The sequence below is a fragment of the Sorex araneus genome, chromosome 6 (assembly GCF_027595985.1).
Source record: "Sorex araneus isolate mSorAra2 chromosome 6, mSorAra2.pri, whole genome shotgun sequence".
Taxonomy (NCBI): Eukaryota; Metazoa; Chordata; class Mammalia; order Eulipotyphla; family Soricidae; genus Sorex; species Sorex araneus.
Window position 1 is genome coordinate 111,094,894 of NC_073307.1, and position 144,179 is coordinate 111,239,072.

The 144,179-nt window shown below is 44.3% G+C and overlaps 2 protein-coding genes across 11 annotated transcripts; both read left to right on the plus strand.

Annotated features, from left to right (window-relative positions):
• The first annotated feature begins 2,031 nt into the window (after positions 1–2,031).
• Positions 2,032–74,869, plus strand: ZNF143 (zinc finger protein 143). Of its 9 annotated transcripts, XM_055143898.1 has the most exons (18): positions 2,032–2,142; positions 16,789–16,871; positions 18,552–18,663; positions 20,986–21,104; positions 21,436–21,528; positions 22,347–22,430; positions 23,373–23,456; positions 25,417–25,613; positions 28,678–28,752; positions 35,994–36,113; positions 38,738–38,813; positions 41,781–41,906; positions 46,592–46,771; positions 54,678–54,905; positions 61,889–62,037; positions 70,448–70,609; positions 72,233–72,379; positions 73,793–74,869. In XM_055143898.1, exons 4-18 carry the CDS (start codon positions 20,993–20,995, stop codon positions 73,874–73,876), a joined length of 1,917 nt encoding a protein of 638 aa, XP_054999873.1. In that variant the 5' UTR covers positions 2,032–2,142; positions 16,789–16,871; positions 18,552–18,663; positions 20,986–20,992; the 3' UTR covers positions 73,877–74,869. The 9 variants fall into 9 exon arrangements, with proteins under 9 accessions (XP_054999873.1, XP_054999875.1, XP_054999872.1 ...); XM_055143900.1 differs by lacking the exon at positions 18,552–18,663 and having other exon boundaries at positions 16,789–16,884; XM_055143897.1 differs by lacking the exon at positions 18,552–18,663.
• Positions 74,870–105,128: 30,259 nt separating this feature from the next.
• On the plus strand, positions 105,129–126,532 carry WEE1 (WEE1 G2 checkpoint kinase). 2 transcript variants are annotated; one of them, XM_055143998.1, is made up of 11 exons: positions 105,129–106,106; positions 107,768–107,973; positions 108,415–108,478; positions 108,819–108,991; positions 112,173–112,294; positions 119,819–119,965; positions 121,924–122,019; positions 122,106–122,191; positions 123,465–123,635; positions 123,721–123,866; positions 125,210–126,532. In XM_055143998.1, the coding sequence occupies exons 1-11, from the start codon at positions 105,531–105,533 to the stop codon at positions 125,361–125,363; spliced, it is 1,941 nt and encodes a 646-aa protein (XP_054999973.1). In that variant the 5' UTR covers positions 105,129–105,530; the 3' UTR covers positions 125,364–126,532. The 2 variants fall into 2 exon arrangements, with proteins under 2 accessions (XP_054999973.1, XP_054999974.1); XM_055143999.1 differs by lacking the exon at positions 105,129–106,106 and adding an exon at positions 106,642–106,670.
• Positions 126,533–144,179: the final 17,647 nt, after the last annotated feature.

Genomic DNA, 144,179 nt, shown 5'->3' on the forward strand with positions numbered 1-144,179 from the left:
CCTTCAACCTTTAGGTACCAAGTATGCGGCTAAATCTAAGTTAGGGTGGACCCAAATTCCTACCTAATTCCTGTACCAGACCTTTAGGTACCAATTATGCAACTAAATCTAAATTAGAGTGGACCCCACATTCTTACCCAAAAAGGCGATCATTAACTTTCAAAGGGCTGAACTGTAAACCAGAACATTCAATTAGTGTCTGGAGAGATAGTACAATAGGTTAAGACCCTGGCTATGCATGCAGAAGTCCTGGGCTCCATCCCCAGAATCCTATACGGTCCCCTGAGCACCACCAGCAGTAATTCCTGAGTGCAGAACTACTAGCAGTATGAGCAAGGATGGAAGTGCCCCCCCAAAAATAAAACCCAAAATAAAGAAAAACAACCTCAAAACATTCCAATCTGGGGCTGGAGTGGTAGCACAGCGGGTAGGGCATTTGCCTTGCACGCAGCCGACCCGGGTTCGAATCCCAGCATCCCATATGGTCTCCTGAGCACCGCCAGGGGTAATTCCTGAGTGCAGAGCCAGGAGTAACCCCTGTGCATCGCCAAGTGTGACCCAAAAAAAAAGCAAAAAAAAACAAAATAAAAAAAAATTCCAATCTATTCAGAAGCCAGATAATCTTTTGAAAGTAACCCCTAGGCTATTCTATAATCACCTGAAATGCAAACACAGTGCAGTGAGAGGATCGGATTTCCTGGACTGCACTCCAACCAACTTCCTGAAGGAGGATAGGGAAATGGGACAAATGTACCGATGGGGAAAAAAAAAAACCGATTTTTTCTATCTTGTATGACAACACACACTGGATCTCATCTTTACTGACTTGGTTGCCAAGGGGAACTTACTTCGTTCATTTACTGAACATTCCCAAAATCTTTACTAAGTAATCAAGTGGATTTCGGGGGCGTGGGGGACTGGCAATGAGGTATGAGGTCTCTGTAATAAAACCAAGAAGTAGTCACTCTGTCCCTTGCTTCAAGGAGCCCAAGAAAGGCATTAGGACTGGACCCACTTTGGGGACAGAAATAACCCAGGGGAGCAACAGCCCCCTTTCTTGAGGATGCTGCCTCCTCCCCAATTCACCTAAGTCCCCTGCAACTCTCACAGTGCTGAAAAGACGCGTAATTCCCACTAGTTCACAAAAGGTACGGGTTGCCAACTGTAGGAAACGTTACCTAAACTTCGTCACTCATTTCTACCCATGATCTTAAGTCTAGGGAACAGCTCGATGTCTTTGCCTTTTCTCCCCTTCCACTCGCGACATACACAGAAGGGAAAAGCGCAACGGGACGGCTGACAGTTACATACTTCCCAACTTGAACCTAAACACCGCCAACGGGCAAGCGCCTCCGCAGCAGGTCCTCCGGGCCGAGTCCGAGACCACCGCCCCGCCGCGTCCGCGGGCCCCCCGGGGGGGCTCCCCCCCCCCGCCCCGTCGCACGGGCCCCAGGTCCGCCTCAAACCGCGCGCGGGAAAAGCAGAGCCCTCGCCCCAAGGCCTCAGCGGGGTCCCGAAAGCCGCCCCCCGGGAACGGCGTCCCGGCTTCCGCTCCTATCCTCCGCCTCCCAAGCAATTCGGCCTCCGCAGGTCGACCCTCGGCACCCGCTCGGCAAAGCCCAGACGACCCCGAGAACGCGCGGCAGCGCGCCCGCCGGGAGAGCCCGGCCCCTGTGGGGAAAATGGCGCCCGTCACCCCGTCTCCCTCCCGGCTAGTCACAAGGACCGGCCTCCCTCCCTCGCTACAAAATGGCGCCTCCCGCTGGGGCCCCAGAATCGGCATAACGCACAGGCCTGCGCGGCGGTGTCAATCTGGAACGAGGCTTCCTGCGCACCAGTCAAACGCGGGCGCCGGCAGTCGTCCGGGCGCGCGAGCCACTCAGGCGCCGGCCGGCGGTCCGGGCGCGGCTGACGTCACAGCGAGGGGGCGGGGACCAGGCGGTGTCTTTTCCGCGTCGCCTGACCCGGAGCCAATGACGTGCAGGAAGCGTCCCGTGAGTGACGTAGGGGCAGTCCAATGAAGCCTGGGGGCGGGCCCCTCGCTCCAGCTATGCGGGTTGCGGGGCCCGGGGGCCGGGCGGCTGTTTCCTGTCCTGGTGCATGGTGGTCGGACGAAGGAATTGTTGGAAAATTTTCTCGGAGGTTCGTATATAAATGTGTTTTTACCCAGTGTGCATTATTCTCCGCCCGGCCGCCGCCCTCAGCGCGGCGGCGCGGGCCCACTTGGGCCCGGACTCTGACTCGGACGGTGCCTACCTTCGCCGCAGGCCTCGCCGATGCTACGGCCGGCCGCGGCAGCAGCGCTGGGCACCCGCGGAGTTTATTAATAACCCGCGGCCGCCACTCCGGGGCGGCGGAGCCTTTCTGCTGAGGACGCCACCCTTCCCCCCTCCCCCGCGCCTCCCCCCGCAGCCTGGGAGCGCCGTGCCCTGCCTGTACCCTCCGGGGACCGCCGAGGGGAGGGCTGAAGGAGGGGAGGGTGGAGCCCGCGGGAGTCTGGCGGCGCTGCTCCGCCTGACCTCCGCGCGGAGCGAGTCCCCAGGCGCCGCCGAGCGCCGCTCCCGGGGCTGGGCTGCTGGGCGCACGGACTCCGCGCTAGGCCCCAGCTGGGGCGCCGGCGGCAGGCTTGGCCCCGGGCCCGCCTGGGGACCCCACCTCCAGATTGCACTCAGAATTTCCTCCCACCTGCATCATGCACAAGTTCATTCCCACGCTTTATATTTTTTGTAAAGACTGTTGAGGCCTAACATCGACTATTAAAAATTCTCAATTTTATCGTACTTCTTTTTTTTTTTTCAGTTCCCCTCCACCCCCTCCGGTTAAAATATTCATGAAAGGGTATTTTAATTGCTTTGTAGTTTTTTGGGACGATTACCAATTTTTAGTTCCTCTTTGCTTTTTTTTCTTCTTTTTTTTACGGATTCCCCCGCCCCCTTGCATTAACAGAGTTAATTAAGGGGGGAAAATAAGGGAAAAATACACCACTGCCAAAGCCATTATTTAAATCAACTTCAGCCCTTGCTGCTTTGAAAATGCTAATAGAGCTGTGTAATCAAAGGGGGAGGGGGATAGTGAAAAATTGTAGATTCCAGGTTGTGATCATTATTCTGAAATCTTACTAGAAGATGCGAGTGTCTTGCTTTTATTATAAGTCTGTATTATGGGGGGGTGGGGGTTGCGTTTACAAAAGTATGCACTATGTAATTTTTAAAAGTGTACTTTTAGGTGATAAGTAGTAGCATGTATTAATTTTTTGTTTGTTTGCGGGCCATACCCACAGTTGCTCAGAGCTTACTCCTGACAGCACCTAGGTATTACTCCTGGCGGTGCAGAGGAGACCCATATGGGATGCCATGCAAGAGATGGAACCTAGTTTGGCCCTGTGCAAGAAAGTGCCCTGCTCTCTACTATTGACCCTGATCTTTTGACTGGTTTGGAAATTGTTAAGAGGGCTGTTTTTTCATTGCGCCCCCACTGGCACCACGGCCCTCTTCACTTTTTAAAAAATAGCTTTATTGCTCTCACACAACTTCGGCGTATTTAAAAGTGTGTAATTTGGTGGGTTTAATATACTTAACAGTTGTGTAACTGTCATCTCAGTTTTAGAACATGCTCATTGCTTCAAAAAGAATATGCCTTAGTAATTATTACCCGTTTACCCATATACACCACTACACCAGCCACTAACCTATGAATTTGCCTTTTCTGAACATTTCATGTCATTGCAATTACAGTTTGTGGTCTTCTGTGACTAACATCTTGTACTTAATATTTTCAAGGTTTATGTACGTGCATGTTAACCATGTATCTCTGCTTAATTTTTTTTTACATAGCTGAGTGTCTTTGTATGTTTCAGCATATTGACATAATAACCATCTGTTGATGGACATTTGGATTGATTCCACCTTTTGTCTGTTATGCATAAGTGCTGCTTTGAACATTCTTTTTGTTTTCAACATACTGCTTAGATCAGGTTTTTATGTGGTCATAGATTACTGCTTCTGTTGGGCAGGTACCTGAGGGTAACTGAACATATGGGCAACTATAAGAAACTTAGAAAATGTTTTCTGCAGTGACAGCTCCATTTTACATCTCTTCTTTCATTTATGAGTTCTAGTTCTCTGGGCCTTACCAGCTTTCATTATCGATCTTTTTTTGATATTTGCTGCCATAGTGAGTGTGATGTCATATCACTTATGATTTTGGTTTGCATCTCCTAGTGGCTGATGATATTGAACATTTTCTCTGCTTATTGATCATTTGTGTACTTTCCTGGCAGATGCATCTATTAGGATTCTTGTACAATTTTTAAATTTAATTATTTTGGGCTGGAGAGATAGTTACAAGCAGCTAGGGCGCTTTGGTTCTGGAAGTACATCCGAAAGTGTTCAGGGATTAGTCCTGACTCTGCTCAGAGATCACTCCTGAAAAGCTCTGGAGACCGTAAGTGATGCCAGGAATATAACCTAGGTTCGGCCATATGCAAGGCAAGCACCCTACCTGCTGTACTGTTGCTCTGGCACCAATCTTTTAATTAACTACAAAAGTTCTTTGTATAAAATTCCTTATTAGAATATGATTTGTGATCTCAATAATTAGCTTAGTGGTAGGGTGCGTGCCTTGTGTGTATGGGTTCGATTCCTGGCACTCCAAAAATAAAAACAACAGATATGTGAAATTCAAGATGTCCATAGTCCATGATTTGCAAAATGTTGTTTATGGAATATTACTGTGACATTAAAATTAATTTCATGCTCTTCATGGAAAGATCACCTAGTTGGACTGAAAAAAAAAGTGCCCCCATTTCAACTGTTGTTATTTATAGCATATATGTGATTTATGATTATGTGAGGTGAAATTTCAGTACTGAAACTTTCATCATTATTTTTTTGGAGGGTGGAGGAGTGGGAGAAGTTCTCAGGATCATATGGTACCCAGCCTCCTGAGTCCCATTATTTAATTTTTGAGGTTTTCATGTAGTCTTTGTTTATATTTTAATTTGAGGATTTACTTAAAGCTTTCCATTCCTGGCTGTTGCTTCAGTACACGCTGTTTTGGTTTGGTTTGGGGTCAGTTCTCATGGGCTGTCCCTGACTCTGCTCAGGAGTCACTTCTGGAGGTGCTAGGGGGATCATATTTGGTGCCAGGTATTTAATGGTACCTAGTGACGTCCAAGTGCTTTAACCCTTGCCCTATTGTGCCTTAACCCCTGTCCTATAGTGCCTTAACCCCAGACCTGTTGCTCTGGCCCTGCAGTGTTTTACCTTTCCCTCCCTGCTGTTATCATCATCGGCTTTTTGGGAACTGCACACTTTTGGTTGTGTTGCTCACCTGGGCTAGCACATCCTCCTAACCCCCAGAGTCACATTTTAGCTGCAGTGCGCTTGTGTGCATATCTTATGCTCTGTTGTGATAGGGAGTGGGGGTGGGGTTTCCACATATCTAAAACAGTCTTGCTTGTGGGGGGGGACACTCTGGGTCTTAGCTCATGGCCTTAGGCTACAAGGCAGTTGCTTTTTACTGAGCCACCCTGAGTTGCAAAATTGGGGGAGGAGGCCTGTCAGCCTGGATTGCTTCTTCAGCCCAGTGCTGGGGTCGAGGGTTTGTTCGCAGCATTGCTGGGGGCTCCTTTATGCCTGTACTCCAGCCTGAACCATCAATCCCCTTAGCCTTCCCAGGGTGATTTAAAAAAAAATGGATTTATCATTGCTTATTTCTTTGTTTAATTTGCATTTTGAGGGACAGCCTTTATGAGTTAGTGTTTCAACCTTTAATGTATTATCAGTGCCAGGTAATGTAATGTCAGATGATATTTTGTTTGGTTGGTTTTTGGGCCACACCTCCTGGGAACTTAAGGATATCTCCTTGTAGTACTCTGGAGACAACGTGGTTCTGGGGATCGAACAGGATTTGTTCCTGGAGTTAAATGCCTTAGACCCTGCCATACAATTTCCCTGGCCCATGATTCTGATTTAGGTATTTTTGTGCTATACCCAGAGGTGCTCATGGCCTACTCCTGGCTCTATGCTTAGGAATCAGGAATCTTTTCTGGAGGTGCTGGGAGAGCATGTGCGGGGCTAAAAATTGAACCAAGTTGTCAGCATGCAAGAGAAGAGCTTTCCTCCCTGTTCTTGATCATTTTTAAGGGGCACTTAGGGACCAGAACAGTAGTTCAGCAGGGAGCGTGCTTGCCTTCCACATGGCTGACTCCATTTCCATCCCCAGTATCCCTTATGGCTCCCCGAGCCCACCAGGGTTAATCTCTGAGCACACAACCAGGAGTAAGTTCTGAGCACTACTGGGTGTGGCCCAAGACCCTAAATAAATAAAGATGGGTTTAGGCTGCAAAATGTCTTGTTCCTTCATAGAAAAAAAATGGTTTTTGAAAAGTGATTTTATTACCTCTTTCCCATAAATTGAATCCTATTTTAAAATTGTTCTACATTTGAGCCTTCCCCCCTCAAAAAAAAATTGGTGTGCAGTGAGAACTTTTAAATAGTCATCTATTAGTGTGTCGACACAGACATTTAAATTGAGTGCCAGACACATAGTACAGGGATAAGGTGCCTTGCATATATGGCTGACCCTGAAGCATAGAGCCAGTGGTCAGCCCTGAATACCACCGGTGACCCAAACCAAAAAACACATTTAAGTTCTAACTTAGTTTGTTTTGTTGGGTGTTTTTTTTTTTTTAGCAGATTTATTCATTTTTGTTTTTTTGTTTTTGGACTTCCTTCTGGCTCTGTACTCAGCAATCACTTCTAGAGGGGGTTGAGGGACTGTATTTGGTACAGGGAAACAAACTCAGGTCGGCTGCGTGCAAAGCAAGCGCCCTACACACTGTACTGTCATTGCAACCCCCAAACCTAGTTTCATACCTAATATACCACTAGCCTGTTCTTAATTTTACTAGGCATTGAATGAAAGGATTTTGTTGAGTGGCTTACATATGTGAAATTTTAATCTTGACTACAAACAAATCAAATACTAGCAATTCCTGTTTTGCAGGTGAATCACTGAAGTTTAGTGTAACTTGGCCAACTATTATAAGAAACTTGAACAGATGATTGGGTCAAATGCCTCAACTAAGTTCAGTAAACTACCAGGAACTCACCTCTTATTTTTTGTTGTTGTTGTTGTTTTGGTTTGGTTTTTGGCACCTGGTGATGCTCAGAGTTTACTCCTTTCTCTGCACTTAGGGATCACTCCTAAAGTTTTGGGGAACCATATGGGGTGCTGAGGAGCGAACTAAGGCTGGCTGTGTGCAATGCAAGCACCTTCCCCATTGTATTGTCTCTTCAGCCCCCTTTAACTTTGTTGTTTGTTTGTTTGTTTGTTTGTGGGCCACAATCAGCAGTGTTCATGGGTTATTCCTAGCTTTACCATCTGGACCATGTGGGATGCTTTGAACTCAGAGTATTTGTTCAGCAAATACTTAGCATAGGCCAGAATAGAGGAGGGCTCTGCCATTTCGGAACTTAAAGAATTCACTTGGAAATTCTTTGGACCAGAGATTTAGTCCAGCAGGTAGGGCACTTGCCTGGCACATGGTCGAACTGGATTTTATTCCCAGCACCCCATATGGCCTCCCGAGCCCTGCCAGAAGTGTCCCTGAGTGCAGAGCCAGGAATAAGCCCTGATCACAGCTAGGTGTGACCCAAAAGCAACAAAAAGATTCTGATGAGGGCATTGAAAATGAGAGTTCTTTGCGAGAGTAAGGGGAGGAGATAAGGCTGAATATTATGTACAGAAGCAGTGTTGTGTTTTGGGAACTGGATATATCTATCTATAAACACCTGAGTACCACGGGTGTTTAGATATAGTTATAGCATTTGTATTCTAAAATGTTAATTGTCTTAAACTCATTCATTAAACATATTCCTGAGTGTCAAAATGCAAGGAATATGTCACTCAGCGGGCTAAGCGCATCCGGAGACCAGGCTTTCTCCCTAGCTCCAGTGTCTCCCCATCATCATTCCCTGCTCCCCCATCCAGGACTGCAGGGTGTGGCCCACAAGTGTGTCCTGCACCCCTCCACCCAATCAATCAATCAATCAATCAATCAATCAATAATGGCAGGACCCTAGAGAGCCCAGAGGCTGAATGCGTACTCTGCATGAGGGAGGCCTGGGTTTGTTCCATAGCACTGAAGCTGGAAGTAGTCCCTGAGCATTGCCAGATGTAGCACAAAACATTTTTTGTTTGTTTGTTTTTCAGGCCATACCTGGATGTGCTAGAGCTTATTCCATATTTTGATAAAACTGTTTAATTCTGGGGGGCTAACGCAATTCTACTTTTGTCCCCTCGGCCCCAAAGTTAAAAGCTGTTGTTATGGCTTATTATGTGGTTCAGTACCAGCACTTATGCTTTATATATGTGAGGCCATAGGTTCAGTTGCCACACTGAAAGGGGGATAAGACTATAGATTAATTAGAATGTTGTTAGTTTTTTTTGTTTTTGTTTTTAAGTTTTGTTTTTCCTGTCAGACGCAGGCAAACAAGGCTTCCTAGCTCATGGCAGCCCTGACAATGAATGTCTATAGGCCTGGCAAAGAAAAGTTCCTTCCAAAGCTCCATGGGAGAGAGGCCTTTGTTTCTTTATGTTCATTTTTTCTTTTCAGGAGTGGGTAGGGGGTGTTTGGGGCCACACCCAGAACTGCTTACTTGTAGCAGTTCTCAGCCTATGTCTGTGCCAGGATTTAACTGGCTCCACTGCATGCAGAGCAAGCACCTTCATCCCTGTGCTCTCTTTACTCTTGTTTGTTTTATTTTCCTTTATGAGCTATATTCAGCCATGCTCAGGGACCATTTCCAGCTTAATTCTCAGTGTCATGTCCAGCAGGTGCTCGTGGACCATATACCAAGGATAAAATTCAGGCTCCATCCCTTTGAATCATCTTCTGTACCCAAACAAGCCTAACACCAATGCTCCCTCTCCCCCCCCAAAAAAAAAACACCACTATTTTTTCTTGTTGTTTTGCTTTGTGAGCCACAACCAGCAGTCATACCTATTGCTGAATTCAGATCACCATATGGGGTACTGGCCTTCCAACCTGGGACAGAGGGGCATAGGGCAAGCCTATCCTGCCCATTGGAGTATTGCTCTGGCCTCCTGAAAAATTTATTTTTTTAATTTTAATTTTAATTTATTTATTTTTTTGCCTTTTGGGTCTCACCCGGCAATGCACAGGGGTTATTCCTGGCTCTGCACTCAGGAATTACCCCTGGCGGTGCACAGGGGACCATATGGGATGCTGGGAATCAAACCCAGGTCGGCTGCGTGCAAGGCAAAAGCCCTACCCGCTGTGCTATCGCTCCAGCCCCGAAAAATTTATTTTTTAATGGTTAAATTATATGTGTCTAGCTGTAAGACGTTCGCCTTTCACGCAGCCAGCCCGTGTTTGATTCCTCCACACCTCTCGGAGAGCCCGGCAAGCTACTGAGAGTATTGCACCCCCACGGCAGAGCCTGGCAAGCTCCCCGTGGCGTATCTGATATGCCAAAAGCAGTAACAAGTTAGTCTCACACTAAGAGACGTTACCGATGCCCGCTCGAACAAATCGATGAGCAACGGGATAACAGTGACAGTGACAGTGTCAGTGCTTAATAAGGAACGTAATATTTGTAGTAGGAAAATTAAGTTGTTAGAAGTGTATTGAAAGTGATATTTGTCTCTTGTCTCAGAGTATAGGGAGGAGAAGGAGAGAAATAGAGTGAACGGGAAGGGGGAAAGAGATGAGAAGCAACCAGGACAGAGGTCAAGGGAATTTAAGTACATTGGTGGCGTTGAGGAACGATAGAGCTCAATATCCAAACCACAGAGTCAACAACATTGAAATCATGAGACCCAAATTTTAATAACTAGACTTAGAAGATGCCTGTCAAGATGGTCTGGGCTGGGGCGGGGGTAGAGGAGGGAACCTGGCAATATCGGTGGAAGGAAGTTGACATTGGTGACAGATTTGGTGATGGAATATTGTATGTCAAAAACCAATTATGAATGACTTTGTTATGCACAATGCTTTAATAAAATTGGGGGAGTGATACTTGCGAAGATTAGCATCTTGGAAAACGAGAAATTTTCAAAACTGAGCTCAACGGGAGTAATTTCTGAGCAGAGCCAGGAGTAACCTCTGAATATCACCAGATGTGACCCAAGAACCAAAAGAAAATAAATTTTCAAAACCATATTTTTTTTGTTGTCACATCTGTTGGTGTTCAGGGTTTATTACTCCTGGGTTTCGTGGTCAGGGATCATTCCTGGCAGTGCTCAGGGGACTATATGCATTGCTGGGGATTGAACTGGGGATGATTGGCCTGGAAGGCAAGTGCCTTAACCTCTCTGACCCCTGAAATGTTACTTTCACACAGGATTCTTAAAACTTTTTCTACTTTCAACCCTTTTTCACTCAAGAAAATTTTACCTGACCTCAAATGCACAGGAGTATATAAGTCAAGCATTTACTAATGGCAAACTATTAAAAAATTACTTTAAAACAAAACTTTTAAGATTTTCTTATGACCAGAATTCAGCTATATTACCCCAGTTTAAGAAACTCGAATATGCACTATTTGGATAGGAATAGTGCATCCTATTCCTATAGGAACCTGTTTCGAGAAGAAAACAGGTGGGGGAAATAACACAGTTTGAAGTGTTAAACTATTGAGAATTAGTGTTTTCAGTTTGTAGTTTATGTTACAGCACATAATGGAATTTTCAGTGATAACAAAGCAAAATATGGGGAACTGGTAAATTATTGAGTTAGAAACAAAAGAGAGCCGAGAAAAGAGATTGGAGAAAATTACTAAACTGGAAGCAAAAGAGAGACTGGAGAAAAGAGGGCACACAGAGGCAATTTCAGTAGTTAAGGTGTGAGGAGATGGAAGACAAAGCCTTTAAAGGATAAGGATCATGGAGCTGGTAACTGCCCTATTGTAAGGTTAGGAATGAGGATTGGGACTTGTCAAGATAGTTCAGTGGACTCCCTCTTTCTTTGCTTCCCCTTGCTTTGCATTTCCTGTCCTGGCACTGCATGGTCCCCAAAGCACCCTGAGTGTGGCTTAAAAACAAAACAACAAAATATATAGAGAATGAAGTTGAGGTTTAGTCGGGCTTTTTTATATTCGGGCTTAGGGTCAGATTTAGTTTGGAAAAAAAAATTCTAACTGCTAATAAAATGGTTTAAAAGCTGGGGTCAGGGAATGGCAAGAGTGGCAAAATGCCAGTCTTGCAATCATGAAGCTATGAGTTTGATCTCATACACCTCAGGCAGGTGTGTACAGTCATCACTACTCGAGTGTGCAACCCCCAGAGAGCACTGGTGCTGAAAATGTGCAGGCACATGGCCAAGTATGTGACCTCCAGTGAGTACTACTACCAGACTGCAAGAATTCCACAACTGTGTGATGCCTGGCAGACACCACGGCCAGGTGTGGAACTCCTGGCAAGAACCACCACCAACCCTGTGTGTAACCAACAGCGAATGGAAGGGAAGGTGGAAAGAGATTTAAAAGCCTCTCAAATTTACATTATTATAGTTATATATTATATATAATTTATAACCACATAAAATTATACAGACACACATATATATTTGGGTTTTAGGCCATCCTCAGAGGTGCTCAGTGCCGATTCTTGGCTTTCAGGGAGCACTTCTGGTTGGGTTTGGGTGACTATATGGGGTGCCAGGGATTGAATGTGGGTTTGCCATGTGCAAGGCAAGTACCCTACCTACTGAACCACCACTCTGACCCCTATTTTTAAAAATATGAAATTTTTTTCTTTTTGGGTTACACCTGGCGATGCACAGGTGTTACTCCTGGTTCTGCACTCAGGAATTACTCCTGGCGGTGCTCAGGGGACCATAGGGGATGCTGGGAATCGAACCCGGATTGGCTGCAAGCAAGGCAAACACCCTACCACTGTGCTATCACTCCAGCACAGTGATACGATTTTTTTTTTCTTTTTGGATCACACCTGGCGATGCACAGGGGTTACTCCTGGCTCTGCACTCAGGAATTATCCCTGGCAGTGCTCAGGGGACCATATGGGATGCTGGGAATCGAACCCGGGTCGGCTGCGTGCAAGGCAAATGCCCTACCCGCTGTGCTATTGCTCCAGCCCCAGTGATTTGAATTTTTTTTTATTGAATCATCATGTGGAAAGTTACAAAGTTCTCAGGCTTGTGTCCCCTCAGTGATATGAATTTTTAATAGGATTGTTTATCTAGACTTAAAGAATGGTAGAAAATGCAAAACAGGACTCAGGAATGATTCCTGAGTGCAGAGCTGGGAGCAAGTCCTGAATACCAGGTGTGCGCCCGTCCCCAAATGGAAGAAAACATGTGCAGATCTTGTATCTGGTAAGGAATTCATATGCAGGATATTCATTAACTCTTATAATTTATAAAACTATAAGTTTATATGTACATATAGTTGTATAAATTTATATATACAATTTATAAAGTAGCTCTTTTAAATAGGCAGGGAATCTAAATAGATAATTTTCTAAAGAATATACACCAAAGGCCAAGAAGCCAGTAATGTTGTCTGTGGGAGATGTGTGACTCCCACCAAGATTGTCCTCTCCCGACCCTCTCCTCACCCCAGTTGTGTCTTATATGAAAGTGGGGAGAAGGTGGTAGCCTCAAGAAAGTAGCTTACAGCTTCTCTCAACTCACTTCAGTCACTTGGGAAAGTGCCTGCAGAAATCTAGGACTGATGTAAGTGAGCCATGAGAACCTGCATGGTAGACTTATTTCTCACCAGCCCAGGGGTGTTTTTCCAACTACACCTGAATTCCATTTGTTCTGCCTAGTGTGGGAAATGATCCCTGCAACCTGATTTCTCAGGGACGTGTGGAGCTCAGACTGGGGCAAAGGATTGTCCTCTGCCTTTTGTCTTTTGTCTTTTCTTTAGGAAAAGAAAGTCCTAAATCCTACCCAGGCACTTCCAGATCCATTTCCTTTCCTCATGGGCAAAGAAGTTCAGATGACAACTAATAGTGAAGTAAAACAATTTTGGTGAATAAAGAGAGAGAGGGGGAGAGAGATACGTGCTCAAGAGAGACCGCGGACTTTCCTCAGAGTGGAAAGTACATAGTACACATCTCCGCCGATGTTCCAGCAGTAGACCATCCCCTCCCCTGGAATTCAGCCTTGCTTTGGACCTGGAATTCTGCATCTCAGTGGTTTTCCAGGTCACATGGGTCCTTTGTCTCAAAGGCATGCCTTTGGACTGGTTCCGATTCCGAACTGTTTTTCTGAGTATACCAACAGTTCCCCCCACCTCCCCACACAACAACAGGCCCACTAGGCAGTCTAAATGAATAGTTTTGTTGCCAGTGGGAGGTGCGATTACCCCCCCAGTGAAAGATTAGGGTTCCCTTTGTGGCTTATTCAAGAGAGGAAGAGATAGGCGACAGCCCCAAGAAAGGAGTCTACCAGTTCCCGTCTACCCGCCTCAGTCAGCTAATGAACCTCTGCACAGTCAGACCTCAAGTCTCACAGCCCCTGAAAGTCCCCTGTTCTGTGGGGATAGGACTGGGAGAAGGGAGGCTCGGGGATCCCTGCCACCTGATTTCTCAGGGAGCTGTGGACTCAGGCTGGAGCAAGGATTTGCTATTTAAGGAAAGTCCCAATGCCATTCAGATCTGATGCTTTTCCTTCAAAGAAAAGAATAACAGGAGGAGATGAATAGTCAAGTAAAATAAGCTTATTAGAAGAAATTCACTTAGCGAAGTGCGAGAGGAGAGGAAGGAAAACGAGTTCAAGAGAGAACAAGGGCTTCTCCAGCGTGGAAAAAGCCAGAACACGTCCCAAGCAGTGATGTGTGAGCTAGTTTCCCCAGAATGTGGAAATGCGCTCTAAAATAAAAACATACACTTCTCAAGAGGAGATGCAGGCATGGGCGGCCTCTTTCTCTGCCAAGTCATATAGTTTCCCCAGGCAGCCCCCTCCCCCAACTCCCATCTGTTGCTAGGGTGGTTGCCAGGAGGGAGAGCTTGGAGCAGTCAGTGGTCTTTTGATAGTCTTCACAGGGCCTTTGTTGTAGCTGTGGAGCTTCTCCTTCCAGGGGGTCCAGCCACCTTTCAGAAAGCCATCCATGCACCTGGCCTGGAATTCTGCATCTCAGTGGATTTTCAGGATCCTGAGAAGGGTCTTTTGTGTCAGGCCTTTTTGCCTTCTGACTGATTTAAGTTTGTTTTATTTTGTTTTTTGGCTTTTTGGGTCACACCTGGTGATGCACAAGAGTTACTCCTGGCTCTGCACTCAGGAATTACTCCTGGCGGTGCTCAGGGGACCATATGGGATGCTGGGATTCTAACCCGGCTTGGCCAAGTGCAAGTAAACCGCCCTACCTGCTGTGCTATCGCTCCAGCCCCTGCCTTAAGTTTTAAACAATGTTTTCCCAACATGTATTACCAGGCTCCCCTCTCCTCCTGAGTACAACAGCATATAGTAAGTGATCATGGAATTGTAAGCTGTCATTATTATTTCCTAGTTGGTATATTAATAATGTTTTATTGAATTATCATTAGAAATTAGAATTTTACTAAGATTACTGGAGCATAAAATATTTAGAGGTGACTAGAGTAAGATTATAGGATAGAGTAACCGCTTATTTTGACTTGCCCAAGACTGTCCTAGCTCTGTGTGTGTGTGTGTGTGTGTGTGTGTGTGTGTGTGTGTGTGCAGACAGAGAGGAATCTAACCCTGAACTCTAGCCCTTTGAACCATCTCACCAGCCCCTATTCTAATTGAAAAAACTCCCCACCATTACCAAAATGAGGCTGGAGTTACAGCCCATGGATATATGTGGCAGACTTACATGTGGCAGATTAGGTCCCCAGCACCTTGTTTGATCCCTTGAGCATTACCAGGAATGATCCCTGAGCTCAGACCAAGAGCTGAAGGGACTGGAGAAATAGTACAGTGGGTAGGGTGCTTGCTTTGCACATGGTTGACCTGGATTCAATCTCTGGCATCCTATATGGTCTCCCAAGTCCCACTAGGAATGATCCCTGAACACAAAGCCATTGTTAACCCTGAGCAAGGTTGTGTGTGACTCATCCCCCATAGGTGATGATATCCTGTAGTCTAATAGGGACAACCTAGAGATGACTTAGTGGCATAAAGCCCTTTCCCTGCAACTCTACACCAAAAAATAAAACCCAAAGATTTTAAAACTGTCAGGGCCAGAATTATAGTACAGTAGAGAGGGTGCTGCCTTACATAATGGTCAACCCCAGCATCCCATGGGCACAGCCTGGAGGGATTCCTGAGTGCAGAGCCAGGAATAAGCTATAACACTATGGGTGTTGCCCCCAAACAAAATTTTTAAAAGTGAAAGTGAATGTTCCCTGTTCATAAACTTCTGCAGTATTAAACAAATTGAGATGCTTATCTACCTTTCCTGTGTGGGTGGAAGTGGGATTTCACATCCACTGATCCTTATGTTCTGGAACGGCTCTTAGCTCTGTGCTCAAGGGTTGCTCCAGGTGGTTCTCAGGAAAGTGCATTGCAGGGGTCAAATGTAGGCCTTCTGCATGCAGAGCATAGGCTCAACCCCATGAGCTATCTCTCTGGCATCTACTTTATTGGAAATACTTTATTTTACCACATAGTCATCACCACAATGAAATCGTTGCACCCTATTTTGAAGTAATCTCAGCAGTTTTTGTGCCACACCTAGCAATGCTTAGGGGTTACTCTTGACTTTGTACTCGGGAATTATTCCTGGTGGTACTCAGGGTACCATATGGGATGCTGGGGATTGAACCTGGGGTCAGCCATGCGTAAACACCCTTCCAGCTGCACTGTTGCTCTGTCCCTCCAGTCCCCTCCCCCCACTGCCACAATTGTTTTTTTCTTTTCTTTTTTAAAGTTTCACATAATGGTTGCGTCCTACTCTTTTGCAAAAAATTTTGGTATGAAGCATACAACGTCTATGCAAGGAAATTTGGTATTAGTAGAGTTCAGATTATAATACTTAACTGTGTGGGGAAATGGGTAGTATTAAAGATTTTAACAGAAACTGGCTATAACTGAATTTGAAAGTGCTTATACTGTGTTAAGGTGATTAGATTAAAGCGGTATCTAGGAAGCTGATATTGTCCAAGTGGGTGACAGTATCCTGCTAATTTAATAGGAGGGATAACCTAGACGATGGCTCAGTGGCATAAAACCCTTTCCTACCAAGTGTCAGGCCACAACTTGAGGCCCTAACGCTGCTGCTGCTGTATGTGCTAAGTTAATCCTGAGTGTGAGCTCCAGTGGAGGAAGTAAGATAATGTAAAAGGAGAAGAAGTGAGTGAATATGACAGATAAATTTAAGAAATGGAGTGGTTATTATCAGTTTGATAATATCAGTAAATAGGAGAGATTAGAACTGCTGGGTAACTGAGTTTATTACGAAGGTGGAAAAAACAGATTTTTGTGGGAAACTATTGAGATGAAGGTACCTCCACCACAGTTTATAAAGGCCAATAAGCAGTCTGTCTATATAGGTCAGAAATATTTAATATAAAAAAAGAGATTTTAGAGGACTTATAAATTGAAGTGCTCTTTGAGACTGTGTTAATGGATATGATTAAGCAAGAGGAAAATTGCTTAGAATGAAAAATTAGAAACAGGATCAGAAGAGGTTGGGAAAAAACTTGCATGTCCCCTCCAAGATTGTTCTGTTTAACTAAGTTAGATCTAAGAAGGGCTTGGTAAATATGAGATCTACTAAACAGGCTTATTTCTGACCAAAAGTCATGTTTACTATCTTATTCTATGCCTTTTAGGACAATGGATCTATTTTGTTAGAGTTGTATGCCTGCAGTGCCCTCCGTATTTGTTGAACAATTCTTCCCTTAACCATTGGAAGGTGAGCAAAATAGGTAATAATGTATTGGCATGTATGACTTAGGATGAAGATAGAATAAATATAGCATTGTACTTTTGAAATGACTGTATATTTAAAACATTTTTTGTAGGGCAGGGGTGTAGAGTCTACTGTTAGCACTACTCAGGGCCTGTTCCTGGCTCTGTGCTCAGGAGTGTCCACTGGAAGGCTCTGGGGGGAATTATATGAATGGGGGGTGAAACTGGGGTCAGCCTTATGCAAGGCAAATGCCGTATCTCCTATACTATCTCTCCAGCCAGCCCTGAAATGACTAATTTTGTTTTTTTTAATGGAAAATGTCAGAAGGAGGGTTTGGACTATTTCATACTTTGTCCTGTTGCTGATTCTATTTTGGAACTCCCTAGGTGGGGCTGGAGCAATAGTAGTACTGTGGATAGGATGTTTGCCTTACACACAGCCAACCCAGGTTTGACCCTCAGCATCCAATATGGTCACCCAAACCTGCCAGGAGTGATCTTTGAGTGCAGAGCCAGGAGTAAGCCCTGAGCACTGCCAGGTTGCCCCCCAAACAAAAACAAAACTCCCTAGGTTTTGTGCAAGAGAACCATGGCATACAAGCTACTGTTTTGTGCAACCAGCCAAATTATTAGCTCTACTTTGAAGTTGGAGAGAAAAAAACAATTTGCGGGGGTGGGGGGTCATACCCAGCAGTGATCAGAGGATACTTGTGGCTCTGCATTCAGGAATTACTCTGGTAATGCTCAGGGGACCATATGGGATGCTCAGGATTGAACCTGGGTCATGCAAGACAAGTACCCTACCTGGGTATTGCTCTGGTCACTAAGAAAATATTTCATACAGTTTTTTCACATCAGCTCTTCAGTTAACATCAAACCACCTCCAAAGTTGACATACTTGAGTGCAGAGTCTAGACCTAGACCTAGATATTCATCTCTAAATTTGTGTCTCACATTTTGTATGTGGGGGGCAGGGGCACACAGACACACCCTGCAATGCTCAGGGTTTACTATTGGCTCTGCACTTAGGAATTACTCCTAGTGGATTGAACCCAGGTCAGCTACATGCAAGGCAAGTTCCCTACCCACTGCACTCTTGCTCTGGCCCCAGTCACTTTATTTTTCAATTATTTTGGAGGGAGGTTTGGGCCATAGTCAGTGGAATTTGGGGCTTACTTCTGACTCTACTTGAGATCCCTCCCAGCCAGATCCTGTTTTTTTGTTTTTTGTTTTTTGTTTTCTTTTTTTGCTTTTTGGGTCACACCCGGCAATGCACAGGGGTCACCTCCTGGCTTTGAACTCAGGAGTCACTCCTGGCGGTACTCAGGGGACCATATGGGATGCTGGGAATCAAACCCGGGTCGGCCGTGTGCAAGGCAAACGCCCTACCCGCTGTGCTATTGCTCCAGCCCCACCAGATCCTGTTTCTAAATGGCCCTTTGGCAAAGCCTTCAAGTTCCAGTTGGTTACTTATCCAAATAGAATATTGTGCTGCCCACTTAGTATAAACTTTTAATTACATTATTTTTTCCCCTTAACCTTTACGTTGTTCCTGGGATGGCTGGTGGTAGAACACATTTGATGGTGGTGCTTGTACAGTTTGATTGGAATGCCTTCTTCTAGCATTTTGCTTTGAGCTTATGTTTTATGTTTTTAAAAAGTTTTTGTTTTTGTTTTGTTTTAGGGCCAAGTCAGCAATGCTTAGGGGTTACTTCTTGCTCTGCTCTCAGGAATTACCCTGATGGTATTTGGGAGACCATATGGGATGCTGGGGATCAAACCCAGGTCTGCCACATGTAAGGCAAGCACCCTACCAGCTAGACTATCTTTCCAACCATTATCTTTATTTATTTATTTATTTATTTATTTATTTATTTATTTATTTATTTATTTATTTATTTGCTTTTTGGGTCACACCCAGCAATGCACAGGGGTCACTCCTGGCTCTGCACTCAGGAATTACCCCTGGCGGTGCTCAGGGGACCATATGGGATGCTGGGATTTGAACCTGGGTTGGCCGCGTGCAAGGCAAACGCCCTACCCGCTGTGCTATCGCTCCAGCCCCTATCTTTATTTATTTTGATTTGGGGGTCACATCAGACAGTGCTCAGGGCTTACTCCTATCATTATGCTCAGGATTACTCTTGATGGGGGTTGAGGGGCCAAATGGGGTGCCATGTATCAAACCCAGGTAGGTTGTGTGTCAGGCAAGTGGCCTTCCCACTGTATTATCTCTTCAGGTATTTATGGTCATCTTTATATCTGATGAAATATTCTTTAATTCATAATGTAGTTGGTTAGGCATTTTTAATCCAACTACCCACTCTTTGTCTTTGGTTAGTGAGTTTAGACCATTCACATTGAATAATTTTTGATAACATAGGGCTTTTTCTGTATAGCACTAGTAAAAGAAATGTAGAGGAAGGGGTGGAGCGAGAGCACAGCAGGTAGGGCGTTTGCCTTGCACGTGGCCGACCTGGGTTCGATTCCCAGCATCCCATATGGTCCCTCAAGCACGAGCCAGGAGTAACCCCTGTGCATTGCCGGGTATGACCCAAAAAGAAAAAAAAAAAAAGAAATGTAGAGGAGAGAAGACAGGCAGAAACTGTTGTGGTTGGGTAATAAGAAAGTTTGAAATTAAGTGATCGGGGCAAGAGCGCGAGTACAACAGATAGGATATCCCATATGGTCCCCCAAGCACCACCAGCAGTAATTCCTGAGTGTAGAGCCAGGAGTTACTCCTGAGCACTGCCAGATGTAGCTCCAGAACCAAATAAAAAAGAAATTAAGTGATCAGGGTTAGTGCCATTGTAGTAACAAGGAACAAAAGACTCAATGAAGGCAAGGAATACTGAAGTCACAGTGAAATGTTTTGGGCAGAAGGAGCCTCAGTGTAAAGGTCTGGAACTACTGAACACTCCGCTTGTTCTGGAGCAAGGTGTGTGGCTGAAGTGGAATGACTGTAAGAGCCTAGGGAATGAGTGACCTCATACGTCAGTGCAAGGACCTTTGACCATACTCTGATAAGAAATCAGAGAGTTTTAACTAAATGTGTTCTAAATGTTTCCCTTCCCCCAAAAGGGTACTGTGAGCCTGGGGGTCAGCTTAGTGGTCAAGCACTTGCCTTGCATGTGTAAGACCCTGGGTTCGGTTCCCAGCACCTCCAAGAAAAAGGGAAAAAGAAAAGGAACTCTGGCTCCTGTGCAGCAAGACTGGGGAGGGAGGTCCCAGGAGCAGGGAGACGTGGGAGGATGCTCTTGAGAAATGTGGTTAGAGATGGCTATGGCTTGACTCAGGGAAGTATGGTAAAGGTGCTCATAAGTGGTCATATGCAGGCTAGGTTTCTGAAGATTGAGCCACCAGGACTGCTTTTGCCTGAAGGATTCTCATTTGGGAAATTGAGGGTGTGGCTCAGAACTTACAAGGTGAGACTTGTCTATTTGCTCAGTAGTTCACTGGTGAATTATAACAAGTTTATCATGAACTCTTGGGTTAGAACTTTTATGCTTCAAATGAAATGAAATGTCAGTTTATTTTGAACATTATGGGGACAAAGTCTTCCTTGCAGGCATGAGGCCCTGGGTTTGATCCTGGGCAGTACCCTGGTTGCCAGGTACGATGCTGGTGGCACTAGCATTTGGGACCAATGGTGCCATGACCGAGTATGCATTCTCCACTGCACTGCAGCCAAGTGTGCCCAAGCACCACATTTTGAAAAGCACCCAGACTTAGTGTATGAGCACTGTGACCAAGTACACGCACCCCTGGCATTACAGGAATAAAGGGGAGGAAAAAGGAAAAGGGGAAAACCTTAATTTTTAAACTTTGAAGTAATAAAGCAGTAGATTTAACGATACTTTGTGATTCATAATATTATATTATTGAGCACTTACACTCAGGAGTCATGCCTGCTGGTGCTCAGGGGACTTGGCGGTGCTGGGGATCTTGCATGTAAAGCATGTGCTCCAAGCCATTTATTCGTGCTCCCTTCCTGCTTTCCTTCTTTTTTTGTCATGAAGTCTTTTTGATCCAATTTAAGGTTCCAGTTAATGTAGCATACATATTCTTTATGTCACACACACTACTCTATGTTTCAAGTTTTTTTATTTTTCTTCAAGGTAGAAAATGTTGTTAGCCCAAATAAACCGAGATTCTCAGGGAATGACAGAGTTTCCTGGAGGAGGAATGGAGGCTCAACACGTTACCCTGTGCCTGACGGAGGCAGTGACTGTGGCAGGTGAGTGGTTGTGTTTGATGGGATCCTGTGGTGTGGGGGTATCATTTATCTCAGGAGAAAATGAAAACTTCCCAGCACTGTGTGTTTGCCTTTCCCCCATCCATCTACAGGCAGCTCAAAGAATGCCTTCCTATGAGTATTTCTTGGTGTGGATGCTAACTAAAGGAGGACAGAGAAATGTTCTTTGTATATACTAAGAGAAACTCACCTGAATCTAAATTAAGCTATCTTCCTTTTTTTTTTTTTTTTGGCCTCACTTTATTAAGTGAATTTAAACAACATGATTGTTTAACACTGTTCTAAAGAAAATAACTTTTTTTTTTTATAATAGACGGTGACAATTTAGAAAACATGGAAGGTGTAAGCTTGCAAGCAGTAACACTTGCAGATGGTTCTACCGCGTATATACAACACAATTCCAAAGGTATGTATGTACACAACCATTGCTTAGTAGCAATAATCTGTGTCCTTAGAGTTGGAATACCTAGCAACTATATCCCTTCCTGGTTCCTCATAAAGACTTTTAATAGCTATGATTACTTAAAATAGTTTTAGTTTAATTTGAATTTTAAAAATAATTTAGGAGGTACTTGAAATGTTTGGAAGGCACTCTGGACCATCAACATTAGTGAAGAAGAAAGTAAGGGGTGGTGTGCCAGACCTGTTCCTAATTAAACCTTTCTTCGTCGCTTAGTTAATATTTAATGTTTTTACAAAATATGCACAAGAGTGAAAGACATTGGTTCTTGCTTGAATAACTTTGTCTCGGAACTATTGTTTACCTTGCTAGCAGTTTTCAAACTTCTGTTTATTTACAAACCTGCTGAGCACTTGTTTACATAGTGAAAGGATTAATGTAAGTCCTGAAGGGTAAGAGTGGCAGCTGGCCTCACAGACACTGACCTCTCTGTCCAGTCTTAGTTTCAGGGTTAGGGTCACTGCTCCTAAGTGACTCAAAAAGCTAACGGGTTTGGTTTGTGTAGGATGTTGTAATGAGCCACTCTTCCTCTTGAACTTGTTTAATTGAAAATTGGAGGGGAGGAAAGATGGCTGAGGGAGGATTTTCTGCTTTCTGTAGGATCACTGGATGTGTAATTGAATTGCCTCAGAACATTGAGGGAAGAAACAAGATGAACATGATCTTAAGTAGTGTATGTTCTTATAGTTGTTATCATTTTGAAATTGTACAGAGCTTATCAGTTTTGCTTGAGCTTATTTGTTGACTTCAATTTTTTGTTCCAGATGGGAAGCTCATCGATGGCCAGGTCATTCAGCTGGAGGACGGTTCTGCTGCCTATGTTCAGCATGTACCAATACCGAAAAGTAGTAAGTATTTAATGCAAACAGGGCCTCAAACCTTAGGACTTGCTGCCTCCAGCTGCCTCTCTGCCTCCCTGAACTTTGTCCTGATCTCTAGTTGTTTTGAAAAGAGAGGGATAAGGTGTTTGCCTGGCATGTACTTGACTTTGGTTTGATCCCCTGTACCACATACAGTCCCAGTGGAAAGGACCGTATTTCATTTTAAAATGATAAAACAATAGAAGAAAGAAAGAAAAGAAGCGGCAGAGCAGAAATCAAAGAGAGGATCTAAAGAAAACTTTAACTTAAGTTAAAAATTATGGAAGTGTGGGGCTGGAGCGATAGCACAGTGGGTAGGGCATTTGCCTTGCACACGGCCAACCCGGGTTTGATTCCCAGCATCCCATATGGTCCCCTGAGCACCGCCAAGAGTAATTCCTGAGTGCAGAGCCAAGAGTAACCCCTGTGCATCGCCAGGTGTGACCCAAAAAGCCAAAAAAAAAAAAAAATTATGGAAGTGATCCTGGAGATAAGAAGGCAGTAGTCCTAAATGAGTATTACTGTTATGAGTTCGATCTCCAGATCTTTTCTCCCCGCCCCCCACCCCTTTATTCTCCCTAAATATCCCTGGCATGCGTTCCTAAACGCTAATACCTTTTTTGGTTTTGTTTTTGGGTCACCCGGGCGGGTAACGCATGCAGTGCCTCTTGGCTCAGTGCTCAGGTTAACTCCTGGTGGTGCAGGGATCGACTGGGGGCAGCAGATTGAAGTTTACTGAGTCACACCCAGTAGTGCTGATGGACCTGGGGGAGTCACATGTGCCAGGAATCAAACGCAGGGTCTCATCTACTTGAGGCACATCTCAAGTCCTCCAAGCATCGGTTTTTCTAACATTTAATATTAAGTTTATGGACTGTTCACATGAAATCTTAGAAAACATGAAATCTAAATGTAAACTTTGCTTTTGAGCAGGGGACAGTTTGCGCCTGGAGGACGGTCAGGCAGTGCAATTAGAAGATGGAACCACAGCATTTATTCACCATACCTCCAAAGGTAAACTGGCTTTGGAAATATGAGGAAAATAAGGGAGAAGTGGAAGAAGATGAAGAGTAGGCCATGTTGCAGTGCCAATATGTAAAAGAAGAATTGCATTTCTCTGAAGTAAATCCATGTTCCTAGGAAGACTGCAGATAGTTTGTCAGATTGCTGATATTCTCTCTTTGTCTGTCTACCTCTTCTCCCCCTCTTCACCCCTTTCTTCTCTTTCTCTCTTTTTTTCCTTTCTCTTTCTGTTTTGGGTCAGACCTGGTGGTATTCAGAGTACTCTTTTGTGCTCAGGATCAAACCCAAGCCTTCTGCATGCAAAGCATGTGCTCCATCCATTGAGCTATCATCTCTCCAGCTCTTTTGTTTGTTTGTTTGGTTGGTGCTGAGTTCGAACTTGGGACAGCCATATGAAAGGAAAGCACCCTACCCACTGTGCTATCTCTGTAGCCCCAATTCTTGTCACATAGTAAATGATCAGTACAATTTTTTTTTCAGGTTTTCTTTGTTTTTTATGATAACTGTTTGTGCTCATGTGCGACTCATAGCTCTCTTTTTTGGGGAACCATGTGATGCTCAAGACCAAACCTGTATGAGCCACAGCAAGGAAAGTACCTTGACCCCCTATAGTATCTGTCTGGCCCTATGATCAGTAAACGTTAGCTGTTTTTATTTTATTTTACTTTATTTTATTTGGGAGGGTGCCACCACCAGCTCCTCCTGGCTCTTGGGGGATGACACAGAGCTGGGAATTGAATCCAGGCCCCTGCTTGCAGAGCAAGTACTTCAGCCCTTTAAGCTATATCCCTGGCCCAGTGTTGTTATTTTTTTAATATTTTACTATAAAATTGGCCTGGAGTGATAGCACAGTAGGTAGGGCTTTTGCCTTGCACGTGGCTGACCCGGGTTTGATTCCTCGTCCCTCTCGGAGAGCCCGGCAAGCTACCGAGAGTATCCTGCCCACACGGCAGAGCCTGGCAAGCTACCCATGGTGTATTCGATATGCCAAAAACAGTAACAAGTCTCACAATGGAAACGTTACTGGTGCCCGCTTGAGCAAATCGATGAGCAACAGGATGACAGTGACAGTGACTATAAAATTGTGTTTTGTGTTTTAGAAAGACTATAGTAAAACTCATATTACATTTATAGGTAAATTAGTTACAGTTAGTAAAAGGTAAGTTCTGAATTTTGTTTTATAATGAGAGTTAATCAAAAGTTTATTATAATTAGATAAATTTTGTTTTTCACAATGCTGTCTCTATCTTGGTATGGTTATATAGAAGTGGAGCAACTACCTGGACTTTTTTGGACTTATACTGACATGTTTAGATCCTGGCTTCTGTCCATACTGTTTTTGACTGGTTGTTATGTTTGTTTTGCTTTTTGGGTCACACCCGGCAATGCTCAGGGGTTACTCTTGGTTCTGCACTCAGGAATTACTCCTGGTGGTGCTTGGGGTTCATAAGGGATGCTGGGGATCAAACTTGGATTGGCCATGTGCAAGACAAATGCCCTACCCGCTGTGCTATCATTCTGGCCCCTGGTTTTGACTGTTAATTGTTTAATTTTCTGCTTCCTAACAAAAGTAACTTTAGGGAGCTGGAGCGATAGCATAGCGGGTAGGGCGTTTGCCTTGCACGCAAATTCAAAATTCAAATCCCAGCATCCCATATGGTCTCCTGAGCACCGCCAGGAATAATTCCTGAGTGCATGAGCCAGGAGTAATTCCTGTGCATCACCGGGTGTGACCCAAAAAGAAAAATAAATTGTTAACTATTTTTTTTTTTTTAGAAAAGTAACTTTATTTCCCAAAATCTGTCTTCCCTTTTATATATTGTGGGTAAATATCCCTCAAGTGGGTTATTGTTTATAATAACCTCTCAAAAGTTCATCACCTTCTTTTTAAAACATCTGACAGTTTACCAGAGTCCCTTTAACTTAATGCTGTTTTTGTTTTCTCTCTCAGATAGTTATGACCAGAGCGCATTACAGGCAGTTCAGCTGGAAGATGGCACCACAGCGTACATCCACCATGCAGTGCAAGTTCCACAGTCTGACACCATCTTGGCTATTCAGGCTGATGGCACTGTGGCAGGTTTGCACACTGGAGATGCCACGATTGACCCAGATACCATCAGTGCTCTGGAACAGTATGCAGCAAAGGTAGAACTTTTTATCACATTGCAATGTCATCCCCAGATACCGCTGGTTTTTCATTAAAAGAAAACCTAAAGAGATAGTACTTAGGTTGCATGCAACCTAAATTTGATCCCCTGGATCCCATATGGTTCCCAAAGCACCACCAGGAATAATTCCTGTTAACAGAGCCAGGAGTAACCCTGAGCATCATTGAGTGTGGCCCAAAACTTCCCAAAAAAAGAAAAAAAAAAAGAAGCATACTTTATCAAATTAGAAACTATAGCTGCCAGGAGCCAGAGTACAGCAGGTGAGATGCAGGCCCCACATGTGGCCTACCTGGGTCTGATACACAACACTGTATAGTCCCTCAAAAACAAATAAAAAGAAGCTACCGGTTTAAATAAAGCAGAAAACAGACTGCCTAAAACATCAGCACTTCTCTCTCTTTTTTCCTTCTCTTCTCCCCCTTTGCTTGTCATGATAGTCTTGATATTGTGATTACAGGGATTGCATGTAGCTGGCTCTGGTGCCCACATATTTTTGTTAGTTTAAGTGTTTGGCACGGGGGAGTTTGTGACCACACCTGTCAGTGCTCAGGCTTACTTGTGGTTCTGTGCTCAGGGATCACTCCTGGTAGTCAGTGCTAAATAAGCAGTTAAGTTGCTTTGTAAGCAAGGCAAGTTCCTTACTCAATGTATTATTTCTCTGGACCCATACACATTTCTTTAAAAATCCTTGGTGTTCTGGGGCTTGCGCGATAGCACAGTGGGTAGGGCGTTTGCCTTGCACGTGGCCGACCCGGATTCGATTCCCAGAATCCCGTGTGGTCCCCTGAGCACCGCCAGGAGTAATTCCTGAGTGAAGAGCCAGGAGTAACCCCTGTGCATCGCCAGGTATGACCCAAAATTCTTTAAAAAAAAAACAAAAACAAAAAAACCCTGGGGCCGGAGCGATAGCACAGTGGGTAGGGCGTTTGTCTTGCATGAGGCCGACCCGGGTTCAATCCCCGGCATCCTATATGGTCCCCCAAGCACCACCAGGAGTAATTCTTGAGTGCAAAGCCAGGAGTAACCCCTGAGCATCGCTGGGTGTGACCCAAAAAGCAAAAAAAAAAAAAAAAAAAAAAAAAGAATCCTTGGTGTTCACCAGGAGTCACACATCAGTATCAGTTGGCATATTCATACATGTGCTCTTATAAGCCTGCCCCCGGTGTTGACTGAGATTTGCACTCCTTTACTTGAGCTGCATATACGTGTGCTAAGGTAAGTTTACACTCCTAGTTGGGGCACACAAGTTAATGCTGTGCTTGCTGGGGGTTTCTGCAGTGCTCACGTGCATGCTCATAGAGGTTACATTTCCTCTCTGTGATACTTGAACAACATTTTTTCTTGCTGGAGTGTCATCTTTTTTCTTCTTTTTTTTTTTAGGGGGTAGTGGTGTTTGTTTTTAAGCCACCTATGATGATTTACAAAGTTGTCATGATTAAGTTTCAGGCATACAAAATCTGGAAACAACCCAAGTGCCCTAGAACAGGTGACCAGTTAAAGAAACTTTGATACGTCTACACAATGGAATGTTATGCAGCTGTTAGGAGAGATGAAGTCATGAAATTTGCTTATAAATGGATATACATGGAGAGTATCATGCTAAATGAAATGACTCAGAAAGAAAGGGACAGACATAGAAGGACTGCACTCATTTGTGGAGTATAGAAGAACATCACATGAGACTGACACACCAGGACAATAGATACAACGGCCAGGAGGATTGCCCCATAGCTGGAAGACTGCTTCATGAGTGGAGGGGAGAGGCAGATGGAATAGAGAAGGGATCGCTAAGAAAATGATGGCTGGAGGAATCAGTTGAGATAGGAGATGCGTGCTAAAAGTAGATAATGGACCAAACATGATGACCTTTCAGTGTTGCAAGCCATAATACCCAAAAGTAGAGAGAAACTATGGGGAATATTGTCTGCCATGGAGGCAGGAGTAGGGTGGGAAAGGGGGGGTATACTGGGGATATTGGTGGTGGGGAATATGCACTGGTGGGGGGATGGGTGTTTGATTATTGTGAGATTGTAACCCAAACATGAAAGCTTGTAACTATCTCACAGTGATTCAACAAAATTAAAAATAAAAAAAGTTTCAGGCATACAATGTTCCCCAACACTAATCCCTTCACCAGTGTCCACTTTCCTCCACTTATGTCCCCAGTTTTCCTTCCACCCCATAGCTTGCCTCTATCATGAGTAACTTTTTTTTTTTCAATTAATGAGTCATCATGAGGGTACAGAACTATTTTGTTTTTAAGGCACTTTGGTTCACAATACTGTTACTGATATGAGTTTAGGAATCAAAGTTTACCACCTTCCAGTACCCCCTCCTCCTCTCTAGATTCATCTTTTTTTTTTCTTTCTTTCTTTCCTTTTTGGGTCACACCCAGCGATGCTCAGGGATTACTCCTGGATCTGGCTCTGCATTCAGGAATTACTCCTGCTGGTGCTCAGGGGACCATATGGGATGCCAGGGATTGAACCGGGTCAGCCGAGTATAAGGCAAACTCCCTACCCGATGTACTATCACTCTGGCCCCAAGCCATCCCTGTGCCCGCACACACCCAGCTGCTATTTGGCAGGAAATTACTTTCAATGCCAGGGATTACAGATTACAGTGCCAGAGCTGTCAGGATTGTGCCAGGTGCATTTGGGAAACCATCGAATCAAATCTGGGTGGGATACACTCAAAGTATATGCCATTATCCCTGTACTATCTTCCCAGCCACTCTCTTTTTTTTTTTCCCTGTTTTCTTATTTTTGTTTTGGGGCCATACCCGCAGTGCTCAGGGCTTACTCTGGGATCACTCCAGACAGAATTCAGGGAACCATATGGGATGATGGGAACAGGACCTGGGTTAGCCGTGTGCAAGACAAGTACCCTACCTGCTGTACTCTCTCTCTTTCTCTCTCCTATTTTTTCCTATGGACATTTTCAAGCACCCACAATAATAAATGATAATCCTGTGCATTTATTATCCAGCCTAAGTAATTATCAAAATATAAAATATTTTAAAGCTTGTTTTATTCCTATAGGTATCCATTGATGGCAGTGAAAGTGTGACAGGTACTGGAATAATTGGAGAAAATGAGCAAGAGAAAAAAATGCAAGTATGTCAAGCTACCTGCCATGTTTATTTTGTTTTGTTTTTTAAATGAGACTCTTGTTCTTCATGCTTGTGAACCCTTAGGTAGAAGAAAAGAATAGGTAGTTTAACTACTTCTCTAGATGAATCCTACCAGTTGAGTAAAACAAGAATATATACCAGATAGGAGTTTCCTAAACTACCCAGGTCTCAGAATCATATGGGTCTAGAGTGGCATGAAAGAAATAGAAGTAGCACAAAAGCCAATCGATGCTGGTATTTTGGAATCCATGGGTGTTGGAGACCAGGTAATAGAACTTGCCCTACCTGAGGGAGTATTTGGATTCTTTCCCTGTGGCCCTACTGTTAATAGTGACTATTAAGGGGCTGGAGAGATAGCACAGCGGGTAGGGCGTTTGCCTTGCACGAGGCCGACCCGGGTTCAAATCACAGCATCCCATATGGTCCCCTGAGCATGACCAGGGGTAATTCCTGAGTGCAAAGCCAGGAGTAACCCCTGTGCATTGCCAGGTGTGACCCAAAAAGCAAAAAAAAAAATAGTGACTATTAAGGGGCCCATAGAGACAACACAACAGGTCGGACATTTGCTTTGCACTTGACCAACTCAGGTTCAATCCCTGACACCACAAATGGTTACCCAAATCTTAACAATAAATGGTCTAGGGGCTGGAGCAATAGCACAGAGGGTAGGGCGTTTGCCTTACATGCGGCCGACCTGGGTTCAATTCCCAGCATCCCATATGGTCCCCTGACACCGCCAGGGGTGATTCCTGAGTGCAGAGCCAGGAGTAACCCCTGTGCATCGCCAGGTGTGACCCAAAAAGCAAAATAAATAACTAAATAAATAAATGGTCTACTGAGTCAGGAGTAAGTCCTGAGCACCTCAGGGTATGACCCAAAAAAAACAAAGAAAACAAAAACAGTGGGAAGGGGGCAGATTGGGCTATATTAGGCCAAACTCAGGAGGTACTCTTGGCTCTATGCTTTGGGATTAGACCTGGCAGACCTGAGGGACCATATGCAGTGCCAGGAATTGAACCAGGGTCAGCTGCTTGCAAGGCTAGTGCCTAGACCTCTGTACTATTTCTCCAGCGCAGATCTTTGAATTCTTATTATAAATGTGTTTTCTTTTTACTGGGAGGCAGGCTGAACTCTGCAGTGTTCAGAAATACTCTCAGCTCTGTGCTCATGCATCAGTTTGTTACCAGATATCAGACTGGAGCCAGCTGCATGTAAAACAAGCCCTTAACCTCTGTACTGTCTCTCAGATTGTGAAAATGTTTTTTTTTTTTTTTGGGGGGGGTCACACCTGGCGAAGCATAGGTGTTAACTCCTGGCTCTGTACTCAGGAATACCCCTGTCAGTGTTCAGGGGACCATATGGGGTGCTGGGAATCGAACCTGGGCCGGCTGCATGTGAGGGACATGACCTACCCGCTGTGCTATTGCTCCAGCCCCGAAAATGCTTTTTTAAGTCTCTGAATTTATAAAATTAAATCTTAAATTTTTTATATATTAGGGGCTAGACTGATAGTACAGTGGTAGGGTGCTTGCATTGCATGAAGCCAACCCAGGTTCGACTCCTGGCTTTCCATATGGTCCCCTGAGCATCACTAGCAGTGACCCCTGACTGTAGAGCCCGGAGTATCTCCTGAGCACTGCTAGGTGTGGCCCCCCAAATTAAAAAAATTTATATATTTATATATTTTATATATTATACTCTGCCAAAGGACTGGAACGATAGCACAGCAGGTAGGGCATTTGCCTTGCACACAGCCAACCCGGGTTCGATTCCTCCGTTCCTCCCAGAGAGCCCAGCAAGCTACCAAGAGTATCCTGCCCGAACGGCAGAGCCTGGCAAGCTACCCATGGTGTATTCGATATGCCAAAAACAATAACAAGTCTCACAATGGAGACATTACTTGTGCCCGTTTGAGCAAATTGATGAACTATGGGACGACAGTGCTACAGTGCTATACTTTGTCAAATCCACTGAAATGCATAAAAATCAAACTACTGAAATGTGTACATGATGCAAATGTATTCAGAGATATTAGTGCCTTGAAATGACCCAATAAAGTTTCTCTCACTAGTAAATAAAATGGTTTTAAAGAATAGAAAATTGTGGGCTGGAGTAATAGTACAGCGGCTGGGCTCTTGCCTTACACGCAGGCGACCCAGGTTTGAGTTCCAGCATCCCATATGGTCCCCCGACACCGCCACGAGTAATTTCTGAGTGCAGAGCCAGGAGTAACCCCTGTGTATTGCCGGGTGTGACCCAAAAAGCAAAGAAAAAAGAATAGAAAATTGTGTGTGTGTGTGTTGTGTGCTCACACATGTGCATGTCTGTGTTGTACCAGGGCATCACACGTTTAAGACAGACATTACTGCCAAGCCACATCCCTAACCCCAAATAGAATATTTTATTTTGGTTTTGGGTCACACCTGGAAGTGCTCAGGACTTCCTACTGGTTCTGCTCTCAGGGATCACTCCTTGTGGACTCTGGGGACCATATGGGATGCCAAGAGGGATTACTCAGGTCAACTGTGTGATAATGCAAACGGCAAACATCACTGGCATTATCACATGCTAATGACTTCAACTGATTAAGAAATTAAAAAAAAATTGGGGCTGGAGTGATAGCACAGCGGGTAGGGTGTTTGCCTTGCACACGGCCAACCTGGGTTCAATTCCCAGCATCCCATATGGTCCCCCGAGCACTGCCAGGAGTAACTCCCGAGTGCAGAGCCGGAGTAACCTCTGTGCATCACCAGGTGTGACCCAAAAAGCAAAAAAAAAAAAAGAAGAAGAAGAAGAAGAAATAAATTCTGGCCCAGAGAGGTAGTTGTAAGGCTGGAGTACGTGCCTTGCCTGCTGGATACCCCAAGTTTATGCCTACCCAAGCACTTCATGTTCACCCAGGCACTGTTGGCATGTCCCTGGTGGTCCTAGCACCACATCACCAGGCACTGAATTGTCAGGCTTGCACAACTGGGTGGAGTATCACTGGCAGTGGCCCCAGAGCCCTCTGACCACCAATTGGGAGTCTCCTCACCCCAAAAAAGAAAAAAAGAAGTGGGCTGGCACATTAGTCCAATGAATAGGGTGCTTACCTTGATGTGACTGACTGGAATTAGATCCATGACTAATTCCATATGGTCCCCTGAGCCCTGCCACGAGTGATCCCTGAGTGCAGAGCCAGTCCTGAACACTGCTAGATGTGGCCCCAAAACAAAAAGGAAAAACAAATCAGAGGCTGCAATGATAGTATAACGGTAGTGTGTTTACCTTGCATGCAGCCGACCCGGGTTCAATCCTGGCATCCATATGGTTCCCCAAGCACTGCCAGGAGTAATTCCTGAGTGCAGAACTAGGAGTAATCCCTGAGCATCACTAGGTGTGACCCAAAAAGCAAAAAAAAAAAAAAAAAAAAAAAAAAAAAAAAGGAAAAGAAAGAGCTCTCTTATCTCCATTCCTTCTTTCTGCCTATAGGCACATAGTAGGCACATCCGTAGATTCTGAAACTGGAGCACCTGACACCTGTGTCACTATCCTGAGGTGTTTTTTTTTTTTTCTTTTTTGGGGGTCACACCTGGCGATACTCAGGGGTTACTCCTGGCTTTGCACTTAGGAATTACTTCTGGCAGTGCTTGGGGGACCATATGGGATACTGGGGATTGAATCCAGGTTAGCCGCGTGCAAGGCTCCAGCCCCACCACCCTGAGTTCTTGAAGCAAATAACTTACATATTCGAATGGGACTAGACAGAAGTCTGTCTCTTAAAAAATTCCAGTGCAGGGGGCTGGAGCAATAGCACAGCGGGTAGGGCGTTTGCCTTGCAAGTGGCCGACCTGGGTTTGATTCCCAGCATCCCATATGGTCTCCTGAGCACCACCAGGAGTAACTCCTGAGTGCAAAGCCCGGAGGTAACCCCTGTGCATTGCCGGGTGTGACCCAAAAAGAAAAAAAAAATTCCAGTGCATGCGCATTACAGATTATGAATTTAATCTTAGTTTGGTGGGCATAACTAAGTTAGCTGACGAGCACCTCCTCCACTTCCAGTGTATATTTCATACCAGAATTAAAGTTTCTGATCAGTTATCCTTGGAAGAATAGACACAACTGAAAAGTTTCAGCTGTGATGATAGCATGCTGCCACCACCTGGGAAGGTGTGAGTTGTGAGCTGTTGTTTAGTTGGTTTTAATTTGGGTTTGGGGCCACACCCAGCAGTGCTCAGGGGTTTCACTCAGGAATTATTCCTGGCAGTGCTTGGGGGACCATATGGGATGCCGGGGATCAAACCTGGTATAGGCGGCAACACCTGGCCTGTTTTACTATGACTCTGGGCCCCTGACGGTGTGAGCTATTGTGTGTAATCCATCAAACTCAAATATGAGGAGGCGATAGGCACTCTCACTCCTGTCTTTAGTGCCCTTGGGAAGAGGAAATCCTGTCTTTTAATTTGGTGTCTTCTTTTCAATTCATATCTGTCTTTAGAGCCTAGTTCTGTTCTGCCATAATAAGACCATTACTGGGCCAGAAAGATAGAGAGTACAGTGGGTAGGGCGTTTGCCTTGAGTGTGACTGACCTGTATTCAATCCCCGTTAGCACATATGGTTCCCTGAGCACCACCTGTTTTCAGGTAGAGTTCTGGGTGTACTCCAGAACTCCAAAGTAAATAAAAATGAAACTATATATGGACATGTATGCATTTGAAAAGCTCTGAGTAGGGACCTGGGAGCTAACTAAAAGGCTGAGGTGAATGCTTTGTATTCCAGAGCTGTGAGTTCACCTCCCGACACTACATGGTCCCCTACCAGAATTATTCTCCAAGCTCCACCAGGTGTGGCCCAAAGACTGAAAAAACAAAAATATTAATTGGGGCTCCCATGTGAAAAGCACGTGCTCTGACCCATTGAGCCATCTCTGGTCTCAAAATTTATTTTTTTTTAAATAATATGATAGTTTTTAGTAAAAAACAAAATTAAGAAATCATCACCAAAGACTTAACTGTAGAGCTTTTTTTAAAAAAATTAGTGTTAACTTATGTTTCAGTTTACAAAGTCACTGCAGCTTTACTACCACCAAAGTACCCTAAGACCCTCTATATTTTTATTCTTATTAACATTTCATTTTTCCCTCTCCCTATTCTTCACACTGCTCTGTAATCTCAGGTTTTTAGTCAAAGATCAAGAGTTATAATTTGATAGTCTATTATTTCTCTATACAATATAGATGAGTAAGGTCTTTTTTTGTGTGTCCTTTCATCAGCTGACTGACTTATTTCGCTTAATAAGATTCCCTCTAGTTCCATACAAGTTGGAGAAAACAGCAAGATTTCCTCTTTTTTTTTTTTTTGGTCACACCTGGCGATGCACAGGGGTTACTCCTGGCTCTGCACTCAGGAATCACCCCTGGCTGTGCTCAGGGGACCATATGGGACGCGGGGATTTGAACCCGGGTCGGCCGCGTGCAAGGCAAACGCCCTACCCGCTGTGCTATCTCTCCAGCCCCCTCTTTTTTTTTTTCATAGCTGCAAAGTTTTCTGTTATATACACGTGGCAAGTTCTTTATCCACTCATCTGTCCTATAACATTTGGGCTAATTCCATATCTTTGCTTTTACACTTAGATCTGCAGTGAGCAGTTTCTATACTGTCTTCCACAGAGGTGAAACCAGATGACATTCCCAACAATGCATAAAATTGCCTTTGACAGCACATATCCATCAACACCAGTTATTTTTATTATTAATATATTTTTTATTTAGGACTATGATTTACAAAGTTCTTCACAGTTAAGTTTCAGCATACAATTTTCAAACACCTATCCTGTCATCAATATCAACTTTTCTCCACCAGTGACCCTCTTTTCGTTCCCACAAGTGATATAGAAACAGAAATTTGAAACATTTACCCCAGATTCAGAGAAATAAGTTTGTTGATTTGAAAAGAGTGTATATAATAAAATAAGAATAAGAATAATCATGGTTTACTTAAAAAGAAATTGAATGTGGAACATAAAATTAAATTTCAGAAAGTACAGTGCTATGCTCATTAGCAAAATGTTGAAGTTAAAATTCTGCAGAAATTGGGTCAGAGCAACAGCGGGTAGGGTGTTTGCCTTGCATGAGATCAACCAAGGTCCTATCCCTGGCATCCCATATGGTCACCCAAGCATCACCAGGAATAATTCTTTTTTTTTTTTTTTGCTTTTTGGTCATATCCGGCAGTGCTCAGGGGTTACTCCTGGCTCTGCACTCAGGAATTCCTCCTGGCGCTGCTCTGGAGACCATATGGGATGCTGGGAATCAAACCCGGATCAGCCGCATGCAAGGCAAACGCCCTACCCAACTGTGCTATCACTCCAGCCCCTACCTAAGTGTTTTATCAAGATAGGTTTACCTTTATTCAGGTTTGATTCTCAAATTACATGATATCCCTGAGCACATAGTTAGGAGTTACCCTGAGTGCTACTTGGTGTGGCCCAAAATAAGAGAGACAAAATCTTTTGAAGGATTATGTTTGAGCTGTGTGTGATGATAGCACACAGTAGGATATTGGAACACCATTACCACCTGGTGTACATATAAATCCTCAATTTTGTTCTGTTTTGTTTGGGAGCCACATCTGGCGTTGCTCAGGGCTTACTCCTGGCTCTGTGCATAGAGGTAACTCCTGGCAACGCTCGGGGGATCATATGGGGTGCCAGGTATTGAACCCAGGTCAACCACATTGCAAGGAAAGCACCCTACCTGCTCTAATACTTCTCTGACTCCAGATTAATTTTTATGATTATCCTTTAAAAGCCCTTCAGGTAATGCTGTTGTTTGAATTCGTAGGGTATTGAGTCCCAATAAAGTGATCTACAGAGGGGCTGGAGCAATAGCACAGTGGGTAGGGCGTTTGCCTTGCACGCGGCCGACCTGGGTTCGATTCCCAGCATCCCATATGGTCCCCTGAGCACGGCCAGGAGTGATTCCTGAGTGCATGAGCTAGGAGTAACCCCTGTGCATTGCCGGGTGTGACCCAAAAAGCAAAAAAAAAAAAAATGATCTATAGAATATAAGTACACGCTGAGATTATATGGATTAGTGTCTCCTGCAGATGACAACCTGATTTTGTTATTGCTTTTGACAGATTTTGAAATTTAAAATGCTTTTGATATTTTTCAGGGGGATACCTGTCCTAAAATATGTTAGTATATATTCACGTATGTCAAATCATTCTTTTTGTTTTATTTAGATTGTCTTACAAGGACATGCAACAAGAGTAACTGCTAAATCTCAACAGAGTGGAGAGAAGGCATTTCGATGTAAATATGATGGATGTGGAAAATTATATACAACAGCTCACCATCTAAAGGTGTATATTTTTAAAATGCTTTTATCAAATTGTGAGGGTACCTAGAACATTAAATGTCCATGAGTTATATATACATGTGGCACTCAAACACTTACCAAGATACAAACACATACTCATACGCAGAAATACCACAACTCTTGCAGACTTTGGAACCTGCTGACTCTTTCAGAGCCTGAGCCAGAACATTTTGTTTGTTCTGGCTCCCTGAAGTCTAGCTTACTGCCCAGCACATGGTAAGTGCTCTGTATAGTTCAGTATGTTGTTGGCATATAAACTTCAAATAATTATATGAGTGGTCATGTGTTATCACACTCAACATTGATCACTCTTAACATGATTTCCTGGAATCTAGCAAAAGTTTCTATTAATTTTTTCCGTCTCAAATATTTAGGCCAAGAATTTGGATCGTAGCTAAATACAACGTATCATCGCTCCTAAGAATAACTAACTTACTGAGACAACTTAACAGTGTGCTAGTTTAGCATACTCAGTAGAACCCATCTCTACTACTTACCAGTATGTAACATTCACATGTGATATAAAATTAGATTGAGAAAACCATTCCTCATAGAATGGTCGTAAGCATTAAGTCAGTGCTTTATGTGACCAAACTGAAAAGAATAGTCTGGTAGGTGGTAAAGATTCAGTAAATGTTGGCCACTGTTGGGATTACTCATATGTCACAGCCACTTTACAGAGGAGCAAGTAGAGAAGACATGCGCCTGGGCCATCCCTGTCATTGGTGAAGTCTCATCTCAAATCCAGTCCCCTCTAATAGTAGCCTCTCTCCACAGCACCTTTTATGGTCACCTTACTCTGCTTCGTAGCTCTCTCCTGGTAAATATCCCACATAAACACCTTTAACCATTCAGTAAAACTCAAACCTCCAGAGTTCCTGTGCTTTACATAAAATGAGCACTTTTAAAAAAAATTTTTATTGGGGCTGGAGCAATAGCACAGCAGGTAGGGCGTTTGCCTTGCACGCGGCCGACCTGGGTGCGATTCCCAGCATCCCATATGGTCCCCTGAGCACCGCCAGGGGTGATTCCTGAGTGCAGAGCCAGGAGTAACCCCTCTGTGCATTGCCGGGTGTGACCCAAAAAGCAAAAAAATAAAATAAAATAAAAATAAAAAAATTTTATTTTATTGAATCACCGTGCAAAAAGTTACAAAGCTTTCAGGTTTAAGTCTCAGTCATATAATGATCAAACCCCCCAGGGGCTGGAGCGATAGCACAGTGAGTAGGGCTTTTGCCTTTCACGCGGCCGACCCGGGTTCGATCCCCAGCATCCCATATTGTCCCCTGAGCACCGCCAGGAGTAATTCCTGAGTGCAGAGCCAGGAGTAGCTCTTGTGCGTCACCAGGTGTGACCCAGAAAGAAAAAAGAAAATAATCAAACCCCCATCCCTTCACCAGTGCACATGTTCCACCACCAAGAACCCCAATATATCCCCCTCCCACACCCAACCCCCCACCTGAGTGGCTAATGATCTTCACTTTATTCTCTCTATACTTTGAATACATTCAATATTTCAACAGAGAACTCACTATTATTACTTGGAATTTTCCCCCAACAATCAAACCTGCTGAAAGGCATCATTTGATAATTTGTTTTCCCTTGCTGAGAATGAAGATTATATAAAGGTTATATAAGATTATATGAGGTTTTGGATTTCTGATATTTTAGCTCAGTTCACAGTCTAGATGCATTTCTATAAGAAGCCGCTGGGTGCCAAAATGGGTTACTAGACCTCCCGGATCCTAGTCTTTAAGGAGCAGAGGGGCTGTTTTGTGCTCGGCTGCTCCAGATCTCATCTGGGCGGAGGGTGTGCCGGTAACATCCCCATCCCATGACATCCTGCGTGCCATGTCATTACAAACCCGTGTCTCTGGGTTGTGAGTTCTATAAGATGGCGGATGCCGTGTGGGCACCGCTGCCGCCATCTCCCCTGCAGAAAGAAAGTGTTGAGAGAAAATCCTTTCCCCTCCCCGGAAAAAAGCATGGGGTTGTAGCTCAGTTCACAGTCTAGATGCTTTTCTATAAGAAGTCGCTGGGTGCCAAAATGGGTTAGTAGAAAAATGAGCACTTCTTAACGTGCACCATTTAGGTCTTTTTTTTTTTTTCTTTTTGGGTCACATCTGGCGATGCACAAGGGTTACTCCTGGCTTTGCACTCAAAAATTACTCCTGGCAGTGCTCAGGGGACTATATGGGATGCTGGGAATTGAACCCAAGTTGGCCGCATGCAAGGCAAATGCCCTACCCACTGTGCTGTCACTCCAGTCCCCCATTTAGGTCTTTTTTCAGAATGATTGGGCTGTAGCTTTTGGCTTGGGCGCCACTCCCAGCAGTGCTCAGGGCCTGCTCCCAGGTAGGCACTTGGAGGTTGCTCCGGGTGTGTGGGGAGCCGTGCTTGGCCAGGAATCAAACCCACTGCCTCTTTCATGGGAGACATTGCTCTCCTGCTGGCCCACAGCCCAGCCCCAGTGAGCTCGAACTTGAAAAATGAAAATAAAAATCACATAAACAAATATTCTGTGTTGGGGGTGGGGAGTGTATGTTGAGACAATCCACCTAAAGAATGCCTAAAGCAAATAGAATCATGCCTGTGTTTTACTGACAGGTCCACGAGAGATCACACACTGGAGACCGGCCTTATCAGTGCGAGCACCAAGGCTGTGGGAAAGCATTTGCAACAGGTAAAAACATACTGTTACTTTTTCTTTTTTGCAACACTCTAACCATGTAATTGCACATATAAGTAGTTGTTCTTAACTTTTTGGTTTGTTTTTGTTCAGGGCCCATGCCTGGTGGGACTGAGTACTTACTCCTCTCCTCCTCTCTCTGCACTCAGGGAATCACTCTTGGAGGGTTTAGGGGACCTTATGGGATGCTAGGGGTCAAGCCTGGGTCAGGCACATGCAAGACAAGCACCCTATCTGCTGTACAATTGCTCTGGCCCCTGTTTTTTTTTTTTTTTTTTTGGTTTTTGGTTTTTGGGTCACACCTGGTGATGCACAGAGGTTACTCCTGGCTCTGCACTCAGGAATTACTCCTGGCAGTGCTCAGGGGACCATATGGGATGCTGGGATTTGAACCCGGGTCGGCCGCGTGCAAGGCAAAAGCCCTACCCGCTATGCTATCACTCTAGCCCCTTCTTTTCTTTTTTTTTTTTTTGCTTTTTGGGTCACACCCAGCGATGCACAGAGGGTTACTCCTGGCTCAGGAATTACTACTGGCGGTGCTTAGAGGACCATATGGGATGCTGGGATTCGAACCCGGGTCGGCCGTGTGCAAGGGAAATGCCCTACTCGCTGTGTTATCGCTCCAGCCCCTCTGCCTCCTGTTTTCTTCAACTTTTATGGCCATCTTGAAAGTACCTTTCAAATCAGTGTTATTATTTGGATTTGGAGGGTATTGAGTCCCAGAAAAATCTTCTACTGTTGGGGTTATATGAGTTGTAATGTCTCCAAAAGGTGATTCGAATAACCTCAGTTTTCTTTTTGGTGACTTAAGCAGAGACTGTGTTTAAGTGAGATAGACTAGAGGCAGTTATTAACCATTATCTGAGTTAGTGGACAAAAATGACCAATTTTTCAGTCTCTACCTTAACTTGCCTTGTCCTGCTGCTCAGTTCTCTTTCTCGCTTTTCCCTCAAACCTATTTCTTTCTTTGTTTAATTTTTGTTTCAAGCCCAGACCTGGTGTTGCTCATAGATTCTCTAGGCTCTGTGCTCAGGAGGTGCTCGCTGTACCCGGGAAAACAGGCCATGCCAGGGCTGGAACCTGTGCCTTCTCATGGACAGCCTGTGCTCCGGCCTGCAGCAAGCCTGTTTCTGGTGCTTAGCGTTTTCATTCCATACTCTGCCTCTCTGTTAGCAGGAGAAAAATGAAAGAGTTGAGTATTTAAAGTTGGTACAAAATTTGACATTAGAATAGATGTTAGGGAGCCATGGGGAACTGGGATTTGGCAGAGGGTAGTGAGTGGCCCAGAAAGATAGTGGCTGGGCTGGGGACCTGTCCCAGACCACCTGGTCTCCACACAGTTTTGCATCCCATCCTCCACTTCAAGATTTGTGGGGTATGAGTTATGGACATATTGTTAAGATCCTGACATTTTTTAGGGCTGGGGCGATAGCACAGCGGGGAAGGCGTTTGCCTTGCACACAGCCGACCTGGGTTTGATCCATGGCATACCATATGGTCCCCCAAGCCCCGCCAGGAGTAATTCCTGAGTGCAAAGCCAGAAGTATGAGCATCACTGGGTGTGACCCAAAAAGCAGAAAAAAAGATCCTGTCACTTTTTGTCTGTAACTTCAATTAAATTTATTTTATTTTTATTTGTAGTTTGGATAACATTTATAGTAGTGTTAACATTTATGGTTTTGATGTACAAAGTTACTGTATACCTTCACCGTCACCAATGTGCATAAGTCTCTCTACTGTCCTTTTTAAAAAATTTCCTTAAGGTGCTTCTAAACCTGAAAATTGAAGTACATTTTAAAAACACATAAGCTCATTTACGTGAAAATTAAACTATTAAATTTTCAGCGGAAGGGTCCTGAACGATCCATCTTCTTAGCATTTTTTTTTTTCTGTTTTGGGTCACACCAGGCAATGCTCAGGGATTACTCTGGCTCTGCACTCAGGAATTACCTCTGGCGGTACTCAGGGAACCATATGGGATGCTGGGAATCGAACCCAGGTTGGCTGCGTGCAAGGCAAAAGCCCTATTCTGATAGCACAGCGGGTAGGGCGTTTGCCTTGCACGCGGCCGATCCGGGTTCAAATTCCAGCATCCCATATGGTCCCCTGCGCACCGCCAGGGGTGATTCCTGAGTGCAGAGCCAGGAGTGACCCCTGTGCATCTCGGGGTGTGACCCAGAAAGGAAAAAAAAAGCCCTATTCGCTGTGCTATCGCCCCCTTCTTAGCTTTTTTTTTTTTCTTTTTGGGTCACACCCGGCAATGCACAGGGGTTACTCCTGGCTCTGCACTCAAGAATTACCCTTGGCAATGCTCAGGGGACCATATGGGATGCTGGGATTCGAACCCGGATTGGCCGTGTGCAAGGCAAACGCCCTACCCGATATGCTATCACTCCATTCCCCCTTCTTACCATTTTTATTTATTTATTTTATATTTGCTTTTTATATTTGCCGGGTCACACCCGGCAATGCCCAGGGGTTACTCCTGGCTCATGCATTCGAGAATTACTCCTGGCGGTACTCATGGGACCATATGGGATGCTGGGAATCGAACCTGGGTCGGCTTCGTGCAAGGCAAATGCCCTACCTGCTGTGGTATCGCTCCAGCCCCTTCTTACCCATTTTTAAATCCACTGTCATCACTGTCATCCCGTTGTTCATCAGTTTGCTGGAGCGGGTACCAGTAACGTCTCCATTCGTTCCAGTCACGTGCTAGTGTAGCCCAATGGCATATTGGGGGCTCTTTCAGGATCAGGGGAATGAGGACCATCGTTGTTACTGTTTTTGGCCTATCGAGTACGCCACAGGTAGCTTGCCAAGCTCTATTATTCTGTTATAATTCTGTTAAACGTAGCATTATTAGTTACTTGGTACTTAGTATATCTTTTTTTCTATGAATCTCAATGTGTGTGATTAAAGGGGATCTGATATAATTAAAATTCTTTTAAATTTTTCTTAAAGGTTATGGATTGAAAAGTCACGTTAGGACTCATACAGGAGAAAAGCCATATCGGTGTTCAGAAGATAATTGTACTAAATCTTTCAAAACTTCAGGAGATCTTCAGAAACATATCAGAACTCATACAGGTACTGTTGTGAGGGAGTATCTTCTCTAGACCAGGAGTTTCTCATCCACCGAGGGGGGAGGGACATAGAGAAGGGACACTTTGGAGAATTCAGGGAGTCACTGTGTATCTCTGCTTCTTACCAGGATGAGGGGCCATAACCTTGTTACATTCTCAAAGGGGCCCATGTCCCGAATATTGATGAATAATAGCCATAGACCTCCAACTCTCTTAGTTTTCAGGTAAATGGGTTATCTCAGTTTCAGTTTATCTGAGTAGCAGGTCTATTTATTTTTTTTTATTTATTTATTTATTTTGCTTTTTGGGTCACACCTGGCGATGCACAGGAGTTACTCCTGGCTCTGCACTCAGGAATTACCCCTGGCGGTACTCAGGGGACCATATGGGATGATGAGAATCGAACCTGGGTCAGCCGCATGCAAGGCAAATGCCCTACCCACTGTGCTATTGCCCCAGCCCCACCTGCTTTGGGAAGGAGGGCTAGGGAGCACAGCCTGCTGTGCTCAGGCTTTCTCCTGGTTCTGAATTATAGCTGGCAGGCTTCGGTGACCATCTGTGGTGCTGTTGGCCACCCTGGGTCTGCTGCCTCATTCTTCTTTGTTTTGGGATAAGGCTCACTTCAGTGCTGCACTTAGTTCCAGCCCTGCACTTAGGGGTAACTCATGGTGGACTCGAGACCCTATGAGCTGCTAGGGATTGATCCCGGGTCAACGTTGTACATGACAAGTGCCCTACTCACTGTATTATCTCTCTGGCCCCAGGTGCCACTGCTTGTAAGACAAGTGCCTCATCCACTTTCTCTCTTGTCACCATTTTTTTTTTAAGGCACTTTGATTTACAGTACTGTGGATGTTTTAGGAATACAATGTTACTACATGGCACTACCACTAGAATATCAGTGTCCCTGGAACCATAGTCTCTAGGATCCCCGCTCTGTCTTCTATCTCCACCTCCCAATTAGTTAACTCAGTTTTGTGGATTAACACTTTGGTCTCTTATTATTGGCCATTTTTTATTTCTTTACTGTGTTTCTTTGCATTTCACATATGAAAGATCATTTGGTACCTGGCCTTCTCCCATTGATTTACTTCACTTGTCATGATACCCTGCCTTCAAGTTGCAGCAGACTACAGGATTTCATCTTTTCTTTTTTTTTTTTTTTAAGACTTTATTTATTTATTTATTTTGCTTTTTGGGTCACACCTGGCGATGCACAGGGGTTACTCCTGGCTCTGCACTCAGGAATTACCCCTGGCGGTGCTCAGGGGACCGTATGGGATGCTGGGACCTGAACCCGGGTCGGCCGCGTGCAAGGCAAACGCCCTACCCGCTGTGCTATGGCTCCAGCCCCAATTTTCATCTTTTCTTATTTCTAGATAGTGTTCCATTGTGTAGTTTCCTTATCCACTCATCTGCTATTGAACACTTGGGTTGTTTCTAAATCTTGTCTATTGTAAAAAGTGCTTAAGGACTTAATTTTAGCCAGTGTATCAGAGGCAGGTATTTCCAAGTCTGGCACATATTTTGGAATATTATGGATTTGTATCTATAAAGCCAACTAGTTATAGAAAAATTGAATAAAACCATAATCTACTTTCGTTACTATTTGATAAAAATTGGTACTGGGAAGACAGTACAGTGGGCAGAGAAGTTACCTTGCTTACAGCTGCCTTGGCATCTTATATCGTTCCTCCAAGCACCACCAGGATTAATTCCTTAGTGCAGAGCCAGGAATGATACCTGAGCATTGCTGGCCCAAAAACTACAAAACAACAATAGCAACAACAAAGTATTTGATAAAAATATCAGAATTGGTTAAGGAGGGGTAGAAGAAAAATTTTGATTCCTTAGGACTCATTCTGCGAATCACATATTTTATACATCGGTTTTAAAATTATGAGATTTTTTGGGGGCTGGAGCAATAGCACAGCGGGTAGGGCATTTGCCTTGCACTCGGCCGACCCAGGTTCGATTCCCAGCATCCCATATGGTCCCCTGAGCACCGCCAGGGGTGATTCCTGAGTGCAGAGCCAGGAATGACCTCTGTGCATTGCCGGGTGTGAACCCCCCCAAAAAAATAAAAAAGTAAAATATGAGTTTTTTTTTTAATGATGAGCTTATTGCAAAGATAAAAATCAGCATAAGTCTTGGCACTAAGTACAATAGAAGAGTATAAATTACACTGTCAGGAACAAATGGCTCTTAAGGTAATTTCAGTAAAGAAATACTATTAATAAATGAGCAATATATCAGTTAAAATGTATATGCAGTGACTATATTTGTATCTAATAATATTGTTTTTGGTTATATAAATCAGATGAGAAAAAATATTAAGGGGAATTGGGTTAGTGTATATATGCCGGCAAATGAGTTGATTAATTTCAACTTGAGATTGCTATATAATGCTCTTTGTCTTCTTAAATTGAGTTTATTTTTTTTTTAAATCTACAAATTATGAGATATTTTATTGGTATAATTTAGATTAAGTAATGGGCTTTAGAAAGTTCTGTTACAAACAGATGATTTTAGAGCAAAAATAAAGCAAGGTATGTGGTATAGAATTAGGATAATAGCACATAAAGTGCAATGAAATCAGTTAGAATGCTTGGCTGCTTATCGTAACATGTTAGAATTTAAAAAAAAAAATTAGGGGCTATCCAGACCCAAGAAAGAGATGGGACCTGCCCAAGATAAACTATTTGTTCTCCTTATTTATGTTAATATGTTGGAAAAAATGTGCACCAAAGAAAAGATTGAAGATTCTTGCTCCTTTTAAATGATTTCATACATAGGGGCATTTAAATTTTTTTTTTAAGTGAGCACGTAAAATAATTTTATTTGACCAAAAAGAAAACACTTATGTTTCAGATTATTTTTTTTTCCAACTAATTTTTACCTTTTTGGGGAGGGTGGTGGTTGGGTACTTCCAGTAGTGCCCAGGGGCTACTTTTGGTTGGTCAGGAGCTTCTTACAGCAGTGCGTAGGGGCCCATAAAATGCCAAGAATCAGATGTGGGACATATACTTTAGTCCTTTCAACTACAGTCTTGGCCTTAAGTTTATTTTTTAAGCTTTTTTTTTGTCACACCTGGTGATGCTCAGGGGTTACTTTTGACTTTGCACTCAGGAATTACCCCTGATGGTGCTCAGGGGATCATATGGGATGCTGGGAATCCAACCCAGGTCGGCTGAGTACAAGGCAAAAGCCCTACCTGCTGTGCTATTGATCCAGTCCCGCTTTTCTTGTTTGTTTGTTTTTAGTAATGTGGAACACTGAATCCAGACCCTTGTATTTGCAGAGCAGTTGCTCCACTGCTAAGTCACATCCTTGGCCCCTCAATTCATTTTTATTTTATTTGTTTTGTGGCCTCATCTGCCTGTGCTCAGGGCTTACTCTTGGCTCTGTGCTCAGGGTTCATTTCTGGCAAGGCTCAGGGGACCATATGGGGTACAGAGGATCGAACCCAGGTCAGCTGCATGCAAAGCAAGGGCTTACCACTGTATAATACCTCTGACCCCCTATAAGTTATCTTTTGGGGGATTTGGGGGCGTTGTGCTCGAGGCTTACTCCTGATTCTGCACTCAGGGAACACTCCTGGCAGGGCTCAGGGTGCCGGGAATTAAACCGAAGTTGAATACATGCAAGGCAAATGCCCTACCCGCTTGCTATTGCTCTAGCCTTCAGGGTGGTTTTTTTTTTTTTTTGGCAATTTTTATACATTTTATTTTCATAAAGTAGTCCACAATAGTTCATTACAGATAACATTCAAATACCTACCCCACCAGTGAGCATCTTCCCACCACAATAAGAGGGAAGTGTGTGAAGGTTGTTGTATTTCATTCTGGGCCCATTTAAGCCCATGTATAAGAGAGTGCAAGCAAGTATGTTAAAACCAAACGAATGTGTGCTACTTTTTAGGTACATCAGTGGGCTAGAGTATAAGCAGCCATGCGCTCCAGGAAATACTGCATTGCTCTCTTCTGGGAGCTTTATTTAATAGTCTCTGGTTCTTGACCGTTAATGAGATTACATGGCGCTGGGGGCGGAGGGTGCAGTTTGTGGGTGTGGCTGCCAAGCTACTGGAAAACTAGGGATCTGGGTGGAGGAGGCCCACTCCTGATTCGAGCAGGCTTGGAGATCTCAGCCATGGGTCCTGCATACCTGGGTTCCTCTGCTGGTTCCTTCATGGGTGAGGCTCATTAGAACGTGTGGAGATGGCCTTGAGCGTGGCTGCAGCTGGATTCTGGAAGTTTTCAGCTGCCTGGGTTCTGCTTGGGGCAGGGAGGGAAACAACCTGCCCCACTCCGAGGTGCCCCATTGAAGACAGCCTGGCATGGAGGCAGGAAATACTGCCTCATTCTCTTCCAGGAGCTATATTTTATAGTCTCTGGATCTTGGCTGTTGATGTCAGTTTGGTTTTTAATGTGCCCACCTAGATGATTTTATCTTGGACAGTAATAAGGGATGAATTTGAATGTCATTCAGGTTTTCCTTTGTAAATTTACATTTGGGATAAAAGATACTGTTTCATGGGAAAAGAAAAGAAATACCTGACAGGGACGCTCCATACAGGAAGGCCAGTCTTGAGTATTAATCCGAGACACAACTGCATGATAGGACATGTAAAATTCCCATTTATTTATTCCCATGTATTTATTTCTAATTTATTTCCTTTTGTATTTTCAGGAGAAAGACCCTTTAAATGTCCGTTTGAAGGCTGTGGTAGGTCTTTTACCACATCAAATATCAGGAAAGTACATATAAGGACACACACAGGAGAAAGACCTTATTACTGCACAGAACCAGGATGCGGGCGAGCCTTTGCCAGTGCGACCAACTATAAAAACCATGTGAGGATACATACAGGTAACAATCTCGTTTTTTTTCTTGGTCTTCTGACTTTCAAATTTAACTCTTGACCCCATAAATCATTTCCAAGTAATTACCTCTTCCTGCCTCTTGATATAAAGAAGAGCAAGTAGGCAACTTTTAAAATGCTTTCGCCTTAGCATTCCTATGTCCGTGTACTCCACAAATAGTTGTGTGCATCTCCTTTGTGTTTGGACACCTGTTTGCCAGGCATCAGAGATACAGAAATAGGTGAGTGTTGTCAAGAGCAGTTGAGGTGTCAAGATATAGTAGATAAACTGTTAGAGATAGTATTTCTGTGTCTCTGTTTTAATTTTTCAGTTTTGACTGTTCAGGATCAAACCCTGCTCCTGAGCACCAGGACATGCCCTTGATCTCCGAGCCACATCCCTGACCCCCCACTGCCTCCCTTTATATGACAGGATGTCGTGGGGTTAAGAGGGGAGCAGCGATCATTGGGATAAAGGAGGGCCATTCAGGGGAGGCTTTCTGGAGGAAGTTGACTTTCTGTTATTGTCCAAAGGGAATTTTTGTTTGTAGTTTGATATTTGGGGGCCATACCCAGCAGTCCTCAGGGTTTACTCTTGGCTCTGCACTTAGAAAGAACTCCTGGCAGTGCTCAGGGGAACCAGGTGGAATGCTACAGATTAACTCTGGGTTGGCTGTGTGCAAGGCAGTGCCCTACCTGCTGTGTACTGCTCTGGCCATCCAAAAGTTTATTTATTTTTATTTATTTTTTTTCCAAAAGTTTATTTTTGGGGACTGGAGCAATGGCACAGTGGATAGGATGTTTGCCTTGCACGTGGCCGACCCGGGTTCAATTCCCAGCATCCCATATGGTCCCCTGAGCACCGCCAAGAGTAATTCCTGAGTGCAGAGCCAGGAGTAACCCCTGTGCATCGTCAAGTGTGACCCAAAAAGCAAAAAAAAGGAAAAAGATAGAAAAAAAAGCTTATTTTTGTTTTATATAGTTTACTTCTCTATTTGGGTTTTTCTTTCTAAACTCTAAAGCCAGTGGTTTATATAACTGGTTGTTCAGAAGCACAGACCACAGCCTGAAGTTGTGTGCTGCATGTGAAGTGCAGGATGGTCTTCGGAAGACTGTGCCCTTTACCTGTGGAATCATTTGTTATCTCTGGGTACTGTCAGAATTGAGTTGAATTCTTGAACACCTTGCTGATATCAAAGAATTGCTCATTGGAGGGGGGAAACCTCCACACACTCATTGGAATTCAGTTCAGAAACTTGACACATGATGCTGATAGCATTGTCTTTAAGATTGTATTTCTTTTTTTGTTTGGGGGGGACCACACCTGGTGGTGCCAGGTATTTTTTTGTTGTTGTTATTCTTTTTGTATTTGGGGCCATACCCAGTGGTGCTCAGGCTTAGTCCTGGCTCTGTATAGGGAGCAAACCCAGATCATCTGCATGCAAGGCAAGCACCCTGCTCTGTGTACACCCTGCTCTGGTCTCTTAAGATTGTATTTCTTGGGGCTGGAGAGACTATATAAAGGTAAAATTACTTGCCTGTCATATAGCTATTGTCACGGCCCTGGTTTGAATCCAGCACCACGTATGGTCCCCCAAGCACTATCAGGTGTAGCCCCTGAGCCCTGTTAGGTATGATTTACAAACAAAATGATAGTTTCTTAGACCAGAGAAATAGCTCCATGAAGCACATGCTCTGTGTGCTGGAGGCATAGATTTGACCTCTGATGCCACATGTCTCTTAAGCAGTGCTAGAAGTAACCCCTTAGCTCCTCTGAGTGTGACCCAATCCCTATTCCCTAGCTCCCAAATAAAATTATATTTCCTATATTCATCAGTCAGCATTTGGTCAGTCTGTATCACAGTGACCTCTGCTTTTAGTTTGACTATTTCCCTTAATATGCCCCTTTCTCTCCCAAAATCAGTCTTTTCATGCCAGTGTCATCTTCACCACGCAGAAGATGGCCCATGTATATGCTATGTCACACTCTTCCAAATTAACATTCCGACTAAGGATGGGAAGCTTTCTAATTCTCTTAGCATATAGTATTTTAAAATAAGTATTTATTTTTTACTTTGGGAACCACAGCAAAGGTGTTCTAACTCAGAGTTTGATCTCTGGGGGACCGTGCAGTGCTAGAGATAAACCCAAAGTCTCACACACCACTTGAGCCACATCCCCATCCCTCAAGTGTAGAATTTCAATATTCTTATAACACAGTATATCTTTATCATACACTGCTTCACCCATATCGGGCTGGTGGCCCCAGCACGGGCCAGTAACTTTCTGTGGCCCCTCTTCGAACTACAGCTGATACTGGTGTTCTTTATTCCACTTTGTTCAGAGGACCATCAGTTTCTCCTTTCCCTGAGAAAGTCACACCACTGTTGTAACTGAAGATCCAGTAATACTGATCCTTCTAGATAAATTCTCAAATTGGCAAAAAACCTGCCTTTTATTTTTATTAAAACGTGGGTCACTGGATGGCCACGAACCTGCCAGTTTGCTTGATGCCATCATATCCTGCTTCTGGAAAGTGGACTGAGATCTTTAGCACGGTGTTACAGCGTGTCCTGGGCTGTGCTGCCGTGGGGAGGGCACATGCTTGTAGGAAGTGCCGCAGGATACTGGGGGCTCTTGGTGTGACGGGTTTCTAGAATTTGACTTTTTCAGTGTCAAATGTCCTAAAGTTTACTAAGTGGAAACAGTGTATTCTGGCAAGGGAAATACACTTGGTAAAGACATGAAGGTATGAAATACCATTGTTTAGTTGGGAGAATTAGGTGGTTCTGTATGACTAGAGTGTAGAGCACAGATAGAAGAGTTACGAGGTGAAGTCAGAGCGTACTTCAGGGTCTGTGTGTTGTGCTGCCCTGATAAAGGCATTTCCTAACCTGGGCCTTAAGGTGCTCGGGGAAAAGGAATGGGCCTCTTCCCTGTGTGGATGTGGTGTGAAGTTCTGGTTTCATTTTAGCTTGATAAATCAAAACAAAACAAAACCAGCTTTGTTGAGGGATAATTCACATGCTGTTCAATTCATCACTTGAAATACATGATTCAGGGGCTGGAGCAGTAGCACAGTGGGGAGGGTGTTTTCCTTGGCACATGGCCAACCCGGTTTCAATCCCCGGCATCCCATACGGTCCCCAAGCACCGTCAGGAGTAATTCCTGAGTGCAGAGCCAGGAGTAACCCCTGAGTACCGCTGGGTGTGACCAAAAAAGCAAAAAAAAAAAAAAAAAAGTATATGATTCAGCCATAAACAGTAACTGATAGTGATAAACAGCTACCCACATAATCCAGTTTTAGATTATTTTTATCCCACCTAAGAGAAACTCTTTGCTTATTAGCAGTCTTATTTCATCTCTACCTGCCATGCAGAAATGGTCACTAATTTATTTTCTGTTTCTTGGATTTGTCCATTCCATACATAATGAACTATTCCATATTTGATGATTTATGTTTCATCCTCTTTCTGTTGGAATAATTTGTTTGTTTGTTTGTTTGTTTGTTTGGGGGCTATACCCAGCAATGCTTGGATACTCCTGGCTCTGTGCTCAGAGATCATTCCTGGCAGTTCTTGGGGGACCATATGGTATGCTGGGAATCAAACCTAGGTTGGCCACGTGCTGTACCTTATCCATTGTACTATCTCTCTGGTCCCTGGAAAATTTTTTTGGCTTTCTGTCACATCATATGTTATTAGTAATTCTTTCATTACTGAATGAATAGTGGTCCATTAGATAGATATATTATACCTTATCCTTTCACTTGTTGTTTTATTATTTACTTTTGTTTGGCAGTGTTCTGGGCTTATTCCTGGGTTTGCATGCAGGGATCACTCCTGGTGGACTCAGGGAACTATATGGGGTGCTGAGGATTGAACCTAGGTCATATATGTGCAAGACAGATGCCCCTACATGCTGTGCTGTCTCTCCAGCCCTAGTTTTACTTTTTTTTTTACTATAAAGAATGCTGTTATGAAAATTTATACACAAATTATGTGGCTATAATTTTTCATTTCTCTTTGTGAATACACCTAGGAGTGGAATTGTTGGATCATGTGATAACTCTGTGTTTAATATTTTGAAGAATATTCAAATTGTCTTCCTGTGTTGCTGCACCACTTTATAATCTCATCAGCAATGTTTAAGGGTTCCAGTTTCTCTGCAGTCTGACAGTTATTATTTGTCTTTTGTCCCCTATACTAGTGGGTGGGAAGGTGTTATTCAACTCATGGTGCTTTTTTATTAGTGTTATGTTTGGGAATCATACCTGGAGGTATTCAAGGCTATTCTTGGCTTTGTGCTCAAGGGTCCTGCTCTTGCTCCGGGGACTCTAGGAATCAAACCAGGGTCAGCTGTGTGAAAGGCCTTACCAACTAGACTATCCTTCCAGTCCTCATGGTGCTTTTAATTTGCACTTTACTGGTGTGCTTTGTTGTCAGCCATCTTTTTATGTGCTTATTGACCACTATAATGTCTTCTTTGAAGAAATATCCATTTGGATCTGTTGCCTGCTTTTCAAATTGCATTGTTTTGTTTTGTTTTGTTTTGGTGCCATACCCACAGACCTCAGGAGTTACTTCTGTGCCCAGGGCCACTCCTAGTGGTGCTTGGTAAGGGATCGGATCAGACTTGAGCCTCCTGCATGCAAAGCATACATGCACTCTCCTTATTAAACTATCTCTCTGTCCTAAAGCATTCTCATTGTAACGCCAGTAGATCGTTTTAAATATTAACCAAAGATATGTGCTAGAATAGAAGATAAGATCAGCTGTGATCAAGTCTATGATATAAGGAATTCCCGCATTATACTCAGCATGGAGTACAATAATCCAGATGCATAAAATGCTCTCAGGGTTGATCAGTTGTGGGGCTGAAGCCATACTACAGCGGGTAGGGCATTTGCCTTGCACGTGACTGACCCGGGTTTGATTCCCAGCATCCCATATGGTCCCCTGATCACCGCCAGGAGTAATTCCTGAGTGCAAAGCCAGGAGTAACCCCTGTGCATTGCCGGGTGTGACCCAAAAAGCAAAAAAATAAGAAAAGTTTGATAAAGTGAACCAGCTGATGCAGTGCACTACCTCAAAAATGCAATCAGGATCTATTTACATATCACCTGGCTTGCTGCCACCTAGTGGTAGTTTTGTTCAGTCAAACTATCAATATGGTCCCTTTCCTGGGTTGGAACTTACCTGCCATTACCACCTAGTTTTATTTTTCTGTCTTGGGGTTTTTGTTTATGGTGGGTTTATTCCATACCTGCCTATGTGTGCAATTGTCACTCTACCAAAATTCCAATATCTTTGCCTCGCCAAATAAAACCCTCTGCTGCTTTTTGTTTGTTTGGGGGGCTATACCCTGGTAGTCCTCAGGGCTTTCTCCTGGCTCTGTTCAAGGATCACTCCTGGCAGTACTCAGGGATATGGGATTCAAAGGATTGAAAGTGCAGGCAGCTTAGCCACAGTACACTCACTCTCTCTCTCTCTCTCTCTCTCTCTCTCTCTCTCTCTCTCTCTCTCTCTCTCAGTTTCTTTCTCTCGCCCCTCTACTTATTTCTCCCTCCCCTTCTCCCTAATAACCACCATAGTTTTTGCTAAGTGTAGTATTGAGGGTTTTTTTCCTTGCCTCTTCATTTCCTTTAGTAATTCATATCCCACACAAGTGAACTCGTCCAATAATTTTTCCATTTTCATACTGTTTCACTTACATAATAGCCTCAAGATCCATCCATTTTGTGCCAAAGGGTGCACTTTTATATATATATATATACATATATATATATATATATTTAAGTAGTAAAGAAGTATTCCATTGAGTATATATACCACAGGTTTTTTATCTTATCTAATCATTTCTTGATGAACATGTAGGTCAGTTTTCTGGTTTTTGGTTTTTAATTTTTTTTTTACTCAGAATCTTTATGAGCAGCGTTTCTTCCAATGAGAGGATTCGTGTTTTCATGTTTTCCAGACAATTTCTAAGTATTTGTCTTATATATCCATTGCTGGATATATGGAAGTTACACTTTGATTATTCCTCTCTTGGTTTTTGGTTTTGGGGCCAGCTCAGGTATCACTCTCAACAGTGCTTGAAGGTCTATGTAGTGGGTCAAACTTCAGTCCCCAGCATGTAGAGCGTGAGCTCCAGTCCTTTCAACCATCTTTCTGTCCCTGTTTTCAGTTATGTTTTTGCTGCATCCCACAAGATCCTGTTGTTTGTCTCATTTTTTTGTTGTTATTCTCCAGGTAATTTCCCTCCCCCCACCCCCATTTTGGGCAACATCCATCTATGCTCAGGGGCTACTATTGGCTTGTTGCTCAGGGATCACTCCCAGTGGTGCCAGGGATTAAACCTGGGCCTCCTGCATGCAAAGCATGCACACCAGCCATATGAGCTGTCTCTCCAGCCCCCCCCCAGGTAATTTTTTTTATTTCTCATTTGATATCTTCATTGATCCAACATTTTTTCCAGAAGCATAATTTTGTTGATTTTTTTTTCTTTTTTTTTTAGCTACACTCACTGGTGCTCAGGGGCTACTTCTAGCTCATTGCTAGGGCACTGCTTCTGGTGGCAGTTGGGGCACTATGCTGTGTCAGCAATCAAACCATGAGCCCTACAAGCAGAGCATTAAACTCTATGCCTGGCCCAGAGCATATTGTTTGGTTTCCATGTGTTTTGTTTTTTTTCTATTTTGGTTGTTGATTTCTAGTCTTTTACCATTATTATTAGAAAAGATGTTTATTGTTATTTCAGTCTTCTTTTGTGTGTTTCCCCCTTTCCTATTGTTTTAATGTCCAAGGGTTTGTGCATATTTGTTTGTGTTGCTTTCACACTTGGTGCCACAGAAAGTCTCGTGTGGTGCCACAAATACAATGTAGCAGGGCTGGAGAGATAAGGTGCTTGCTTCGCACTTGGCCGACTTGGGTTCCACTTATGACACCCCATATGGTTCCCCAAGCACTGCCAAGTGTGATCCCTCAGTGCAGAGTCAGGAGTAAGCTCTGAGCACCGCCAGGTTTGGCCCAAACAGCAAGCGAACAAAAAATATATAACAGTGTTATCTTCCCTTTGCCTAGTTGTTTTTTTTGGTGAGTAATATCTTAGATTGGATGTGAAAAGCCAACTGAAATTAATGTGAAACATGGAATCCCTCTCATATTCCCAAACTGGTACTAGTCCAAACTGTCTATTAGTCTATTTCAAAAGTCCTTTTTTAATTGCCGTTAGGGAAACTGGTGACATAGCTCAACAGACTGGGCACATGCTTTGCATGCAGGCAGCCGGGGTTTGAGTCTCAGTATTGTCTGAGGTCTCTGAGCACCCCTTGGTGTCACCCCAAAACAAAATAAAGTAACAAGCAAAAACAAAGAACCCTGAGGTAGGGGGCTGGAGCAACAGCACAGCAATTAGGGCGTTTGCCTTGCACTCAGCCAACCTGGGTTCGATTCCCAGCATCCCATATGGTCCCCTGAGCACTGCCAGGGATAATTCCTGACTGCAGAGCCAGGAATGACCCCAGTGCATAGCTGGGTGTGACCCAAAAATAAAATAAAATAAAAAAAGAACCCTAGGGTAGGGACAAGGAATATAAAGTACTAGTTATAGTAATATTGCATTTGTTGTTGTTACCAGTATAGATCATGATTCGATCTAAATGGTCTAGCTATAGGTAACAATTAGTTTCATTAAAGTTTAGTTAAACTGGGCAACATCTCCCTCCTGACGTCTCATCTCTTGGTTTAAGAGAACACTACTCAGGCACAGGAATGGTGCCAGATGCCAACCACTTTTGAGCCAAATCAAAAACCACACTAAAGTTGTGTGTGTATTCCCTCATGGCAAGATAGAAAGGGATCTGCCAACTATTTATTTTGCCTTCATTTTTATTTTTGGTCTTTTTCACTTAGGGGAAAAGCCATATGTATGCACAGTCCCTGGGTGTGACAAAAGGTTTACAGAATATTCCAGTTTATACAAACATCACGTCGTTCACACTCACTCCAAGCCGTACAACTGTAACCACTGTGGAAAGACCTACAAGCAGATCTCCACGCTGGCCATGCACAAACGGACGGCCCACAACGACACGGAGCCCATCGAGGAGGAGCAGGAAGCCTTCTTTGAACCTCCCCCAGGTGAGGGTTTGCCCTGTTTAGCTTTGTGTTTGGGAGCCAACATTTTATAGACATGATTTATGATTCATATCAGCTTCTAGAAAAAAACCCAAAGTTTTATTAGCACAATGTGCTGTTGTAATTAATAAATGCTGCCAAGGGAAAGCACATGGGGCTCTGGAGTGCCTGGGGGTGAACTGCAGTCTAGACTGGGGGGTCAGAGGAGGCTTCTTGGGGACAACGGGCCCCTAGGGCATCTGTCCTGCACGCAGCCAGTTTGGGTTCGATGCCTACAGTCTGCATAGCACTGTCGGGTGTGGCCCAAAACCAAAGCAAAAGGTGGTTCTTCTCTGAAGAAATGAGTTTGGGAGAGTTTTGGGTGAGCATAGTTCATGAGGTGAGGAGGCAAAAAGTTTGGTGAGAGAAGGGGAAGTGGTGCAGAGGCAAAAGAATTTTTTTTTAACAAATGGAATAGCATGTGTGAGAAGCCTGGAGATTGGAGAGAGCAGAGTAAGTTAAAGAGAGTGAAGGAAGCTTGACCGGTATCATACTCTGCGTGGGACGATGGTGTGAAGTGAAACTGGAGAGAAGGCAAGGGCAGAGAGATTATTTCCTAAGAGTGGTGAAGCTCTCCCAAACAGCCTTTTCTTGGGGGGGGGGGGGGAATGGTTCTTTGAGTCTGCTCAGGCAGTTCTCAGGAGACCATATGGGGTGCAGGGGATCTGTCCTAGATCAGCGGCATGAAAGGCAAGCACTTGCCTCCTGTTCTGTCTCTCCAGCAATAACTTTTACTTGATTCATGTGCTATTAGTGTTGTACGAGACAAAACCATTCATTTCAGTAAGATTAAACTGTTGGATAAACTGTTTTAGACATTTATAACCTCTGATTTCATTGAAGTAAATTATATAAGAAAACAGGTAAAACAAAGTAGGTTTTTCCAAAACATAGTGTGTCAGAGCTGAGAGTGAGCTCAACAGGCTAAGCTCTGCATGTGGGAGACCCCAGCAGTGCAGTCACCGGGCACTGCCAGGGCTCAGCCCCAGGCAGAGACAGGAGTAGCCACAAGAACCACCAAGTATGACTCAAGAACCAAAACAGTTTGTGTGTGTGTGTGTGTGTGTGTGTGTGTGTGTGTGTGTGTTAATGAATACACGTAATTTTACTATATATTTTTTTGTTAATATACAGTATGCTCAGTCTGTAACAAATTTTAGCTTCCCAGGGAACACAGAGTTTGACTGAAAAAAAATGCTTTTATGAATTTAAAAGAAAAGTTAAATTTGGTAAATGTAGGCATTCTTAGGAAAGAGGAACAAAGAAAACAGAAATCAAATGAGAAAATAGCTGCATATATTAACATGTGAAGAAACAGAATAGACTTTCCTCTGCTTCCAACTTTTGGAAAGTTTTGAAATGAAGTGCAAATGAAAACTTCTCAGCTTATTTAAAAAATTTATTTTTGTAAAGTTGTTCACAATAATTTATTACATTCAATATTTCAACAACAATCCCACTACCATTATTTCAAATTTTCCCACCACCACTCAAGCCTGCCCCAAAGGCAGATGCTAAATAATTTATTTTGTATTGCTTATTACAAATAATCCACTAAAAGTGATCCAAAAAGGTTTCCTTAGAGGAAAATGTGTGAAAATTTTTGTATCTCACCTTGGAGTCATTAAACCCCTGTATAAAAGATCACTAATGTGTTGTTACAGATTGAGCCTTGTATGCATATATATATATATAACCAAGCTCCTGGAAGACATCTGATAGCCTAGTTGTCCCTCTTGGAGAACCTGGCAAGCTACCATGAGTTTACAACTTGCACAGGAGAGCTGGCAAGCCTCCGGTGGCGTATTCATATGCCGAGTACAGTAACAATGATGGGTCTCATTCCCCTGACCCTGAAGAGCCTCTAATGCAGCACTGTTGGGAAGGATAAATAAAAAAGAGGCTGCGGGGCTGGAGCGATAGCACAGCGGGTAGGGCATTTGCCTTGCACGCGGCCGACCCGGGTTCTAATCCCAGCATCCCATATGGTCCCCTGAGCACCGCTAGGAGTAATTGCTGAGTGCAAAGCTAGGAGTAACCCCTGAGCATCGCTGGGTGTGACCCAAAAAGCAAAAAAAAAGAAAAAATTAAAAAGAGGCTGCTAAAGTCTCAGGGCTAGGATGAATGGAGATGTTACTGGGCCCACACGAGCAAATCGTTGATCAACGGAATGACAGTGATACAGTGATATATATTTATATATTTATCAAGATTAATTGCCTTCTACTTTACACCCCATCAAATGTGGTGTGCTATTCTTGGTATATCAGCGTCATAAAGTATGAGATGTAGCACAGCAGTGAATGCAGCCACGCACTCCAGGAATTCTAAAATTTTAAATAGGGTGCTAGAGCTGGAGTTGCATTTTTAACTGTATGGAGATTTTGACGTCTGGAGGCATCTCTACAGCATGTTGCTCTCTTCTGAGATTTGTTTGCGAATCTCTGGATCATGGCCATTAATGAGCTTATGTGGCACCAAAGGCAGTTCATGGGGGTGACTGCCGGGGACTGGGAAGCACAGGGAGAAGGGAGGAGGGTGTCCACTACCAAATCTGTGTGAACCTGGAAGTTTCAGTCACAAAACCTACATACCTGGGTTTTTCAGCAGATTTATTCTTTTGCGTGATGACGAGCTCATCCTGAGCCTGTGAAGGTCAGCCATGAGCATCATGGTGATTGGGTTCTGGAGTTTGCAGCTGCCAGGGTTCTGTTGGGTCAGGCGGAAGGACTTATCTGCCCCCCTCCAAGGTACCCTGGATGAAGTCAGCCTGGTGCAGGGTGAGGGGCATCTCTCCCAGAATAGTTTTGTCTTCCTGTTTCACTGAATACCTCCTAAATGTAGTCAGTTTAAAAAATCAAAGAAATACCCTTTCCATTTGAAGCACTGAAAAATTTAAAGTAAGCGAGTTGCAGATTAAAATTATTCACTCCCTGATCAAATAATTCCCAGTAATTCATTGTTTTGTTCGGTTGGTTTGGGGGCCATAACCAGTGATGCTCAGAGCTTAGTCCCAGCTCAGTGTTCAGGAATCATTCCTGGCAGGGCTTGGGCTACTAGATGCACTGCCAGAGAGCGAACTAGTCTGCCACATGTACAGCAAATGCCCTGTACTATCTTGCTGGCCTCTAGTTCTTTATTTTGTAGCTGAGCAATGTAAGTATGCACGATTAGATACTATTGTAGAAACCCTTCCAGTTGGAAAGCAGGCTGTAATGATGTTAAAGTCGGTTTAGTAGTCTTCTTTTTTGGGGGGGCGGGGGTGGGGCGCACATCCAGCAGTACTCATGGCTCTGTGCTTAGGGATCAAACCTGGTCAGCCACATGCAAGCCAAATGCCTTGACCACTGTACTTTTGCTCCAGCCCCTCTATGTTTAATTTTTTCTGCTGCTGTTGTGATGACCTGAGATCGCCCACACATTTAGGGTGTTTGCCCTTTCTAGTTGCAGTACTCACATATGTGCTTTCTGGGGCTCACGCCTGTGGCCCCAGGGCTCGCTCATCTTTTAGTGTCCATGTGTTAGTGTTCATGCATACCTGGCTGTGGTGTACCAGAGCTCACACACTGCTGTAGGGCCCGGGGAAAGGGAGTTTCCCAGACAGCAGAGTCTAGAGAACTGCTCTGAACGCATGCAGGTAGCACAGGGACCAAACTCAGGGCCTCGTATTTTCAAGGCAAGTGCTCTTTGCCACTGAGCCAACTCCCAGGTACCACACATTCATGGGGCAGGGGTGGTATGTTTGAGGTTGGGGACAGTAACCAATAATGCTCAGGAGCCATTCCTGGCTGTGTTTAGGGGTCACTCCTGGCAGACTTGAGGGACCAGTGGGTGCCAGGAATCAAACCGGGGTCAGCTGTGTGTCAGGCAAATACCTAAACTTCCCTGTATGATCTCTCCAACCCCAGACTCTTCCATCTTTTTAAAGTTTCTTTGGTCTTTCCCTTAAATGTCGATATTTTAGATTGTCACAATTTCTTATGTTCTAAAAAATGTCTGAACTCTACTATCATTTTGCTAATTTTAAATTTGATGAATATCTGATTGCATCTGTCCAGTACCGGCATGTGTTACATAGAAATCATGTTTATTTGTCACAGAGTCCATCCCAGTGGAGCGGCAAAAGCAATTATATATTGTTCCATGACTGTCCTGAGGATATATTCAATTTAATCTAGTTTTTATCAAGTGGAGATAGGATCTTTACCAGACAGCTGCTTCGAACACAAATTAAACCTTTGTGACTCTTTTAAAAATGAGAAAATAGGGGACAGAGAGATGCACGGGGGTAAGATGCCTTCCAGCAGCTGACCCTGGTTGATCTCCATGCATCACATGTCCACGAGCATTGCCAGGAGTGATCCCTCAGCACAGAGCCAGGAGTAAGCCCTGAGCACATACAGGTGTGACCCCAAAACTAAAAAATAATAATAAATTAAAGCTTGAAAGTGAGGCCAAAGAGTTAGTACAAGGGTTAAGGCACCCACATTCCTATTTAGTCCCCAGCTCCCTGTGGTCCCCAGTTACCACTGGGGTGTAGCCGAGCATCCTCTTGTCTTCTCATCAGCCCTTTTGGCAAAGAATCACTCAAAGGGGTCCCCAGACCACCTGACCACTTCTTGGGAGTCCACATACACAAAGTAATAATGTGATGAAAGCTACTGCAATTCTTGATGTAAATGTTTAATAACTCAGCACATTTCTGCTTCTCCTGAAAGAAAGCATAAAATGAGGCCCTATAGCCATGCCACTGGACACCACACCAGGCTGTTTTCACTCGGGTCTCCCCAGAGGGGGGCGGGTGAGAGCCCTCCCCGCCCCAAGACAGCCGACCTCCACAACCCAACCGCCGCCACACTCCAGGCTGCACCCCACACACTCGGGCCCAGCCTCACATATGAGTGAACATATTCCTGTCCACAAAGACACATCATAAGACACTCTCTACCCATTCTCCATAATTACCACACCATATTTCATGGGGTTCAGACAGTAGGCAACAAATCATAGAGGTTTTATATATATATATATACGTATACACACACATATATATGCTTATATACATATTTTCAGATATATATACTGAAGCTCACATCACCCAAACTTTAACAACATGCTAATGATATCCTATAGAATGTCTTAATGGTTTCTGCCAAAATAGAACAATCTTCACACTGTTTCCTATGTGAACACTTTTTTGTAAACATGTTCAGCAGTTCTTCACAACAGCCAATGCAAAATATATTCTTACAGTTTGCTTTGGGACAGGGATTGGGGTTTGGGATGGAAACATCCCGAATTTGGTGGTGGGAAGGTGTGATGGTGGTGGGATGGGTGTTTGAATATTAAATTTAATCAAATATTGTGAACTAACTTACAAAATAAAAATATTTTAAAATAATAATTCAGCACATTTCCCTCAGCAAGTTGACTTTAGGTGTCCTCTCTCCTGAATCAAACCTGTGTTAGTAACAGAGACTGTTCAGAGATCTCTGAGCTCACTGTTCTGTCTTCAGCATGAGGAGACTGAACAAACAGTTGTTGGGCAATCAGCAGGAATTGGCGTCCTCCTGCTCGGACACTGCCAGGAGGACACAGAGCTGAGCTCCCTTCCGCCAGTTTGTGGTGCTACAACCTCGACCTCTCTCAGTTGTTTTGAATAAAGTGTGCCTTTGTATATACACATACATTTTTCCCCTCAAAAGAAACCCTCATTTACCTTCTTTCTGCCTTCATGGGAAGTTGGAAGTGGTAGGAGAGATCCATTATCTTCCTGGTTGCCAAGTGTAGCAGTAATGGGCTTGTTGAAATTGCTATTTACTTTCTGACTCTTCGTGAGATAAAGAAGGGGATAGGAGTTTCTGTTCTATCACTAGTTAAATGATTAACCTTACTCTGGATAATGTGCTATTTATTGTCTCTACACAATGATGTCATTAAGTACTGAAGACTTGCAATCAATCACTTGTGTTAAAGAGTAAGGAACTTGGTAGGTTGTGTTTACACTCCATTCTAGTTTTGTGGTTAATGTTTATGAAGATTGTCTTATCATTTTTAACAGCTTCTTAAGTGGCTGCAAGAATTTGGCTTATACTTGCCAACATTAGAAGGATTATTTGCTAGTCAGTATTCCCAGACAGTTCTTTTCCCACACTCTGCCTCAACATATATGCATAGTATCATAGGATGATTCTACCTGAGAATAAGAGATGGAGAGCTACCAGAATTAGAACATTTACAATTAGAACATTTACAATTTCTTTTTTATTTTTCTTTGGGATGTAGCATTGTAGTGCCCCACCTAGTGATATTTAGGGGCTACTCCTGGTTCTGTGCTCAGGAGTTATTCATAGTGGTCTTTGGGGGATGATGGTGGAATCAAACCTGGGTCTGCTGCATGCAAAGCAAATACCTTAACCTACTCTCCAGCCCAAATACTTCAGGTTTTTTTCTTTCTTCCCTTCCTCCCTTTTTTCTTCCCTCCCTTCCCCCTCCTCTTCTCTTTTTCTCCCTCCCTCCCTTCCTTCCTTACTTCCTTCTTTCCTTCCTTCCTTCCTTCCTTCCTTCCTTCCTTCCTTCCTTCCTTCCTTCCTTCCTTCCTTTGCACCCTTGGTAGTGTTCAGCTTGCTCTTCACTCCGGAATTACTCCTGGTGGGCTCAGGAAACCATATGGCATGCCAGGGATCAAACCCAAGTTGGCCACATGCAAGATAATTGTCCTATGCTGTACTGTCTCTCTGATCCAAACACTAAAAATTTCTTATAGAAAGTTTTGATTTGACTTGCAAGAGTGGAGGTCGAGGAATTAGAAGGTTCTAGAAGCCATTTTCATGATTTAGAATATAACAAACATACTTGAATTTGTATGTTTCCATAAATTTAAAATAAACTTTGGTTTCAAAGAGCTTGGGTGATTGGTCAATAAATGATTTATTTATTTTAAACAGGTCAAAGTGAAGATGTTCTTAAAGGGTCCCAAATCACATATGTTACAGGTGTAGAAGGGGATGACGTTGTGTCTACACAAGTCGCCACAGTAACCCAGTCTGGTTTGAGTCAACAAGTTACCCTCATATCCCAGGATGGGACTCAGCATGTAAGTAACAACTACAAGTTAAATAATATTTCTCTGAACCTGGACTTGATTTATAGATTGAGTCTCAATTGAAGACACCTTATACTACCTATGCACAGTTTGACCTGCAACTTGTTTTCAGTGCTAGAACTCCTGAAGGTTTTTTAGTAGTCTGCCAAAAGACAATGCATGTAAAGAGAGATTTGTGACTCCATAAGGTTCAGATATTGGTAAAGTTTACAGAGTAGACAATGAAGATCAGAACCAGGTTGTAATTGAGGACTTGAAAAGTGTTGGAGAGAGCCTGGAGTAAGCCCTGAACACTGCTGGGTTTGACCCATTAGCCAAAATTGGGAGTGATGGATCCACAAGAAACACAATTTAGATTAGTGCTAGAGCTTGGTAGCTGAGTGGATCTAGGAGGTGAGTATAGAAATCAACAGAGACTTGACTGAGGTGATGATGATATAGTTTTATTTATGTTTTTTTTTTGTTGTGTGTGTGTGTGTGTGTGTGTGTGTGTGTGTGTAGCGGATCCTCTGCAGCAGTGTTTGGGGACCTGGGGCCATTCCCACTGACAGTCAACTCAACTGTGTATGCATGTACAGGGGTCTGGCCTTTTCAGTGCTGGTGGCCCAGAGGGTTACACCCAGAGGTACTTGGATGGGGGACCCTATACTCCAGGGATTGAACTTAAGACTTTATATATGCAAGCCAGGCTCTCTACCACATCCCCAGCATGGGTTTCTGCTCTTTCCAAAGAGATCTCTTCCTTATCCCCACCTCAGAGCTTGATCTTCCATGATTAGTTAGTAATTGTTAACATGTCTGTGTTAACTTAGAGGCAGAATTGAAAGTACAAAATAGTTGCACCTTTCTATTTATGCCTCTTCCTTTTGATATTAATTCCACAAAGTACATTTTGTCCACTGATTGGCAGGCAAGATCAAACTTCTCTTTTGTTCCTTTGTTGCGGGGAGGAGGTATTTTTGAACTATACCCGCTGTGCCGAGGGGCTGTTCCTTACTGTGTGCTCAGGAATAATGCCTGGTGTTTCTTGAGGGACTGTGAGTGTTGCTGGGGAGCTAGTCAAACTTGGGTGACTACATGCAAGGCAAGTACCTTACCCTGTATTGTCTCTCTAGCCCTAAATATATTTTCTAATTCAATTTTTTGGGGCATCACACCCAGCGTTGCTCAGGGGTTACTCCTGGTTCTTGAATCAGGAATTACTCCTGGTGATACTTTGGGGACCATATGGGGATGCCAGAGATTGAACCCGAGTCAACCATGTGCCTATCCACTGTACTATCGCTTCGGCCCCCATTGCTTTTTTTTTTTTTTAAATTAAGGCACCATGATGTACAAAATTGTTTATAATAAAGTTGTTTCAGGCATACAGTGTTCCAACACCAGTCCCACCACCAATGTCCTCTTCTCTTCACCTGTGTCCCTCCCACCTCCCAGTAAACATTATAGATATTGCTTAAGTGTCAGAACTAATGTGAAAGATTACAGTAAAAATCTACATTAAAAAATGTATGCAGCCAACCCGGGTTCAATTCCCAGCATCCCATATGGTCCCCCGAGCACCGCCAGGAGTAATTCCTGAGTGCAGAGCCAGGAGTAACCCCTGTGCATCGCCAGGTGTTACCCAAAAAAGAAAAAAAATACTGATCAGGGGCTTGAACTGATAGCACAGCAGGTAGGGCTTTTGCTTTGCACGTGACCGACCTGGGTTCAATTCCCAGCATCTGATATGTTCCCTCGAGCACTGCCAGGAGTAACTCCTGAGTGCAAAGCAGGAATAACTCCTGTGCATTGCCAGGTGTGGCCCAAAAAGCAAAAAAAAAAAAAAAAAAGAGAGAGAGAGAGAGACAACCGATCAGACGTAGAACAATCAGTATAAAACAGGTTTTAATTCGTTATTGAAAAATGAATAAAATTCCTTAGCAATCTAGGAATAAACATACCTTTCTTAATCTTGTAATTTGTAGAGGGCATCCATATGCGCCATTAGTGAGTGCCATACTTAATGCCACATATTGGGAGTTTGTGGTGTCCTTTGAAGATGTTCTTTCATGCTGAATAGGTTGTGTTTATACATGCTTGTGAATTGCCCAAAATATAGATGTCTAGATCTGGAATTAAGGACCAAGAAACCAAATATTTCCAAGGTATTTTTTTTCAAAGTTTGAGGTGACATAATCCAAAATAATATAATAGTATTCTTGTATTTAACATTTATCTAAATGAATGATATCTTTTGTAAATATTATCTATTAAAAGAATTCTGATTTGGGGGGAAAAAATAAAGAAGTTCTTTTAACACTTCTTGCAAAACTGGTTTCAGGGCTATGAATTTCTTAAGCTGTTACATGTCCGTGAAGCTCTGTGTCATTCCTTCAGATATGAGTGATAATCTAGCTGGAGAGTGTTCTTGGAGAGGTGTTCAGTTCATTGAGTTTTTGTACTATCCCTTTTGTATTCTTATTTGATAGATCTGCTGTACGTCTTATGGTTTTTTCCTTTGTGTGTAAGTTCCTTTTTCTGTCTTTGTCTCTATCTTGGGATATTTTGTCTCTTTCTGTCTCAGTATTCTGTTTCTATATTTGGATCTTATCGTTTTGAGTATAACGTATCTTGGAGTTTTACTACTTGGGTCTGTTTTCACTGGAACAATTCCAGCCTCTTGGATCTCAATACCTGAATCTGCAGCTGTGAGAAATTCTTGTCAAAGATTTCTTTAACTATTGTTTTTTTCTTCCTGTTCTTCAGGGACTCTGATAATTCTGATATTGTTCCTCTTGAACTCATCCCATAATTCACTGGTTTGCTATTGATTTCTTTTTTTTTTTTTTTGGGTCACACCTGGCCATGCACAGGGGTTACTCCTGGCTCTGCACTCAGGAATTACTCCTGGCGGTGCTCAGGGGACCATATGGGATGCTGGGAATCGAACCCGGGTCGGCCGCGTGCAAGGCAAACGCCCTACCCGCTGTGCTACTGCTCCAGCCCCTGATTTCTTTTCAGACTATTTTCCACCTTCCTATCAGTTTCTTCCTCCTCATCTCTGAGCTCCTTCATCTTTTTTTGAACTTCTGTTATTCTGCTGTTCATTTTTTTATATTATCTACTGTACTCTTCATTTCTGCTTATAATTGCTTATAATTAACTAATTTTGACTCTCATACTTTCTTGTACTTTGATGACTACCTGAGCCATCAGTTTTTTTGGAGCTCATTAATTCTCATCTTGGTCTCACTAACGTAATTATCTGAGAATTTACTGAGCTGATGTTGTTTGTGCCTTCGTGATATTTCCGTTCATTGAACTTCGTATTTCTGTGTTTTCCTCATTGGTTTTCTTGTGTTCTTCTTTACAGGGGGTGAGTATTTGCAGTTAGATTTCCTGGAAAATACTGAGAGATTAGGCTGAGTGTTGCTGTCTTCCTTCTCTGCCCATCTTAACCAAATGACCTGTAGCATGACTGTGAGCAGCATGTAATTTGCTGATCACAGATCTGTTGGGTAACTGCTTATGTGGCTGCATGCTTCAAAAACTGTGGCGTGGGACCATTAATATGCACAGGTTAGATGTGGAGGCTGCTAGCACCTAGTCAGAGGGAGGGGCCCCGCCTTTGTTCTCAAGTTGGCCCAGTGATGTCACTATCACTATCACTATCATCCCATTGATCCATCGATTTGCTCGAGCAGGCCAGTAACATCTCCATTCGTCCTAGCCCTGAGATTTTAGCAGCTTCTCTTTACTCGTCCTTTCCAATGGTGCTGCATTAGAGGCTCTTTTGGGGTCAGGAGAATGAGACCCATAATTGTACTGTTACATTTGGCATATGAATACACCACGAGGAGCTTGCCAGGCTCTCCTGTGCAGTCAGGAAGCTCTCAGTTGCTTGCCAGGTTCTCCGAGATGGAGAACTAGGCTATAAGATGTCGTGCGACTGTGCACTTCCAAGAGCTTGGTTTTATAGTCTCTGGATATATAGTTTCTGGGTGGAACTGCCTAGCTACTGGAAAAGGGAGATCTGGGCAGAAGAGGCCCAGTCTCAATCTGAGCAGGTTTGGAGATCTCAGGCCCGGGGCTTGCACACCTGGGTTCTTGATGCGTGAGGCTCATCCAAGCATGTGGAGAGTGGCCTCGAGCATGGCTGTGGCTGGGTTCTGGACGTCTTTGGCTGCCGGGGCTCTGCTCGGGGCAGGGAGGGAGACTCAACCAACCCCCTCCGAGGGGCCCTGATGAAGACAGCCAGGCATGGGGGCAAGTGATGTCAGCTGGAGATTAATCTCACCCAGAGTGGTGGAGCAGCAAGTAGAAGTTGAGGGACTGTGGTGTGAGTCCCTTTCTAATCCAGTTTTTTTTTTTCCCTTTTTGGGTCACTTCTGGCTCTGCACTCAGGAATTACTCCTGGCAGTGCTCAGGGGACCATATGGGATGCTGGGAATCGAACCCGGGTCGGCTGTGTGCAAGGCAAACACCCTACCAGCAGTGCTATCACTCCAGCCCCCAATCCAGTTTTAACTCACTGTCAATCTTAAGGCATTTTTAAAATTAGATCAGCGCAAACAGAGAACTTCTAGGAGTCATTCTCTCCCTCTTTCCCTAAATTTTAAGAAACTTCCTTTATAGCAGCCCCAAAACTTAGGAGGCAGCTTCTCTTAGGAGAGTCTGTTATGGGTGAGAGAGGTAATACAGGAGTGAAGATGGATGCTTGCTTGGTTTGCATGAGGCTGACCCCGGCTTGATCCCTATTAGTTCATGGTTCCCTGAGCACCCCAAAGCAACCTCTGTCCATTGTGGCCTGAACACACCCTAAACCCCCAAAAGCATAATAAACTTACCAGGAAAAAAAAGTCTGTTCCATTGTGAGATATTCTGTTGCTGAGTTGACCGCTGACTTCTCTTCTTACCATATAGCATGAGTCTTATCCCTTTCTGTATTTTCCAAAACAAGTGTTTTCCCCCATACCAGTTTTATTTTTTTCTACATGTGACCTTCCATTTCTTTCAGAAATTGTATTTCTTTTCCTTTGGTCAATTTAAAGCAACTTTTATTGAGCATTAGCATAATACCAGACATCTTGGAAGCTTGCATAGGGAGTACAAGAAAGAAGGTACCAGAGTCTAGTAAGAAGACAACATTGCTGAAATGAACAGTTTCTTATGATGACTGGTATGTGGCGCCAGAGAAATAGCTCAGCAGGCTGAGAGCATACGTGTGTGTCTAGGTTTTTCCCTAGTACCACTAGGAACAATTCCTGAGCATAGATTCTAGTCCTTAAATTCTGAGCACTGCCAGTGTGGCCCCTCAAAAAAAGATTATGAACAGGAGCCAGAAAGATTGCACAGTAGATAAGGCACTTGCAGATGGTCCTCTGAACCCCCGTCTTGCCTCACCCCTACTCCCACGGGAGGGAGTAGGCCTCGAGGACAGCTGAGTATGACCAAAACACCCCCACCAAAAAAATTTTTTTTCCTATATGTGCTATGTAAGTGCGATGGCAACCTGGATAAAGGACCAAATTATTCTTTTTGAGGGACTCTTGGAGGCCCTTGCAGAGAATTCCATTCAGTTGGTCTTGAAGTTTTCTATTTTTATTTTTTGTGTGCTCAGATCTTAAAGTAATTTTATGAGTTTTCTATGCAGTAAGTGAAGATATAACACTCTCTGGGTATAAATGATTAGTTGTGGCTTTAGTCCAGATGCTGGTGTGCAGGTAGTGGAAGGTAATCTATGAATATAGAGAAGCTGTTAAATGACAGATCGTGCAAGGTCGCAAATACCCGTACAGAAGATGAACTGAAGGGATGTGGGAGCGGCAGGGGAGTTAAGCAGAAAACATAAGGAACTTTGTTTAAAAAATATTAGGGTACCCGATGGTTATGCATACATAGAAAGTTGTTGTGGGGGGCCAGAGCAGTAGCACAGCGGGTAGGGTGTTTGCCTTGCACACAGCTGACCTGGGTTCAATTCCCAGCATCCTATATGGTCCCCCAAGCACTGCCAAGAGTAGTTCCTGAGTGCAAAGCCAGGAGTAACCCCTGTGCATCGCCAGGTGTGACCCAAAGAGCCAAAAATCAGAAAGTTGTGTTATTGCAGAAAGTCAGATGTGTGAGAAAAATAACGGTCTAAGTGCCTGTAGAGATTGAGAGGAGGAAATGCTTTTTTTTTTTTCTTGGTCACACCCGGCGATGCACAGGGGTCACTCCTGGCTTTGCACTCAGGAACCATCCCTGGCATTGCTCAAGGGACCGTATGGGATGCTGGGAATCGAACCTGGAGGAGATGCATTTTAAAAAGTACTCAGTGTGGGTGTGCTACACACTTACAGCAGGTAAAGTACTTACCTCGCACACAGCCAATCCAGGTTCCATCCCTGACATTGCATATAGGGTTCTGAGCCAAGCTAGGAGTAAGCCCTGAGTATTACAGGGTGTCCCCCCCAAAAAAAATTTTTTTTAAGTATTTTTTTTACCTGATCATTTCTTTCTGAGACTGTTTATCCTGCTGTAAAATGTTACTTGCTTTTACAGAGAGACTTATACAAGGTTTAGGCCTACTTGTTTCCCCCCTATATTTTATTTTTATTGAGGTAACATGGCTGCAAGAGTGTTAATGTTTATGGTTTTGGTATACAACATTAGTACATCTCCACCACCATCAAGTGCCAAAAAAATTCTCCCACTGCCCTTATATCAAATCTGGTCCATTCCTTCCTTTCCCCAGGCCCTTTAACCCCTGCTCTCTCAGACTTCATAGCCTCAATTTTATTGTTGTAGTCCAAACACTTGTTTTCACTGAGTACTATTCATTGCCTAGATTTATTTCTCTGCATATAAAATATGAGTGATATAATTTTTTTAAATTTATTTATTTTTTTAATTTTATCACCATGTGGAAAGTTACAGAGTTTATGTCTCAGTTATACCGTATTCAAACACCATCCCTTCACCAGTGCCCATATTCCACCACCAAAATCTCCGGTATACCCCCCGCCCCCCACCCCAACTGTATAACTGATGGATTTCACTTAATTTTCTTTTCACCTTGATTACGTTCCATATTTCAACACAAAACTCACTATTGTTGTGGGAGTTATACCCCCAAACAAGATAACCCTATTAAGGAAGCATTTGATAATTAGTTTTCCATTAAAAGATTGTATGTTTTCAGGTTCTAGAAAAGGCGGCTGCATTAGCGGCTGTGCGGCTCGGATGTGTCCCAGTCGCAAATCCCAGAGCCGTGTTAGTTGCTGCTCAGTGTCTCCAGTGCTCCATCTGGAGAAGGTGTGCTGGCTGCACCTCCTCCTTCCGGCTCCCCGGTGTTGTTGGCCCCAATTCGGGTCCGGAGCATTTTCCGGGCCACGTTGCTCACCAGAATGCCTGGCCTCTTCTCTGTTGATTGTGGCAAGATGGCGCCGAGGGTGGGTCGAGGGCGTGACTTCCGGCGGCCGGGACCACTTGGAGTTTTGGGCTGGCGCCGCCCCATGAGTGATATAATTTAATAGTTGTCCTTTTCTTCCTGACATACTTGATTAATGCACACCCTCTAGTTTCATCTGTTTATGCAAGAAGCAAGATTCCGTCTTATAGCTGAGTAATATTTTGTGTGTGTGTGCACATGCGGGCAATTTCTTTATCCCCTTGTATTTTATTAGGAATTTGGATTGTTCTCAGATCTTGGATGTTATAAATAAATGCTGCAATGAATTTAGGCCTGCTTCTCAAAAAATGTGCCAAAAGGCACATTCCACTGCTATAGTTCATATCCCAGCTTGAAGTATGTAATTCATTTCTTTTGTTGTTGTTGTTGTTGGGGCAGGGGTTCTTCACTTGGCAGGACTCAGGGAACATTTGGTGCCAGGGTTCAAACCTTGACCTCTTTTTTTTTTTTTTTGCTTTTTGGGTCACACCCAGCGATGCTCAGGGTTACTCCTGGCTTTGCACTCAAGAATTACTCCTGGCAGTGCCTGGGGGACCATATGGGATGCCGGGGATCGAACCCGGGTCGGCCGCGAGCAAGGCAAACGCCCTACCCGCTGTGCTATTGCTCCGGCCCCTCAGACCTTGACCTCTTGCCTGCAAAATGTGCAGTCAGCCTGTGGAGCTACCTCTCTGGACCCTGGAATTTCTTTCTTTTTAGTTCTTCTAATTCACAGGGCTTCTATTCACCTTTGGAGACGTCTGTGTTATTTCTTGAACATGATACCTTTTTCTCTCTCCCCTTTTCAGTTTCCTTACTTCACACATACATACCAAAAGACTTTCAGTGTCTGGGGAGCTAGTACAGAGGTACTTAACTTGCATTCAGACACAACTTTGACCCTCGGCACCACAGTGCTCAGACTCCTGATCACAAAATAATCACTAACTAAATAGGAAATGTTGATTTGTGAAATGCATTGTATTGCAGGTCAACATATCTCAAGCTGACATGCAAGCCATTGGCAGTACGATCACAATGGTAACACAGGATGGCACACCCATCACAGTCCCCACTCACGATGCTGTCATCTCCTCAGCAGGAACACACTCTGTTGCCATGGTTACAGCCGAGGGTACAGAAGGACAGCAGGTAACTGCTTTTTCCCTTTATTCCAATCAATAGATGTTTCAGTATCAAAACCATTACTAGATTACAGTGTAATACAGTCATTAAACTTAGAAATTTAGGATTGTATCTCTGTTTTACTACTTTTTTTTTCTTTTTCTTTTTGGGTCACACCCGGTGAGGCACAGGGGTTACTCCTGGCAGTGCTTGGGAGATCATCTGGGATGCTGGGAATTGAACCCAGGTCGGCCGCATGCAAGGCAAATGCCCTACCCTCTGTGCTATAGCTCCAGCCCCTGTTTTACTACTCCTAACTGTATAACTGTCCTTGTCTCAGTTTTTCCTCATCTTTGAAAATAAGATTGTTGCATCTACCCTCTTAAGGTTGACATAACGATTAAATAGGGTAATACATATTAAGTACTTAGCCAAAGTATATATTAATTGTTCACTGGTGCCAGAGTGATAGTACAGCAACGGGTAGGGCACCTGGGTCGGCCGTGTGCGCAGCAAGCTCCTTACCCGCTGTACTATCTCTGCTGCCCAACACCCCCAAACACACTTCTAATTGATCATAACTAGATTGTCCTGCACTTTTTAAAACTTCATCTGTTTATTTTATTGTAGTTGAAGTAACATGGTGACAATACTGCTTATGCTTTGGTATGAAAATTTATGATACACTAAAGGACAGTGCCGAAGACCCTCCGCCTCTGTCCTTTTGTTATTTCTACTTTTTTAGTGATTTTTTTTTCATGGAAGTACAAATATTTCTGTTTCATACTTGTGCTACATCTAGTTCACTACCAGAGTGCCAGGATTCATCTCCTGTGGGCCCAAGGTCTTTCCTCCTGCCCCCAACCTTAGCACCCTCAGCTGTTAGCGCCTCAGGGGTCTCAGGGTTTGCTTCCATTTAGGACTGTCTGTTTCTGCTTGATTTCTTTACATTTTGCCACATACGCACAAGATTATCTGGTATTTGTCCTTTTCTTTCTGACTCACTTTGCTTTCGCTTAGCCTGACTTTCAGTTCCATCGAGGTTGCGACAAACCTCAGGATTTTATCTTTTCTCATACTTCTCATAGCTGAGTAATATTTCATTGTTATGTATATAACACGATTTCTCTTTTATTGTTGGGGCGAGGAAGGTCTTGAGCCACATCTGGTAGTTCTCAGGGGTTCTGAGCTCCAGGGTTGATGGTTGAACTGATGGTTCTTGGGAGTTCTGGGGGGTGAAGATTATTGAGGTTGATTGGTCACTTGCAAAACAAGTGACTTAACCCCTATACTATCTCTCCAACCCTTTATAGATCACAGTTTCTTTATTCATTTCTCTGTTGTGGATACTAGAATTGTTCCTAGATCTTGGCTGTTAAAAATAATGCTGCTATGAACATAAGTGTGTGTGTGTGTGTGTGTGTGTGTGTTACATCTAGATAATATTTCTATTTCGTTGAGCTTCTGTACACTCACACCCTCGAATAAAAAAGGAGTCCAGAAAAGGCAGTAGATAAGGGCTCATGTCTGTGGTCAACAGGCAGTTTTGCCTTTTAAGCTAGAAGACTCTTTTGCATTACATGAATTATAGCCTATTAAAATCTTTTTTTGTTTTAATTCTTCCCCTGTGTATTTTCTCTGTCACTTCAGGTTGCGATTGTGGCTCAGGACTTGGCAGCATTCCATACTGCCTCCTCAGAAATTGGACACCAGCAGCACAGCCATCACTTAGTGACCACAGAAACCAGACCTCTGACACTAGTGGCAACATCCAATGGCACCCAGATTGCAGTTCAGGTGAGTAAGTCACCTCAGTGCTGCTCCAAGCAGTCAGCCTTATACCCTGTACTTTATGCACAGGCCTTCCAGGAGGTAGGGCACAGTATAACCTGTTTTACTACTATCGTTGGTTATTTTAAGGATTCTATAGCAAGAAAAATAAGGTAAGGCTGGAGAGATAGTAAAGCAGATAAGGCACTTGCCTTGCACACTGACGGATTGGTTTAGGTCCCTAGCACCACACATGGTCCACAAGCCCCACCAGGAGTGATCCCTGAGCACAGAATCATGAGTAAGCCCTAAGCATCATCAGTTGTGGCCCAGAAACATAGAAAAGAAGAAAATGAGGCTGTGGGGACTAGAGAGATAGTGCAGCAGGTAAGGCATTTGCCTTGCACGTGACTGACCGAGGTTTGATCCCTGGTACCCCATATGGTCCCCCAAGCCAAGCCCATCAGGAGTGACCCCTGAGTGCAGAGCAAGAATGAGCCCTGAGCACAGCTGGGTGTGCCGCCACCACCCCTCCCAACCCTCAATAGAAAAAAGCAGAAAAAGTGAGGCCATGGGTTTGAGCCCAGCACTCCACTACTCCACTATCTCCACCACCAAGGAAGGAAGGAAGGAAGGAAGGAAGGGGAGGAGAAAGGAAAAGAGAAGGAAGGAGAGGCACCAGCTACCTTTTCATGGTTTTAGGTTGTTTTTTTTGGTTTTGTTTTTTGGTTGTGTTTTTTTGTTTGGGTTTTTTTTTTTTTTTTTTTTGCTTTTTGGGTCACACCTGGTGATGCTCAGGTGTTACTCCTGGCTTTGTACTCAGGAATCACTCCTGGCAGTGCTCAGGGGACTATGTGGGATACTGAGAATTGAACCGCATGCAAGGCAAATGCCCTGCCCGCTGTGGTATCATTCCAGCCCCCAACTCTGGTATTTTTTTTCCTTTTTTAAAATTTTTTATTAGTGAACCATCGTGAGGTACAGTTACAATCTTATGAACTTTAGTTTTTGCATTTCAGTCATACAGTGATAGTTTACCCATCCCTCCACCAGTGCCCATTCTCCTCCACCAGTGTTCCCAGTATCCCTCCCACCACTCCCCCATCCCCCACCACCCCATCCTGCCTCTGCGGCAGGGCATTTCCTTTTGTTTTCTCTCCTTTTGGGTGTTGTAGTTTGCAATAGAGGTATTGAGTGGCCATCATGTTCCGTCTATAGTCTATTTTTGGCACACATCTTTCAACCCAAATGGGTTCTCCCAACATCCTCTACTTTGTGTTCCCTTCTCTGTCTCAGTTGCCTTTTCCCCTAGCATGTGAGGCCAGTTTCCAAGCTGTGGGGCAGACCTCCTGGTCCTTATCTCTACTACTCTTGAGTGTTAGTCTCCCATTCTTCTTTGGTATTTTCTGAACTGTGGGTTTATCCATGTTCCTATTTTAGCTTGGAGAACAGCCATCCCTGGAAGAAGCCATCAGAATAGCATCAAGGATCCAACAAGGAGAAACACCAGGGCTGGATGACTAATCCTCGCAACAGTGGAGTTTATGACAAACAAACGGAGCCACTCAATCTTCAGGCCGCCAGGCCCCGTGGAGTCTGGGCCCAGGACAATTAGAAGTTTTCCATTCCTAAAACACTGTACACATTTTTATGCAAGAGTGGAGAACATTTTATTCTTGACACTTTCGTGTATCTAACTCTTGGAATAGCTTTCCAAGATGATACATTGTGTACAGGGAAGTATGAAATTAGGGCAATACAGTCAATTTTCCTGTTACTCTCTTATCAGATTGCAAACTCCTGGAGTCCGTGTGAAAGATCAGTGATGTCTTATGGACTCTGATGGTGGATTTTTAACCTACTGTGAAATAAACTAAAGGCTATATCTAAAATTTTAAAGGTTATATACATCAAACAATCATAATTCCAAAAGCCATCATGGATAATAAAGGATATGAAGCCTTCAAATATCTCCCTGTTAGTAGAGTGTCTGCAGTTTTTGTTCTACTGTATACTTGTCCATTTTTATTTGTATTTTATGGTTTGAAGACTATTCATTATAGTTTTCCATTCCTGTTATATACCAGCTCTTCAGCTGACATGCTAATTATATTAGCATTACATTGGATTATGTATAAAATTACAAAGTTTGGTTATTTAAAATTAAAACGTTAAATTCAGTGCTTTGGTTTTGTTAAGATTTTAGTGTTCAGTGTTTTGTTACTGTTGGTTTTTTTAAAATAATGGATTATCAAAGTTTGACCACAGCCCAGGATAACAGTGCTGTAATTGGAAATGACTTTATTCTGAAAATTAGGTTAGTGGGTTGGTGTAAATTATTTATTTTTGCTCATGTACTTTTGTTTTAAAGCTTATTTACCTTAAAATTTATTGTTACTTTTGAATACAGCAATTTTTTAAATGTTACCTTTATATTTGTTTTATTAAATTGGTATGGGGGTTGAAGAAAATGTTTCATAAAATACCACAAATGTAATAAATAATGACACAATTCTATTTGAGTATATTGTACATCAAGTAGAGTAAATACTTTCCATGTGTTTTCCTATTTTCACATTCTGTGAGATAGTTGGGATTTACTGTCTCCATTCCTACCTGAAGAAACAGAGTCCAGGGAGATTAAGTGATTAAGTGTCTTGCCCACTTTGGTTGTGAAGAGGCAGGATGAGGATTCTAGACTTTCTGACTCCCCAAGCCAGTGTGTTTTCACTACACCACAGTCGCCTCCTTGAATGATGACTTATGGCAAAGATTAAGTAGGTGAGCTTTGACTATTTCAGGTTCTCGAATGGCCTGAGCACTCAAACACTTCACTATCAGAAATTCAACATAAGATCCACCAAAGGGGGTAAAATGTGTGTGTGTGTGTGTGTGTGTGTGTGTGTGTGTGTGTGTGTGTGTGCGCGCGCGCGCTCTCGTGTGCACACATGTGCTTGTTTTGTCCTACACCAATTCCTCAATCCCTGTCATTCACCATACTTTGTTGCCAGTGAGCTGAAGGTGACTTCCATCATTTCAGGATTTACAGTAAAAAGGAAAATACAATGTACTGCTTTAATATAAGCCTGGTCTTTTTGGGGGGTGTGGGGACACATCCAGTGGTACTCAGGACTCACTCCTGGCTCTGTGCTCAGGACTCACTCCTTGCTGAGCTTGGGTGCCAGGGGTGAAACCTGGCTCACCTGTGTGCAAGGCAAATGCCCAGCCCTACCAGCTCTGTGATCTCTCTAACCCCTAAATCCGATTTTTGATCAGATTTTTTGAAATCTTGCTAAAAAAAGGATCATAATAGTCATTCAAAATGGGAAACCAAAAAAAAATTTTTTTTTTAGAAAAAAAAAATTGGGGGGGCTGGAGTGATAGTACAGCGGGTAGGGCGTTTGCCTTGCACGCGGCCGACCCGGGTTCGATTCCCAGCATCCCATATGGTCCCCTGAGCACCGCCAGGGGTAATTCCTGAGTGCAGAGCCAGGAGTGACCCTTGTGCATCGCCAGGTGTGACCCAAAAAAAGCAAAAAAAAAAAAGAAAAAAAAAATTGGAAAATTGTTTAGGCTTGGGCAGGAGTGGGTTACTTTCCCTTCAAAGCCCTTCTAGAGAGTGCTGGGAAAGGTCCTAGTCACACGCCCGATCTTCTTGGTAGAGACATTATACACTTTTTTTTATTTATTTTTTTTTTTTTTTGCTTTTTGGGTCACACCTGGCAATGCACAGGGGTTACTCCTGGCTCTGCACTCAGGAATTACCCCTGGCGGTGCTCAGGGGACCATATGGGATGCTGGGATTTGAACCCGGGTCGGCCGCGTGCAAGGCAAACGCCCTACCCGCTGTGCTATCTCTCCAGCCCCGAGACATTATACACTTTCATCAGAGGCCTCAGGAAGGGGCGGGCATGGCGGGATTTTAGAAAGAGGATCTTGGTGCTCCAGTCTCCAGCTGACCATCATCCACTGGACCAGGGAGACCTCCTGTGCATCCCAGGATACAAACATGAGCTCTCAGTGTCCCTGGCCCCCTTTGTTCTGAGCTCATGGTGTTTCTTCCTTTGCCCTCAGTCTTTTCCTGCCAGAGTGAGTAAAAGGACTGAGCTGGAATGTGTGAGTGGGCACAAAATCAACTTCGAAGAAAATGCCTTCCTATTGCCAACAGAGAGGGCAAAGGGGTGCTACTGCTTGCTGTCCCAAGGAGGCAGCATGCCTCACTGCAGCTGGTGCCAGCAGTTCTAGCAAAGCTGACTGAGAGCCTCTGCAGTGCAGAGTGTGGGAAGAAGCCCTCCAGAGGCCGGGGAGACAGCTCAGAGGGCTGCTGTGCATGCCAGAGGCCTAGACCCAGCCCCCCGATCACCTAGGGTGACCCCCACCAAACCCCCAATCACCAGCCCCTGAGCATTGGCAAGTGTGGCACAAGAGAAAAAGGCCCAGAAGTCACTTGAAACAAGTGTGCTGTCAGGCAAAGCTAACTGTGTGCCCCTGCAATGCTCAAAGCAAACTGGCCAACCCAGGCACCCCTCCCAGACACCACTTGGAGCTGCTACAAAGAAAAGGTCCCTTTCCAGGGCTGGAGAGAGCTGGGAAGAGGTAGGAGGCCTGGGTTTCATTCCCAGCACCTCAAGCTCCCTTGAGCACTGCCAGGAGTAGCCCCTGAACACCACTGGGTGTGCCCCCCCACCAAGAAAATAATTTTCCTACAGATGTTTTGTTTTGGGCGGGGGGAGGCACCCAGTGGTGCTCAGGGGTTACTCATGGTTCTGCACTCAGGAATTACTTCTGACGGGCTCTGAAGACATATGGGGTGCCAGGGTCAGCTGCATGCAAGGCAAGCGCCCTACCCGCTGTACTATTACTCTGTTCTCCTTAGAGTCTAGACCTTATAAGAATTTAGAGTCAGAGATGGCAATGTGTGTACAGGAAACAATGTTTGGGGGGCCCGCCAGGAGTGATCCCTGAGTATCACCAGGTGTAGACCAAAAGAGAAAAATACAAAAAATTCTTTTGTGTTGGGAGGGCTTCCCAAGACGTTCTCAGGGCTCTGGGATCTCTTCTGGTAATTCTCGGTCAAACAGGTGACCAGTGGTCAGTGCTTGGGCCTGAGCAGGCCATTTTGTCTGCAATGCCAGGGATTTTCTGGCCTCTGATTTCTACAGACTGCACCCCATGATGTTTAGGAGACTGAGCAGAGCCAAGGATCAAACCAAGGTCCACCGCTGAGCAAGGCATGCACCGTACTTCTGTCCTATCTCTCCAATCCCCAAGTTTATCATTTTAGCCTTATTTCTGTTCTTTTTGGTGCAGTGATCAAGCTCAGGGTCTCACACAGACTATGTTGAGTCACATCCCAGTCTCCATTTTAACCATTTTTAAGGACCCAGCTGGTGTGCGGCACAGGTGCCAATGTGCTCGGGTGTAAATTATGCTCACATCCTTGTACCTCCCTCATCCTCCATCTTCACAATCCCTAGTGGAAACCCACTGCCCTCCACGCCTCCTGCAACTTTTTGAACCAGGTGCTGCACATCAGAGGAACCAGATCGTTCTTTCCTGTGGGTCTAGGTGAGTTCTTTCTTAGTAGTAGTAGTAGTAGTAGTAGTAGTAGTAGTAGTAGTAGTAGTATTTTGGTTTGGGGGCAACACACGGTGGTGCTCAGGGGTTTCTCTCCGCTCTACATTCAGAAATTACTCCCGACAGCCTCAGGGGATGTGTAGGGTGCCCAGGATCAAATCCCAGGGCAGCAGTGTGCCAGGGCAGCGCCCTCCTCTCTGTACTTGGCCAGCCCCCTTCTCCTACTCCAGCGCTCTGCTGAGTCAAAGGGCGCTTCCAATCCGCCCTTCTCTTTTTGCTGTCACAACACAAGAGGCCTGACATGCGTTGGGGTTGGGGGTGGGGGGAACTGTATCATCTGCTGCTTTGAGATTCTGGGTTCCTTTAGGGTAACCAGGAGCACCCTGACCCCCAGAACTCCTGGAGGTGGAGCGGAGTGACAGGGCACCTATCCCTGGCATGAGCAGCCCCCACGGAAGCACAGAAGTCTTGGTTTTGGGTTTGGGGACCATACCCGCAATGCTCAGGACTTACTTCTGGTTCTGGCTCTGTGCTCAGGGATCACTCTTGGCGGGGGCCCAGGGGACCATGTGTGGCACCAGGGGTCCAACATAGGTCAGCCCCGTGTCAGGCAAGCGCCCTACGGGCTGTACTATGGTTCCTGCCCTGGGCAGAAAGTCTTGCTCTCAGCACACTCAAAACTCAGGTTAACTCCATTGAGAGTTCACATTTTTAAAAAACACTCAGGAAAAGCTTTTGCGGCTCTTTTCTGCATTCAAAGGAAAATGAGATACCTGCTCTGCTATAAATCACAAGTTTCTCCTTAGTTTGCGCTGAGCTCCACAGGGTGTGCCTGGAAGGGATGGGAGGTACCCAAAGGATATCCGGCTTAAGCACCTTCACTAATCAGCCTCAGACAGGGATGTGAGACACCCCTCCCCTCTGGGTTGCACACACATCTGCACACTGCCCTCCAAGCAATTCTGCACCGTTTCTCTCAGAATTACAAGAGGAGACTGGAGCGATAGCACAGCGAGTAGGAGCGTTTGCCTTGCACGCGGCCGACCTGGGTTCGATTCCTCCATCCCTCTCGGAGAGCCCGGCAAGCTACCAAGAGTATCCCGCCCACACGGCACAGCCTGGCGTATTCGATATGCCAAAAACAGTAACAACAAGTCTCACAATGGAGATGTTACTGGTGCCCGCTCGAGCAAATCGATGAACAACTGGATGACAGTGCTACAGTGCTACAAGAGGGCCTGGAGGGGCACAGGGGATAAGGCATTTGCCTGACTGCAGCTGACCTGGGTTTGATTCCCTGGCACTATATATGGTTCCCCAGGCACCACCAGGGGTCACTAGAGCCCACAGCCAGGAATAATCCCTGCGCTCTGTGGGTTATAACCCCCACCCTCACGAAGGAAGGAAGGAAGGAAGGAAGGAAGGAAGGAAGGAAGGAAGGAAGGAAGGAAGGAAGGAAGGAAGGAAGGAAGGAAGGAAGGAAGGAAGGAAGGAAGGAAGGAAGAAAATCAAAACCAGTTCAGTCACATGCAGTACAAGTGCCTCAGCCACAATACGATCTCTCCAGCCCCTAGAATCTTTTTCTATAGCTCCCACCTACCCCTTTCCCTTCCCTTTCCCCTACCTTTCCCCTTCCCCTACTCCTTCCCCCCACCCTCCCTTCCCTTCCCTGTGCATGCTTGGATGAGGTGCTCAAATACCTGGTCCTGGGCCCACTGAGTTCCTCTTAAACTTTTTTCTCTTTCCTTTTTGTTCCCTTTTTTTTTTTTTTTTTTTGGTGTTCGGGCTCCTCCAGGGACGCCCCCAGTGATGAATTAGCAATTGAGCATTTGATTAGTGCAAGGACCCAAGAATGCAATGCTGCCCAAGCCCCACAGTGCCAGGAATCCTGGGCCACTCCGGTGGTGGTGGGGCCCTCCAGGGTCACACCAGTGGTGTTGGCAGGGATTGGAGGGGAGGGGTACCCCCAAGGCTGCACCCGGTCTTGGGGTGGGGGACCTAGAAGTGCCAGGAATTGAACCTGTGTTGGACGCACAGCAGTGCTATCTCCCGGCCTCATAGCTCCTTTCTTTTTGATATTGATTTTGTTTGGTTTTTGAGCCACACCCGGCGTGCTTGGCTCTTACCTCTGGCTCTGTGCTAGGGATGAAGCCAGAGATCTGACCCGAGTCCGCATGCAAGGCCAGCGCCCTGCCTGCTGTTCTGTCTCTCCAGTCCCATCGGTTCAGTTCTGAAATACCCACAAAGTTTCAGCAGCTTCGTGATTGTCCATTTCTCTCTTGCTCCTTAATTGCCATTTTAAAGTGAATTGGGGGCCCAGGCTGTTGCTGCAGGGCACGTGGGGAGGACCTACCTCACCCACAGCTGGATCCCAGGCACTGCCCACATCAACCTTCAGGGGTAATCCCATCATACACGCAACTCTTCAGGAGCCCCGCAACCAAGCATGCAACCCCTCAACAGCACCCACAAAGGGAAATTCAAACCATCGAAAATTCAAACAAAACAAAAACATTTTGTTTTTTGTTTCGGGGCCACAATTTGCTGTACTCAGGGCTTACTCCTGGCTCTGCACTTAGGAATCACTCCTGGTGGGGGCTCAGGGGCCATTTGTGGTGCAAAAAATTGAATGTGGGTCAGCTGCGTGCATGACAAGCATCCTAGCCACTATACTATGACTTCAGCCTCCCCTCTTTAAAAATAAATAAATAGGGAGCTGCAGCTATAGTACAGTGGGTAGGCTGTTTGCCTCGCATGCGGCCAACTGGGGTTCAATTTCCAGCATCCCATATGGTCCCCCAAGCACCGCCAAGAGTAATTCCTGAGTTCAAAGCCAGGAGTAACCCCTGAGTATCACCGGGTATGACCCCCAAAAAGCAAAAAAAAATCAAAATATAAATAAATAAGTAAATAAATCTTCAGGGTCAGCAATAGTACAGCAGGTAGGGCGTTTGCCTTGCACAAGGCGGACTCAGATTCAATCCTCTGCATCCTATAGAGTCCCCTGAGCACCACCAGGAGTAATTCCTGACCGCAGAGCCAGGAATAACCTCTGAGTATCACTGGGTATAGTCAACCCCCCACACCCATTAAAAGAACATTAATCAATATTCTTTTGTTACATTTGAAAAGCCTTGTTGGAGCTGGGAAGCTGCTTGCCTAATCAATTTTGGTCTTTTGGTTTTTCTGAAAATCCAGTGAAGGAGAAAGAGAGAGAGAGAGAAAGAGAGAGAGAGAGAGAGAGAGAGAGAGAGAGAGAGAGAGAGAGAGAGAGAGAGAGAGGCAGAGAGAGACAGAAAGAGAGAGAGAATACAGGATAAAAGCACTTGCCTTACATGCAGTGAACTCTGGTTTCATCCCTGGTACCATATATGCCCCCCTGAGCTCTGCCAGGAGTTACCCCCGAGATCTTCTGGGTGTGCCCACCTCCCTGTCCCTCCCTACCACCCAGTCTGAAGGCTAGAGCGCATGCTGGGGACACAGAGGTCCTGAGTTCAGTCCCTGGCACAACATGATCTCATCTGTCAGCACTGCCCTACAGGAGGTTCCCACTAAGTATGGAAAGGTATTATCGTTCAGGAGCAAAAAGCACTCATCTTGCAAGCACGAGGCAAAATCTGATCCCAGAGCTGCCTGCGGTGCTGAGCATGGTTCTGTGATCCAGGACCCCAGCACTGCAACAGAATATGTGATGTTTTTTTCACTCCCTGAACTGCAGCTTGGTGTGTGTGTCGCTGTAGCAAGGGCCCTGTTAAGCATTACAACCGGAATGTGCAGGAGCACCTAAAAGAGTGATCCCTGTAAGCATGTGTGCAGTGCATGCTTACAGTGCATCCCTGTAAGCATGAGGTTATCCACCAGCAGGGGGCGCGGTGGAGCCCATCATTCCTCCAAAGCAAATTGTTCAGGTGAAGACTGCAACCTGTCAGGAGAAAGCACGATGAGTGATGCAAGAGAAGGACATGACTCAGGGATCATCTCTGATGGCTTGGGAGACCATATGGGATTCAGGGGTGCAAGGTGAGCCCCTGGCATGGGGCTACCACCCTCCGGCTCCCTTCTGGGCTTTTTTAGTTTGTTAGTTTGTTAGCTGTGGCAGTGCTCTACCACCTGGGTCATGTCCCTTGCCCTTTGGCTTTTCCTGGTTTGTTTTTGGGGGGGTTCAGGGGGCACATCTGGGGGTATTCAGGGCTTACTCCTGGCTCTACGCTCAGGGATCACTCCTGGAGGGCACAGGGGATCATCCATATGGGATACCGGGAATCCACCCTGGGTTGGCCGCGCGCAAGCCAAGTGACCCGACCTAGCCCCTGTACAATGACTCTGGCCCCCACTTTGGCTTTTTCACCAGGGGACAATGTTCCTGTGGGCCTCTCCAGAGTCTGTCCGGAGGAGCCGCTGCAGTCCTTCTGCTTAGGAAGTAGGTGCTGAGGACTGAAATACTCTTCTCCCCTGCATTCACGGACGGGGTGAGTTGCTCCAAGTCCTGCCACAGATTCCTGGTGGCGGCACTAAGCGATCCTTATGGGTAGGTTGCTGGCAGTATTTGATATTCTTTCTTTTCTTGGGGATAGGGGCGTCCTTCCAGGCCACACTCCTGGACCTCATGGTTCAATGTTAAGCCCGGATGTGCTGCTCAGGCCTGGACATGCTAGGTGTGGGGGATGGAAAACATCCACTCTGAGCAGTTCCTTCCCCCAGTATCTGGTATTCTGATTGCACTCTACCCTCTGGGCAGCTTCCTCCAGCCCCCCTTACTCACCCCTAGGCAGAGCGTGTCCAGGATCCCATTAGCCACAGGCAGGAGTGTGCCCCTGACCTTGTTCTTGAAGATTGACTCCTCCTCTGTCACGGACCCAGACTTGTTGATCTATGCTGGGTCATGCCAGGAGAGCAATGAGGGACTTACCGCCATTGAACCCAGCCAGGTCAAGTCTCCTTTTCCCAGACTCCTCTGCCTTTGAGCTCCTTGTCCCTATCAGCACTTCCCAGAGGGCATTCGTCACCATGTGACATCACTGGCCTGATTGCCATGGTAACTAAGTTTTCAGGTACATGTTTGCTTGTGCTGGAGCGATAGCACAGCGGGTAGGGCATTTGCCTTGCATGCGGCCGACCTGGGTTCAATTCCTCTGCCCCTCTCGGAGAGCCCAGCAAGCTACCAAGAGTATCTCGCCCCCACGGCAGAGCCTGGCAAGCTACCCGTGGCATATTTGATATGCCAAAAGCAGTAACAACAAATCTCACAATGGAGACATTACTGGTGCTCGCTCAAGCAAATCGATAAGCAACGGGATGACGGTGATACAGTGTTTGCTTGTAGGATCCATAGATCACAGGACAGAACAATAAGTGGTATTTTAAGCATTAAAGAGATGCACAAAGGTGGAGGGATAGTACAGGGGGTAATGCACTTGCTTTGCACATGACTGACCCCAATTCAATCCTCCAAACCACTTGTGGCTATGAGTCCTGCCAGGAGTGATGCCTGAGCACAGAGCCAGGAGTAAGTCCTGAGCACTGCCAGGAGTGACCTAAAAACCAAACAAAAAAGCTATGTACACTCATGTGTAATAAGAAAATTCAAGGGCTGAAGAGAGTACAGTGGGTAAAGACACTTGCTTTGTTCATGGCAGACCTGGGTTTGATCCCTGACACTCCACATGGCCCTTCAAATCCTGCCAAGACTGATCCTTGAGTGCAGGGCCAGGAATTAGTCCCGAGCACCACTGGGTGTGGCCCCCAAAATAGAAATTTACAGTAAATAATTAAAATTACTGCATAATAAATAAAAGGGTTTTTACAAAGCTACATAGATATCCCTTCTATTACCTAAATAAAATTGATAAATATAGAGAAAGTTGGAGCTACAGAGATAATATGGGTGTTAGGCACTTGCCTTGGAGTGATTCCTGAGTGCAGAGCCAGGAGTAAGCGCTGAGTACTGCTGGGTGTGGCCCAAAACACAGAGAGAGAGAGAGAGAGAGAGAGAGAGAGAGAGAGAGAGAGAGAGAGAGAGAGAGAGAGAGAGAGAAAGTTGGTACTATTGTGGGAAAGGAAATAGAAAAATAGAACTTATGTTCATATAAACTTTGGGCCGGCAATTTCATTCCTAATAACATATTTTTCGAGTCCACCAGGAGTGATTCCTGAGCATCTGCTCTAATTTGGGGCTAGTGCGGCCCAAAAATCAAAAGCAGAAAAAGATATACTGAAATGTGGAGAAATGATATTAAAATACTCAGTGAAGCACAGCTCGTAATACTAAAAAATTTTAGGAGAAAGTGGAAAGAGGGCTGTTTGGTTGAACTCTGGGGGAGTCCTGGGCTCCACAAGGCTCACACTGTGTGCGGGGTTCCTGGTGCTCTGCTGTGGGAAGCCTGGAAGGACTCACATGATACAAGAAGCCGAACAATGATGCCCCAAACATGACTGTCCCAGAAGCTGTGGTTATTATTTTATGTGGATCAGGGGGCTTTGCAGGTGTGATGGCACTGAGGGTCTTGAGATGGGGATGTTATCCTGGATTTAGCAAGTGGGTCCAATGTGGTCCTTAGGAAAAGAATGCAGAAAGGGACAGAGAGGGTGATGTGGTGACAGAAACAGAGCCGGGGGGGCGGGGGAGGGGGATGTGCCTTGAGCAGGGAGGGAGAGACTTCAGTAGAAACTGAAGATGGCAAGGAGGCTGGGCATTGGCTCAGGGGGTGGAGCACAGGCCTGGCACCTAAGAGGCAGACCAGCCTCGTGTCCCTCCAAACACCTGAGGGATGGGAATGCCTAAGGGGTGATGCTGCTAATTCAGATGTTTTGGTTCCAAACCCAGAGGTACTCAGAGCTTACTCCTGCCTGGCTCTGGGTTCAGGGGGTCGGTCATTTCTGGTGTGGCTCAGGGGGCCATATGGAGTGCTGGGGACTGCACCTGGTGGGGTGTGTGTAAAGCAAGTGCCCTGCCCACTATAGTATTTTTCTGGCCCAATATGCTCTAATTTTAGAAGGACAAGATCAAAGAAAAACATTTTTTACTCCTTTTTGTTTTTTGTTTTTTGCTTTTGGGGTCACATCCGGTGATGCACAGGGGTTACTCCTGGCTCATGTACTGAGGAGTTAGTCCTGGCAGTGCTCAGGGGACCATATGGGATGCTGGGAATAGAACCTGGGTCAGCCGCGTGCAAGGCAAACGCCCTACCCGTTGTGCTATCACTCCAGTCCCTCCTACTTCTGTTTTTTGAGCCATGCCTGGTGGTGCTCAGGGTTTAACTCCTGGCTCTGTGCTCAGAGACCACACCTAGCAATGCTACGGGGACCAGATGTGGTGTCAGAATCCACAGCCATCCACATGCTAAGCAAATGCCCTAATTTGTTTCTTATTTTGTCTTTGGAAAAACTGGTGATGCAGGAATTATTCCTCGTGGGACTCAGGGGACCAAATGGGATGCCAGAAATCGAACCTGAACCCGAATTGGGTGCTTGCAAGGCAAACACCCTGCCCACTATACTATTTCTCTGGCTCCCAGGGCCCTGATATTTTACTCTCTCTCCAGCCAGATAAAATAATTTTCTTTTCACTATTTCTATGTGGTAGTTTCCATTCTGGAGCACTGACCACAGATAACCTATCTGAAGCAAGAGCAGAAGTGAAGGGAGGCAAAACCACGACAGCTGCTGGTCCTGCGACAGTTTTGCTCTCTGCACCCACAGAAGGGGCTGCTGCATCCAGTCACTGGCTGGCAGGTCTCCATCACAGGTAGGGCTGCTTGCCTTGGCTGTGGGGGGGCAGACACTCTCCATCAGCTCTGCCACACTCTGAAGGGCTTGTTGGTGATGACAAGATAGGAAATGGAGGTGGGAGGATGCTTCCATCTGTGCATCAGGGCAGTGTGGAGCTACAGGACCCATATTCTGGGGAGAGAGCAAACCTTCTCCCACCAATTATTTCTAAGGCTCTATGGATTATGGTTATTGTAGTTTATAAGAGACAAAGAGATAAAGAGGAGGAGGAGTTGGGAGGTGGCTCTAAGGCAGGAGCACATACTGCACCTCAGTAGCCCTTGCCTTGCTCACTGGACTGGGTTTGATCTCTGGCATTCCATAGTCCCCTGAGCCCTGAGCCCTGCAGGGTGTGGCCAGAGAGAGAGAGAGAGAGAGAGAGAGAGAGAGAGAGAGAGAGAACAAGCAAATAGCACTTCAGTGTTCTATCTTGAGTCATCAAATGGAGCTGGTCTAAAATAGCACTGTAGCACTGTTGTCCCATTGTTCATCGATTTGCTCGAGTGGGCACCAGTAACATCTCCATTGTGAGACTTGTTGTTACTGTTTTTGGCGTATCGAATACACTACAGGTAGCTTGCCAGGCTCTGCCTTGTGGGTGGGATACTCTCAGTAGCTTGCTGGGTTCTCCGAGAGGGATGGAGGAATCAAACCCGGGTCGGCCGCGTGCAAGGCAAATACCCTAACCACTGTGCTATCACTCCAGTTCCTATATTTCAAAATAAACATTATTTATCTAACTCAAATTTAGAACTTTTCTTAGCTATAAAAAAGTTCCTTTCTTTGGGGCTGGAGCAATAGCACAGCGGGTAGGGCGTTTGCCTTGCAGACAGCCGACCCAGGTTCGATTCCCAGCATCTCATATGGTCCCCTGAGCACCACCAGGAGTGATTCCTGAGTGCAGAGCCAGGAGTAACCCCTGTGCATCGCCGGGTGTAACCCAAAAAGAAAAAAAAAGTTCCTTTCTTTGATAATTACTGAACAGGAAATAAGTAATAATTCGTTTGGTTGCTGGTTTTATTTTTCCTTTTTGGGCCACACCCAGTAATGCACAGGGGTTACTCCTGGCTCTGCACTCAGGAATTACTCCTGGCGGTGCTCGGGGGACCATATGGGATGGTGGGAATTGAACCCGGGTCAGCCGCGTGCAAACGCCCCACCCGCTGGGCTATTGCTCCAACACCGTAAGTAATAATTCTTGTAGGCAGATACTGAAATCAAACCACTGAAGAAGTTTACTGTTGGAATTTCATAACAGTAAAAATGTTTAAATTTAGATTTCCACATTAGGTTTGAGATGTCAAAATCTGGGGCTGGGGTATAGAGTTCCCACCTCCATCCCTAACCCCGCCAGGGGTCACTGCTGAGCACAGAGCCAGGAGCAAACCCCACTGGGTGCAGGCGTCAGCATTGACTCCAGCGTCAAAGTCTAGCCCTGAGCAATATAGTCTTCAAGCAGGGCTGGGCTCCAAGCCCGAGCTCCTGTCCCTGCATATTCGGTCATTCTCACTGTTAAAACTGTACTGCACCGGGTCAGGGTCCCTGCTCACACCCACGACAGGAGTTCCCAGCTTCCTTCTACTTTCCTTGGCCACTCCCGGCCTGAAATGACTTCAGCCCTGCTAGAAGCGTGTGACCCAAGGTTAGATGATGCTGAAAAAGCCCCATGGCCTTTGCTTCCTTCTTTGGCTTGCCTGCTGCCTCCTCCTTCCCCATTGGCTCAGAGGAGCAGGGTGGTTTCTCTTACTGTGGAGCTGTGAGTCAGCACCAACTCATCCCAGTTTCACCTCTGAAAATTCGAAAGTTAGTCTTTAGTCAGCTCCTTGCACTCCATCACCTGGCAAAGTTTCAAGTTCTTCTCCCCCCAACCCACCCGCCCCCCTCTCTTTAATCAGTGACAAAACCTAATGACAAATGTTTTGTTTTCATTTTTTGATTGTTTTATTATTTGGGGATCACATCCTGTGGTGTGCTTACATGGGGCCCTGCCCTCAGGGATTACTCCTGGCAGGGCATGGGGGACCTTTTGGGGTGATGAGAATTGAACCCAGGCCAGGCACGCAGGTAAATGCCCTGCCCAGGATACTATCTGGTCAGCTTCCTAGGTATGTGCACAGGCCCACCGCCCCCTACCCCCGCCCCTTTAGAAAGAGGCATACTTCAGTGTTCTGCTGTCACTATCTTAAAGATCTTCATAAAATTTGAACACTGCACTTTGTGTGGGTTTTTTTTGTTTGCTTGTTTGGGGGCCACACCCAGTAGTGCTTGAGGGCAACTACCAACTAGGGTTGATGGTGCCGGGGTGGAACCCAGGCCTCCTGCGTGCCAAGCAGGCATTCCAGTTCATGTTTCCAGGCCTGAAAATTGCATTTTATTTCATTGCGCCAAGCAAATTTCATTTTATTATTTGGTAATGTTGGCAATGTTCTTCTCGATCCTGGGTGTTGCATTTGTGACAATTCCTCAGACTCTCCTTGCTTTGTGTATGTTTGCTCATCTGTGTGAACAAACTATACTCCGATACAAAATTGTATTTCCTTTTATCCTTGCCCTTCCCTTTTGCTGCTGTTGTTTTTCTCATGTCATGGTGCTGCATTAGCTTGACTGGGTGTTAAATGTTTGGCTGTGAATCACACTCAGTTTGTTGGGGTGCTGGGAATCAAACTCAGTTTGCTGGGGTGCTTGCAAACATCAAGCTGGCACCTAAGTCAACAAGCTCTGATGCAATGTTGGGGACCCTCGGACAGCACAGTGCATGGTTCTGGCCTCATTCTTGCAAGATAGGTGCTTTTTGGCACTGAGAGTTACCCAAGATGGTGCATAGTTTTAAAAACTGGGCCAGGGGGCTGGAGCAATAGCATAGCAGGTAGGGCATTTGCCTTGCACGTGTCTGACCCGGGTTCGAATCCCGGCATCCCATATGGTCCCCTGAGCACCACCAGTAGTAATTCCTGAGTGAAGAGCCAGGAGTAACTCCTGTGTATCGCCGGGTGTGACTCAAAAAGAAAAAAAATTTTTTTAATTGAAAAAAAAATACTGGGCCAGGGTTGTGACCTCGGCAATAGAGTACATGCCTTGCCAGGATTTGATCCCAGGACTACACTCCCACTCCCCCCACCCTGTTCCTACCAACAAAAATGAATACACACAATTTTTTTCTTTGGGTTCTCTGGTCTGAAACTTTTTTTTTATCTTTTTTTTTTTCAAATTAGTGAATCACTGTGATTTACAGTTACAATACAAACTTACGAACTTTTGTTGTTTGCATTTCACTCACACAGTGATCATTTGCCCATCCCTCCACCAGTGCCCATTCTCCTCCACCAATGATCCCAGTGTCCCTCTCACCACCCCCACCCCATCCCCCACCACCCCACCCTGCCTCTGTGGCAGGGCATTCCCTTTTGTTCTCACTCTTTTGGGGTGTTGTAGTTTTGCAATAGAGATATTGAGTCTGGCCTAAAACTTTATTTTTCTTTTTTTTTGCTTTTTGGGTCACACCCGGCGATGCACAGGGGTTATTCCTGGCTCTGCACTCAGGAATTACTCCTGGTGATGCTCAGGAGACCATATGGGATGCTGGGAATCGAACCCGGGTCGGCCGCGTGCAAGGCAAACGCCCTACCCGCTGTTCTATTGCTCCAGCCCCTGGTTTAGATTTTTTGAGTGTGAAGAAGCAAACAGAAAAACTGACCAATCACTCGCTAACATGATAAAGAAGAAAGACAAATGAAATTTAAAAGCAGGAGATAATGGCTTAAGAGGCTGGAACACATACTGTGCATTCATATTCAAAGTCCAGCATTAACAAGCAATGCCAGAAGTGACCCCTAAGCATTGTGCCAGAAATAGCCTCTCACATCATCATGTAGGCCCCCCCAAAAGTGAAGAATGACGGTCAGAGGTATTACAGTGTGTCAGGCGCTTGCCCTGCAAGCCCAACCTGGGTGTGATCCCCTGAGCCCACCAGAAGTGATCCTTGAGCACCAAGGGTCAGTCCTGAGCACAGAGCCAGAAATAGCTCCTGAACACCACTGTGTGTGGCCCAAAAACCCAATAAATAAACAGATCAACTTTAATGAACTGAGTATATTCAAGGAAACATAGTTCCAACAGGAACTAAAATATAAAGTAGAAAATCTAAACAGATAATCATGGATGAGGGTTGTCAAAGTGCTCAGGGCTCAGGTAGGAGAGCACCTGCAGGCATATGCAAGCCCTGACTTCCGTGCCCCTCGATTCAGCCCCCTGCACCCACTTGTTCCGAGCATGGACCCATGGACTACTGCTGAGTATCACCAGGAATGGTCCCTACTGAAAAGAATTCCCTGTTAAATAGTGCTTGTACATCTGAGCTGCAGTACTCACTGGGGGTTGTACTTTGGTTGTGCTCACACTCCCTGACTGTTGTGTGACCAGAAATCTCTTGTTGTGCCAGGGATCTCAAAATAGAGCTGTCAGTATCACACTCAGTATGCGCACAGTAGATGCTTTAACCATGTACAACCCCCGGAGAGCACATCTTTGAGCACCACAGCAACTCCAGGCAAGCTCTACAACCAGAGTGTGTATGTGAATAAAATATGTGACCCCTGGCAAGCACCACACCAAGCGTGTGTGCCATCCTGAATCACTGCAACAACAGCATCGATGAAGGAAGGGACAGTGGAAAAATAAACCTTAAAGAAAAAAGGTGTGGCCCAGAGGTAGTGCCACGGTCAGGGCATTGGCACTACATTGGCAATCCCCTGGCTCACCTGCCAATACCTACGGCTGTGCCCTCAAGTAGCAGCAGGTACAACCCTGGAGACCCCTGGACATTGTCAGTGTGGCCCTGAAAGATCCAGTACTGGCACAGTGACCCAGGTGATCCTGGCTCTGCAGGATGGGACAGTATCCCATCCTGGGGTTCTTGCATTGAACTGCCAGTCTGGTTGGCCAAGAACTACTAGTGAAAGATTGGAAACGTGGCACAGTTGGTAAGGTGACTGCTTTACAAGAGATCAACCCGTGTTCGATCCCTGGCACCACATATGCCAGAAATGCTCCCTGAGTGCAGAGCCAGGAAGCAGCCCTAAGCACTGCCAAGTTTGGCCCCCAAACCAAAAAATAATCTCTAATGGGGCCCTCAGGAGGTCCTGAGAGCTGCCTGGTTACCACCCGCCTCTGCACACCTCCCGAAAGTGATGGGGCTGGATATATAGATAATTTAAGGGAATGAGTCTGGGTTCATTCTCTGGCACCACATAATCCACCAAGCACTGCTGGGAGCAATCCCCAGCAGAGCCAGGCAGAGCCCCACACGCCAGCTCCACTGGGTGCGACGTAAAAGCAACAACCAAAAGTGCTTAACCCCGATGTGTTATTGGGCAATTCTAAACTTGAACTGATTTGATCATTCTCACAACTTAATAGTCATTTCGATGCCTAGTGAAAGAAGTAAATATCGAGTGTTTTGTGGAGCCAATTTTTTTTACTAATGCAAAAGAAAATTAAGTATTTTTTATTAAATTATTCATTATATTCTAAGTATCAAGTGCTATTGAAAAAATGCAATGACTTTCCAGTGTGCAGTTTAGGGCCAAGTAGCCCCATATACTTTTTAGTTACAACTGTATCCCTTACTTCTAAGACATTATTTATTTTTATTTTTATTTTACTTTATTTTTTAATTAATTAATTTTTTAAATTAGTGAGTCACTGTGAGGGTACAGTTACAAATTTACACATTTTCATGCTTGAGTTTCCCTCATACAATGTCCAAGAACCCATCCCTCCACCAGTGTCCATTCTCCACCACCAATGAACCCAGTATCCCTCCCACCCTTGTGGAGCCAATTTTTTATAAAACTCATTTAAGAGAGAAACTAAGGACTAGTTCCACGTAAGGGCAGAGATAGAGCCTCCCCAACATATATGAATTATATGAATATAATTTTCAGTGTATTTTAAGTACAAGTTGACTAAGCACGGTTTATTTCAGGAAGGACAGGCCAAATAGACAGCTCAACAGGCGGAGTGCCTGCTTTGCATGCAGGAGGCCTGGGTTCAACTCCGGCACCACATGGTTCCCCAGCCACCATGGGAGCAGACCCCAGGCACAGACCCAGGACTAGCCAGGGGTGACCCCAAACCATGAAAAGTTTCACGAAAGACGAAAGACAGAGTGGTATAAAGAAATCCATTAGGGACTGCATTCATTGTGATATATATATATGTACATATATATACACACACATATATATATGTAATATATATATGATATCCATGACCAGGCTAAACAGGGGTTAGGGTAATGGTCAATGGTTGGAATTAACCACAAGTGTGTGTGGGTTGAGGGTAGGTAAGATAGAGAAGAGACCAATATGACAATAATAGCTGGAAATGATCACGCTGGACAAGATCTGAGGGTTAAAAGTAGGTAACGAGATTTTCTTGATAACCTTTCAGTATCAATATTGCAGACCACAGTGCCCAAAAGGAGAACAAAAGGAGTGTGGGAAGGAAGAGAGAGAGAGAGAGAGAGAGAGAGAGAGAGAGAGAGAGAAGAAAAGCGCCTGTTACAGAGGCAGGCAGGGGGTTAGGGGGTGGGGGGCTGGTGGGATGGTGGGATGGAACCTGGGACACTGGTGCTGGGAAATGTACACTGGTGGAGGGATGGGTGTTGGAATATTGTATGACTGAAATCCAATCATGAACAGGTTTATAGGGGTCTCACAGTGATTCAATTAAAAAGTTCAAAAAAATCCATTAGGGGGCCACCAAAGTGATGGTCCAGCAGGGAGGGCTCTTGCCTTGCACAAGGCTGATACCTGGCATCCCTGAGCACAGCCAGGAGTAACCCCTATATGATGGTATATCTAGAAATCCAAGATAATCAACTGAAAAATAGCTGGAAAACATACAAGCACATAAAATGATTTTTTACTTTTTAGGGGTATCTTTTTTGTTGTTGCTTTGTTTTTTGTTTTTGGACCACACCTGATGGTGCTCAGGGCTTACTTCTGGCTCTGTGTTCAGGGGATCATATGAGATATCTAGGAAAGAAAAGGCAAAGGTCCTACCCATTGTGCTATCTCTTGGCTGTCTTCATTTTATAGTAGTCCTTTTTCTGTGTTGGGCCTTGGAGGTATCTGAGCTTGGGTAGTGGTGAGAATGGGTGTGACATTTCACACTTGGTTGCTTTAAAAATCCCTGAAAGCAGGAACAATCTTTGGTAACAGAGTTTTGAGTAGGCTCAGTTAACATTGTGAAGCTGGGAAAAAAGACAAAGCCTTTGACTCTGCCTTTAGAAGATCAGAGAGATGGGGAAGGCTTCCTCCTTATCAGTACAGCTCATGGAGCACAGCCAGAGCCCAGAGCAGCTGATCTGATGGGGAAGGATGTGAGCTGAAGCAGAAGCGACTTTCCCAAGAGCCAAGCCAGAGGCGGAAGTGAGGGGTGTGGGAAGCTGGGGGAGGGAGGATCGGTGACACTGATCAGCCTGAGAGGGGGCACTGTGACACTGGAGAGACGGGTGTGGGACTGCAGATCTTCTGCATCCTTGTTCTCTTTTTGGTCTTTTTTTTTTTTTTTGATGATGATTTTTATTTCACTAAATGTTTTGCATGGTTATTACCACTTTATTATTTATTTATTTTGGCCTTTTAGGTCACACTCTGTGATGCTTCGGGGTTATTACTCCTGGCTCTGCACTCAGGAATTACTCCTGGCGGTGCTCAGGGGACCACATGGGATGCTGGGGATCAAACCCAGGTCTGCTGTGTTCAAGGCAAATGCCCTACCTGCTGTACTATTACTCCAGCTCCTAGTTATTTATTTTCTCCTGGGTGTTTGATCACAGCGGGGCTTGCTCAGTTCTATCCCCAATTTTCTACTTCAGGGCCAGGAATCTAATCCAGTCCTCAACACAAAACATGCAGTCAAGCTTTTGGTGCTTCTCTCCATACCTCACTTTATTTGATCTCATCTTATAGGGCTCATTCCCAGGTGTTTAGGGGCCACCGGAATCACACCAGTTGAGCCTGGAATGGAGCCTGGGGTATGTATCAGGGATTGTGCTCAGGCCCTCATACATGCAAGGTTTGTGTTCTACCACTTTGATCTATCTCTTTGGTCCAGTTTTCTTTTTTCTTTCTTTCTTTCTTTTTTTTTTTTTGTTTGAGCACTCTGAAGTGCTCATGACTTATTCCTGGCTCTGTGCCGAGGGTCACTCTTGGTGGGCTCTGAGGTCCATATGTGGTGCTTGGGACTGAATTCAACTCACTTAATCTTCTAAATAAAAATTTTAAATGCCCTTTGTTGCCAAAATTATGTTGGTGGGGGTTCAGTTGCACATACTTTAGTTGCCTGCTCACCTCATCTGATAGGCAAGCCCTGGTGAGCACCACTAAATTGTCTCTGGGGATTGCCATCAGCAGGCTCAGGAATTGAACTCTCCTCTCAGGTTTTCTGCCTCTGAGCCAAACCCCAGGGCCTTTCCTTGGCCAGTTTCATAGATCAATGATAAGACCTTCTTCCTGGCTTTCTCTTTAGAAGGCACGTAGGCACTCTGATGTTGTTTTCTTTACTCAGTCCATCCAACAACTTTTAGAAGTGGTGTTTGTGTGTGTATGTGTGTGTGCGTGACAATTAAGTTTGCAATTTTAAAAAATTATAGCGTTAGGTATTTTTTCATTTTGTACAGATAGCTCTAGCTCATTATCTTGGAAACTGTACTTACTCAGTATTCAATAGGCATTTGGGTGGCTTCCAGTTTTGGTTTAATTAAACAATGCCTAAGGCTCACCTTGCATGAAACTAAGCTCCGTTTGATCCTTGACACCCTTCAGCACTGCATATGGTCCCCTAGCATCACCAGGTATGACCAAAAAACAAAAAGAAAAAAGTTCTAATTTAAAGCTACCCTCCATGGGGGCTGGAGCCATAGCACAGTGGGTAGGGCATTTGCCTTGCATGCGGCCAACCTGGGCTCGATTCCCAGCATCCCTATATGCTACCTTGAGCACCGCCAGGAGTAATTCCTGTGTGCATGAGCCAGGAGTAATGCCTGTGCATCACCGGGTGTGACCCAAAAATAAAAATAAAATTAAATTAAATAAAATAAAACTACCCTCCATGAGTCTTTTCTCTTGGACTTAAAATACCTCAAAGGACTAGAATGCTCAGATTCAGTCTCTCTGTCTCTGTCTGCCTGTCTATTCTCTCTCTCTCTCTCTCTCTCTCTCACACACACACACACACACACATACACACACAAACACACGCACACACCCAGGTCATTTCCAGAACCACCTGGCCCAAGCACCACCAAGCAGCACCAAACACACAACCAGAAGCAGCTCCAGAAGCAGCTCCTCAACATCAGCAGTGTGTCCCTAACAACAAAAAAGACTGTATTTCTTCACACTCTCTAAAGCATAATGTCTGTTTATTTCATCTTTACTCTTGATCTCAGAATTTAAAATACACGAGGGTGAGGCTGGAGTGATAGTACACTTGCATGCAGTCAACCCAGGTTTGATCTCTAGCATCCTGTATGGTCCCCCAAGTCCCACCAAAAGTGACCTCTAAGTACAGTGCCAGGAGTAAGTTCTGAGCACTGCTGGGTGTGCCCCCATCCCAAAAATACATGAGGGGTTTGGGGCTGGAGAGATAGCTGAATAGGCGGGAGTAAACACATGTGGGGGCCCTGGGTTCAGTCACTGTCACCACATTGCCCCCCTAACACTTTGGGGAGTGACCCTTCCAAACAAAGAGCCAGGAACATTCCCCGAGCACCACTGAATATGATAATAATGACAAAATAATAATTTAAAATATAAGAAAAATTCAAGTCATTTAAAAAATAGTTTAAAGCTTATTTTTCAGGGCCGAAGCAATAGTACAACAGGCAGGGCATTTGCCTTGCACGTGGCTGACCCGGGTTCAGTCTCCGGCATCCTATATAGTGCCCCCGTGCACCGCCAGGAGTGATTCCTGAGTGCAGAGCCAGGAGTAACCCCTGAGCATCAGCAGGTGTGACTCAAAAAGCAAAAAACAAAGCAAAACAAAAAAACAAACAGGGGCTGGAGCAATAGCACAGCGAGTAGGGCATTTGCCTGGATTCGATTCCCAGCATCCCATATGGTCCCCTGAGCACCGCCAAGAGTGGTTCCTGAGTGCAGAGCCAGGAGTAACCCCTGTGCATCGCCAGGTGTGACCCAAAAAGCAAAAAAAAAAAAAATAATAATAATAATAATAAAAAACACCCACCACCAACAACAAAAAACTGCTCTTCAAACCTCTGTTCTTTCTTGAACACATATCTTGCTTGTCTTTGGTTTTCTGCTTGCCTGTTTCCACTCTGGAGAAGCCTGTGTTCTCTCTTGAACATGCATTTCTCCCTTTCTGTCATCTCACATATTTCTAAATAAGTCTCAATAAAAACTATTTTTCTTCAACAAAAAAAAAGTTTAGGGGCTGGAGCGATAGCACAGCGGGTAGGGCGTTTGCCTTGCACGCGGTCAACCCGGGTTCGATTCCCAGCATCCCATATGGTCCCCTGAGCACTGCCAGGAGTGATTCCTGAGTGCAGAGTCAGGAGTAACCCCTGTGCATCACCGGGTGTGACCTAAAAAGCAAAAAAAAAAAGTTTAAAAAACTTTAAGAAGGGCTGGAGGGTAACTCTGCTTGTATCTCCCTGGCACCACATATGCCCTTCCTCATCCCTGAGCACAGAGCTGAGTAAGCTCTGAGCATGGCTGGGTGTGGCCCAAAAACCAAACAAACTGATTCTTCGGGATTGAAGAAAAAGTACAGTGGGTAAGGCATTTGCCTTGCAAGCATCTGACCTGAGTTTGATCTCTGGCATGCCAGGAATCATACTGAGCACAGCTGTATGTAGTACAAAAACATAAAAGAAAAAAACTGTACCTCAACTTGGGACCCTTGCAGCTCATAGAGTGTGGTCACTCAAAGGGAGACAGCATTGTCACCACACAGTTCCCTCAGTTCTCCAGACAGTGAATCCTAGCACCCCAAAACCAGGCTGGAGCAATAGCACTGCGGGCAGGGTGTTTGACTTGCACGTGGCTGACCCGAGTTCGACTCCCAGCATCCCATATGGTCCCACGAGCACTGCCAAAAGTAATTCCTGAGTGCATGAGCGAGGAGCAACCCCTGTGCATCTCTGGGTGTGACCCAAAAAGCAAAAATAAAAAACAACCTAGCACCCCAAAACCCAACCAAAGCATCCCAGACCTATCCCAGGCACACACACACAGATGCATAGACACAGACACAGACACAGACACACACAGACACACACAGACACACACACATTTAAGCACTGAATGTTCTTTTTCTGGGGGTTGGGGAAGTGGGGAGGGCCACACCTGCCAATACTCAGATTACTCCTGGTTCTGAACTCAGGAATTACTCCTCGCAGTGCTCAGGGTACCATATGGGATGCAGGGAATCAAACCTGGCTGGCCATGTGCAAGGCAAAACCCCGACCTTCTGTACTATCTCTGGCCCCACATTTGTGCTCTCTGCTGCACTTATACTCAGACCTGTATTAAGGCAATGAGCCGGTAGGGACATGAAAAGTGTTTGGACAGAGCAGCACTCAATAAATGGCTGCCAAGCGCTGTTGATTTCTTTTTGTTGTTGTTGTCATTTTTTTTTTTTTTTTGCTTTTTGGATCACACCCAGCAATGCACAGGGGTTACTCCTGGCTCTGCACTCAGGAATTACTCCTGGGGGTGCTCAGGGGACATATGGGATGCTGGGAATTGAACCCAGGTCGGCCGTGTGTAAGGCAAATGCCCTACCCCTTGTGCTATTGCTCCAGTCCTAAGTGCTGTTGATTTCTACACTCAGGGCCTAGTGCCTCCTCCCCAGTCTGTTTTTCCACGTATATACTGACGCCACTAATCAGCTGATCATATCACACACACCTCTGGGTAGTATCTACCTGACTCCTACTGGATGATCTCACCTCTCTGTATCTGAGTAAGGCCTTTCACAGAACTTTCAAAGTGACTCACCACTGAGTCATCAAAACATAGCAATACCCAAACACACTGTTGCTACACAAAAGACTGGCATGGACCATCTGCCTTTATCTCCTTTCTCCCACTAATGAGACAGAGTTTCTTGACTTTCTGGGGAAGAGTCATCCCATCTTTTGTCATGCAGTACTCTGAACAAAGCAGTTTTAAATGATCACAGTCTGGCAGTCAACACCCGGTCAGTCAAAAAGACTGGACTAGTGTTCATGTCATCCAGGTCATTTCCTGTGTAAGTCACTAACACAAGAGGAGAGGCAATTAATCAATTAACAGCATGTGTACTGGACACTGGCTTTCTGTTGGGTACTCACAATTCCTACTGTTTATAACATTTCTCTGAAGTGGCCTTTTCACTGAGTTATTGGAACTCTTAAGAAAAGCATATTGTTTCTTTGTAAAAAGAAAAGAAAAAAATATTGGAGAAAATGAGGCTACTTGATGCCATTTCAGTAGGAAAGGGTTATAAAATAGCAAACAGGAAATGTGATGTTTTGGCTAATTGCTTCACAGTTATAGTTTTTATTACATTGATTGACAACTCCTCTCTTATCTAAGAATGACAAAGATAGTAGTCAGTATTTTACTTTTATTCCTCCTCCTCCTCATCTTCCTTTTCCTCCTTCTCTTTTTTTTTTGCCTTTTTTTTTCCTTTTGACTGTGCTCAGGATGTTTGGCTTTTGGCTCTGTGCTTAGGGATGACTCCTGATGGGTTTATGGGGCCAAATGTGGTGCCAAGGAACAAGCCCCAGTTGGCTGCCTGCAAGACAAGCATCTTAACTAGTGCACTGTCTCTCCAGCCCAGTGATCAGTATTTTCTTTTGGGAAGTCTTTTTTTTTTCCTCCTGTGGGTTGGGGAGCTCTCCTGGTGGTGGTCAGGGGTTGCTCCTGGCTCAGGGATCACTTCTGGTGGGTTCAGTGGACCATGTGAGGTGCTGGGGATCGAACCCTGGTCAGCCACATTACAAGACAAGCTCTACACACTATACCATCTCTTCAGCTCCAGGAAAAGTCTTGTAGTGTCATTGTCATAGGTCTGACTGCAATCAATCAATAAATATTACAAGATTAGGGGGCCTGTATAATAGCTGAATAGACAACTAGGCAGGTCTATATGTTACTTTCAGTAACATCGCTGGCATTAGCCAGGGGTTTGTGTATGTATACATACAGACACAACTGGGAGTGATGGAGGGGGTGGGGGAGATGGCTGTTTGAACTATACCTGGCAGTACTCAGGTCTTACTTCTAGCTGTATGTTCAGCAGTCACTCCTGGAAGTGTTCAGGGGGATAGTTGCCATGCCGGGGATCAAATGGGAGCAGGTTATGTGCAAGGCAAGAAGCTTAACTTCTATACTAATTCTCCAGGATCAAGATACAATTTTTTTTGTCTTTTGTTTTTGGTCCACATCTAGTGGTGTTCAGGGCTTATTCCCAATTACATGCTCAGTGATCACTCCTGGCAGGGTTTGAGGAATTGAACCAGGGTCAGCTATATGCAAGGCAAGTGCCCTACCCTGTGTATTATTACTCTGGCCCCCAGAACGCAGTTTTGGCTTGTTTTTATTTTGGAGTCATGCTCAGAGATTACTCCTGGCTTTGCACTCAGGAATTATTCCTGGTGGTGCTCAGGGGACCATGTGGTTTGCCAAGGATCGAACCCAGGTCAGTTGTGTCCAAGGCAAGCACCTTACCTGTTACACTATCTTTCCAGTCCCAGAAAGCAATTTAAAGTACCCTAGCATAGTTCATCATAATTAAAGACCTCAAGCAAAACTAAATAAACATCAGATAATCACTTATAATATGTGGCTTATATAATTACTATTACCACAATTAGAGGATACAATGAAATATGCCTTTAATTTTCCTTACATAAACACTAGAAACAAACGAAAACACTGTTAGTATTCATTAAGGATGAATTAGACATGACAAGAAGTAACATTAATTTTATGATTTCATGAAAATATATGTTGTTGTTGTTGTTTTTCCTACACCTGGCTATACTCAGGACTGACTCCTGGCTCTGTGCTCAAGGATCACTGCTAGAGGTGCTCAGGGGAACATAAGGGATGCCATGAATCAAACCCAAGTGGGCTGCGTGCAAAGCAAGCGTCCTACCAGCTGTACTATCACTCTGGCCCCGATAATACATGCTCTTAACTGGTTCCTTTTCCTGAGATACATCCAGGTACTCAGATCTTTACTATCTGTTCTTATTTGATGAACCTTGCTGGCTGTACACCAACTCAGCTATCCACCTGTACACACTTATTTGAGAACACGTGATGCACTTATTGGCTATGAAGTCATTAGCTATACAGTGTAGATTATTTTCCAGCAATGTTACTATAATGGAAAGCACATATAACATTTATTTAACACTGTTTTAAGGGGCAATGCTAGTCTCACATCTAATCCATTGAGGAGGAGTTGAGTTGATTATACGTATTCTCTAGGTGAGCTGATGAACAGGTGGTTTAACGGCCAAACAACTATATCCATCAAAGGTATTAAGAGAAGTGACAAACTAGAGAAATCTAATCTATATCTGAGAACTCAAACAGGAGCAGAGGTGGGAGTGACCACATTCTAGTCTGAGATCTGGATTCTTGGGGCGAAGTGGCAGTTGGTAACAGTTAGAGCAGGGTTGTAGTAAGGTGAGGTTTGCTGAGAAAACTAGCTGGAGAGGAAAGGTAAATACGACAAAGAAGATAAAGAAAATTCTATTTCTTTACCATATGATTTGATTATTTAATGTGAAAAAACAAATTTGACCAACATAGCTTTAATTTTTAACAGAAATCTATCAAATAGACTCTTGTTTAGAGAAAGTTATTATTAACCCAGAGTTACTGAATCAAAAGCATAAAATAGGAAAGAGTCAGCTTAGGTAAAGCTAGTCTTAGGATACATTACTATAGATTTTACATAAAAACAAAACACTGCTTCCTAGTTCTGAGGGAACTTTCATCAAAAACTGTAAGGCTCAAGTTAGTAAGAGTATGCATACATACTCATTTACTGTGTGTCAAAATATTTGGATAGTCTAGTAATCTCAATAATAAATCTTTTAAAAATTATTTTTGCTGTGATGGTAACAGAACCTTGCCCCCCTCCCCCTTTCCCTGACTTCCCCCTAGCCCCCAGGGCTCATACAAGCAAAGGCATGCATTCCATTGCTTAGCCCCCATTCCAGGCCTCAGTTATAAATCAAGCGAGTACTCTCGCTTGTTTTGCTAAAGGTAAATGGGCTGACAATGGGGGTATTAATGTCTTTGACTTGCTAAGTCAGCTGTCTAAGGGGATAAACAGGTTAAGTTTGTTCTCTCAGCACCCAGAGGCAAGATTTTTACTTAGTTATTACAACATTACCACCAGCCTGTGGATTCTGCCAAAGTTGCCTAGCAACATCACAGTTACAAACACAGGAAATTTGAATTAGATATGCCCGGCAGCAGGTGGGCGTAACCCTGTCTTTCCACTACTGAGAAAGAGGGAATTTTGAAAAACCTGAACAATCACTTAGAATTTCAGTTAGGGAGTGCTGCAATTCAACTATGCTGTGTTTTCATCTTAAGGAGCTTGTGCCTGGCTTTCTAATTCATTTCAGCACCTCTGTTTTTAAAAAATACTAGATTTTTATGAAATGGTTCCAGAAACATTTATTATGAATCTTCTCGGGTTCACAGCATACTGTTAGTTACTGGAGCTCTTAAGACAAATAAAATTTGATCTCAATCTGGGGTGGGAGGGAAGCCAGACAAGTAAACAATGAGTGTTATTTAGTCCTAATCCAGTGTGATAGAAACTCTGGAGCAGGCAGGGTATATATGTTTTACCTGGAAGTGGACTAAGTCAAGGGAAGGGCTTTATAAACTAAAACTTGTTTTCAAAGTAAAATACATTTTCTCCTTTCTGCCAGTCTATATTTTCCCCTTAATCTACAATGTATCTCTCTCATTCTATATGAAATCCTGGGTGCATAAGATTTCAAAGCACTGGGCCTGTGGACCAAGAATGCCTTCCATTTATGTCTGGAACTCACGTCCCTGTGCGCTAAACGGTCTCTTTCAAGAACCTCCCAGTTTAGGGAAGCAGGGAGGTGACAAAGTTAAGAGCTGACAAAACCAAAACCAAACACCCTACATAATATGTTAAAGGACTGTTTACCTCCAGAAAGGGATGAGTGGGGGCGGGGTGGTGATTAAGCAAAGGGTTGAAGTGGTGCTAAATTTCTTTATCTGACTCTACACTGAGAAAGAAAAGAAAGAAAGAAAGAAAGAAAGAAAGAAAGAAAGAAAGAAAGAAAGAAAGAAAGAAAGAAAGAAAGAAAGAAAGAAAGAAAGAAAGAAAGAAAGAAAGAAAGAAAGAAAGAAAGAAAGAAAGGAAGAAAGAAAGGAAGGAAGAAAAGAAAACCAGATTCAAGCCTGTTAAGAAAATAAAGAAGAGTGATGTGAGAGTGAAGGGACAAAAGAAATGTGAACATGTGTGGATACCAAAATAGATACATAAGAACTATATAGAAGAGGGCTTTAGTTCAAACTGGGGAGAGGTATCTAAGGGGGCTTTAAGTTCTCTTTTTTCCAGACAGCGTATGCTATTTTAACTTGTAACTCATGTTAAAGGCAAAAAAAAAAAAAGTTTTCCAAAGTTTTCATTATAAGTATTACTCTTTTTTTTTGAACACATTCAGAGGTGCTCAGGGATTATTTCTGGCTCTGCACTCAAGAATCACTCCTGACAGAACTTGGAAGACCATATGTGGTGCTGGTGATCAGAAGTCTGAAAGGCTAGCATCCTAAGGGCTCTACTATTGCTTCAGGTCACCTTAAAATTATTTTTATTTACACTCAATGTAACAAGTCTCACAATGGAGATGTTACTGGTACCTGCTCATCGATGAACAATGGGATGACAGAGCAAATCGATGAACAATGGGATGACAGTGCTACATTTGATGTAAAATGGGGAAAATATCAACCATTCAAAGAACTTAATTTTTTTTATTTGGATGTTCTCGTGATTTACAATACTCTAAAGACAGGGTTTCACGCATACAAAAGTTCCTATACCAAACCCTTCACCAGTATCCACCCCCCAATCCCGCAACCCCGATCTCCCAACTCAGTTCTGTAAACAAGTTGTAGACCTATTCTCATGACAAAAGAATTTTGTCATCAAGGGGGAAGGAGAAGGAAGTGTTGGAATGGGGTGTTAAAATCCACTCCTGGGCCTCTGGTCACCAAAGATCTGAGAATGCCTTTGGAAAATACAAAAGGGTTTTTGCCTTCAAAGAGTTTACAATTAAGATAAATTAACATAAAAGACATATTTACATGTCAGTTAGCAAATGTTTGGGAAAATAGAGTATTTTCACTACAGTAGAATTGTGTAACTTATCTCTAGTGACCCCTATATGGTAAGTACTAAAATATCTGTTATTGAAAATCCAGCCTATGTTTAACTTTTGTTAGGGGCTGGGGGCGGGGTTTGAGCTATACCGGGCAGAGCTGGGAATCAAACCGAATGCTAGTGGGGGGCTTTAACCCTTGTACTATCTCTACAATGGCAGTTTAATATATATATTTCTTACCCCCTCCCCCGCACCTCCCAAGCGGTGCTCAGGTGCTAACATGCAAAATGCTAGGGCATTGCCATAGAGCTGCTAGAATCCATTGACTGGTGCAGGGAAAGACCAGGTCTACACTCTGGCGTGCTCAGTCCTTTAGGGCCTACATCCAGGCTTAAAGGGCGGGAGTGGGCATACTGTGCCGGGGATCAAGTTGGGATTCTTGTGTTATACATGTGCCTCAACAACGAACAGTAAGCCCTCACTTAAAGTCTTCTATAGGTTCTTTTTTTTGGGGGGGAGAGGGCGCCACACCTGAGATGCTCAGAGCTAACACCGCTGTCTGCACGCAGGGATCACTCCTGAAAAGCACTGGGGACCTTACGGAGTTAACAGGGGAATTGCCCGCCCTGCTGTACTATGGCTCTGGCCTCAGGTTCTTGAAAACTACCAAGACTTTCTAAAAATATGTCCTTGAGGATCTGAAGAAAGAAAAGCATGCCCTTAAATGATTCAGCAAGGGCGGGGATTCTTTTCCATCAGTATTATAACGAAACCACCTTGAACCCAACATCCACAGTAAAATGCAAAGTGTTACTATCCGCTAAGCGCTGCAATAAAGGCAGACAATTGGGTTAGATCCCCGGTATCACAAAAACAACAAACCGACAATAGAAGAATCAAACCGACAACAGAAATAAATGCAAATAGCCACGCGGCCATTCCAACGGCTTAAGGATGTAAATTCAAACAAAGTCTTCTTCACCATTCAATATTCACTGAGGTCTGGAACCCGCCGCTGCTGGCTTTATCAACTAATTTTTAAATCTCCAGAGTAGTTTAAGTTCTAGGCCGCAGCGATTTCTCATCTCAATGAATATAACCAACGAATTACACAGCGCAACACAGAGAAAAAAAAAAGTCTTCTTCCTTCGGTGGTGATTTACAACGGAAAAGCTCTAAGATATTTGTGCGACCAAACGGGAAGCATTGGACTCGTAGGACGTTTTAATCAAGTTGCGTTTAAGTTCGCAAAAGCTGGGCCAATCGGTTTTGCAAACACTCGCCACGTGTCGGCAAACAAATACCCACTCGGGGGCACGCGGGGGCACCTGGCGTGTGCCAGGCCCCGGGGGCTCTGTTTATAGTGACGGCGGGCAAGTCTCGCGTGACTAGCGGACGGGAGCACGGCGCCCCCATTGCCGTGGCAAAGGGGAGCCTCACCTCACCCTAACAATCACTCCGGGCGGGCGGGCGGGGAGAAACTGAGGTACCAGAGGCCGCCCCCACGGATCTCGAGAACCCGCAGGTCCCGCTCCTTCCCGAGCTCGGTGTCCGGCCCGAACAATCTTCTTTCCCCAGTTCGGAACAGTCCGGCGAGCGGCCTTTACCCCGCGCCCCGCTCCCACCTCAAACCCCGGGAACGTGACTGCTCCCAGCCACGCCCACGGCGCCCTCCTTGGCGGGCTCCGACTCGGCGTGCGACCGGGGGCCCGCTTCCCCGGGCATCGGCGGAGGGCTGGTCCCACCCCCCACAGCCCCCCACAACCCACACACGCCCGGGCCTGCGGAGCCTCTGAGACGCTCTTTAGCCACCTGTGCCGCTTCAGACCCCGCGGCGACGCGGAGGCAGCGAGGAGGCCACGGGCGGGACGGCGCTCCACCCCGCCTCTCGGAGTTAGAGATCCCTACGGCTCCTCCCGGGCCCGCGGCCTCGGCGTGTCCAGCCCGGCCCTGTCCGGGGCGGCGCCGCCTCCTCCGCCTCCTCCCCAGCCCGGCCGGGCGCCCAGCGGGCCGGGGCGGGGCCAGCGGGTTCGCGCCAAAATCGCGTAGCCGGTCCCTCCCCCCACGGGCTACGTCGCGCCTTCCTTTTTTTTCAAACCCCGGGCTGGGCGGGGATTGGTGGGCTGGGCACTCACGTGGTTAACGGTCGCGGGAAGCCGCGGAGCCCGAACCTGCGGCTGGACTTGCGGAGACCCCAGCCCCGGCGCCCGGGCCGCCCCGCCTCTGCCGGACAGTCCGCGCCGCCGCCGTCGCCGTCACCGCCACCGCCGCCCGCCGCCCCGAGCGCCCCGGAGCCGCGCAGGCCCGTCGCCGCCGCGCCCCGGCGCGCCCAGTCGCACGTGGCAGACCCGCCCCCTGGGCGGCCGTGCGGTGGCCGCCACAGGCCCCAGCCCTCCGGTCCTCTGCCTCGGCACCAGGGGCGCGATGAGCTTCTTGAGTCGGCAGCAGCCGCCGCCGCCCCGCCGCGCCGGGGCCGCCTGCAGCTTGCGGCAGAAGCTCATCTTCTCGCCCTGCAGCGACTGTGAGGAGGAGGAGGAGGAAGAGGAGGAGGAGGGCAGCGGCCACAGCACCGGGGAGGACTCGGCCTTTCAGGAGCCCGACTCGCCGCTGCCGCCGGCCCGGAGCCCCACCGAGCCCGGGCCCGAGCGCCGCCGCTCCCCGGGCCCGGCCCCCGGCAGCCCCGGGGAGCTGGAGGAGGACATGGTGCTGCGGGGCGCCTGCCCCGGCGCGGACGCGGCGGGCGGCGGGGCCGAGGGCGACTCGTGGGAGGAGGAGGGCTTCGGCTCGTCGTCGCCCGTCAAATCGCCGGCGGCCGCCTACTTCCTGGGCAGCTCGTTCTCGCCCGTGCGCTGCGGCGGCCCGGGGGACGCGTCCCCGCGCGGCTGCCGGGGGCGCCGGGCGGCCGAGGGCCCCTGCACGCCGCTGCCCGACCACCCGGGCACGCCGCCGCACAAGACGTTCCGCAAGCTGCGCCTCTTCGACACGCCGCACACCCCCAAGGTGAGCGGGCGCGGCCCGGCCCCGTGCTGGCGGGACCCAGCCTTTTAAAAAGGCCGCGGCGCCGGGGCCCCGAGCGCGGCGCGGCCGGGGTTCGGTTACATAACCGCCTGGCCGCGCCCCGCCGGCCCGGCCCGGCCGCCCGCCGCACCGCAAGTTGGCAGCCCCACTTTGGGGCGCAGCCCAGGAGGTGGCCGTTAAGATTATGTAACTGAACAATGGGCTTCGCCTGGAACTTCTTCATCTTTCGTGGGGGCGCCGGGCCAGGTGGCCGACGACTTACCGCCCGCTTGGTGGGGCGCATCTCTCACGCCGGGGAAGGAGGCTCGGAGGGGCCCGGGTCGGGCCACCTGACACTCGGGGCGCCAGGGCCATATGGTGCCTTTTAAAGGCCGCGATCGCTCCTGTAATTGGGGCGGCGCACGCCGGAGTTCGGTTAAAAACAGACTTCCTGGGCTTAGAGTTTGGTGGCCTGTGACTTTTTTATTTTCTTTTGCGGGTGTGGGGTTGGGTGGGTGAGTGGGTTGGGTTTAAGCTATGGAGCGAGACTACGCTGCGACTTGGGAGGTACGGGCTGACCCACCCCACTTTGACAGTCTCAGACCCTGGCCAATAACTCGGGGTCGTGGTTAAGCCCCTCTCGAGCCATATTAATAGTTCACGAGGGAAGCCGTCGTGGACACCCGTGGCTTGGCCGTGGCCCAGCTTGGTCCGCCCAAGCGTGGTGATGAGGAGCATCCCTAAAAATCCCGCTTTGCCTTTTGTGGCTGGCCGTGACGGGATCTTTAAAGGCTTCCGCGGGGTTGATGAGTATCTTAAAAGTAGGTATTCCGCGCCTGTTTATTGAGGGCCAGGCAGGATGCAGATTACCACTTCTAGGATTTTAGAAGTGACCACAGATTTGGAAACGGACACTTTTCAAAATGAAGGCAAATCGCACTGATAAGATTAATATGGAAAATGCACCCTTGTAAGTGAGACGGTTTCCTTACTGCTGATTGTAAACCTTCAGGAAGACTTGTTTTGTTTGTGCTGTGCAGTTTTTTTTTTTCCCCCAGCTAACTAGCCCTGGGCAATAATCCCTTTGGAAGTGTGGGGAGGAGTCCTGCAGAGGTGGCTTTTCAAAGCCCTATTTAGATAAGGGTAGAGGGGTGGGGAGCTTTTATGGTTCTCCCAGACTGCATCTAATTTTAGATGGATTCTAGAGTTTGCAAACTTCTAGACACAGGAATAAATTTTTTTTTTTTGCTTTTTGGGTCATACCCAGCGATGTACAGGGGTTACTCCTGTCTCTTCATTCAGGAATTACTCCTGGCGGTGCTGGAGGACCATATGGGATGTTGGGAATCGTACCTGGGTTGACTGCATGCAAGGCAACCGCCTTACCCGCTGTGCTATGCTCCAGCCTCTGACACAGGAATAAACTTAATTTTAGTCAGTTCTTTTTAAAGTTAGAGACCTATTTTAGTAGTGGTTATCCTTTTTCCAGAGAAGTATTCATGCATGCAGCTTCAAACATCAAAGTTGACCAATGTTTATTTTGCGTGAAATACAGCAAAGGTTTATGTGTTATTCTGATCTACATTTTTACCCATGTAAAGTGTAGGTTGAGAAGACTGTAGCTATGGGTCTTGGATCTAAATATTTAATTTTTCCTTTCCTAGAGTTTGCTCTCCAAAGCCCGTGGAATTGATTCTAGTTCTGTTAAACTCCGTGGTGGTTCTCTGTTCATGGATACGGAAAAATCAGGAAAAAGGGAATTTGACATGCGACAGACTCCTCAAGTGAATATTAATCCTTTTACTCCAGATTCTCTGTTACTTCATTCCTCAGGACAGTGTCGTAGAAGAAAGAGAACATATTGGAATGAGTAAGTTGTTATTTGGAGGTTGACTTTCTAACCATGTAAGATTGGTTTGATGTAGTTATCAAACTTAGTTTCAGCTGAATGATATATTAAAGCTTATGCTTTAATTTTTTTTTTTTGATTACTTGCAACTAATTCTCAGGAGAGCCGGGAGAGAAGTAATCTCAGGAAAGGCCTAAGTAGCTTTTAGAACTTATGTAAGTCAGCCAGAGAAATGGTTTAGAAAACTTTTTATTTTGAGTATGTATGATACTGGCTTCTGGTGATTGTATCTTATCAAAGCCAATGCTTTCATCAGCACAATTGTATCTAGAGATTTAAAATTACAAAATTAAATATTCTCTATTATGTTCTTTAAAACTCCACTTCATTGCACACTTAAAAGCTTCTGTCTAGTTGATGCAATAGTCATAAATATTGATGGGAAAAATAAATTTTTTTCAGTTCCTATGGTGAGGACATGGAAGCCAGTGATTATGAGTTCGAAGATGAAACAAGACCTGCTAAAGTAAATATTTTGTTTGTTTCTGAAAATTGATTTTGTGCCTTTTAACAGTTATTATGTAAGCTTATTAACACAAGACTTTTATTTTGGGGGGAGATCCACACATGGCAGTGCTCAGGACTTGCTCCTGGCTCTGTGCTCAGGGTTCACTCCTGGGAGGGTTTTAGGGGATCACACGGGGTGCTGGCCATTCGACTCAGTTTCATGCATGCAAAGCAAGTCCCCTATATGCTGCTATCTCTAGCACCAACACATAAATTTAAAGTTTCATGTAGTACTACCATCATGGTGGAAAATTATTTTATATCTTTATATTATTATGTGAATGTTTTTTTTATTACAGAGAATTACAATTACTGAAAGCAATATGAAGTCACGGTATACAACAGAATTTCATGAGCTAGAGAAAATTGGCTCTGGAGAATTTGGTTCTGTGTTCAAGTGTGTGAAGAGGTTGGATGGATGCATTTATGCCATTAAGCGGTCCAAAAAGCCATTGGCCGGCTCTGTTGATGAGTATGTATTAAAATTTGGGTGTTTTTGTTCTCTGAGGGTTTTTTTTTAATTTATTGAATCACTGAATTGCAAAGATATTCATGATTGCATTTCAAGAGTATAATGTTCAAGCACCAATACTTTTTTTTTTTTTGCTTTTTTTGGGTCACACCCAGCGATGCTCAGAGGTCACTCCTGGCTTCGCACTCAGGAATTACTCCTGGTGGTGCTTGGGAGGACTATATGGGATGGGATCTGGGGATCAAATCTGGGTCGGCTGCGTGCAAGGCAAACGCCCTACCTGCTGTGCTATCGCTTTGGCCCCAAAGCACCAATACTTTTATTGGTGTCCACTTCTCTATAATAGTGTCCCCAGTTTCCCTCCCTCCCAGCCAAAAGGCAGCACTTTTATTCACTTTCCTTTTAGGCACTGATTCACAATACTGTTACTGATAGGTATCACCCATATCATTTTACTTCCTTTCAGAGCCCAGTCCTCCCCCAACGTGACCAATTCCCTCTATCATTGTCATAGTGGTCCCTACCCTGATGTATTCCCCTCTACCCCAGGTGGCAAGCTTCCTACTGAGGACCAATTCTCCTGCCTTTCGTTTCCATTGTATTGGGCATTAGATATCCTCTATTATGTTCTTTTATATCCCATAGATTAATGAGATCATTCTATGTCTGTCCCTCTCTCACTCATTTCACTCAGCATGATAATCTCCAGATCCATCCATGCAGCAGAAAATTTCTGACTTTGACTTTTCTAATGGCCCCATAATATTCTATTGTGTATATGTACTGTAGCTTATTTTCTAGGATTGTTTTCAGAGTTTGGCTGCTGTGCATATTGTTAACAGTGATTTTAGGAATGCTGATGTCTTTTCTGCATTCTGTTTTTGGACTCTTAGGATATATTTCCAGGAGTAAAATTGCTGGGTTTTAATTCTAGTTTTCTTTTTTTGAGAAATGTCTGTATTATCTTCCTAAAAGGCTGGACCACTTGACTTTCCCACCAGCAGAGAATAAGGGTCTCTCCACCTCCAACATCCACACCAACACTGCTGGTGGTTCTTTGTGATGAGTGTCGTTGCTCTCTTTGGTGTGAGATGATCTTTGGAGTGAGGTGATACTTGGAGTGAGGTTGTTTTGGTTTGCATTTCCATGTGGTTAATGATGTAGAGCATTTTCGATATGCTTTTTGGTCTGTAGATATTCAGCTCTATTCCATTGATCTGAGGAGCTGTCTATTTCAGTATCAAGGAATATTTTAATTTTAATTACTAACATTTTGTAGTATAATTTAAAGTTCGAGAAAGTGTACTTCTCATATTCTTTTTTCTAATGATTGCTTTAACTATTGAGGTGAGTACTTCATTGTTCTGTATGAATTTCCGAAGTGTCTGATCTGTTTCTTTGATCCTTACAGTGGGTATCCTTACAGTGGGATTGCACTGAATCTGTATAATGCTTTGGGTGAAGTATTGACATTTTGATGTTAATTCTTCCAATCCTTGAGCAGGTGGTGTGTTTCCATTTCTTAGTGTCCTCTTTTTATTTCTGCCTTTGTTTGTTTTGGGGCCTCACCGAGTGATGCTCAGAGGTTACTCCTGGCTTTGCACTCAGGAATCATTCTTGCCGGTGGTCAGGGGACCAAATGAGATGCTGGGAATCAAACTTGGGTTAGTCACGTGCAAGGGCGAGCACCCTACCTGCTGTACTGTCTCTTCAGCCCCCTCTGTTACTTCTTGAAGTAGTGTTTTGTGATTTTCTTTGTGTAGGTCTCTTTAGTTATGCTGATTCTTAAGTACTTGATTTTTCTGAGGCACAATTATGAATGAATGGAAATGTTTTCTTGATATCTCTCATTTTTGGCATATAAGAAGGCCATGAACTTTTGCAAGTAAATTTTGTTTGTTTTCTGCTTTTTGGGTCACAACCGGTGATGCTCAGGGGTTACTCCTGGGTCTGCACTCAGGAATTACTCCTGGCGGTGCTCAGAAGACCATATGGAATGCTGGGAATCAAACCTGGGTCGGCTGCGTGCAAGTCAAATGCCCTACCTGCTGTGCTATCGCTCCAGCCCCCTTGCAAGTAAATTTTGTAGCCTGCCACTTTACTGTTATTGTTTTATTTCTAGGAGCATTTTTTGTAGTCTTAAGAGTTTTCTAAATATAACATCATGTCAACTGCAGGTAGTGAGAGCTTGACTTCTTTCTTTCCTATCTGAATGTCCTTAATATCTTTTCCTTGTCTCATTGCTATGGTGAGTACTTCTGGTACTATGTTGAATAGAAGTGCTGAGAATGGGCTTGTTCCTGATTTTAGAAGGAAGGGCTTTTTGTTTTGTTCTCATCTCTGAAGTTTTAGGTGATAAAGCACTAAATTTAATTCTCTTTTTGTGTGTGTGGGAGTGGGGGACAGGCACACACCTAGTGGTGCTCAAGGACTGACTCTTGGCTCTGTGCTCAGGGATAATACCTGGAGGATTGAGAGACCATAAACTTGGGTCAGCCACATGCGAGGCCCTATTCTGGCCCTTCAGACCCCTCCTTTTTTTTCTGTTTTTTTTTTAAAGGGTAAATAAAATTTTGAAACTTAGTAGTGCTTGGGCTCTACTGGGCAGATTTGTTGGGGATTAGACCTGAATCATTTGCTTTCAAATTATGTACTCCAGCCTCCTATTTTTTCTTTTTGTTTGTTTTGTTTTGCAGGAGCCACTGAGCTGTGCTCAGGGCTAACTCCTGGCTCTATAGTCAGGGTTCACTCCTAGCAGTGTTCAAGGGACCTGGTCAGCCATGTGTAGGGCAAGCACCCTCCCTGCTGTACTATCTTATGGTGTCCCGTGCTTCCTATTCTTTAAAAGGCTTTTTTTTTTGGTGGATTTTTAACCCTCACATACTCTGCTTGGGGCCTACTTCTGGTGGGACTCAAACTGGCTTAGCTGTCTTGGCTATCTGCAAAGCAAACACCTTTTATCTTTTTTAGGGTCACACTCTTTGATGCTCAGGGGTTGCCCTTGGCAGTGCTCTGGTGACCACATAGTATGGCCAGGGAGTGAACCCAGGTCGGCCATATACATGGAAGACAAATACCTTACCCATTATGTTATTGCTCTAGCTCCTAAAAAGCCTTTCAAAAACATTTATAAAAATTTAAAAATAAATTTACTGTCTTATGAATCTCAAATTTCTCCTAGGCAGAATGCTTTGAGAGAAGTATATGCTCATGCAGTGCTTGGACAGCATTCTCATGTAGTTCGGTATTTCTCTGCATGGGCAGAAGATGATCATATGCTTATACAGAATGAATATTGTAATGGTGAGTAATACAATGGTTTTCTTCTAGCTTGTTAATTTAAGAAAATTAACATTAAGGAAGTAATTATTTCTATGTGAAATCTTGCCCTAATTCTATATTTTTTGTATCTTTTGTAACTGAAAAATCAAAAGCCTACCACAAATTTAAGTGAAACTAATACTTTTATGTAATTACTGGATGTTATAATTGAAGACTTGTTTGCTTTACTTCAGTAATGTCTGTTCATACTATTTATGGGCCTATCACTCAAACTGTTCTTTGGAGGACAGTGGTCTTAGAATAAATATGTGTATATATTGTAGAGAGAGATGGTTAGTACTTAGCTTAGTTGTGTATAAAATAGATAATAGACTGCATTTGACCTTCTAGTTCACTTTATGTGCTGCAAAAACTAATGTTGGTTATTCATAAAATAACACTTAACTCTTCATTGACCTAAATCCAAGGCATTCAATAATCTTGCCTCATTTTCATCTTGCAACCTAGTATTTTTTGTGGGGAGGGCGTTGGGGGTTTACTACTGGCTCTGCACTCTGGCGGTGCTTGGGGAACCCTATGGAGTACCAGGGATCGAACCCGGTTTGGCTGTGTTCAGGGCAAGTGCCTTACCTGGTATTCTATCAATCAGCCCCTGTGTTAATGCTATTGATTATTGAACTTAGTTGGCTTCAATGTTACTTTCCGTTCTAATTTGATGTGCTTTTACTTGGATGTCAGTATTGTAAAGTTTGGAGATGTTGCACAGCTGCAAATGCTGCAAATACTTTGGCTATAGGGCTAGGGTAGAGAAATGGTTACCCTGATTATTCTTTCAAGAGTATGAATATGTATGGGCCAGAGCGATAGTACAGTGGATAAGGCTTTTGCCTTATACATGGCCAACCTGGGTTCAATCACTGGAATCCCGTATGTTCCCCGAGCACTGCCAGGAGTAATTCATGAGTGCAGAGCCAGGAGTAACCCCTGAGCATCACCAAATGTGACCTAAAAGCCAAATATATATATATATGTGTGTGTGTGTGTGTGTGTACATATATATGTATACGTTCTATAATAAAGTTAGCAATTATAGAAGAGTATTTGAAAATAATCATTACTTTGGATCAGTAAAAATACTTTTAAAGGGATAATTTTTTTTCTTTTAAATTTTTTTGTGGGGGGGAGGGGCTGAGGGTGATTTGGGGTACCCCTAGCAATTTCAGGAATTACTCCTGGTGGGGCTTAGGGGACTTTATGTCATACTGGGGATAGAACCCAGGTTGGCCGTGAGCAAGGCTAGTATCTTACCCACTGTACTAGCTCTCCAGAAAAAAATCAGTCTTAAAATACAAATAGATCTTTGAAAAAACAGACCTGTGTGAAACAGGACTGCCTCTTTGTATTATTGTTCTGCATAGTTGAAAGTAAGACTTCTCGTTGGAGGCAGGGGTGGGAGAACACCTGGTGGTTCTCAGGGATAACTCCTGGTGCTGCTGAGGGGAAATGATATGGGGTACTGGGAATTGAACCCTGTTTGCCTTCTGCAAGGCAAGTCCCCTACCCACTGTCCTGTTTCCAGTCTCAAAAGTAAGACCGTGAGGCCTCTGTGGATTCTTCCTTTTGTTATCTTTTGTCTCCCTTTCCACATTCCTCTCTTACCTTGTTATCATTTGTACATGTTGATAAACTGATAATACTTTAATTAGTTAATTTACTAATCACCTTGTTATCTCAGTCATTTACATTTTAAGTTTCACAACTCTCCTGGCCCTCCAGTGGTGAGATGCTCTTTAAACAATGAGATAGAAGAAATCAACCCAGTTACAGGTGCAAGACGCTCTAAAAGCATCTGTAATAGTTCTAGCAGTTCGGTCTAGGGCTTCAGACCTACCTGTCTGATTGGCTTACTTTCTATTTTGTTTTATTTTAGCTTTGGGGGTCACATTTGGTGTTGCTCAGGGGTTACTCTTGGGTCTGCACTCAGGAATTGCTCCTAGTGATACTTTTTAAAGCACCTCTTTCATACAGTTTAAGATTTGTAGAAGTTGGGGCTGGAGAGATAGTATAGGGGATACGGCACTTGCCTTGCATGTGGCCACAAACTTGGTCTGAATACTTGGCACTACATATGATTACATTACCGCAGAATAAGGGTGCCCCTGAGCACCATTGGGTGTGTCCCCCTCCAAAAAATGAAAGACTTGTAGAAGTATGAACATAATTAATCCTAAAATATTCAAGTGTATGACTTACATGCTTTCATTTTAAAACTTTATTTTAAAATTTTTTGAATCACTATGAGATACAAAGTTGTTCATGATTTTGGTGGTACAATGTTCCAAGCACCCATCTGTCCACCAGTGTCCACTTCCCTCTACCCCGTTTCCTTCCTGCTAGCCAGCCTGTCTATCTCTCCAGCCCAGGCTTACCTTTTTTGTTTGTTTGGTTTTTGGGTCACACCCAGTGATGCACAGTGCTTATTCCTGGCTCTGCACTCAGGAATTACTCCTAGCGGTGCTGGGGCAGCCATATCAGGCTGGATCGAACCCCGGTAGGCCGCATGCCCACCATACTATCACTTTGGCCCCCAGGCTTACTTTTAAAGCCCCTTTTCCTGCAGTTGCGGTTTTTTGGTGTTTTTTTTTTTTTTTTGCAGGCACTTTTTTTGCTTTCTTATTTTTTCTTGTAGGCTCTGTGGTTTGCAGTGTTGTTACTGAAAGGGTATTGTGAGTATCACTTTTAGCACTGATACTTGTCCAGAGTGATCACTTCCCTCTATTGTTATCATAGTGTTCCTTCTCTGAGCTAATAACCCTCTCCCAGTTATGGCAAGCTTTCTACTTAGGACTCCTGGCCTTCATTTCTTTTGTATTTTGGTATTATTATTCTACTATGTTTCTCTGTATCCTGCATATATGTTGGATAATTCTATGTCTGTTCTTCTTCTGACTCATTTCACTCGGCATGATACTCAACAGATCCATCCATTTATCAGCAAATTTCAGGACTTCATTTTTTAAATGGCTATATAGTATTCTATTATTGTGTATAGCTTTATCTACTTATCTGGTCTTGGGCTCTTTGGTTGTTTCCAAACTTTGACTGTTGTGAATAGTACTGCATTGAACATACAAGTGCAGGTGTCATTTCTGCATTGAACATACAAGTGCAGGTGTCATTTCTGCATTGTGTTTTGGGGCTGTGAGTATATTCCCAGAAGCAGAATTGCCTTTTTTTTTTTTTAAAGAAATATTTTATTGAACCACCGTGAAAACAAAAAAAATACAAAGCTTTCAGGTTTAAGTCACAGTCAAATACTGATTAAACCACCATCCCTTCACCAGTGCACCCGTTCCACCACCAAAAACCCCAATACACCCCCCTCCCACCCCACCCCCCATCTAAGTAGCTGATGATATTCCCATTATTCTCTCTATATATTGAGTACATTTCATATTTCCATACAGAACTCACTATTGTTGATTGGAAATTTTCCCCAACAATCAGGCCTGCTGAATAAGCATCATCTAATAATTTCTCTTCCTTGGTAAAGGTGAAGATCTTGAGTCCGCGCGGCCGCTATCGCGGCCGCGCGGTTTTGGGTTTCTAATATTTTAGCTCAGTTCACAGTCAAAATGGATGGCTCCAAGAATCTGCTCTGTTGCCAAAATGGGTTAGGAGACCTCAGGATCACAGTCAGTAGGCGGGAGGCTCTGCTTCTCGTGCCGCGGCTCTTGGTTCATCTCTGGGCGGAAGGCGCGCCGGGAACACCTCCCCTCCCAGGATCACCTACAGGCTACGTCACTAAAGAAAGTCCTACCTCCTGGTGTAGGGGTCTTAGAGGGTGGCTCTCACCGCGTGGTTGCTGCCGCTGCCGCCATTTTCGCTCAGAAAAATGGGGTGGAGAGGGAAAAAAATCCCTCCCCGGGCTGCACGAGGTTGTAGTTCAGTTCGCAGTCAAAATGCATGGCTCCAAGAATCTGCTCTGGTGCCAAAATGGGTTAGGAGACCTCAGGATCACAGTCAGTAGGCGGGAGGCTCTGCTTCTCGTGCCGCGGCTCCTGGTTCATCCAGAATTGCCTTTTATGGGGTGAAGGCACACCCAGTGATGTTCATAGCTTACTCCTGGTGAGGCTTGGAGGACCACCTAGGGTGCTAGGGATTGAACCTGGATTGACTGTGTGCTAGACAAATGCCCTTACTATTTCTCCAGCCACTGAATTTGAATTGCTTTTTAATAATGATTTTATTTGGCCCACACTCAACAGTACACATTGCTTACTCCTGGCTCTGCTTAGGGATCATTACTGGTGTTGCTGGGGAACCACATGTGATTCCTGGATTGAATTGGTCTTAGCTATATGCAAGTCAAACACCTTAACCTCTGTATAGTATTTCTTTGGTCCCTGCTTTTTATTTTTATTTTGTTATTAATTATTGCTTGGGTCACACCAGACCATGCTCAGGCTTAAGTTCTGGCTCTGTCCTCACCGTTCACTCCTGGCAGTGCTTGGGGGATGATCTGGGATGCCAGGGAATCGAACTAGGGTTCACCCTGTGCAAGGCAAGCGCCCTACCTGCTATACTATCTCTCCAGCCCCTCTGTCTTTTCAGTACTAAAAGCACGCTGGACATTGTGTTTCTAGGTTGATTTCAAATTATAGAACCTTTTTTCCTGGATTAAATAAAATTAATCTTACTGATTTTTGTTACCCTGGATTCCTAACTAAGCTTTAAACAGAAGGGGTTTGTTTTTTGTTGCTTTACAAAACTTATTTCTTCTGATATTAACTATAAAATTGTATAAAGTTTTGAAAAGTATGGGACTGGAGAAAGAGTACAGGGATTAGGGCACTTTCCTTGCATGCTGCTGATTCATGTTCAATCTTTATATGGTCTTTGACCCCTGCCAGGAGTAAACCCTGAGACCTGAGCATAGAGCTAAGAGTAAATCATACACACCTCTGGGTGTGGCCCAAACCCCCCCCCCAAAAAAAAAGTAGGCAAGTTGCATTGTTTGATTAAATCCATAGAAACAGGTTATGTTCTTATGTTTAGCAAAAATATATTAAGAAATATCTTTACCTAGGGCTGGAGCCCATAGTACAGCGGGTAGGGCATTTACCTTGCACGCAGCCAACCCATGTTCGATCTCCAGCATCCTGTATGGTCCCCTGAGCCCCACCAGGAGTGATTCCTGACTACAGAGCCAGGAGTGAACCAAGTATTGCCAGGTGTGACCCAAAAAACCAAAATATACATATATATATATATGTATGTATATATCTTTACCTGTGGATATATTGTCTTTACCTATTATAATATAGACTGTAGTATTGGAGATGTAGTTTAAAGGATAAGGAGCTTTGCATACAGGAACCCATATTCAATTCTCTTCACTGCCTGTTCCTGGACCCTAACATTGCTGGGAATAGTCCCCTGCACTGCTAGTGTGGTGACCCTCTACCCCAGTAATGTATATAGATTCTGTTTTCAGAGATGTGGGAAATAAGTATTTTCATACATTATTGGTGGATGGCTGGAGTGTACAGCACAGCGGGTAGGGCATTTGCCTTGCACGCAGCCGACCCAAGTTCGATTCTTCTGCCCCTGTCAGAGCGCCCGGCAAGCTACCGAGAGTATCTCACCTGCATGGCAGAGCCTGGCAAGCTACCGTGGTGTATTCAGTATGCCAAAAACAGTAACAAGTCTCACAATGGAGATGTTACTGGTGCCCTCTCAAGCAAATTGATGAGCAACAGGATTACAGTGACAGTGATTGGTGGATACAGCCTCATAAAAGATAGATAGCCTTCTCGGGACTGGAGCGATAGCACAGCGGGTGGGGCATTTGCCTTGCACATGGCCAACCTAGGTTCGTCCCCGGCATCCCATATAGTCCCCCAAGCACTGCCAGGAGCAATTCCTGAGTGCAAAGCCAGGAATAACCCCTGAGCATCGCTGGGTGTGACCCAAAAAGCAAAAAAAAAAAAAAGATAGCCTTCTCCATGTATATATTATCCCGTGTTTGTCTTTCAAAGCCCCACATTTACTTAGGACACATGTTTGCATAGTTTCAGTATTTGCCTTTTAGAAGCAAGAAACAGTGTACTGTTACTTTATATATATATGTGTATATATATATATGTATATATATATATATATATATATATGTCTTTGGGGCACACCTGGCTCTGCATTCAGGGATCACTCCTGGTGAGCCTGGGGGACAATATGGGATACCTGTAGTCTGCTGTGTTCAAGGCAAGTGCCCTACCCACTTCAGCCCCATTTCTTTTATGAGACTGTTTAGAGGCAATCTCTTGCCACTGATGATATTACTTAATCCTAAACTCTTTAATCGAAGAATAAACAGAAATAGCTCTTGAAGCTATAAAAGTCTATTTTACATGTAATAAAAGAGATTTTATACTTACACAATGTGCATGTATACATTTGTGTATTCATCTGTGAGTATAGTCCTTTTTTTTTTTTTCTTTTGGGGTCACATCCGGCGATGCACAAGGGTCACTCCTGGCTCTGCACTCAGGAATCACCCCTCTCGGTGCTCAGGGGACCATATGGGATGCTGGGAATCGAACCCGGGTTGGCCACATGCAAGGCAAATGCCCTACCCGCTGTGCTATTGCTCTAGCCCATCTAGAATGTAGTAGTCTTTGTCCAGTAGTTTGTTTCTAAGAAATTCTCTAAATATGTTAGAAATGATCAAAGTTATTTCTAATATTATGTCTTATACTAACAAAGTCTTGTGACTTCCTTTCAGATATCCATTAGGGGCCAGAGAGAAATAGTATAGGGATTAAGGCACTTGCCTTGCCTGTTACAAATCCAGGTTTGATTCTTTTCACTGCATGGTCCCCTAATCATGGAGTTGACCCGTTACCATTATATTATGAAATTATGGGGGCTGGAGCAATGTACAGCGGATAGGGCATTTACTCCTCCAGGAGTAATTTCTGAGTGCAGAGCCAGAAGTAACTTCTGAACATTGCCGGATGTGACCCAGAAAGCCAAAAATAGCCCCCCCCCAAAAAAAAATTATGAAATTGTGTGGAGAGTAAGAAAGGGTATATTGTATATCTTTGTATATTGGTAATGAGTCATTTATAAGATACTGAAAACATTATCATTTGTGTAAAAGGAACTGAAAATAATGCAAAGTAAATATAACAGTGATTACATGTTTACTCTAGAAAAGAAAATCAGGTAGTTTGTGGGGCCAGAGATGCAGTATAGCAGATTGAGTTCTTGCCTTGCACACAGCCAACCCAGGTTCTATCCCCAGAACCCGTATGGTCTCTTAGGCTCTGCCAGGAGTAATCCATGAGCACAGAGCCTGAGCACCACTATGTGTGGCCCAAAAACAAAACAAAAAAATCCAAGTAGGTTGCTTGGGCATATGAACAAGACCAACTCTATGTTGTATTTTGTACTCATAAATTGATTGCCCATTGAAGGAATAAGATAAAAGTAGAATGAAGAATCCAGGTTCTATAAAATAATGCTAATTTTTTTCTTTGTTAGGTGGAAGTTTAGCTGATGCTATAAGTGAAAACTACAGGAGAATGAGCTACTTTTCAGAAGTAGATTTGAAGGATCTCCTTTTGCAAGTTGCCCGGGGCTTGAGATATATTCATTCAATGTCTTTGGTTCACATGGATATAAAACCTAGTAAGTATTGCACATTCTTTGACCTGTGTTGTTTAGGTTTATAGAGAATAAATTGCTTTAAGAAAATATATACTATATTTTTTCTTTTCTTTTTTTCTCTAAACTTTATTTGAACACCATGATTTACAAAGTTTTTCATAAATGCAGTTGTTTTAGGTATTCAGTGCTCTAGCACCAATCCCACCACCAGTATGATCTTCCCTTTACCATTGTCCCCACTTTCCCACCCACCCTCCAAGCCTGCTCCCTTACACACAAAATAATTTATTTTGTATTGCTTCTTAAAACAAAATAGTAAGTAGAATTATCAAAAAGGTAGTTCAGGGAAAGAAAATATGTGAAAATTGTTATATTTCACAATGATGTCATTGAGTACTTACTGAGCTGTTTGGTACTAGTTGAGCCTTCTCTGTTACTGTTTTTGCTTATTGAACTTAATGGTCTTGTGGCTACTTTCCAATCTAATTTGCTGGACTCCTCCTGGTTGTTAGTGTTGTGGAATTGGAGGTGCCCCAGAGTTAGTTTTCAGCCTAAAGCAGGTCAACTTGACATCTTCCAAGATTAGATTAGTCATTTACTATGTTTTTTTCATTGTTTTAAAAGACTCGTTCCACTTAATAGTATTATTTTGATTATTTTTATTTCCTTCTCTTTGTTAATCCCCCAGAATTTGATAATCTTGCAGGCTGGAAAAAATTAATCATTTTTCTGAGAACAGTATAGTTTCATGGTGGGATTCTGATGAATAAGTGAATCAGGTTTGAAGAGTGTAGGAATATAATGGTTTTTAAGTTCCTTTTTCTTTTTGCTATTAGATAATTTTTTAGCTAAAAAGTTAGATAAGAGGAATTTTGGATATACCATTACTCAAAACAGTGTCAAAATATGTTTTCAAAGAGCTTAGAATTGGGTGTTTTTGTGTGGGGGAGAGAGTTGAGTCAATCTTGGCAGGCTCCGAGAAACCCTATGGGGTGCGGGGGTTCAAATCTGGGTTTGACCACATGGCAAAGCAAACACCCTACCCACTGTACTATCACTTTGGTCCCTAGAACTTAGATTTTAACATGAAGGAGTAGTACTTCTGAGGAGTAAGTAAGCCTGTGTAATTTAGCTTAAAATAGAACTTTCATTTCAGAAAGTGGTATATATTATAAAACTTTTTGAAAAAATATTTAGTCCATTAAATGTATGCTTTGCATATAGAAGACCTAGTTTCAATTCCCAGCACTACTCCCAAACCACATATATATATGGTTTTTATATATATATATATGTATATATATATATAATGTGTGTATATACGTATGTATGTACGTATGTATGTATGTGTTCACATAAACATTACACACACATATATCAGCCAGGGAGGCTAGAGTGAACTCAGTGGACTAGAGCACATATTTTTTATATGCAGGAGCCAGTAGTTTATACCCAGCACCCTGCTGTTTGCTGAGCACAGAGCTGGTAGTTGAAAACTACCAGGGATCCCAAAAAGAAAAGGAAATCTTACTTTTGGGTTTCAGCCAGACCCATAGGTGCTTAGGGTTTACTCCTGGCTCTGAGCTCAGGGATCAAACCTGGTGGGGTGCTCGAGATCAAACCTGGGTTGGCTCTGTATAAGGCAAGCACCCTACCTGTACTATTCACTCTGGCCCCAAAAGCTGTATTTTTTTCTTTTTGCTTTTTGGGTCATACCTGGTGATGCACAGGGATTACTCCTGGCTCTGCACTCAGGAATCACTCCTGGCAGTGCTCAGGGGACCATATGGGATGCTGGGAATCGAACCCGGGTCGACCGAGTGCAAGGCTAATGCCCTACCCCCTGTGCTATCGCTTCAGCCCCCCAAAAGCTGTATTTTTAAAAGCATCTTGGTGATTCTGATATATATAACTTTGTTTGTGAACTTTGCTTATAATTGTTCATTGTTGTGTAGCTTACATAAATAACTGTTCGACAGGTAATATTTTCATATCTCGAACCTCAATCCCAAATGCTGCATCTGAAGAAGTTGATGAAGATGATTGGGCTTCTAACAGAGTTATGTTTAAAATAGGTAAGAAAAAAAGAGAACCAGATTATTACCTTAAAATTGAGAGAGACTATTTCATTTTAACTCCACTGTTTTTAAAATTATCTTAGGTGATCTTGGGCATGTAACAAGGATCTCCAGTCCACAGGTTGAAGAGGGTGATAGTCGTTTTCTTGCAAATGAAGTTTTGCAGGAGGTAATTTTTTCCCTTTTACAATGCTTTTATAATGTTTATTTTGTAATACCAATTATTAAGAGTATTAAAAGTATTAAATTTTAAATTAATGACTAATAGAATAGTAATACAAAATAGAAACCATCTGCTGGGAGTGTTTGAACTTTCAAAAGTCAATAAAAGCAGTAAAAATGAAGGATTTCCCCACCCTTCACCCCACACCACCCTTTGATGTTGGATCATATACTTGACAGCATTATTTGCAGGGAATTGCACAGTTTGTTTTGTGATGTTCACGTTCATGTGGTTGCAATATACCAGAAATTTGTTCTGGTGCTAGGGATCACAGATGGCAGTTCCACCAGGATTGTACTCAGCATGTAAGGTAGTGCTGGCAACAAAACTCATCACCTCATGTCTTGATAGTACATTATGATAGATTCATATCGCCAGACTTTCAAAGCAAAGATTTATAATATTTAATAGTGGTGAAGGTGTAGTAAATAACATGTTCCCATACATTATAGATGGGTTCAAAATGGAACATGGGCTTTTTTGAGATCAGAATATTAGTATCTATTTACAGTTTGATTTTTTGGTTTTTGTATTTTAAAAATTCAGTCCTATTCCTTCTCTTCATTGTTACAACAGTGGTTTGGTTGTTTTTGGTTTGGGGGTCCTACCTGCTGGTATGGGTTTGAGGATATAGAGGTGATAGAAACTGGGCGTCCTGCATGTAAAGTGTGCTTCTAGCCTATTGTGCTACTTTTTCTGGCCCCTCCATGTGATTGATGTTGGGCTGACTGCAGTTGCACACACTCTTGGCTGTGATGCTCACATATTTGTATTAGTATTTTATGTTCTTATTTTGGAGGGGGTGGTTTGTTCCACAGTTGGTATTCCTACGGGCTTGTCACAGTTCCTCTTTCAGGGGTTACTCTTGACAGTGCTTGGGGAACCATATGTGATGCTGGGAGTTGAACTAGGGTCAGCCATATATAAGACAAACACCTTAACCCCTCTGCTATATCTTTGGCCCCTCATGGAATATTTTATATAAATCTGGTTTCATTTTCATTTTGTCTGGGGGACACACTTGGCGATGTTCAGGTGTTCCTGGCTCTGCATTCAGGAATTATTCCTGGTGGTGCTTGGGAGGGACCATGTGGGATGCTGTGCTTGAACCAGGCAAGCACCCTACCAATTGTACTTCAGACCTATAATTGTTTCTTACCCAAATCATTGCTAAAGTATGATCTTTATTTTGATTATTCCCTTAATTTTCTTTTGACAGATTTATACTCATCTACCAAAAGCAGATATTTTTGCCCTTGCCCTCACAGTGGTATGTGCTGCTGGTGCTGAACCTCTTCCTAGCAATGGAGATCAGTGGCATGAAATCAGACAGGGTAGATTACCTCGGATTCCACAAGTGCTTTCCCAAGAATTTACAGACTTGCTAAAAGTAAGCATTTTCTACATGTAGCACTTTATTAATGTGGCTTAGTATTTTACTCGGTTTCACTTCTTTACCTTAATGTCTTTTTAAGGTTATGATTCATCCAGATCCAGAGAGAAGACCTTCAGCAATGGCATTAGTAAAGCATTCAGTATTATTATCTGCTTCCAGAAAGAGTGCAGAACAATTACGAATAGAATTGAATGCTGAAAAGTTTAAAAATTCGCTTTTGCAGAAGTAAGTGAAGATTGTTATATTTCGAGCATTTTGTTCTCAAACCTTTTTGTGGGGCCAGGATACAGAATTGTCAGTCCTTATGGCTCTGTTCAGGAATCATTCTTGGCAGGCTTGGGGTAGGACCTCTATGGGTCCCTGTAAGGGGCTTAAAGCCAGATCAATTATGATCAAGCTACCCATTATAGTGTCTCTCCGGTTCTTGTCCTCAGATCTTAATGAGAAGTGATTTGGGCTTTCTTTTAGTAAAGAATATTGATTTGGCTTGCTATTCAATAGCTAAAATTTGAGGACTCTGTATTTGGCCCATAAATTTGTGTTGTTTGTCTTTTGGGGCAGGAAGATGTTTGGCCATACCTTGCTGTACTTAGGGCTTCCTCCCAGCTCTAGGCACATGGGATTCAGAAGACCATTTTGGGTGCTGGGGATTGAGACCTTACTGTGGGTACTTTCAGACCCAATTTGTATTGTTTTAAACTTTAAACCTGTGGGCTTTAAAAATTTTAGGGCTTGGGCCAAAAAGATTAAACAGTGGGTAGGGTACATGCCTTTGTATACAGCAGACCCACGTTCGATTCCTGGCACCACATATGGTCCCTTCAGCACAGCCAGGACATTTTATAATATGGGGAAAGGATAGGAGCAACACCCCAACACCCCAACAGTCTTCAGGGACGAATACTGGCTTTTACTCCAGGGGTCAGTATGGGTGACAGTGCATGGTGATGGGACTTGTACCAAGACTGGCAGCATGTAAGACAAGCACCTTAATCCTTACACTCACTGACACTGTAGACCCAAACACAGTATAAGCACTGAATGCAGAAGCTTAAAAAAATCCTATTTGGGGGGCTGGAGCGATAGCACAGCGGGTAGGGCATTTGCCTTGCATGCAGCCAACCCCGGTTCGATTCCCAGCATCCCGTATGGTCCCCCGAGCACCACCAGGAGTAATTCCTGAGTGCAGAGCCAGGAATAACCCCTAAGCATTGCTGGGTGTGACCCAAAAAGCTAAAAACAAACCAAAAACACTATTGTATAAATTTATTAACAGAAGTTGTTAAACCTTAGAATAATAATTGAAGAACCAGAGAGAGTACAGTGGCTACCTTTCATGCAGCCAACCCATTTTCGATCCCTTAGTGCAGTCAGGAGAAAGCCCTGTAAAGGAGATGTGAACTAAATATCAAAGCAGTAATTTTTTTTTTTTAAATAACTGCATGAAAAGTTCTTCCAACTAATAATAAATTGTGTTTGGCTTCTAGGGATCACTTCTTAGGATTAAATCAGTTTCTAGGATTATTTCAGCAGGTGAAAAGTTTAATTTCTCATTTTTCTGTTCTCAGAGAACTCAAGAAAGCCCAGCTGGCAAAAGCTGCAGCCGAGGAAAGAGCACTCTACACTGATCGGATGGCCACTAGGTCCACCACCCAGAGTAATAGAACATCTCGGCTAATTGGAAAGAAAATGAACCGCTCTGTCAGCCTTACCATATACTGAACTCATTTCCCACATCCCCCAAAAAACTGTGACAAGAGGAAGCTAGGTGGAAATCACTGCTAGAATCCAGTTTGCGATTTCTTTCTCAATCGGTGTCAGTAATTTTTACTGAAATACCTTTTAGGACTTTTGTTTTTGAGTTACAGTTGAAAGCTGTGCTTTGACCTTTGCTTATATCAGGCTTTCATCTAGTCTTACCTGTCTGTCTTCTATGGGATATCAGTCACTGTTGGATGTTACATCAACCTTTCCAGGGTAAACCACTGTGGTGGTGTGCTGCTTATAGTTTGCTGTTGCATTGTAATAAAAGGTATCTTTCCTCGTAGTGACCTGTAAAAAGGACTCAAGGGCTTTATTACAGACATTTCCTCCTTTTGAAAAGGGGGAACTGTTAAGGGGCTTATTACTACTCAGCCTTCAGTGTATCTGTGTGTCAATCTTATGTTTCTATCTTTTTTTTTTTAATTGTGATTTACACTTGTATATCCAACTGGGAGCACTTTGTAGGCATTGCATGAACCATGGAATGATAATTCTGTGGAAGTATTGCCTTGTGAATTTGCTGCTATTTTAGTTTTGTCTTTGCTGTAAACTTTTGTAGCATTAAACAATCATTGTTCATAGGCTTTCTTTTAAAAACAATTATGTGAAATATATAGCTGCTTTTGATAAAAGCAACTATTTGCCTTTTTCCTCTTTGAACTTTGAAGCTAGTGCATTGGATAAATGCACCTTTACCCCGACCCCCTTTGTAATGCTGTATTATTAATGTAGTAAATATTACTGGTTTTGTAATTTTTTTCTTGATAATGCTCTTCCCTGACTTTTTAAAAATGTTTCCTTACCTCTCCCAAGTTTTGTACTTTACTGTATTATTAGTTTTTAAATGTTTTGCCTTGTTTCTCTTCAACATTTATGTACATAAACTAATCTTGGCTGATACTGTACATAGCTGTTTGAAATGCCAGAATGACTTCTGACTATTCCAAGCTTTTCCAAAATACATTATCTGTGATTAGCCATTTAACTAATACTACTGGCTAACACGTTTTTAAAAAAATAAAATTTGTCCATTGTTTGTTTTTCTTTTGGTTTATGTTTACACTTGTCTGTTTGACTTGTGTATTATTATAACATGATTGGTATATTAAAAGTCACTCTGCGCTTACCTTAATTGTCTTAATATACTTTGTGGTGTTTTCTACTATTTATCTCCATTCCTACTACATTATAAAATGTAGAGTATGTATATATGTACTAAGCATGTATATGCATACTAAATGTATATAAGTACTAAAAGTAGAAGGTTTGAATTTTTGATAGAGTATGAAACATTGGTTTTTGTTCATTTGATTTTGGCTGTGTTAGGGATGACACCCAGGGCCTCACACATGCAAGACAACTGCTCCACTGCTCAGCTAAATCCCTGGCTCTGAAACATTGTTTAAGTATGAGCTTTTAGTTCACACTCATATTTTGGGATTAAAAAAATGTACCTACTAATCTTGAATGGTTTTTATTATTATAAATATTTATTACTTTACATCATGTTTTTATTATACTTCTGTTAAGAAATGTGTTTCAGTAAGGAGATGGATGGTCCAGAGGATTTGCTTTGCATGCAGAAGACATCAGTTGATCCCTGGTACCTCATGATTCCCTGAGGCACTGCCGAATAGCTCCAACCATCACTAAACACTTCTGCTCCAAAATAACTTTAGGAATAGCTCAGTATAATTGAATTTAAACTTTCAAATTAGAACTAAATCACAGAAGGTAGCTTTGAAGTGGGGAGGATTGTTCTTTTCAAATTGTTGAGGTAATACGGTGACAGTAGTGTTATGGTTTATTTATTTATTTTTTGCTTTTTGGGTCACACCCAGCGATGCACAGGGGTTACTCCTGGCTCTGCACTCAGGAATTACCCCTGGCGGTGCTCAGGGGACCATATGGGATGCTGGGAATCGAACCTGGGTCGGCCTCATGCAAGGCAAAAATGCCCTACCCGCTGTGCTATCACTCCAGCCCCAGTAGTGTTATGGTTTATGCTTTTGGTATACAAAGTGCTGCACCTCCCCCGCCACCAAGTGCCTGGGGAGTAAATAAATTTACTAAATTCACTAAAGTGTGGATTTTAATTGCAGGCACAAGTTTGTGATAAATGATACTAATTCTATGTGGAAAAATAATTTTCTATTTTGGGGGGAGGGTGTTCACACCCAGTTGTGCTCAGGGGTTACTCCTTGTTCTGTGCTCATGGATTACTCCTGGCCGGCTTAGGGGACCATATGGGGTGCTTGGGATCAATTCCAGGTCAGTTCTATGCAAGGCAATTACCTGCTTTGGCCCCATGTAACATCTTTTTTTGATCACTGAGCATATAAAAATAAATGTAGCAAAATTTTATGCTTTTTTTGGGTCATGGGCACATGGTTTTTCTTGATCAGAATCTTTTTTTCTGCTATAAACATTTTGACAAACTTGATTATTTTAGCTTTTAAGCTTATGGCATTTTAAAAAGCACAATTTAGGTATAAATACCAGTAGGTTAGAAAACCTAAAACATTACGTAGTCTAGAACAGTTAACCCTGGTGTTCACAAGGATAATTTTAATTTATGGGTGGGGGTAGGGAGTGGAGCTTGAGTGGTGACCAGAAGGCCCCACCTCAGCCAGTCCGCACTGTGAAAGCCTGCAGGGCTGGGGACTACCCAGGTCACACCCAGTGGCTCTTGGAGCCTCCACGGCCATCATTCGGATTTTTTTTTTCATTTTTGGTCACACCTTATGATGCTCAGAGGTTACTCAATTCTATACTCAGGATTACTACTGGTGTTGCTTAGGGGACTGTTTGTGATGCTGAGGATCAAACCCAAACTGGCCGTGTGCAAGGCAAGTGCCCTATCTGCTCCAACCCATGCCATTGTTTGGATAGCATAGCAGGTAGGACGTTTGCCTTGCACGTGGCCGACCCGGGTTTGATTCCTCCATCCCTGTGGGAGAGCCCAGCAAGCTACCGAGAGTATCCCGCTCGCACAGCTCGCCTGGCAAGCTCCCCGTGACGTATTCAATATGCCAAAAACAGTAACAAGTCTCAAAATGTAGACGTTACTGGTGCCCGCTCGAGCAATTCAATGAACAACGGGACAACAATGCTACAGTGCTACTTTTAAGTTACCTGCATTTTTTTGAGGGCACTGGCTTCAAAGGAATAAAAGCTATTTTTCATTAAGGTTTACAGGTTTCGTATTAAGAATATTTAAATAGAAAAAAAATCTGGTGCTTAAAAAGGGAATTCTTATGCCATCTGAAAACTGACAGGGGAGTTGGGATCCTATTCACAGGGGCTATTTAAATCGAGTGCTTTCTAATAGACCAGTAAGAAATAGTCTTACTCTAGAGACTCAGGATAAAATTAGATACCCATGTAGGTGTAATGACAGCAAAATGTTATTGCTCTATTGGAAAAACTCTGTAAGGTAGTATTTTACACTTATAGGATTTTACACTTGGGGGAGGTGCTTGTAGAGATTATTGAATGGATCTCTAATCCATTGTATTAGAATGGAATGGATTAAAGAATGGATCTGTGCTCAGATTGATTCCAAACCCTTCTACTAACACTGGAGTAAGGAAAAATATCTGTATGCAGTAGGAAGATTTATCAGGAAAAGATGACATGTTCTGTCCAAACTTTATTAAACTAAGAATTTAAAAAATATTGACCAATCTAGCCCATCAAGAAAAACACTGCAAAGGAACATTTATATTATAGTTAATATTATTTATTTTTATCACTGTCACTGTCATTCCATTGCTCATCAATTTGTTCGAGTGGGCACCAGTAACATCTCTCATTGTGAGACTTATTGTTACTGTTTTTGGCATATCCAATACACCACGGGTAGCTTGCCAGGCTCTGCCATGCAGGCGAGATACTCTCCGTAGCTTGCCGGGCTCTTGGAGAGGGGGGGAGGAATCGAACACAGGTCGACCGCGTGAAAGGCGAACACCCTACCGCTGTGCTATTGCTCTGCTATTGCTCCAGCCCATTTACTTTTATATGGTTAATAAATACTTGAAAAGCATTCTTTGTCTTGAGTTTTGACAGGCTTTCTGGTGTTTTTGTTTTATTTTGTTTTGGGGTCATAAGTAATGGTGCTCAGGCCTTACTCCTGGCTTTATGCTCAGCGCCTATCACTTTGGGCTAGGTTTTCGGGACTGTATGGGGTACCAGGGATTTAACCTGGGCTGGCCGCATGCAAGGCAAGCATCCTAACCCACTGTACTCTCTCCAGCCCCAAGTTTTGACTGTCTTATGCTAAGTCAGGGATTTTCAAGCCTGGAATTCTCATTTATTCTACTCCATTTATCATAGCCCATTATGCCATAAGACATAGTGGTTCACTGTAAATGACTCCACTTATGATTATCTAGAGGAGGAGTTCCCTTTTATGCATATGAGACTAAGAAGAATTAGATAAGTTCAAGTTGCAGAAAATTACCAATTAAAGGACAGAATGTAGGCAGCAAAAAAAGAATAAGGTGTTGTGTGAAAGTTAAAATTGAAAAGAATATGGTTAGTATGGAGACCAGCTGATGAAGAAAATAAGATTAGCTGGGACTATATATGTAGAAAATGATTGAATATCTATGTATAATGATAAATAACTCAGCTCCAGAAAGGAATCTAAAGTTCATTAGGAGAGCTTGATCAGTGTTAGTAGAGTCAAAGAAAAGGCAGTTTACAGCGAATAGGGTTAAGTGGAAGATGAGTTAATAGAAACAAAAACAAATAGGGATGATAGTACAGCAGGTAGGGTGCTTATTTTGCACATGGCCAGCTGGCGTTTGATCCCTGGCATCCCATATTGTTCTCGGAGCCTGACAGGAGTGATCCCTGAGCGCAGAGCCAGGAATTAGCCCTGAGCACTAGTGAGTGTGCCCCGCCCACCAAACGCTGCCCCCCAAAAGCGAAAAAATATAAATTTTCAGCTACTATGTGAAAATGTAAAAATTTCACGTAGTGGCTGAAAAACTCACACATCTGTAAGTTGTGCTCACATAAGGGCTACAGCTCAAGGGGGGTATCTTAGGGTTTTGGTTTTGCTATTAATCACCTTAGTATTTTACATAATGTCATAATCATATGACAAAACCCCCATCATACACATAAGTGAGGTAATATATTTCCAGGTAACAAAGCTATAAAATGCCAGGATTCAGATATGAAGTATTTGACTGAACCATGTCAAATTCATAGTAAATCCTCTGAGCCTTGAGCAGAGGAAGAGTGAGTATGGATAGGACAAATTCCTCACAAAGTGTGTGGGGAATGCAGTAAATGGATAAGAGAACTTTAGTCTGATGGCCTCTCTTCTGAAGCTGGAATCAAGTATCAGGAACTGAATGTGTTTGAGGACAGAAGCACATCTGAGAGGAATGATGGTTGCTCACTGGGGGGGTGCACATCAGATTGCACTGCCTGCTCTGTGCTGCCCTGGGGTAACTTAATGCCCTACCTGACTCTGGAGCTCACACATCTGTAAGTTGTGCTCATTGTGGGTTTTGTGCTTATACGTATTTAGCTGACTTGCAGCCAATAATGGCTTACAAGCAGAGCTTCCACGTTCAAACAGCACAGCTGCTAGGATTGCACTTGACACATACGGGCACCAGGGATTTGAACATATGACCATATGCTTTTAAGGCTGTGTGTCACTGTGCTATTCCTCTGGGTCTCCATATTGTTCTTTAAAGCAGTATTTAAGAGATGCTTTTAATGACTCAGAAGAACATGTGTTATGTTTGAATAAAATAATCAAGAAGTTTGGGGCGGGAGAGATAGTATAGGGGGTAGGGTGCTTGCCTTGCATGCAGCTGAGCCGGGTTCAATTCACGGAATCCTGTATGGTCCCTTGAGCACTGCCAGGAATAATTCCTGAGTACAGAGTCAGGTGTAACCCCTGTGCACCACTGGGTGTGGCTCCCAAACAACAACAATAATAATAATATGATAATAATAATAATAATAAAAAATCAAAATTGAGTTATGCAGTTTTTTTTTTCTTTTTGGGTCACACCCAGCGATGCACAGAGGCCACTCCTGGCTCTGCACTCAGGAACCATCCCTGGCCGTGCTCAGGGGACCATATGGGATGCTGGGAATTGAACCCGGGTCGGCCGCATGCAAAGCAAACGCCCTACCCGCTGTGCTATTGCTCCAGCCCCATATGCAGGTTTTTTTAAAGCATGGAATATATGGAAAGTTAGCAATGATTGTCATTTTACTAATAGGATTATGGGCTACTTCCCACTATTTTTCCCTTCCTGAGTTTCTATACTTATTTTGTAGCCATGAAAGATCTTAAAAATTGGAGTTATAATGGCTGGAATGATAGCATAGTGGATAGGGCATTTTCCTTGCACGCGACCAACCCAGGTTCGATTCCCAGCATCCCATATGGTCCCCTGAGCACCACCACGAGTAATTCCTGAGTGCAGAGCCATGAGTAACCCCTGAGTATCGCTGAGTTGTGACCCAGAAAGAAGAAAAAATTAAAGTTATAAACGTAAGCAGTCAATACAAATTGGCGAAGTCATCTCACCAAGATTTGTCCATTGATCATGCCTGTTCGCCCTCATGTTCCCATGTTTCTGGTATTAGAAACTCTCCCTTTGAATATAAGGGTGTTTTTTTGGGTTTGTTTTTTTTTTTTTTTTGGTTTTTGGGTCACACCCGGCTATGCTCAGGGGTTACTCCTGGCTCTGCACTCAGGAATTAATCCTGGCAGTGCTCAGGGGACCATATGGATGCTGGGAACCAAACCCGGGTCAGCCACGTGCAAGGCAAATGCCCTACCCACTGTGCTATTGATCCAGCCCGAATACAAAAGGGTGTTTACATGTCCTTGACTGAGTCAAATGGAGTTTTTCCTGGAAGCCTGTAGATGTTTTCATTTACCAATGGAAAATGGCTGACAGATGGGGTACCCAACCTCTTCACTGCCAGAGAAAAGCATCATTCCTACCAAGTCCCGTTTGTGGCTGGAGTGAGCACCAGACAGCTGGGGTTGAGACTCCAATGTGAAGACTGACATCAGAGTGAGGAGATCCCACCCAAACAAATCAGAGAATGAATAAGAGCAAAAATTTTAGCAACAGGGCCGGTGCAGTAAACAATTCAGTTACCAGCCGGGGGCAAGAGGGTTAGGCCCCGACTTGAGTACGGACAGGATAGGTGAGTAGTAACCACAGGCTGCTTCATGGGGTTGCCAATCCCATGAGGTTAGGGTGTTATAGGATGTACATCTGGGGATAGGGGCAGAGACAGTCAGGCTTTACCCAGAGAAAGACACTGACGGTGGGGATCTGCCACATGAATGCTCCTTCCCGTCACCCTGTTCATGACACTGGGTGGAAGAAATACTTCCCGTGAACTGAAGTGCCTGCTGATTTAATCTGCATGTTTTTCCTTCTCAGGAAGGGTAGAAGGGAGGGAAGTGAGAGGGAGCAGTGAGTAGACACTTCAATAGGCAACCGGGAGCCACAAGAAGGAAAGACCTAGAAGGGCAGGTGAGGGAGAGAGGCGAGAGGACAGAGCGGGGAGAAAGGGTTCAGCCTCATGCCAATATGTTTTTTTTTTTGTATTGCAGTCAAAACAAATATTTAATAAAGCATTAAAAAACACACAAAGAAAAACTTACTGAGAGTGATAAATCAGAAAAATACCAAAATGTTCTTGCAACGTATGAAAGCTTTTTGACGGTTCTTGAAGAACTGAAAAAAACACATACAGCTATAATGTAGTTAAATTCTACTTGGACTGGCTACCTGTATTCTAATTCCAATTTTCTTTTTTAATCCCGAGGATTGAAGCCAGGGCTTTATATGTGCTCGAGCTCAAACCTCATCCCCAGACCCTTCTAATGCTATATTACATGACCTCTGCAATATCCTAATGGCAATCCTAATAGTCTACCCAAGATTGTCCTTGTTATAATGGGCAGGTGCCCAAATTCAGGGTCTGTCCTGTGTGATTTAGTTCCCTTAGCATTACAGATTAGTCTGGCGGCAAACACTTGAATCAATGAGGATAGTTCTATCTCTTTACAGTTCAGCCACTGTGATGGGTGGGTGGGTCAGCTGCTGCTTGACTCAGGCCTTGCCACAGTCCATCTTGAAAAGAGAAAAGAAAAAACCTCTGCAGGGGCAGGTGGGATGTGAGAAGCCAGCAAGTTTCGGTTCTCAGCTCCCTGGAGGGGCCCAGTCTGCTGTGTGGGGAGCTGGAGCAGTCTGCAGAGAGAACCTGAAGGGCAGACATGGGCTCCTCAGTTCTGGTCGTATCTAGTCAAGTCTCCAAACAGGGTCTTCCTCCCATTCCTCTAATTTACTTGCTACTCAAGCATTCAGGTATGTCCTTCCAACATGATGTCCTCTGCTTTTTTTTCTTATTTTTTAAAATTAATTTTTTGGGGTAGGGCACACCCAGATGTGTCCAGGGCTTTCTCCTGGCTGTGTTCATTGATCACTTGTGACAGGGCTCAGGACCATATGGGGTACTGGGGTCAAATCCAAGTCATTTGTATGCTAGACAAGCACCCCACCTACTGTGTTATCTCTTCAGACCTTGATTTGCTTCCTAAAAGTAGTCAGAGAGTTCCTGGCTTCTTGTACTATGCACCAGAGTATTCACACAGATGACAAACTGAGTCAGTTAAATTAAAATTAAAATGATCTAAAACTTTATTCATCCCCACCATAGGTTATTGTATTTCTCTCTTACATGGAGACAATGTGGCAAGAAGATCTGTTTTGCTGCTTTATCCCCAGCTCCATTGCCAGACCTGGTATATGGCTCTCTTTTGTGTCATACCAGGTGGTGATCAGGGGTTGCTCCTGGGTCTGTGTTCGGGGGTTACTCTTGGTGATGCTCAGAGACCATATGTGGTGCTAGGGAACAAACGGCAGTCAGCAAGCATCTTTATCCCTGTACTACCTCTCTGGCTCTCTAGGATAGCCTACATATATAAGACCACTGAGAGTCCACAATTCAGGAGAGGGCGTGAAACCCAGAAACTGGAGTATCCTCAGAGGATATCTATGTTAGCTTTACAAGTTACTCAGTGAGGTCGGAGTGATACCGTAGCTAGAAAGGCACTTGCCTTGCATGAGGCTGACTTGAGTTTGATCCCTAGCACCCCATACAGTACCCCCTATCCCTGTCAGGAGTGATCCCTGCTGGGAGTGGTCCCAAAACAAAAGCAATCAAACAAAAAAGTAAAACAAGGGGAGAGAGAGAGAGAGAGAGAGAGAGAGAGAGAGAGAGAATATATATAAGTTACTCAGCTTCCTATCTACATAGCAGAACTATTTTTGAGCACACAACTACATGGCCTTCCTGAACTGGGCCCTCCTCCATAATCCATCACCCTTGTCAACTGCCCATCCAAGATAGTAGGACAAGAGACAGTACTTCCGACTGAGATCATCTGTGTGAGAATTCATAGTTGAGCAGCTCCAGACTTTAGGGGGAAGAGGGGATTAGAAATAATTCACTAACTAGGTGAGTGAAAGGTGTGCTCAGGGCATGGTAATGCATCTTGAATCAGTAATAATGACACCTTTATTCTATAGAGGAGAGCAACAACTTCTGACAGTGTTAGTATACTCCTATTTCGTGCTAGAAGAGTAGTCCAAGTTTCAGAATAGAAAATCCAATTTTAGAGTTGGGGAGATGGCTCAAAGGGCTGCAGCACATATTTTGCATTCTGGAACCCCATGTTCAATTTTCTTGCACAGTAGAGTCTCAGAGCACTGTCAGGAGCAACCCCCAGCACTGAGTCAGAAATAACCCCCAGTACTGGATGGTACGAAAACCACCACCACCACCACCTACTTCCCCCACCTCCCACCCCTCATCCCAAAAGAGTGGGAAAAGGAGAAAATACAGCTTTGAATATTATGCCTTTAAAGAGGATATATCACATCCAAACAAGATGTGGGAACAAGATTCAATAAATTAGCAAAACAAAAAACAAAAAAAGGTCCCCTGAGCACCGCCAGGAGTAATTCCTGAGCACAGAGCCAGGAGTATCCCCTGTGCATAGCTGGGTGTGACCCAAAAAGAAAAAGAAAACAATAAGCAATAGGCCCAAGGCTTTGATTTGTGCATGATCAACATTTGAGCAGTTATTGAAACCTTGGATATGAGTGAGATAATTTGTAAAATGAAGAGATAAGTAAACCCAGGTGGCCCTCTGGAACAGCAATCTATATGGGTTTGTCAAGGGGAAAAAGGAATTTGTGAGAGGGATGAAGGACATCCGAGGAGAAAGAAGAAAGAGAAAGTGACTGGCTGTGAATAGCACCAGGAGAGGAGAATTTCAAGAATGAAGTAATGGTTCTGTGGAAAAGGACCAGCGAGATAAGGACTAACATGTCCTTCCGGCTTAGCAGTATGGGAGTCTCTAGTGACAATGGAAAGAGCGGGTTTGGTGTAGTATCGAAAGAATCCAGATGTCAGGGGGTGGAAATTGGAGCACCGCCACCAATTCATGGGGAATGGGATTTCCCCCATGACGCCTTAGTAGTGTTCGATGACAAGAAGATGGAAGGGTAAGGTGACATAGGAGGTGGCAAGATAAGGAGGACAGAGCTAGAACAGGTGTCTGTGCAAGGAGAGTGGGCTTTTATCAGTGTGGCACTTCTACGCGATGACAGGGATCAGGGGAGATAACAAGTGTGACCAAGGTGGTGAGCAGTGGAAGTGATGAAAAAGGCAAAGGACACAGCTGATGAAAGAGTAAGATTGATTTGGGAGCCTGACAGACAGTACAGCAGGTAGGATTTTTGATCTGGGTTTAATCACCTGCACCCCATATAATCGATCCCCTGAACCCTGCCAGGTCTGATCCCTGAGTATAGAGCCACAAGTAAGCCCTGAGCACCACTAGGTGTGGTCCAAAAACCAAAACTCAAACCAAAAGTGAGAGGAGTTATGCATAGGGGCATACCGTAGGGTATAGGGGCAGTAACTAAAATTGCACATGTCCGTACAGACTGCATGCGGGCTCCTCTGTCACTTGTATCTTTTGCATCTAGGTAGCTAGAGGTTGGGTAAGTTCATTTGTAGTTTGGACTAGAAGAGGAAAAATGAACTAAGATCAAGGGTCTGTTTTCTTAGCAGGTACCAATAGCTGGCTGGGACGGATTTTCCAAAGTTCTCTCTAGTGAGAGGCTGGTGACCTAACACAAGGCTGTCTGTGTTGGGGTCTTTTTCTTTTCAATCTGCCTCCAATCATGCTCAGAGCTTACTCTTGACTCTGAGCTTAGGGAATCACTCTGGCTGGGCGTGGGGACCCCTTGGGGTGCTCTGGATTGAACCGAGGTTGGTTATGTATAAGGCAAGCACCCTAATCACTTCAGCCTTGCAGCTTGGATCCTAAGACCCCTTTATTTTCTTTAGATACAGTAGACAGTCCTTTTCTTTGTTTAGTTTCTTTGGACTATACCTGTAAGTGGACTGGTGGGTTCAAGTCCATATTCTTCAAGGGTGAATGTAAAATCTGGAGAAACTGTAGTTACTTCGCCTTTTTGTGGGGTACCTGCCTAAAGCATTACAAAGCCTGCGCACAAGGGTGGGTAGAACTGAGCCCGGAAAAACAAAGCTTCTCAAGAGGCCTAGGTTTCAGGGCTTAGAGAGATGGTGCAGTGGGTAGGGAGCTTGGCTTGGTCATGGCTAACCCAGGTTTGATCCTTAGCACCACATTTGATCTACTCCAAATTCACATCCTTAAAAGTAATTTTTGATACTAAAATACAGAAATCCAAAACCGTGCAGCTGCTACTGCGGCTGCTCGACCTCATATCTCTTCATTCTCAGCAATGGAAAACAAATCATCAAACGCTTCCTTTTCAGCAGGTCCGACTTTGGGGGGGGGGGGAACTCCAAACAATAATAGTGAGTTTTTTGTTGAAATATTGAATGTAATAAAAGTAAAATTTATCAGTTACACAGGCAGGGTGGGGGGCTGGGGAGGTGAGGGTGTGGGAGAGGTATACTGTGATTCTTAGTGGTGGAATATGTGCACTGGTAAAGGGATGGGTGTTCAAGCATTGTATAACTGAGACTTTAACCTGAAAGCTTTGTAACTTTCCACATGGTGATTAAATAAAAGAATAAATTTTTTATAATAAATTTATTTATTTTTAATTAATGAATCACCATGAGGGCACAGTTACGGATTTATACACATCTGTGCTTATGCTTCCCCCATACAAAGTTCGGGAACCCATCCCTTCACCAGTGCCCATACTCCACCACCAGTAAACCCAGCATCCCTCCCATCCTCCCCAATCCCATCTCCCCCCACCCCACCCTGTCACTGTGGCAGGGCATTCCCTTCTGTTCTCTCCCTCTAATTAGCTGTTGTGGTTTGCAATAAAGGTGTTGAGTGGCCACTGTGCTCAGTCTCTAGCCCTCATTCAGCCCGCAACTCCCTTCTCCCACATGGCCTTCGACTACATTATAGTTGGTGGTCCCTTCTCTGAGTTGCCCTTTCCCCAGAATGTGAGGCCAGCCTCCTAGCCATGGAGTCAACCTCCTGGTAGTTGTTTCTACAATTCTTGGGTGTTAGTCTCCCACTCTGTTATTCTATATGTCACAGATGAGTGCAATCTTTCTATGTCTGTCTCTCTCTTTCTGACTCATTTCACTTAGCATGAAACTTTTCATGCCGATCCACTTAAATAAAAAATTTGTGACCTCCTTTTTTCTAACAGCTGCATAGTATTCCATTGTATAGATGTACCAAAGTTTCCTCAACCAGTCATTCGTTCTAGGGCATTCGGGTTTTTCCCAGATTCTGGCTATTGTAAACAGTGCTGCGATGAACATACATGTGCAGATGCCATTTCGATTATACTTTTTTGCCTCACTGGGATATATTCCCAGCAGTGGTATTGCTGGGTCAAATGGGAGCTCAATTTCTAATTTTTTGAGAATCGTCCATATTGTTTTCCAGTAGGGCTGAATCAGTCGGCATTCCCACCAGCAGTGTAGAAGGGTCCCTTTCTCCCCACATCCTCTCCAACAGCGGTTGCTTTTGTTCTTTTGGATGTGTGCTAGTCTCTGTGGTGTGAGGTGGTATCTTGTGGTTGTTTTGATCTGCATCTCTCTGATGATTAGTGATGTAGAGCACTTTTTCATGTGCCTTTTGGCCATTCGTATTTCTTCTTTGGTAAAGTTTCTGTTCATTTCTTCGCCCCATTTTTTGATGGGGTTGGATGTTTTCTTCTTGTAGAGTTCAACCAGTGCTTTATATACCATTGATATCAACCCCTTATCTGATGGGTATTGTGTAAATATCCTTTCCCATTCTGTGGATAGTCTTTGGATTCTGGTCACTGTATCTTTTGCGGTGCAGAAGCTTTTTAGTTTAATGTAGTCCCATTTGTTGATCTCTGTTTTTACTAGCTTGCTTAGTTCTGTGTCACCTTTGAAGATACCTTTATCTTCAATATCGTGGAGGGTTTTGCCGACCTTGTCTTCAATGTACCTTATGGTTTGTGGTCTAATGTTGAGGTCTTTAATCCATTTTGATCTGACTTTTGTGCATGGTGTCAGGTCAAGGTCTACGCCCATTTTTTTGCATGTGGTTGTCCAGTTGTGCCAGCACCATTTGTTAAAGAGGCTTTCCTTGCTCCACTTCACATCTCTTGCTCCCTTATCAAAGATTAGATGATCATACATTTGGGGTTGTGTGTAAGGGTATTCCACCCTGTTCCATTGGTTTACGGCTCTGCCTTTGTTCCAGTACCATGCTGTTTTAATTGTTACTGCTTTGTAGTAAAGATTGAGGTTGGGGAGGGTGATGCCTCCCATCGTCTTTTTCCCAAGAATTGTTTTAGCTATCCTTGGACGTTTGTTGTTCCATATGAATTTTAAGATTGCTTGATCCATTTCTTTGAAGAATGTCATGGGTATACTTATAGGGATCGCGTTGAATCTGTATAATGCTTTGGGGAGTATTGCCATTTTGACAACATTGATTCTCCCTATCCACGAGCAGGGTATATGTTTCCATTTCCTCATGTCCTCTTTGATTTCATGGAGTAGCGTTTTGTAGTTTTCTTTGTAGAGGTCTTTTACTTCCTTGGTTAAGCTGATTCCGAGGTACTTGATTTTCTGGGGCACGATTGTGAATGGGATTACTATTTTTATGTCCCTTTCCTCTGCCTCATTGTTTGCATATATGAAGGCCATGGATTTTTGGGTATTGATTTTGTAGCCTGCAACTTTACTGTATAAGTCTATTGTTTCTAAGAGTTTCTTAGTAGAGGTTTTAGGCTTCTCTAGATATAGTATCATATCGTCTGCAAATAGTGAGAGTTTGATTTCTTCCTTTCCTATCTGGATGCCCTTAATCTCAATAAAAGAATAAATTTTAAAAATAAATAAATAAATAAATAAATATATAAAAGCAATTTTTGAGGGTCCAGAGGAATAGTACAGCAGTAGGGTACTTGCCTTGCACGCAGTCAGCTGGCTTCAATCCCCAGCACCCCATGTGGTCCCCCGAACAACACCAGGATCAATTCCTCAGTATAGAGCCAGGAGTAACCCCGGAGTACTGCCACGTGTACCCCTCACCCCCAAAAGCAACTTTTGAAAGCACACAGTTTAGAGGAAAGGGTGAAATATTGGATTGTCTAATTCTAAATTTAGGTGGGTTTTTTTGGTCTGCTTTGGTAGGCAGTGTATGTGTGTGTGTGTGTGTGTGTGTGTGTGTGTGTGTGTGTGTGTGTGTGTGTGTGTGTGTGACTATTCCTGGTCATGCTCAGGGCTTAGTTCTGATTTGGAGATGGGCTCAGGGCATTTTATAGGGGTCCGGGGATTGAACGCTAATTTTTTTTTTTTGCTTTTTAGGTCACACCCGGAGATGCACAGGGGTTATTCCTTACTCTGCACTCAGGAATTACTCCTGGCAGTGCTCAGGGGACTATATGGGATGCTGGGAATAGAACCCGGGTCGGCTGCATGCAAGGCAAGAGCTCTACCCACTGTGCTATCCGACTCCAGCCCCTGCACCCTAATTTTAATGGAAGGCAAGCACCTTACCCACTTCTGTTCAATTTGTTTAAAGGTCAAATGTTTATTTTAATAACTTTACCTTGAGACATAATTTTCTTAACAAAATGCTTTCATTTCCATGTCTTCGTCACCATAAATACATATTTTGTTCTCCTGGTATTCAGCATTATTTTTCTTACTAACTTTGACTTTCATAGGGCATTTTGAGTATTTTAACGCTTAAAACCTCAATTTCCTAACTACAAAACTGTAAGGAAATAAACACAAAAACCAACCCGTCCTCCGGTGTAAAAAAAAAAAAACCTCCAAACACCGCCACCTCCCTCCCCCCCCCCCCCGCTCCCGCCCCCCCCGCCCGAGCAATGTAAAGCAGTGGTGTCACCATCCTGAGCTCTCCTGGGTGTGGGCAGGCAGCCAGCGAAACACTTTCTCAGCTGACAATGACACTTGTGGCTGGTAGGAGAGGCCCATGACTGTGAAGATGGCAGGGGGCTTGGCACAGACACAAGGACAGATGCAGAGAGGAGCAAAGGATTCAAACTTTTTTTTTTTTTTTGCTTTATGGGTCACAGCTGGCGATGCACAGGGGTTACTCCTGGTTCTGCACTCAGGAATCACCCTGGCAGTGCTCGAGGACCATATGGGATACTGGGAATCAAACCCAGGTCGGCCGCATGCAAGGCAAACGCCCTACCTGCTGTATTATTGCTCCAGCCCCGGATTCAAACTTTTCATAGCATTTCTGTTCTCCTCTTTTCCTTCCTGATCCCTGCAGGCCTGGAGAGTGATCAGAAGTTTCAGGTCTGGAGTGCAGGTGGGGAGGAGGGAGCGGGCACCTATGTGTTAAGTCTGAGTGGGCCCGGGGCAAGCAGGGATTTAAGGTTGCCCAGCAACCAGCAGGTTGCCTCGGTTCAGCTCCGGTGGTGGTGGGGCCCGCACGGGGGAGGGTTTGAAAGGAGCCTGGGGTCTTAGCTCCAGCTGTGGGCTCACAGCATGCAGCAGGGTCCCCTTGCCCACCGTCCTGCTTGGGAGGCCTGACTGTGTGTTCATACCCTGCAAGGGTGTGGCTTGCTTCCCAGCTGTCAGATGCGGGCTACCAGTTCTGGTGGTCTGCTGGGGTTCACCCACCTTACCCTCTGGACTCAGGATCTCCCCTCGGGTCTGTTACAACGGAGCATGAGCTCCAGGTACAGGATGGATCACCAGCTTGAAAGAGGTCCTTAAATCAACATGGAAAGTATCATGTTAAGTGAAATGAGTCAGAAAGAGAGGGACAGGCAGAAAGATTGCACTCATCTGTAGAATATAAAGTAACAGAATGGGAGACTAACACCCAAGAATACTAGAGATAAGTACCAGGAGGTTGACTCCACGGCTTGGAAGCTGGCCTCACATGCTGAAGGAAAAGGCAGCTCAGATAGAGAAGGGAACGCCAAGTAAAGGGTGTTTGAAGGACCCACTCAAGATGGGAGATGCGTGCCGAAAGTAGACTAGAGACCAAACACGATGGCCACTCAATACCTCTATTGAAAACCACACACCCAAAAGGAGAGATAGAACAAAAGGGAATGTCCTGCCACAGAGGCAGGGTGCGGGGGATGGGGTGGTGGTGGGAGGGATACTGGGATCATTGGTGGTAGAGAATGGGCACTGGTGGAGGGACGGGTACTCCATCATTGTACAACTGAAACGCAAGCATGAAAGTTTGTAAGTCTGTAACTGTACCTCACGGTGATTCACTAATAAAAAATTTTTTTTTAAATGAAAGAAAGAGGGGCCGGAGCGATAGCACAGCGGGTAAGGCGTTTGCCTTGCACTTGGCCGACCCGGGTTCGATCCCCGGCATCCCATATGGTCCCCCAAGCACCGCCAGGAGTAATTCCTGAGTGCAAAGCCAGGAGTAACCCCTGAGCATCACTGGGTGTGAGCCAAAAAGAAAAAAAAAAGGAAAGAAAGAAAGAAAGAAAGAAAGAAAGAAAGAAAGAAAGAAAGAAAGAAAGAAAGAAAGAAAGAAAGAAAGAAAGAAAGAAAGAAAAAGAAAGAGATCCTTAAGATGACACTTGCCAGTGACCCTCACCCAATTATTCCCTAGAGCTTTTTTAGTTTTGAGGCCACAGCCAGTGGAGCTAAGGACTCCTGGCTCTGCTCAGGGATTACTCCTGGCAGAGTACTCAGGAGATCATATGTAGTGCCAGGGATTGAATGCTGGTGGACCATGTGCAAAGCAAGCACACTGCTCATTATACTATTTGGCCCCCGTGCCCCATAGGTTTTTGGGGCCTAGGGATGTGGCTCTGAGGTACCCTGCATGGATGAAGCTACAGGTCTAACCCTAAGCACCACCCTCCATATACTCGATCCCTGCCACCACAATTGAAAGTGCAACACCATACCCACTAAAATATTAAGTACCGTTTATAAGAACACATGTCTTCCCTGTTGCAGTCTGTGGCCATGTGGTGGGATTTCCTTCTTAGCCGGGTCATCTCTCTGTCTCCTTCCCGTGACTACTCTCCTTTGTCCTTTGTTCATCAAGATTTCAGGTCAGGGGCTGATAGCACAGTGGGTAGTGTGTTTGCCTTGCACGCGGCCAACCTGGGTTTGATTCCCAGCATCCCATATGGTCCCCAGAGCACCACCAGGAATAATTCCTGAGTGCAGAGCCAGGAGTAACCCCTGAGCATCGCTGGTTGTGACCCAAAAAGCAAAACAAACAAACAAACAAATAAATAAATAAAAGAGATTTCAGGTCAGTGTCTGTGTAGATTAATTCAATTTTGGGTAGAGATTTGCTATGACAGGAGGTCAATGAAAGTTTGCCCTGTTCAACCAGTCATTTTGGCCATTACAATTTCAAAACCTTTTGGCTACTTTAGTAAATATAAGGTGCTATCTCCGCATTATTTATTTTCTCTTTTTTTTCTTTGGCAGTGCTGGTCTCATGCATGGAAGGGATTCAGAATTTGTTTTCCTCTTCTTTCCTTTCCCTTTGTTGTCTTTGTTGCAATGTCTTATGGTTGCTTTAAGATAATTTTTGTTTGTTATTTTGGGCCACACCCAGTGGAGCTCAAGGGCTCCTCCTGACTTTCAAGTGCATGGGGGTCCCTCCTGATAGCGCTCAGGGACCGTGCAGTGCTAGGAATCTGGCTCTCTCTCATGTAAAGCATGCACTCCAGCCTTTGAGTTATCTCCTGGGCCCTAAGTAAAAAAAAAATTTTGACTTAAAAATTTGACTTGAGGCGCTGGAGCAATAGCATAGCAGGTAGGGCATTTGCCTTACACGAGGCTGACCTGGGTTCAGTTCCCAGCATCCCATATGGTCCCCTGAGCACTGCCAGGGGTAATTCCTGAGTGCAGAGCCAGGAGTGACCCCTGTGCATCGCCAGGTGTGACCCAAAAAAAGAAAAAAAAACATTAAAAAAATTTGACTCGAGAATTGGAAAGGGAGGGGGGTGTATACTGGTGATATTGGTGGTGAAGAATGTGCACTGGTGGAGGGATGGGTGTTTGATCATTGTATGATTGAAACTCAAACATGAAAGCTTGTAACTATATCTCACAGTGATTTAAAAAAAATTAAAAACATTTTTGACTTAACTTGGCATTGAGCTGGTTCAAGGCGTTCATTGGCTCGGGGGTAAAGTGATTGCTTTGAATATGTGAGTCTGGGGGTTCAATCCTTGACACTGGAAGAAAAAGAGTTTGGGGCTAGAGAAATAGTAC

What these genes read in the sequence shown, in the direction of transcription:
- ZNF143 (XM_055143900.1), top strand. Translation starts at nt 20,993, where the DNA reads ATGTTGTTAGCCCAAATAAACCGAGATTCTCAGGGAATGACAGAGTTT. An exon ending in TGTACCAATACCGAAAAGTA is followed by an intron (nt 22,431 to 23,372) that starts GTAAGTATTTAA and finishes TTTGCTTTTGAG; the next exon opens with CAGGGGACAGTTTGCGCCTG. An exon ending in CCATGTGAGGATACATACAG is followed by an intron (nt 46,772 to 54,677) that starts GTAACAATCTCG and finishes TTTTTCACTTAG; the next exon opens with GGGAAAAGCCATATGTATGC.
- WEE1 (XM_055143998.1), top strand. Translation starts at nt 105,531, where the DNA reads ATGAGCTTCTTGAGTCGGCAGCAGCCGCCGCCGCCCCGCCGCGCCGGG. An exon ending in CAGAGTTATGTTTAAAATAG is followed by an intron (nt 122,020 to 122,105) that starts GTAAGAAAAAAA and finishes AAATTATCTTAG; the next exon opens with GTGATCTTGGGCATGTAACA. An exon ending in CAAATGAAGTTTTGCAGGAG is followed by an intron (nt 122,192 to 123,464) that starts GTAATTTTTTCC and finishes TTCTTTTGACAG; the next exon opens with ATTTATACTCATCTACCAAA.